Source organism: Arvicola amphibius, chromosome 3 (assembly GCF_903992535.2).
Source record: "Arvicola amphibius chromosome 3, mArvAmp1.2, whole genome shotgun sequence".
Taxonomy (NCBI): Eukaryota; Metazoa; Chordata; class Mammalia; order Rodentia; family Cricetidae; genus Arvicola; species Arvicola amphibius.
In genome coordinates, this window is record NC_052049.1 from 127,592,984 (window position 1) to 127,717,981 (window position 124,998).

The 124,998-nt window shown below is 43.3% G+C and overlaps 3 protein-coding genes and 1 non-coding gene across 5 annotated transcripts; 3 read left to right on the forward strand and 1 right to left on the reverse strand.

Annotated features, from left to right (window-relative positions):
• Positions 1–41,070: 41,070 nt before the first annotated feature.
• Positions 41,071–72,746, forward strand: Adpgk (ADP dependent glucokinase). 2 transcript variants are annotated; one of them, XM_038322789.1, is made up of 7 exons: positions 41,071–41,350; positions 47,669–47,894; positions 53,161–53,223; positions 66,628–66,748; positions 69,451–69,647; positions 70,200–70,298; positions 71,271–72,746. In XM_038322789.1, exons 1-7 carry the CDS (start codon positions 41,124–41,126, stop codon positions 71,820–71,822), a joined length of 1,485 nt encoding a protein of 494 aa, XP_038178717.1. In that variant the 5' UTR covers positions 41,071–41,123; the 3' UTR covers positions 71,823–72,746. The 2 variants fall into 2 exon arrangements, with proteins under 2 accessions (XP_038178717.1, XP_038178718.1); XM_038322790.1 differs by having other exon boundaries at positions 71,274–72,746.
• Positions 72,747–77,048: 4,302 nt separating this feature from the next.
• Positions 77,049–121,513, reverse strand: Bbs4 (Bardet-Biedl syndrome 4). Its single transcript, XM_038322792.2, is given in 18 exon segments — positions 77,049–78,493; positions 78,924–79,122; positions 79,630–79,771; positions 80,370–80,439; positions 85,589–85,760; positions 85,858–86,010; positions 87,527–87,595; positions 88,549–88,603; positions 92,031–92,158; positions 94,839–94,892; positions 98,844–98,915; positions 102,773–102,808; positions 102,810–102,889; positions 103,743–103,808; positions 105,183–105,253; positions 110,864–110,870; positions 111,900–111,942; positions 117,834–121,513. Coding segments are annotated over 18 exon segments (1,788 nt in total). The 5' UTR covers positions 118,095–121,513; the 3' UTR covers positions 77,049–78,383.
• LOC119809725 (40S ribosomal protein S13-like) lies at positions 90,847–91,302 on the forward strand. Its single transcript, XM_038322791.1, is given in 1 exon segment — positions 90,847–91,302. A coding segment is annotated over 1 exon segment (456 nt).
• On the forward strand, positions 97,941–98,047 carry LOC119810988. The gene has a single exon (XR_005284909.1). It is a non-coding gene; the product is annotated as a U6 spliceosomal RNA (small nuclear RNA).
• Positions 121,514–124,998: the final 3,485 nt, after the last annotated feature.

Genomic DNA, 124,998 nt, shown 5'->3' on the forward strand with positions numbered 1-124,998 from the left:
CTCTGCTTTCCACAAGTTGGAAGCTCAGCTGGGTGGGGTCTTGCCCTGAGGGTCTCCCTCCTTTCATTCCATATCTGGTCAGGCCTCACCTCTTTCAGCACAAACCTTGGTTCCAACATTAAATTTTCTGGAATTCTCTTTTCTTCAAACTATTCTTTTCGTGCTCCTTTTTGTGTGACCTCTTCTTTTTCCACGTAGACCTGTGTAAGAGTAACCACTAATGACCATGTGACGGGGTCAGTGTGTTAAGCTCTCGAAATCTTCTCCACCAAAGGAAGTAGAAATTACTTTTCAGCTCAGACAAGGGTAAAGGCAGCCAGATTCTCTGCCAAATTGCTACAGGAATGGCCCCCTGTCCCCGTCGCTGTTAAAGTCCTCACTTCCCTCTGAAGCCTCTCTCACTGGGCCTCCAAAGTCCACACAGCTCCCAGCATTCCTGTCTCCCAAGCTTCTTCTAGAATGGCCCATTAAGCTCTTAATCAACTGCATACACTTGTTCAGCTGCTTTTCTAGTCCCAAGTCCCAAAGTCTTCCATATTCATCCAAACAAAACAAAAACAAAAACATGGTCTGCCACAGTGCCCCGCTCCTGGTAACAACGTCTGTCTTAGTTACTTTTCTGTTGCTGTGATAAGACACCATGGCCAAGGAAACTTATAAAAGAACTTTATTTGGGACTTACAGTTTCAGAGGGGTCGAGCTCATGATGCAGAATGGAGGTAGCAGGCATCATGTCTCTGGAGCAACAGCGGAGAGTGCACATCTTAAACCACAAGCAGCAGGCAGAGAACAAGCTGGGAACGGCACAAATCTTTTGACACTTCGAAGCCCACCCCCAATGACACGTCTGAGCCAGCAAGCCCACTCTTCCTATTCTTTCTAAACAGCTCTACCAAGTGGGGACCAAGCATTCAAATGTATGATCCTATGGGGGCCATTCTCATTCGAACCACCACACATATATGCCCATACCCCGCACTGGCATGCAGACATACTCCAAGAGCATGTGCGCAGACATACACATGATCATGTGTGCTCGTGTTCCGCATTCACATGCAGACAGACATACCATAAGCATACACACAGATTCACACAATAGGCATACAACCACAGATACCAGTAACACACATACAGACACAGACATACAAATGTCCACAGCATCCAAGTAAGCATACATACATAAGTGCACCTTCCTATTAAAAGCCCACAGGCACTCACACTGTCACACAGAAACAAATGCAAACACAAAGAGGTCATGGAGGCACACACATGCCGCCACCAACACATAGGCACTCCTGCAGGCATGTTTGCATGAGGTTTATAATAGGAGACACATGTATCAAGCTGGGTGGCACTGAAGCTGGGGGCACCCCTCCCTACAGTCTGGTAGTTGGCAGTCGCCGCTATCTGGTGGGCCTGCGACAGGACTAACAAACAGTTCTTGAGTTCTGGGGCCAGAAAAATGCACTGGCCAAACTGCTGACCTATGACAGGGCTATTCCTAGGCCAGTATCTGGTAGTATTGCAAACCTTGGAGTGTACAGACAGACAAGCAGACACACTCTCCCAGCTGCAGTCTGGGAAACTGCAACATAATGTCTCAACAGTGGAGCAGCTCCCAGGGGAGCCAAGGAGGCCTCAACATCCTACCCGCCCCCACTGAGAGGGAGGGAACACAGCCACCAGGCCTTGCCCTCCCGACCCCTCCTTGGCTAGGAATCCCAGACTTGCTGCTCCAGCAGATTTCCAGGGATGGGAGGAATCGATGATGCTCAGAGCATTTACAGCCAGTGGGAAAAGCCGTCTGGGCCTCCCTGACACCAGAAATAAATGATTCTGCCAGCAGAAAACCACTCAGACGCAGCCAGAATGACCCGCTGGAGAGAGCATTCACCTTGAGGAATGGCAGGTGCTGGCAGCCGACACTGTCTGTGCAGTCTGGAGTCATATCCCAGCCCCAAGGCCCCCACAGCCTGAACCACAGCCACCAACAGCTCTGCCAGGCCACCTCTCATCTCCAAGGCACACATGAGGCAGGGATCTAGAAGCTCAGCCCTTTCCAACAAACAGCTGTCTGAACAGATGTGGCTACAAGCAAAGGGGAAGTTTCATTTTCTCCTACAGAAAACCTGGTTTCTTCTTGACCCTCCTTCCCCCCGCAAGCCTGCTGGAAGGCTCTATAGCCAGAGAACACAGTGGGCACGGGGCTTCCAGCTCAGGAAAGACCCCACTGCCACATATCTGTTCACATGTTTCTGAGAGTCCCTGGAGGGATCCCACGTGTGGTCACGAGGAGAGGCTGGTCACTTGTCTATGACAATTGCAGGTGTGTTCCCTTTTTGTTAGGGCCTGTGTTTACCTGACACTGCTACTTATGACAAGCCCACTGAGCCCAACTCCGGGGGCCGCCCTCCCAAAAACAAAGTCTCTCACATGGGTTTACAAAGTGAAGGAGATCTCCCTCCAACCTTCCACAGTGCCAAAGGCTCCTTAGGGGCCTACTCCCTGCCTCGTGACTCAAAAGGAAGGAAGGAAGGAAGGAAGGAAGGAAGGAAGGAAGGAAGGAAGGAAGGAAGGAAGGAAGGAAGGCAGGCAGGCAGGCAGGCAGGCTAGAACTAGCCCAAGAGGAGATAATTCGCTTCTGGACCCACAGCACTCCCATCACCCCACAGTGCTGCAGTTCCCGTCAGCCAATCAGTCTCTGCAGAAAGCTTTCTTCCTGTTTTCACTCACAAGGGAAGTGACATTCGCTGTAGTGACTATCTGTATTAGTTCACTGGTTGTTACAGTAACGAAATACCTAAGTCTGGGTACTTTATGAAGAAAAGAGGTTTATTCAGCCACAGTTCTGGCTTTTTCTGTAAGGGGACTTTCCTGTATGGAATGTCCTGTTTTCAGGAAAAGTTAGTCTTGGGGCGGGGGGGGGAAATCTTTCTTCACAATTCAGCTTGCTTATGTGGTGCTTAACATAAGCGACTCCATTTTGGGTTAGTCTGGTCTGGTGGTACTCCACAGCAGGGTTTCAGTTCCAAAAGGGAAAGTCCAAAAGAGGGGAACCAGGAAGGAGGAGGGTCATCCAGGGCAGTGATAGCAGGACACACACAAACACAGCCAGAAGAAAATCACCAGGCTGTAGACTTGAGGGTATTTGTGTGTGAAAACGGACAATGGATGAAGCAGCAGGCCAGGATGTCATAGGACCTGAAGGGCAGCCATCTCTAATTCAGAGGGAAAGGCACTCAGAGTTCTGTTCACCAGCTCCACACTCCCTTTGTGCCTGCAGACATGGATGAAGAACGTGCCTGCCTCTGTGCGGCTGTGAGCATGCAGCCCTGAAGTCACGAATGCTGGCAAATCACTCCAGCGGCTTCCACTGACAACCCGCTTCTCTATGCATCCACCACAGAAAAAGATGTCTGACACCTTTCTCCATATAACTAGAGGAGATTAGAGACGAGTGTGTATGCACGAGTGTGTGTGTGTGTGTGTGTGTGTGTGTGTGTGTGTGTGTGTGTGTGTGTATGTGTGTGTTCGAATCTATATTATTTTAAAATCTGACTGCAGCTGAGGTGGTTGTCCTCAGAGGATGACAGAATCCTCTGAGGAAGAGAAACTGCTCTTTTGTTTGGGAAAACACCTTAATGGATCTTTTAATTATGCAAAGAGAAGCCCCAGGGCTGCTCCAGGCTGGAGGAGGAGAAATCAGGAAGCTAAATTGCACTGCTTAATACACACAGGAAATTTTGGAGCTATCCCAGGAGGTAACCTTGGAAAAGGGGGGGCTCTACCAAGAAAAACAGCCAGAGACCCAAGAAAAATGATTGCTAACAAGGAGAACAGGCTTCCTTCCCCCTCCCAGCGCCTTCTGCTGGGGGACAGCTTGGGTTTTCCCACAACATGTGGGAGTCACTTTCCCCAGGGCTCCCCCTAGGGGGCTAGAATGCCAAGTTATAAGTATGACAGCTTGCAACTAGTCCACTGCCTCGGTCTATGAATTTTTATGATAACACAGTCAACAAGCACTCTGGGGGCTCCTCCCAGCTCTGTGGACATGGCAAATGGCCATGGAGGAGATTCAGGACCAAGGAGTTCACTCTGCTTGGTGTGCAAGGTTACCCTCCTCTCCTATCTTATCACCCAAATCATCAGTAAAATCTGCATCACTCGCTATAACTTGTGGGGTCCTAGCTGTCTATCGGGGGATGGGACCAAATGCCAGTGTGCATGCAAGAGATCACACTTAGTAACCTCCGGGCTCCACCTAAAACTAAGTGTGTTCTTTATCTCAGGTTATGCGTGTGTGTGTGTGTGTTTGTGTGTGTGTGTGTGTGTGTGTGTGCGCGCGCGCGCACATGCTATTTTGTATTGGGGATGTGTGTACACATGCTGCCCTCAGAGCCCAGAAGCTTCAGATCCCCTAGAGCTAGAGGTTGTGACTCACCTGTTGTGGATTCTGGGAACCAGACTTGAGTTGCCTGCAGAAACATCTCTCCTGCCCTGTGCCCTTCTTTTACTAAAAGGATTTTCCCCCCTTTGTGTTCTTTTTTTAATTAATTAATTTATTTATTAGGTATACAATGTTCTGTCTCCATGTATGCCTGCCTGCCAGAAGAGGGCACCAGATTTCATAGATGGTTGTCAGCCACCGTGTGGTTTCTGGGAATTGAACTCAGGACCTCTGGAAGAGCAGGCAGTGCTCTTAACCTCTAAGCCATCTCTCCAGCCCACCCCCTTTGTGTTCTTAACTGACAAAAATAGAAATGCTCAACCTATAGTCACCTTCCTTTACATTAGAAACATTTTAACAGGTTTTTGACAATGTAAGTCTGACAGGAAGCCACTCCCCTAAAGGCCAAGGCAGTCAAGAGCACAGGGTGTTTTTCGCAGGGACTCTGCCTGTCATGAAGTTCCCTGTGGTTCGCATCAGCATGTGTGACTGAGTAACAAAGCAGTTCTGAACATGCCCACAGCCATGTTAGCATTTTAAAGGAGCCTCATGAAGACCACCAGGCTCCTTTCCAGATATTCCTATTCTGTTATCCATGATCCTGGCTACTTTTTCTATCTTGATGACATGCACGATTAAGGTCCTGTGACAGCTACGTCCTCCTAACGGCTTCTCTCATTCCTCATCCTGCATACAATAGGTCCCCAGTCTAAGCCAAGACCTGCACAAGGTACAGGGAAGACCAAAGGGGTCTCCTGCTGTCAAGGAGCTCACAGTCTGTAAAAAGAGACCCACAGCACCCAAAAGGTTTCTGAAAGCAATGGAGAGCACAGGGCAGCAGGAGGGGGGCTCATCTGGGCAGGAACTGGAGCACAACCATGGAGAACACGATTTGCTGACTCCTCCTGGACTCATAGCTTAACTTGCTTCCTTAAACTAGCCCAGGACACCTACCCAGGAACGGAACTACCCACAGTGGGGCCGGCCCTCCCAAGTCAATGAATAATTAAAGCAGTCTCTACAGACATGCCCACGGGACAGTCGGGTCTAGGTCATTCTCAGAGGACATCTAGATGACATCAGACTGAAAACAAGCTGACTAGGACAGACATGGTTGCTGGATTTGATCCTATGAGAACGAGCATTCTAGACCTGTAGATAGCTCTCACGTCATTCCACAAAGAGAACCGTAGAGGAAAACCGTGAGAAGACAGCTTTCCAATGCCCTTGATTTATATATTCTGAAACCACACCAGAACTGAATATCTGCTTGCACAAACCAGTAAGTTTCGTGGTGTGCCCACAATTCCCTGCTTGGGGACATATAGTTCAGGGAGCGAGCAGGCTCAAGGAGGAAAAGGGGGAGGGGAGGGTAGTGATGCTCCAGTTTGGGTATGCTTAATGTGAGGTGCCCACAGACCTGCAATAAACATGGGACATCAACAGACTTGCTGGAGCTCTTAGATGAGCCGAAGAGGACTAGTGTAGACACAGAATCAGACAAGACTGCCTAAGGGAAGTGGAAGCTAAGTTGAGAAACAGAATGGTGTGAAGGAGGCAGCCACCAAAAACAGAAGGGAGAGTGCTTCAGAAGGACATTAGGTACACAAGGATATCAAGGCCTAGAAGTTCTGGTCCTCACTCTGATATTCTGGCTACTCTTTTGAAGCCAAAACAGAGAAAGGACCCCACTCCTGTGGTATCTCTTATGAATCCCCAGAAAGTTATACAAAAGCAGCAGCCATGGTGTGTGTGTTGGGGGGGGGGGGAGCGCCACAACACATTTTCTGTTACTTTGAACATCACAGTGACAAATAGAAGTCTCTTAGCCCCGAGATGGTCCTGCGGGAAAATAAGGCACACTCTACAACGGCCCCTAAACAAACAAACCGTAGTTAGGATTATTAAATGAGCAGATCAGAATTCCATAGAGAAAATATTTATTCAAGCAAACCCTCCTCGATTCAATAGCTCTTTCAATAATTTTGTCTAAAATTTTGGATTTGCACTGACTAATCCGCTGTATGTTAGAAAGATTGTAACTACTTGCCAGCAGTTAAAAATGTGCGAAATGTCTTTGCCAGCAGACCCATGGGGGCCTTTGCAAGAACATGCAAGAGAGGCCGTATGAGGTGTCTGAACCACTACCCTGCCACAACAGGACACCATTTTCTTGGGTACTGGTTCGTCAACCACTGAGGTGAGTGTACTCCTGTGAGCCAGCCCTCGCTTCCGGGAATCAACCACCTATCACAGCAGTTTGCGGCCGGAGCTCAGCTATGTCCCCCGGACAATCCCTCTGAGGCAGCTTCGGGATTCTAGGAGCTGATAAGAACCACACAATGAAACGGGCTCTGATTCTCTGAACATTGGTATCAAGCCTGAACACTCGGAGCACGCACGAAGTCGGAGTTACTCTAAGGGTGCTTTGAGGCTCCTACATCTGGGAAAGCCTCTGACGTAGAAGGAAAGGCAAAGCCAACCCTACCATGGACAGAAAAAGCTACCTATCCTCCTCTTTTCTGTATCTAAACCCCTACCCTACCATCCCCTGCATGTGTGAGCTAAGGATGCTTCCCGGCTTCGAAGAGGTGGCAACCTCCCCGCGGCATGTCTGAAACCATGCCAGCAGTGAATAGTGAATCCTAAAAAAAAAAAAAAAAAAAAAAAAAAAAAAAAAAAACCACGAGGGGTGAGAGGGAAGGCATTGGTGGGAGGGTGGGAGTGGTTAAGTTTGTGCTCTTCCAGTAGAGGCAGCAATGAGCAATAACAAGACTTACAAGTCTGATCTCCGAATACTGAGGAGGAAACCCGTCCTTCCGTTAAATTGGTCAACTGTCCAGAAGAACTTTTATACGGAAAGATTTTTACCAGCATAATCCACCCCCTTGGGGACTCATACTTGCTTGAAACAGCCAACATGTAACCGACTGTACTTTGCAAGATGGTTAAGAGCAGTATCATTGGCCTTTTGGCACTGCCTTTGCCTCCCTCTCCACAAATGTGGAGTTACTTCCCTCTTGTGCCCTGTAGTCCAGGTCTGTGGCAGCAGGAGTCCCGTGTCAGTTCCAGGCAGGGCCCCCAACTGCCCAGGCACCCTCTGCTTCCATCCTTGCACTGTTCACTCTTGGGGTTCCTCTCTCCAAACCCTGACATTGGACTGACTATATTCAGAATCCTTGATGGGGACCTTGATCCTAGAAGAGCTGTTCTGTCCATGGCTACCTGATGCCTAGGGGTAGAAAATGATGCCCTGGTGCACATGCCTTTGATTAACCAACCAAGCTATCCAGGGCATACACTACCCCACAGCCACTTCCATTAGCAAGCTCTCTCTCTCTCTCTCTCTCCTCTCTCTCTCTCTCTCTCTCTCTCTCTCACACACCAACACACACACACACAATTAAATTAAATTATTAATTAATTAAATTAAAACACCTGAATTAAAGCAGGCCAGGTTCTGGAAACCTAGATACATCTTATATGCAATCCGCAATCCCTCCAAATTATTCAAATAATCCAGTTGTAAACATACTCAGTATACCTACCCTGATTCACGCAGTTCTTCCCAGGAAAGGGTCCCGCTCTCCTGTCTCCCTGTCTCCACCTGCCTTGATGCTTCCCACCATGGCCCTGCACAGTGTATTCTCCTTCTATGACAACAAGTTCCACGCCTGTACATCCTACCGCATCTGATTATAATAAATCCTGGCTGCACTTCAGAATAGCTAGCAAACCAAGAAGCCCTAACCACGGGAAGAGCTGGCTACTTCAGAACAGCTAGCAAACTAGAGCCCTAACCACAGGAAGAGATGCATGGAAGCATGGCAGTCAGCAGCAACCCCGCACCCAACAGCTTGTGTCAGGTGCCAGCGATGGGAAAGGAACTCTTGGACATCCTTACAGACATCCAGGGCTTGATAACGACAGCTCAATGCCATTATACTAGAGAGTTCTAAATTATACTGAGGAGTTCTAACTGATCCCAGTCAGCCACAGAAGCATGAATTTCTGTGTGAACCTTTACGGCCTGGGAGGCAGACACGCAGCGGATGAATGACCAAAGCGAGCATAATGGTGTTTCACCGGCACAGTGGCATTTTACTGTCGCATGCATTCCCATAGGAAATGGTCGCCACAATGGTCCTGCAGCACCCAATTGCAGTGTAAAGTCCAAAGCATGGGCAAGCATCAGGAGCCATGTTAGAAATACAAAGATTTGGCAGCTAGAGGACAGTCTGGTCAGTAACGTGCTTGCAATGTGATCAGGAGAGCCTGAGTTCAATCCGCAACAGCCGCAGTTGGATTTGGTGGTACGTGCTTGTAATCCCCACACTGGGGAGGTAGAGTCGGGTGGATCCCTGGGGCTCACGGTCCAGCCAGCCTAATTAGTGGTCTCCAAATCCATGACAGGTGCTGTCTAACATGATAGGGAGCTGAAGAGATGGTTCAGCAGTTCAGAGCCTTTGTTGCCTCTTCCAGGGGACCTGTGTCTGTGCCCCAGTACCCACAAGGTGGTGCACAAATATCTGCAACTCAAGTTCTAAGTGATCTAACACCTTCTTCTGGCAACTTGGACACCAGACACACACATGGTACATAGACTACACACAGGCCAAATTCCTGTCTTGTTTTCTACTGCTGCACAGAAAACACCATAGCCAAGTAAACACACACACACACATACACACATACACACACGCGCGTGCGCCGGGGAAGAAAGTGTTGGTTCATTTGGCTTGACTTACGTTTCCACATCATAGCCCATCATTGGATGAAGTCAGAACAGGAGCTCAAACAAGGCAAGATCCTGGAGGCAGGAGCTGATGCAGAGGCCATGGACGGGTGCTGCATACTGTCTTCCTTCCCCTGGCTTGCTCAGCCTGCTTTCTTATAAAACCCAGGACAAGCAGCCCAGGGATGGCACCACCTACCATGGCCCAGGCCCTCCCCCACCGCTCACTAACTGAGAAAATGCCTTACAGCTGGATCTCATGAGGCTCCTCCACATCTGAGGACTCTAGATTTTGTTAAGTTGACACACAAAACCAGCCAGTACAATACCCACATATAAAATAAAAATAAATAAACAAAAACACTTTTTAACTAAAAATCCTAAGATGGGGTTTGGCATGATGGCTCCGGGTGTGAATTGCTTGCTTTTGAGATTGATTCCTGGAACCCATGAGAAGATGGAAGAGAGAAATGACTCCAAGAATTGTCCTCTGACTGTCCGCACAGTATGACACACATTCACATACACATGTCTCTCACACCACAACAATAAATAAATACAACCAAGGTGAATGGCTTCTGAGGAACACACACTTGAACTGACCTCTGGCCTTCACATGCATGCACAAACATGTACACACACCTCTAAACACACATACGCAAACCTGCACATACATGAAACACGCACTCACACATACACATAGGTCCCAAACCTCATTATACCAGGGGAGAGTCTTCATTTTAATAAGAGCCCCCTAAAGAACACTAGCACACGAAAGAATAAGAAGCACTGGCAAGGCAAGCCTGGCTACAGCTGCCCAAGTGTCCTTGGCTTCTGTCTTCCTGGATGAGGAGTTCATCCCCCAGGCTCTGTGTACACGCCTCTTTTCTGGGCTCTTATGTGTTATGAGACACATCTAGGAATTGACTCACATTCACTGCCGTGACCAGCACAATATCTAGCTGGGGGGAGGGGGAGCCTGTTCATTTGTGTAGAGATGGAGCAAGCCCACCAGAGCATCAGGGTCCATCTGAGACTTAGACTTCCTCTAAAACTCCCCAACTTGGTCTCCTCCCTTCTTCAGCCTGCTTCTCAGTTCCTTCCTGTGTCTCTTGGGGGCACTTTCTTGGCAAGTCATCTACATAGGAACCCTCCTGAGACAGGCAGGATGCATCTAAAAGAAATAAAGGGAAATTCTCAACTAGCTGGAATTTAGTGTTGCCAGCCCAGGCTCCTCCACGATTGACGAATGGATTAGAGTAGATGAGACTGGGTGGAGGGGAGGGGAAATGAGGATGGATGTCTTTTCTATAGAGCTTTGTTACAGAGGGAGCTAAGAAAATAACAAAATGGTCAGACATTGAAGAGAAATGAAAATTGTATTGTTTACATAGCATAGCATCCCCAAATTTAGCATCTTAAATTTATGGGGTTTATTATGCAGTAATGGGAACTCCTCAGGGTGGTCCTGGCTTGGAGGCTGCAGTCGGAATGTCAGCAGCCCCGCCGGAAGCCTGGGCAGCTGTGAGAGCCTCCCCCAAACCTACTCATAGCTCTGAGCCAGAGGCGTCAGTTCCTCTCCACTTACTGGGCCATCCCTAGGGTGGGGAGCTGCTCAGGGCATTGCCACCCCCGAGCGGATAATGAATGAGACAGGTGTTTATAAGCACACAGACAAGAACTGATCAGGACACACCATCAGAAGCTGTGAAAGCCTTTAACTCTGGGGAGTGGGCTGAGAGGGTCACAGCTGTGAAGATGATAAAGACTAGCTTCTGTATTATACAGCTTGCTATTCCTTTTTAATTTTAGACATTTAGGGACTGAGAGATGGCTGGGGTGGGGAGCAAGCATGAAGCTCTCAGTTCAGTCACACATGCAGGGCACTGGTTTGCTGAGTTGGTCCAATGGGTAAAGACACTTGTTGCTAAGCCAGATGACCTGAATTCAATCCCTGGGACCGACCTGGTAGACGGAGGGACCCAATCCCTGCAAGTTGTCCTCTGATCTCTATCTATCTATCTATCTATCTATCTATCTATCTATCTATCTATCTATCTATGCTGTGGAACACATACACCCACACCACTCACCACAGATAAATAAATGTATTTTAAAAAAACTTCTTGAAACCATGCATTCCTGTGACGTGAGCATTGAGAGAAAAAGAACAGATAATCACTGGGGAATGCTGGCCAGCAGCCTAGGTGGAAAGACTTCAAGTTCCAGGTTCATTGAGAGACTGTCTCAAGAGACTAAGATGGAAAATTACAAAGGAAGACACCTGATGCACACATATGTAAAACACATGTGTGTGCTCATATACACATACATGCATTTTTTAAAAGATGGAAGTGTGAATAAATCTACAGTTGCCATGTCCATTGCAAAATATATCCATGAGGAGAAATGATAAAAGCAGAGAATTTAAAATGGGTCACACACACACACACACACACAAATTGCCCTGGGTGACAAAAAAAATACATAGGTGGTTTTAGGGACGTCTATGTAGGTAAAACCCTGGCCAGGTGAGAACGATGAGAAAACCCAAGGCATTCTGAGAACCCAATTCCCCTTCCATTGTCCACTGACCTTACGGAGGTGGCAGCTCCTTTTTAGCTACGTGTGGCTTTCTGCAGCCAGCTGGCCTGTTTGGAGCTGACTGTGGACTTTCTGACCAGATCTTGATAAACTGGCCAAACTCAACCATCTGCTGCTCCCTGAGGCACAGAGTCGTTTTCCCAGTCCCTTCACACAGATGGCAACCGGGACAGTTGAGCTCGGGACTCCAGTGTCAGCCGTCAAGAGTGAGGATGGTCTGGCAGTGCCGCTCTTAGCTTCAGGAAAACATCTGCCCTCCGCAGATGACCAGAAAGATGGCATCCTCCAGCAGCCTCTTAAGCTGCCCTGCCACACCTCTGGGGATTCCTAGCAGAGGCAACAAAAGTCCCCTCCAGGGACCAGAGCAGTGTTCCTATGTGTGTGGTCTATGCCAGTCAGTTCCTACACTGTTCCCAGTTCTTTGGAGTGGAGGAGGTACGACAGGGTCTTGCTGTATAGCCCAGGTTGATCTCATTATATAGCTCAGGCTACCCTAGAACCAGCGATCCTCCTGCCCACCTCAACTTCCTGAGTTCTGGGATTACAGGTGTGTGCCACCCTACCCACTCCACTGGCAGCCCTTGGTGAGGACACGCAGAAACTGAGATAACTGTTTCTCTACTTTTCCTTCTTGAGTCTGGTTTGGGGCTGAGGAGGCAGCTCTGTGGGTAAGAGAACCTCATGCTTGTGTGTGAGGATCTGAGTTCAAGTTCCCATACCAGAAAAAAACCAAGGCAAGAGACAGGAGGATTGCTGAGGTTTGATGTCTGCCAACATAGCTCCATTTCAGTAAGAGACTCTATTTTCAGGGACTAGGGTGGACAGTGACAGACCCAGATACCCAATGTCCTCTGGCCTTCTCATAAAACTCCACACATCTACATCCTCCCCCCCCCACACACATATTAGGAGTTTATATTTTGTATGATTTTAAGTTTACCAGTCATTGTAGAGGACATTACAATGCATGCAGACAAAAGCACACATAGAGTGAGGTTGGTGGAGGGAGCAACCCTGGCTGGGAGCACCATCCTCCAGGCAACTTTGGGCTCACAAACTTGCCAACACTCTTCCTTGGTGTTTTAATAAAGGTTCCACTGCACAGACGCAAGTGATTGCGTCATTGGCCACTGCGAATCAAACAACAGTCTTCAAGCCCCTCGCCACGCCCCAGGGACCCATCCCTCTAACCCAGTGGTTCTCAACCTTCTGATGCTGCGACCCTTTACTACAGTTCCTCATGTTGTGGTGACCCCAACCATAAAATTATTTTCGTTGCTACTTCATAATTGTACTTTTGCTACTGTAATGAATCATAATGTAAATGTCTGATATACAGGACATCTGTTATTATTCAACCCTCCCAAAGGGGTTGCAACCCACAGGTTGAGAAGTGCTGCTCTACCCTACCTCAGTCTTTCTGGTAACCAGCCCCCACATTGAAGCTATGATCAATACATTGCATACAAAAGAAAAAAATACTACCACTTTGGAGAATCTGAGGATTTTAGTGTTAAGTATTTTTCTTTCTTAGACGAACCTCTCTGCTAGCACAAATAATCACAATCAAACCGAATCAGATTGAATTAAAAGATGCCCATGTTTAATAGATGACCTTACTCCCAGTTGGCCCCAGGAAAACATGGAAAGGGGAAGACCACACAAAACCCAGAGACCGCGCATTCATTCTCTGGGGGGGAAGGGCAGTTTAAATAGCCTGTGGGAGTGTTCTTGACGTTCCCTGGGGAGGGGTCACTGTTTGGCGGGCTGTCTCAGAGGTGGCGGTTGGACTGAAGCAATTCCTGAGGGGGAGCTTATGCCAGGAACTAGGGTGAAGCTTCCAACCAAACATTCCAGACTTTTTGGATAAAGGGGTGTTAGGGAGCTGAGGTGAAGCCCCTCAACTAAACATTTTAGACTCCTTGGATAAAGGGGCACCAGCTCAAGTCTGGCTTCTTCCTGCAGGCATGGAGTGACTTAGAAGAGGGGAGAGCTGGGAGTTGGTGGGCTCATGCTCAGCAAGAGGTGTGGCTGGAGCAGCATCCAGTTTACTGTCATCCTGGAGACTCAGGCAGCTGTTTCTTTTTTTTTTTTTTTTTTTTTTTTTTTTTTTTTTTTTTTTTGGTTTTTCGAGACAGGGTTTCTTTGTAGCTTTGGAGCCTGTCCTGGAACTAGCTCTTGTAGACCAGGCTGGTCTCGAACTCACAGAGATCCGCCTGCCTCTGCCTCCCGAGTGCTGGGATTAAAGGCGTGCGCCACCGCCACCCGGCCAGGCAGCTGTTTCTTGAGGGAGATGAGAAGGCAGGATGCTAGGAAAAAAAAAATATTGTTATTATTGGCCCTCTGAATGGGGTTAGTCATAGGAAGAGTCATTAACTGCCAGAAAGAATGGGACAGAGAAGTGCCCTGGTTGTACAGATGTGGCTGGGTTGTATAAGTGGGACACAATAGCAGATAAAACCAGACTTTAGTTGGTAGGTGTCTTTGATCCAGGAGAGCTGGTACCAATGGTGAAGTCCCAGGAGCTGGTGCAGGTGTTGGCGTTGTCTGGAGAGCACTTTGTAAATTCGTCTTGGCCTAGACAGCAGGAGTAACCTGCAAAATGTGCTTGAAAATGGGTGGAGTTAAAACAGACTTTGGAGACTGTTAGTTTTTACCAGACCTGATTTTTGATACAGCAGCAGAACTTTTTCCCAGGAACCTATAGGTATCTGTAAAACAACTGGAACAGATTTACAACTTGGTGTCATAGCAAAAGGCTATTGTTTTAGGTTAAAAGGTATGCACATTTTAGAAGACAATTAAAGGAAATTGAAAACATTGAATCTCTGAAGATACATCTGAAACCTTTTAGTCCTGGACTATGCAGCCTGTTAAAGAGGCACACCTGTCTGTATTTTAGCAGGAAACTTAACAAATGAAGTGAGATACTAGTACCTTAAGTCATCAAATGCCATTAGACAAATCTAAGGGGGATAAATGAGCAAAAATGAGACAGTTCATTTAGCTATTCAGGCAATCCCAAGTCTCTCCTTAGTCTTTGGAGAACACCAGCCCAGAAGCAATGCTTGTCATTAGCTGCTGAGTACAAGAGGCCCGAAGATTTTCCTGTGGGGGGAAGATTTAGTCTACCTGTCTTGGCAGGATGAGAAGATGGATTCCCTGGGTGGCATCCAGGAAGCTGAAGAGGTGGAAGGCAGCTTTTTTGCTGTGCTGGTGACTTTGCCAAACCCAAGGGTAAGCATCAAGGTGGAAGGTCTTTAGTAATCACGTATCTTCTTGGAGGAGCAATAGGATGCTGCAGGAGCTGGCATGACCCTGTGTAAGAAGCTCTTTTGTTAAATGCCGTACTCTCAGATCTGTAAAGGCACTTGAGAATTAGGTACCATTACCTGTTAGTTAAATTTAGACATATATTTACCCAGTAGTCATAGCTTACCAATGCTAGTAAATGTAAGAAGATTAAAAGGAATATTTTAATAAGTCAAAGAATACCAGCACATGTCGATGCTCTTACCCAAGATGGTGGTGGGGTCAAAACAGAGGTTACACACATGTTTTTATTTTCCAGAGCTGTTGTGATCTGGAGTTATAAGTTTTACAGATCTTAAAACATACACACATACATGCAGAGAACTAAAACAAGCATACTGTGAAATCAAACATATATGCTCACAGAGACATAAAGCAAGCATACTGTGAAATCAAACATACATGCTCACAGAAACATAAACAAGCCTACTGTGAAATCAAACATACATGCTCACAGAGACATAAAGCAAGCATACTGTGGTCACATTATTTTAACAGACAGATAAAACTCTTTTTAGGAAACTGTGTCAGCTGACCAACTTAGAAATCCTGATGCAATAAAATAAAATAAGATAAAACAAAACAAAATAAAACAAGAAATCCTGATGCAGGCAAGCGACAGAAGCCCATGAAGCACAGCAGTGGTCCCACTGAGGACCGGACTAGCTGATGCTGCAGGAGGGAACAAAGACAAAGAAGGACATCTGTAGAATTTTAGAAAAGGATGGGAAGATGGATCCAGATCCGTTGTAGAGAACAACAGTGAGACACAAACAGCTAGAGAAGTAGGGAGGGGGGAATGGGAGTGGGAGCGGGAGCACACATCTAGAAACCATGGACTTTTGGAGCCTTGTTTGTTTTTATGTTAGATGTTAGTCCCAATTTAAAAGAATTTTTGTAAAAGGTAGCCCAAGGGCGTTTGAGGATCCAGCTTCGAACTGCAAGAGCCCGTTTAGAAGTCTACGCCAAATCTTGAGACTCAGGTCTGTCACAGTGCGTCCACCGGGACAGCTCTTGAGTCAAATACAGGGGGCTTGTGGAAAATGAGTGGCGGACTTCTCTGTCCCCTCAGCCCCACCTCAGCGCGGCCTGGCTTGCCGCTTGAATCAGGCATCTGGCACCATCGTGACTCCCACAGAAAAGCCCGAAAATCGACAAAAATAAGCGCAAATGGGTCCCAAGAACACGCGAGAAGGGCGTTTTCCAACACATGGCCCTGGGCCCGTGGGAAAAACAGCCCCCCCTCCACTGTGGAACCTTCAAATGTTAAGTATTTTCTTTCTTAGACGAACCTCTCCACTGGCTCAAATAATCCAAATCAAACCAAATCAGATCAAATTAAAAGACACCCATGTTTAATAGATGACCTTACTCCTGGGTGGCCCCGGGAAAAACATGGAGAGGGGAAGACCACACAAAACCCAGAGACCACATGTTCATTCTCTGGGGAGCAGTTTAAGTATCCTGTGGGAGTGGTCTTGACCTTCCCTAGGGAGGGGTTGCCATTTGGCGGGCTTTCTCCACTTTTGGAGGTGGAGTTTGGACTGAGGCAACTCCCAGGGGAGGGAGTTTATGCCAGGAGCTGGGGTGAAGCTTCCCACCAAACATTTAAGAGTCCTTTGCCAGAATACCGCAAAACCAAATAAATACTTCACAGGATTTCAGAACCCTTACATCAGAAGGCTGTGCAATCCAAAAGGTACAAGTACATGGCTAGAATCCCACTTGATATTAACAACCAGTCCTGTCCATCATGTATGAAAATGTCTCCCAGGCAAGGCCACCGAGAGCCATAGTCTTCTCTTTGTATCTTGTCAGCCTCCCAAGACAGGGGTGGTCTCCACAGACACATCACTTCTCTCTTTCAGACACCTGGTGGACCTGAGCTGAGTGACAATGTCCTTGCTGGCTCTTAGCCCCTTTATAGATTAATGTGGTATTGTGTTTCCACTCACAACCCCCTTATTGACTCCTTTACAAGGAGCTACAGGGCTTCCTTCTCCCCGGCTGTATCCCAATGTCTACCTTTAGAAGTGATGCTCAGTGTTAGGCTTGGACAAAGAGATGGGAGGTGGTTTGATGTGAGAGTTGAGTTGCCCTGGAGGGTGTGAAATTTATTAGGAAGGTTATGAACACTGCAGACAGCACAGCAGAAAGGAGCATACAGAGAGAGAGAGAGAGAGAGAGAGAGAGAGAGAGAGAGAGAGAGAGAGAGAGAGAGAGAGAGAGAGAGCTCTTTTGGTTTCTGAGTGAGGGGGAGAGTCCACACCAAGAGGCAGCAAGCATGGTTAATAAGTAGCCCACAAGCCGGGCGGTGGTGGCGCACGCCTTTAATCCCAGCACTCGGGAGGCAGAGGCAGGTGGATCTCTGTGAGTTCGAGGCCAGCCTGGTCTACAAGAGCCAGTTCCAGGACAGGCTCCAAAGTCACAGAGAAACCCTTTCTCAAAAAATCAAAAAAAAAAAAAAAAGTAGCCCACAGACTACAGAGTTACAGCAGCTTGCTTCTGGGGACCACCTCCCTGCAACTGTGAGGGTAGAGAGCTGCAGGGGTGTGGCCTGATCTGTTTAAAGCAGCAGTATCCGAAAGGTTTGAGGTCAGCATTCAGCCCAGCCACCATGCTTGGCTGCGGTACACGGTACCCAGGGTACCACTCCCATTCAGACAGGGCAAGGTAACACGGTACAGAACTATGGCCCAGTTTCACTACAAAACAGTGTAACTGCATTTACTTGCATTTACTGTTACCTCAAGTTTGCTTGATGGAGGAGAGGAGGAATGACCCCACCTCTCAGGGCCCTGGAAATTCCTAAACCAAGCCACAGGTTTCTTCCTTGGGAATTATCTTTGCTTCCAGCAAAAGCTGTGACACCCAATCCTGTGACTGTCACTGGAGATCTAAGGTCTGACGTTGGGGAGTCCCCCAGAGCCAGGTCCAACCATTTTCCCCAGAAAGCAAATGGAAAGAGAGTAGTGAAACAGGAAGGAAATCTACTCAGCAGTGTAGGACCCCGCCACGTTAGTAAGCTTAAAAGGAACAGACCATCCAAAGGAAGTTCTTAACGTTCCAACCATTATCACCTGCCAGCGTAGGATTTGGCGTCTGCTAAACTTAACGAGGCCTGAGTCTCAGTAGTTTACCCTGAGGCAATACCTAGTTGCAGGAAGGACCACAAACTGAGGTTACCCAGGCACCACCCAGGAACAGACCATCCAAAGGAAATTCCTAATGTTCCAACCATTGTAGATAGGATCACCTGCCAGCACACACTCACCAGAACACCCCTAGACAAATATTGACCAATCAGGGGTGGTGCCGAACCTTAGAAATGCCTCACCCCACCTTTACTACTATAAAAACCTTACTCTAACTGAGCTCGGGGCGAGTTTGCAAACTTGGGTAGAATAAAGGCTCGTTGCTTTTACTTACGGGACTTGGTCTCCTTGTTGGTTTTCGAAGAAGTTTGCGGACCTGGGCATAACAAGTAGAACCATGCTGGAAAGACAAGGGGGCTAAATGGCCTCGGTCCTGGCTTTGACCCCTAGAACCGTATCGGTAAAGAACTGGAGCGAAGAACAACAAGGTGTGTGCACATCAAGAAATCTTGGGTCGGGGTGGTGGTGGCGGTACTGCACATCTTTAATCCCAGCACTCAGGAGGCAGAGGCAGGTCGAGCTCTGAATTCGAGGCCCTTCTGGTCTAAGAGCAAGTTCCAGGACAGCCAGGGTTACACAGAGAACACCCCTGTCTCAAAAAAAACAAACAAACAAACAAGCAAAGGTGATAGAAAAAGAAAACTAATAAAGGGCTAAATAAATGTTTGTTTTTTAAAAAAAGAAATCTCAGTCAGACTGGGATGTGCTCTACTGTTTCAGTCTGAGTCCATGAGTCCCTGTGGATGTCTACAGACTGTGTGTTCTGGTGCATACATTTGGAGGCAAGAAGACAACCTTAGCTGTCATTCCTCAGGCACTGTCCAACTTGACTTTTGAGATCCAGTCTCTCATTGCCTGGAACTCACTAAGTGAAGCTGACGGCCAATGAACCCTAGGGATCTGCTTGCCTCCAATTTCTCAGCTCTAGGATTACAAGCAGGACCAGACTCAGACCCTCAGGCTTGCAAGCACTTTACTAACTGAACTATCACCCAGCCCAAGATGTTTTACAGTTTGTTGGGTAGGTCAGTTCCCCCGCTTAGGTGCAGCCACTTGGAGGGAGATCTTCTGGCAGATTCCTGTTTCTAAAAGCTTGCTGCCTTCAGTCACACAGAGCTAGGATTACTAGATTTACACGAGCATTCTTTTATAAGAAGATTTCTTGTAGGGGCTGGAGAGATGGCTCAGAGGTTAAGAGCACTGGCTGTTCTTCCAGAGCACCTGGGTTAAATTTCCAGCACCCACATGGTGGCTCGCAACTGTCTGTAACTCCAGTTCCAGGGGATCTGACACCTTTACACTAATGCACATAAAATAAATTTAAATAAATTACTTTAAAAAGATTACTTTTTAAGCTATGTATTTGTGCATTTGTCTACAGATGCTCTTGGAGGCCAAAGGGAGCATCGTATCTGGAGGTGGAGTTACAGACAGCTATAAGCCACCCAATATGGGTTCTGGGAATCAAACTCAGATCCCCTGCAAGAGCAGTAGGAGCTCTTAACCTCTGAGTCATCTTTCCAATCCTCACACCCTGTCTTTAAATGATTAACACATCTATGCTTGGAGTTGAGCAGGAATCTGGACAAAAGTTTAAGATGATAAAGGAGACACATACACGAGACATCTTTAGGCCCAAACGGAGAGTTGGTGCTTTTTTGGTCTTGTTTTTTGTTTTTTAAGCAAAGGCAGCCTCTAAGTCTTTGTTACATGACTATTAGATCAGGTAGGGAGGAAATTTGAAGTGATATGAGAGAGAAATAAAAAAGTACCATCATTTGTAAAGATTTCTTTTTCCTTTTTTCTTGTTCTTTCTTTCTTCTTTTTTTTTCTTTTCTAGTGCCTTTTTAAAAAACAACAAACAAACCAAAAAAACAGAAGAATGGCTGTACTAGATTGATGTGGGAGAGTCTTCTGTTTGTGTTGATTTCATTGGTTAATTAATAAAGAAAACTGCTTGGCCTGATAGGTTAGAACATAGGTGGGTGGAGTAGACAGAACAGAATGCTGGGAAGAAGGGAAGTGAGGCAACCACCTCAAGCAGTCGCCGTGACTCTCCTCTCCTGCATGGCTAGCTTTACACCCAAAATAACAACACACAAACTGTATTCATTTAAACACTGCCTGGCCCATTAGTTCCAGCCTCTTATTTTCTAATTCTCACATCTTGATTAACCCAATTTTAGTAATCTGTGTAGCACCACGAGGGGTGACTTACCGGGAAGATTCTAGCCTGCATCCATCTCGGAGAGGAGAGTCATAGTAAGAAAGGGCGGCGGCTCAGCCAGCACAAGAACTCCAATTACATCAAACCAAACCAAATCAATATGCCCATCATTTTATTAAGTAAGACGCTCTCAGATGGCCAAGCACATGGCGGGGAGACAGAAAAGCAGAGAGCCCACGCAAGCCCAGAACCACGTGTTTCTCCTCTGGGAGCCCACTTAAATACCCTGTGGGAGTGGTCCTGACCCCTCAGTCCTGACCCTCGCCAGGAAGGGGTCAGGACCAGGCATACTGGGATTTAGAGTCCAGACCAAGGCCTGGGGGCTGAGATGGATGCCAGGGGCTGGGGGCTATGCTCCAGACTTAACAGTCCAGATCAAAAATAATTTTTAAAATGATCTCAGAATTATGGTGACTCAGAAGAGATGGACAAACTTCACATCTCTATCAAGAGAATATAAATTATGTGAAAATCTTGATTGTAACAACATAATTAGTAATTTTACAAGAAGGAAAGCAGGAAAGCTAAATTCAGCAAAAACATATGTTACAGAGTGTGTTGTTGTTGTTGTTGTTAAATCAGCCTAGGACACACCAGGCTAGCACTCTACCAGTGAACTATATCCCAGCCACTACATGTATCTTGTGGTGCCACATGCCTGTAATTCTAGCAATTAGGAGGCTAAGGCCAGAAGATTGCAAACCCAACGCCATCCTCAGCCATTCTTGGGCTACAAGAAGCAGACAACCTCAGTGGAAGAGTATACTCTTAGAATGCAAAAGGACCCGGCTCAATCCCTAGAACCACAGAAATAAAAAAGAAATAAAAGATCTAATTTTTCATCCTATGAACATGTATTTTTCTGTGTAGAAGAACAGAACCTTTTCATGTAGTTTACCAACTTGTTCTATAATTTCAAACATTTCTACATGCACCGTGTTGTCCTCACAGCAGGAGCCCTGGAGGGTCTTCCTTCCTAACATGTAGTGGCGGTCGGAGGAATTTGGGAATAACCAAAAATAGTCCTTTTAGAATAAATCAGTTTTAATAAAGGGAGAAAATGGAATAAACTTACAGGGCCAAGGTTCCAGGGAAGAGCCGCGAACCAAGAGGAAAAAGAAGAGCGCCGGCCTACCCCAAACCCGGTTCTTTTAAAGGTATCCTCCGCCCCTGGGGCGGCCACGCCCCTCATACAAGGGAGTGGTCAGCCGCCCCAACACTAACAGAAGGGAGATGAAGCTTTTTGGAAATCATTGTTTGTTGTTGATGCTGTGTCTCATCATAAAGATGCTGGCCTGTCTTTGCCTGGGAAAGGCAGTCTAGGTGGGACCATAGGCGCCCGCAGGAGCCACCCTTGGAACCTCTTTTATTGCTCTGCTTTCTTTGACCATGGAGCAACAGAACCTGAGTCCCACGGAGAGGGGTTCCATACTAGAAAGCCACTCCTCCATGCCCTGTTCTGGTGGCAATGTTGTGGCTAAATCAAGGAGGGAAGGCTGCTACCCACTGTCCACGTCTGCCCCAGGGAAAGGGGGCCCTTGGGGGCTAAGAAGATGGAAGAACCCCAGGCCTTTTGCCTTGAACGCTACAGGAGAGCCGGCCGTCTTTCCCGCTTCTCTGCTGACCTTTTCTTTGTCTCCACTGTGTGTGCACACGTAGGAGCACAGGTGTGCACACGCGACACCAACAACCAGGGCTACGACACCTCCACTCATAGGCCCTTAGGTGCTTTTGTTTCCAGGAGTGGAATTGCTGGGTCAAAGGGCATATGTATTTTTAATTTTGGTGGATTTTTCCAGATTGAGTTCCAAAAATGCTATAATAATTTACATCTCCACCAGCAATGACTGAGAGTGGGGGTTTTCCCCCAACATGTAATCGCCGTAGAAGCTCTTTTTAATTTTGTCAGCCTGAAGGGTGCAAATGAGTATCTTTTATTACTTTAATTTGCATTCCCCTGCATTCTAATGAACGTGAGCGTCTTTCCATACAGTTTGATTTTCCCCCTCTGAACAAGGAATTCATTGCCTGTTTTCTCCTTTGGATTTTTGTCTTTTTTCTTTAATCAATTTATAAGAGCTCTTTGCATATTGTAGTGATTAACCTTTGTCTGTCATCTGCATTGCAAATACGTTCTCCAAATCTGTTTGTCTTTTGACTTTGCTTACAGCATCTTGCCACAAAATGCATTAAAAATGCATACTTAAAGGCAAAAATATCTATCTTTTAGATCGAGGTTTCCAAACTTGGTTTGAGAAAATCCTCCAAGATTTAGAGCGTATGAAGCCTGTGGGGCTGTAGAGGGGGCTCAGTCTGAAAAAACCTTGCTCTGCGAGTTCATATCCTCAGCACCCAGGTCATAAAAACTGGGTGTGGTGGCAGCTGTCTGGAACTTCAGCAAAGAAGGACAGATACCTGGAGTCCATCGGCCTGCCAACCTAGCCAGTGTTCGGTCACCACAAGAAATAAAGAGCACTTGAGAAGGATAGCCAACATTGACCCCTAGCCTCCAAACACATACACACACCTTCATACACACATGTTCACACTCACATAACCATGTATATATACCACACAGACAAAAAAGCTTATATGAGGTCCAGATTGTATTGCCAAAATTTGTATTGAATTATAACATACCTATGAGATATGTGTTCTCTTGCAGATAGGTGAACTCTTTTTAAAAAAAAATATTTATTTATTTATTTATTTATTTATTTATTTATTTATTTATTTATTATGTATACAATATTCTGTCTGTGTGTATGCCTGCAGGCCAGAAGAGGGTTGTGGGCCACCACATGGTTGCTGGGAATTGAACTCAGGACTTTTGGAAGAGCAGGCAATGCTCTTAACCTCTGAGCCATCTCTCCAGCCCTCAGGTGAACTCTTAAGAGGTAGGCACATTCAATATAATAGGACCCAGATCAAGAAAGAGAATCTCACATCCCCTCCCTCCAAACCTCGGGGACAACCAAGGAAGAGGCAAGAGGAAAGACTGTAAGAGCCAGAGGTCAGGGATGATTACTGCTAAATAGTGTCTTCTGCACCTGACAGAGCCATTGCACCCATAAACCTGCAGCAGGCCTGGATGCTGATACAGGAACGCCCAAGATGAAGTCAGTGGGCACTCCAGCAAGGAGAGGGAAGGGGATCAGGCAGCTCCACCCCAACTGAGGAGCTATCAACAATGTCCACAGGCCAGGAAGAGGGTGTCAGTTTCCTTTAGTGGGGTGGCCATGGTAGGTTGGCCACGCTCCAGTGGAGCATACCTGCTCTCAGGCGCATGCAGACAGCACTAATTGGAATCAGTGGGTTACAAAAAAGAAAAAGAAGACATGAAGCTGGGAGATGCATGTGGGGGGCGGGTCTGAGAGGAGTTGAAGTTGGGGATGTGATCTCAATAGATTGTATTCATATATGAAATTACTAAGAATGCTTTTTGAAAGAAACTCTGACCAGCACCCAAACCTCCTCCTACCCCCTCCAACACTTCCCACCCCAATGCATCTACATCCATGCGCATGCCATAGCTTACGATTGAACTTTATCTAAACACCCTTGCGTGCTCACTTCCTGCTAGCTGTTTAATTCACCATCATGACTGAGATTCCTATTCTGTGAACTTAACACACTTTCTCTGTTTTAGGTTGAGAAACATTTGTGTTGCTTCCTGTTTGGGGCTTTTTTCCCAACAGTGCTGCTCTGAGCTTTCTCATACAGTCTTTAGAGGAGACACAGTTGCATTTCTGCTGAGGATTTACTTAGGGCTGTACTTTCTGGGTGGTGGGGACTATGCCTGTTCTGTTTCCTTAAATCCTGCCAGTCATCCAGCTTGGCTGTGCCACTGATGCCCCCACCATTGTCCTATAAATGCCTGAACACCTGACACCACCTGACCTTTTCATTTGGCCATTCTGGAAGATGCTGGTGTTGTATGGTAGTTTGCCTTGCGAGATCTCTAATAATTTTTGCATTTTCAGCTCTTAATCCATCTGGAATGTTCTTTTCATCTATAGTAAGATAAAAGTCTACTCTGGATCTCTTCTTGACAGAGAACCAGATATGCCAGATGAAATGATGTAGTTTGTTCCAGACATGGCTTGTGGTCTAGGCAGGTGTTTTCTTTTGTGGGGTGCACATGTGAAAGCCAGAGGCCAATACCAGGTGTCTCCTTAACTGCTGCTCACCTTTGTTTTTGAGACAGGCTCTCACTGTGTGGCCCTAGTTGGCTTAGAACTCACTATCTAGACAAGGCCAGACTCAAACTCGTAGACATCTTCTGCCTCTGCCTCTGCCTCCTGACTGCTGGGATCAAAAGCATGCCCACCAGGCCTGATCCGTTCACCTTATTGTATTTGCTTACTTACTGATATATTGGCACAGAGTATCTCACTGAACCTGTAGCTCACAGATTTTGTTAGAGATCCTCCTGTCGTTGCCTTTCGTTGCTAGGATTACAGGCACACACCACTGCACCTGGCTTTTGGTGGGGGTACTAGGGATCTGAACTCAGGTTCCCATGTTTGCATGGCTGCTGCTTCACTGACAGACCCATCTCCACAGCACTCCCAAGGGGGCATTTTCAGTAAGAACACTTGCCCAGAGAACAATGCGTTACAAAGCCAACGTCTGAGGCATGAACCAGCAGGCTGAATGCAGTTGCTCATACAGGAGTGGCTACAATTTACCAGCACACCGCAACTAAGTGTCACAGGAGGACAGGTTGGGACAGACGTTGCCGTTTCCACAGTCCTGCCCAGGCCTGAAGCTGCCCTCAAATGGATACAGCGGAGGAATGGATTCCCTCTGCTTCTGATGCTCTCTAATGCTCCATGAGATTGTCACTTCGAAAAGTGTGACCCTCAAAGTGTCACTTGTAGGAGAGGGAGCATCTATGCTGACTGAGTACTCACTTATGAAGGTCCATTGTTTATTATGTTGTTTGATCCTCACATGGTCCCTGAGGTGGACGGATACAGTTTACTTGCAGACAAAAATCATAAGACCAGGAAAAAATCAAGACCCTCAGACACACAGCCAGCAAGGGACCCCGGTGAAACTAAAACACAGGCCTGTCTCGCTCCAGCGTCCTGCTCTTTCTCCAAATAAACCGTCCATGGGCAAAGACCCAAACATCCAGTCGGCCACTTTGCCGTGCGGGCTGGAGTGAGGATCCACGATCATTATTACATCAGCCCCACACAACGGACCTAATGGTGCCTGTTTCCTCTTCCCCGATTATACAGAGTGCTTGATTTCTTGGGAATCTGAGTCACTGTTCCAGGCAGCAACGACCCTTTTAGCTGAAAGGAAGCAGAGTGAGGCCAAGGCTGCTTTGGGTCCAGGAGCAAATAGATCAGGCTGAAAAGGGAGCGGCTCCCTGGGAGGGGCGGGGTCATGAGTGACGTCGAAGATTGAGCGGGGGCTCTGTTCTCCACGGTTCCCTACGCTGTGTTCCTGGTTACTGTAGGTCAAGGCACGGGTCTTGCTCCAATGGGGAGCGATCTCTGCATCCTGTAATAAGCCCATTCTTAGACCCTGCTCCTTCGTGTAAGTGGGTCTGTTCCTCACAGCAGGGAGACATGAACACACCAGCACTGAGACACAGACACGCTGGGGTAGCACGTGGCTCCTCAGTGACAAAAAAGTGGAGAAAACTCACCCACTAAGGCAGCCGGACTCCCAGAGTCTGTGGTGCCCAGGGTCCACCAACCACACCACGAGAGCTCTAGTTTCTCACCGTGAGACTGTTTGAGTTGCTGGAGAGAATTGCAGAAGGGTGTGCTGAAATGACAAGGTACCGTTTCTCTTAATAGTCTGATACCACCCAATGCAGGTGGGATGTAAAAGAGGACCCTTTTCAGAAAACAAAGTATTTCAGCTTCTGGGGAAGACAGCACAGAAGTATATGCCAAAGCATTACATGGAGCTACCTTTAAGCCCAGGAATTCCATTGCCAAAAATCACACACACATGCACATGCACAGAGACACACATGCACACACAGATACACACATACATACAGGCAGACACACACGCACAAACAGATACATGCATGTACATACATACACACATGCACACACAGAGACACACAAACATCACACAGACACACATGCACACATACGGATACACACAGACACACAAGCAACCCCCAGACACACACACACACACACACACACACACACACTAAGCTAGGCACGATGATATGCATCTGTAATTCCAGCACCCAGGAGCTTAAGACAGGGTGATTATAATTTGTAATAGTGAGACCCTGATTCAAAAAGTCAAAAACAGAGACAGGGCTGGGGCTGTAGCTCAGTTGGCAGAGTGACTGCCTAGCATACATGAAGCCCCTGGGTTCCATGCCCAGCACCATGTAAAACCAGGTATGGTGGTGCATGTCTGTAACCCCAGAACTCCAGAGATAAAGACAGAAAGGTCATAGATTTAAGGTCATCTTCTACTACACAGAGAGTTCAAAGTCAGCCTGGGCTACTTAAGACCTTGCCTCAGAATTTTAAAAAATTAGGAACTGGAGAGAAGAATTAGTGGTGAAGGATCCTTGCTGCTCTTCTGGATGACCCTGGTTAAGTGTCCACCTCACAATGCCTCTAACTACAGTTCCAGGGACTAAACGCCCTCTTTTGGTTTCTGTGGGTTCCTTCATTCACATAGTTAGTACACATAACTCATGAAGGTTCACACACACATACATAAAAAATAAAATTTAAAACAATAGTTTTCTATAATGATGATGATGATGATGGAAGTTTGGATCTAGAGAGGTGACTCAGCACTTAGGAGCACTGGCTGCTTTGCAGAGGACCCAGGTTCAGTTCCCAGCATTGGCATGTGACAGCTCACAACTGATGTAGGATGTCTTTCTGCTCTTTGTGAATATGTATTGTTCTTATTGGTTGATTTAAAAAAAAAAAAAAGCTGCTTTGGCCTATGGCAAGGCAGGATAGAGCCAAGCAGGAAATCCAAGCAGAGATACCGGAGAAGAAGGGGTGGTGGGTGGAGTCTGGGAGACACCAGCCAGCCTCCGAGGAAGTGAGACATGGAGAAAATGAGATAATGCCACGGTCATGTGGCACTATATAGATGAATAGAAATTGGTTAGTTTAAATGTAAGAGCTAGCTAGTAATAATTCTGAGCCATCAGATAAGCATTTATAATTAATGTAAGCCTCTGAGTGGTTATTCAGGAACTGGTGGGAGGGAGAAAAACCTCTATTTACACAAAACTGCCTGTAACTCTGTCTCCAGGGGATGTGCCACCCTCTTTTGACATCCTTGGGTATATACACATATGTGATACACATAGAGACAAGAAGGTACACACATACACACATAAATAAAAATAAATTTAAGGTTTTTGTTATTATAAAAATTAAGGAAATTCATTGTAGCATTTGTTTATGATTCCATAAAAGTAGAAGCATTAAAAATATCTATTAATAGAATTCTAAGCAAACTAAAACATCACATCATAGTTTTGGTTTGAACATAAGATATTCCCCCACAGGCTCCTGTGTTAAACGCGTGGTCCCCAGCTGCTGGTGATCATTTGGGAGGTTCTGGAAACTCGCTGGAGGAAGCAGGTCACTGGGAGCTGCCCTGCTATAAATGCTGTACTCGCCCCACCCCACTGGCTACCGACCATAAGACTTCATCCTCCGCACCATCGCAATGCCATTTCTGTCCAAATGCACGGGGCTGAGACATCATGGCCTGAGTGAACCCTCTGAAACTAGGAGCCAAATTAAACCTTTCCTGTTTTAAGTTATTTATGTTGAAGGATTTTGGGCACAATTGCCCAGAAGTGACTAGCAAGGCATGGGATAGTATTAAACACCGAAGATGCTGAGGCAACGCTGGAGGTGTAGTTGGTTGTAGAGTGTAAGCGCAAGGCCCCCGCTTCACTCCCCTGTGCTAGAAACAAGATGAAATAATGAAAACTAAAGGTAGCCCTCTCTGTTCTGAGAAACATCCATAATATAGTCTTTAGTCGGAAAAAAAATAGATACACAAAACCAGAGTGTTTCTGCTATAGTTACGTTCTTAAATGTATGTGTTGAGCTGGAGAAGTGACTCAGCGGGTAAAAGTGCTTGTTGTTCGTGTGATGACGACCTGAATCTGAATCCCCAGCACTCATGCAGCTATGGTTGTGCTTGTCTCTGTAAGCCCAGCATTGTGGGGGATGGGACAGGAGAACTGGGGTTTGCTGGCTGCCAGCTTGGCTCCAGGTCCAGGACAGACCCTGTCTCAAGGGAATAAGGTGGGGAGGGGAAGAGCAGGCACCCGACATCTCCCTCTGGCCTCCATTCAGGCAAGCACACGTGCAGGCGTCAGTGTGCACACACACACATACCGCACATCTTCCCTGTGCACGTTTGCAGAGGCACATAAAGCAGCCATAGTCGCATCAGAAGCTGGTAGCTACGAAGAGCGAGAACAAGGAGGGCGTGAAGGCAGGCTACATTTTTACTTAAATGTCGTTTGCCTGACTTTTTACACTGATATGTAAGTAATGGTAACAAATCATTTTGATGTTGAGATATTTATATTATATATAAGGGTTTCCTGTGAGAGTTCACTTGGAAAATGAACCCCACTGCCATTAAGCTGTTTTGGAAACTTTTATTCATGCCAAACCTGTTGTCTAAGCAGCCAGCAGAAGTTTGGACAGACTTTTGAAACAGGGATTAAGAAGCAGTCTATGGAATCCTGGACTAGTGTGCACTTCCAGGCGACCTGACTGCATATAGATATTTCCATTTTTCTTTCCCCTTGACTCTAACCAGTGGAAAACTGAAAATAATACAATTTATCCTTGACCAAGGCAACACCAACAAATGTTGTGCAGTGAAGAAGGAAATGACCCCACCCCATTCCTGCCCAACTGTGGAAGAAGCTAGTTTTGTGTCAATTATGAAATTTATTTCATAATCTAAGTGATTGACCATTTGTGAACTTAGTCTTCCTACTGTCTTCTGCCCATATTAGCAGTCCCTCTCATGAGTTACTAACATCTTAGACACAGGCTCTTAATTTATATTCGTGTAAGGTGCACGTTTTCAGCCAAGCAATGGTGGTACACACCTTTAATCCCAGCACTTGGGAGGCAGAGGCAGGTGGATCTCTGTGAGTTTGAGGCCAGCCTAGTCTACAGAGTGAGTTCCAGAACAGTCATGGCTACACAGAGAAACCCTGTCTTGAAAAGACAAAACAACAACAAAAATTCATGTTTTCTTCTCCTTAAAAAAATTCTTTGGGGGACTAGGGAGATGATTTGGTTGCTAAAGTGACTGCCGAAGAAGCGTGAGTTCGAATCCCAACACCCAGGCATAAGCCAGTGGCAGCAGCTGTGTCTATAACTACAGCCCAGGGAGGACAGATATTGGTGAGCCCTTGGTGCTCACTGGTCAGGCTAGCTGAATAGATGAGCCCCGGTTCACTGAGAAACCTTGTGGCAAAAAATAAAAGTGAGGCCTGGTTGGTGGCATAGGCCTTTAATCTTAGCAGTGGGTAGGCAGAGGCAGGTGGATCTTTGTGGCCACTCATTCTCTCTCTTTTCCCTGAAGGTTTGGGATGGAGGAACGCTCCTCTCGGACCATCCCTAGTGCTCACTGAGATAGAAACAGTTCCCTTTTTTATACTCAATGACCCTGAGACCTGAGTGGTGTGTGTGTGTGTGTGTGTGTGTGTGTGTGTGTGTGCGTGTGTGCGTGTGTGTGTTTTATTCTGTGAGAGAGAACGCAAGATCTTGTGTGTGTGCGTGTGTGTGTGTGTGTGTGCGTGTGTGCGTGTGTGTGTTTTATTCTGTGAGAGAGAACGCAAGATCTTGTGTGTGTGTGTGTTTCCTCTGTGAAAGAGAATGAAATGAACAGAACTGAAGGTAGGACCACAGAATGGCTCGCCCTGCGCAGCGGCTCCGGCGATGTGCTCGCAGCGCCCCCTGCTGACAATAAAGCGCGCTCCGCGAGCCGGCCACCCCTGGGAACCACCCCATTGTGTGAAGCACCAAGGGGCTTGGAGGGGCCTGGCTCAGCCCATTACTGCTGCTGCTGGGCTCCTTCCTGAAGGCCGGGTTCCAGTTTTTGCACCCAGAGGCGCCTCATCTGTGCAACTTCATGGATGCAGAATCCTATAATCATTGAGGAAACCGCCAAAGAGTCAAACCAATGCATCCCTATGAGACATTAAGGACTTCCCTCACCCAGACTCATTTCCCGCCCATGTTCCTGCTCCCTTTGTTGTCCTACAGAGTTCGGGTGTGGCTGTGTAGCACCTTGCGCGCCCAGTTTTCCTGATCTGAGAACTCTACAGAGCAGGAAGATAGAGGTGTGAAGTGGGTTTGCCTTTAGCTACTTCCAAAAGAGATATGATTACTTCATTCAGAAAAATTTGACCACAGCATAAGGTGCGGCCTTGGGACTAGCAAATCCTCTGTGTGACTCTAAGGAGACAATAAAGACACTCAACAAAGTGGGAGGATCTTTGTGAGTTCAAGGCCAGTCTGGTCTACATAATAAGTTCCAGAATAGCTAGGGCTATGTAGAGAGACCCTGTTTCAAAAAAAAAGAAAAAAGAAACTCAGCAAGGATTTTGCTCTAGGAATGTTTAGACATGGTCTACAACAGCCCCATATTTGTGCACAGCCTAACCCTCTACTAGGACTTTAAATAAAAACAGCCTACACCAACAAGAAAAATCCCATTGAATAAAATGCATTAGTGGTCTATCAAAATACTCACTCTGTGACTAGGTAAAAAGGTCACAATATACCATATATAATAAAATTGGGCTGCAGATGTAGCTTAATGGTAGGACACTTGCCTAGTATGTACCAGGCCCTGGGTTGATGCCAAGTACCCAAAGAAGTAGGAAATAAAAGTCCATTTCTGTGAAAATGCATGTGTGTGTGCACATTAAAATAATTTTATTCATTGGTTAAATAAGTTTTTAAAAACTCTTCAAAACATGGACTAAAAAGACTGAATGCTAGCATTAGGCAGTGATTTAAAACTTTCTTTGTAAACTGGACACAGTGGCCAGCGCCTTTAACTCAAGCATGGGGAAGGCAGAGGCAGGCAGTGAATCCTAGGCCAGCCAAAGAGATGCAGTGAGACTGTGTCTCTGAAATAAAACAAAATAATTTCCTTTTACTCTTCTGCATTTCTAAGCAATATGTGTGTGTGTGTGTGTGTGTGTGTGTGTGTGTGTGTGTGTGATGTTGTGGGCTTGCTTTTAAGCAGAAAAACTCAATAGTTCTCTTCCCTACCCCAAACAGCCTAATGAGAGCCGGGCAGTGGTGGTGCACGCCTTTAATCCCAGCACTTGGGAGGCAGAGGCAGGTGGATCTCTGTGAGTTTGAGGCCAGCCTGGTCTACAAGAGCTAGTTCCAGGACAGGCTCCAAAGTTATTTTTTTTTCTTCAAGCACACCAGAAGAGGGAATCCAATCCCATTACAGATGGTTATGAGCCACCTTGAAATTTCCTTTTCCCAGTTCCCAGGATAACCACAAAAATAGCCACCAAGAGACACTCCTAATGAAGAACGGCACTGTGACAATAAGTTTTTCAGTGTTGATGCTAACAGGGTTTGTAGCATGACCAGACTGTATCATAGATTAAAACACACTTCAAAGACAAAATCTGGTGGTGCAGGCTTGGATCTCAGCTGTTTCAGAGGCTGAAGCATTATTGAAAGTTCAAGGCCTGACTGGGCAACTCAGGGAGGGAGACCCTGAGTCGAGACCCTGTCTCAAAATAAGAAATAATAATAGGGTGATTGACTAGCATGGGCAAGGCCTTAGGTTCAGTTCATACCTAGCACTGAGAGAGCAAGCGGGGGGAGGGTGGAGGGAGTGGGAGGTAGGGGGGAGTAGGGTGGGAAGGTGGGAGGGTGTCTGAGGGTAAAAGTGCAGTATGTATCTATTCCTGTTGTAACGGGGGGATTTTCTGAGGGTTAAAGTGCAATGTGTATCTATTCATGTTGTAACGGGTTGAGCAATGGACGCATGTGCCAAGTCATTGTTGCAAGAAGTTTGCACACTTGCAGTAAGATGTGGTTTCTCTCTTGTTCTAGCTCCATGCAAATCGGAGCACATGGACCAGGTTTTAGTGAAGTGGCAGCAGAATCTCTCCACATCACCCAGGTTGGCAGCTCTGGGCTATTTAAAGAGGTAAAGCCATCATATTAATGGAGTCTGTGGTGACAAATCAAACTATCACACTGGAGCAGGTCTCCCAGATTCTCCCGGGCACAGAGACAGTACTGAAACTGTCAGTCTCCCGCCTTCTAAGACTCAGCAAAGTGGAACTTGGTAAAAAGAAAGCAACAGAATCTGTTTTTTAATAGCATTTCTCCAAAACACACAGCTCACTTTGTGAGGTTTTACTCTTGTATCTCTGCTTCTCTGTCTCTCTCTCTCTGAGACAGGATCTCACTATGTAACCCAAGCTGGCCTGGAATTCACTATGTAGCCCAGGTTCACAGAAACACATGCCTCTGCCTCCAAAGTGCTGGGATTAAAGGCCTGTACCACCATGTTTGATTTGTAGCTTGTTAATATAACTTTGACTAAATATAGGTAGTATTTGTTTTGAAAATACCATGATGTTGTTAGACTATTTTCCCAGTGAACTATCATCCACGTTTTATAGTTTAAGTGAATCTTGATTGTACAGAACAGTAAATAATGCCCAAAACTAAAAGAAATCAAAAAGCTATTCGTATTTCAGTTTCAACATTGGGACTGAATCTCTTAGTTAATCTGACTTGTAATAAACTTCAAGGAACTGTAATGTCCCTTCAAAGGAAGATATAGAAATAGATTGGGCTGAGCGGTGATGGCATACGCCTTTAATCCTAGCATACGGGAGGCAGAGGCAGGCAGATCTCTAGGCTAGCCTGGTCTACAGAACTAGTTCTAGGACAGCTAGGGTTGTTACACAGAGAAACCCTGTCTCAAAAAAAATAGATTGGTTGCAGGATTAGTTGACTGAAAGTAAGGTGGGGGAGTAAACATTAATGGGAATTTGGCGAATTGCCTGCTTGCTCCTTCTGGATGTTGGGAAGAAACAAGAGAACGTGCAGTTCAGACCCAGACACTGCCGCCAAAGCCCTGTGGACTCCTTCCCCCAAGGACTGGCCACTGAGATCAGCTACTCCTGGCTCAAGTACTATATAGCCTGTCTGTTTGTGTTACAGATAAGAACCATTGCCACAGTCAACTTTGGTCCACTCTGATTCTTCATACTTTAACAACAAAGTATGGAGCGAGGCAGTGGTGGCATGTATCTTTAATCCCAGCACTCAGGAGGCAGAGGCAGATGGATTTCTGTGAGTTCAAGGCCAGATTGACCTACAGAGTGAGTTCCAAGACAGTCAGCACTACACGGTGAAACCCTGTCTCAAAACAAAACAAAACAAAACAACAACAACAACAACAAAAACAAAGTATGGGATGTCATAAGACTTAAACCACAGCATCCTCTCCAATAGCCTTACCCTAAATTGTGCAGTTTGGAGCAAGTACTTTCTTTTAGCAGCCCAGTTTCTCATCCACGTAATGGAGAAATTAATGTGATTGCTGGGCGATTCTTTTCTTTAAAACACATTACAGTGTTATAATAAATAAAGCTTGCCTGAAGATCAGTGCAAAGCAGCCAGACTAGTCAGCCATACAGGCCAGGCAGTGGTGGCACACACCTTTAATCCCAATCCCAGCAGCCACACTAGTTAGCCATAGAGGCCGGATGGTAGTAGTGCATGCCTTCACCTTTAATCCCAGCAGTAGAGGAATATAAAATGAGAGGAGACAGATCTTATCTCAGTTTCAGCCTGAGGATTCGTGGAGGCAGGATTGCCCATTTTCGGTCTGAAGTAGAGGTAAGAGACAGGGGCTAGCTGCTTTGCTTTTATGATCTTCAGGTTGAACCCCAATATTTGTCTCTGGGTTTTTATTATTCATGCAACAACACATTTTATTACATTCATGTATTTACTTATTTATTTATTTTATGCCACATCATTGTGTGAATGTCAGGGGACAACTTTTTTGTTTGTTTGTTTGTTTTTCGAGATAGGGTTTCTCTGTGGCTTTTTGGAGCCTGTCCTGGAACTAGCTCTTGTAGACCAGGCTGAGGGGACAACTTTTGAGAGTCTGTTTCCCCTTCTGTCATATAGGTCCTGTGACTCAAAATCAGGTTGTCAGGCTTGGCAGCCTTTGAAGGCCCCTACAGAGGATTCTGAATTTGATTATCCAGCAACTACTTGTTGACTTTCAGGCACTAATGCAGTCACTGGCTGGAGTACGCATGCTCCCTGCTCTCATGGAATTCATATTGTAACTAATGCAGTCACTGGCTGGAGTACGCATGCTCCCTGCTCTCATGGAATTCACAGTCTAACTAATGCAGTCACTGGCTGGAGTACGCATGCTCCCTGCTCTCATGGAATTCATAATGTAACTAATGCAGTCACTGGCTAGAGTACGCATGCTCCCCGCTCTCATGGAATTCACAGTCTAACTAATGCAGTCACTGGCTGGAGTACGCATGCTCCCTGCTCTCATGGAATTCATATTCTAACAGGGTGAGGCTGCAATAAACAAAATATGAACAAATGGGGAGACATCAGATTTAGGTGATGCTAGAAGAAAATGAAGTCAGAAGTGATGACAGCCCTAAGTTATGGCGTTACGCTGCTCTGACAGAGCAGACCTGTTGGAACATAGTGTATTTAAGAAGAGATTTGAAGGATAGATCAGGGCAGCCAGGCATGCAAACATCAAGACACAGATAAGAGTTAGAGCAAAGACCTGTGGGAAGGGTATCAGATAGCTTTCACCTTGTAAAAAACAAAAAGCCGGGGCAGTGGTGGTGCATGCCTGTAATCCCAGAACTCAGGAGGCAGAAGCAGGCCAATCTCGGTTCGAGGCCAGCCTGGTCTTCAAAGCGAGTTCCAAAACAGCCAGGATTACACAGAGAGAAATCTTGTTTCGGAAAAAAATTTTTTTTTTCAAACATCAGTGGCATAAAAATTGCAACCATTTATTTAATCTATAGTTTGTAAACCAGTGATTTGAGCTGGGTTCTGCTGGGTTGTTCTTCTGGTCTCAGATGGTATTAATTCTAGCACCAATCAGCTGGTAGCTTTGCTCTTCTTAGGATTGGCTGGCTGTGAGCTGGGGAGATGGGAATCCCTAGGCCACGTGTCTTTCACAGCTAGTGTGGGCTTGACTAAGTGTTAACGAAGAGTTTCGAAAGAGTGGAAGCACGTTGCTGAAGGCTCTGGCTCAGAACTGGAACATCACTTCTGCCATAGCCTAGACGGGGGAACAGAGGAGATCATACTGCCCAGTGAGGGGACCAGAAGAGACATGAACATGGGAGAAAGACTGATTCCTGTAACATATTATAGGCAAGGATTAACAAAGAACAGAATATAATGCCAATGTAGCCACAGCAGTTACTAAGGAGAAAATGACCCAAAGTGTTTTTTCTCCATTCCCAAAACAGAAAATTCAAAAGTTGAAATTTTGGGGCTAGAGAAACGGCTCATGTGGGTACACATGCTTGTTGTGCAAGCATGAGGAATTGAGTGTGGGTCTCAGCATCCATATAAAAAGCAGGACTTGGTTGCAAGCACTTATAATCTCAGAGCTATAGAGGACAGAGACCAAAGGATTGCTAAGGCTTGCTGGTCACAAGTCTAGTTCCAGCTTCAGTGGAAGACTTTGTCTCAAGGGACTAAAGGGACAGATAGCAAGACATTTAATATCTTTCTCTGGCTTTCATGCTTCTGTGTACATTTACACACATGTATACATGTAACACACGCACACACATGTACATGCACAAAAGTCAAATTTGATATAAGGTCTTTAAAAAAAATCATTTAGCTTAAATGAGGTCATTGGGAATGACCCTCATCAGTATGACTAGCAAGAAAATGTCAGGTAAGATAGTGGAGAAGAACCCTGAAATTCAAGGAACATAAACAGCGAAGACAATATACAGTGAGCTCTTTGCGAGAGACAAGGTCTGTAAGCAAACCCAGTAAGCCAGGAGAGATTTCTATAGTGAAGCAGGCAAGAAAGCAAGGCTCTCAACCCAGCTGGAAGCCCCTTTCCAACTAGCAAAACTTCAGCTAGAGTGGTAAGTACTTAAGATACAAGGTAGGTACTGTTCCTCACACTCAGAGATCTACAGGACCAGAGGAGGCTACCACAGACTCTATGGGTCCACGAGAACCACCAGGAAAGGTCCTAAGGCTTCCCTTCCCACACATGACAGACACCAAGGAACATGGACCCCTCGCAGACCAGTGGTTCTCACTGGCTCCTTGCTCATCCAGCCGTAACTGCTACATGGAAACAGCTACAGTTAAAGGGACTGAGAATTTCACAGTCTGACTCAGCACGGCTGCACTAGCAGTTCGCCCCAGAAGTATCCTTTTCCTTTATTTCCTATTATCTCGTTTCCACCCTTGCATGTGTGCTGTATGATGGGTTAGTAGTGTTTGTATAGAACTCAGTGAGGTTTCGAGGCTGTTGTGACTGTTTCTCAACCCAGCTTAGCGTACCTGTAATACCCCTGCCTTTTCCTCTTTATGTAATCTTTGCCCCTTCCTCTTTTTATTTCCCCTCTTCCTTTATTCTTTTTATTCTGTTTTTATTTTTTTAACTCAGCAGGGTCCACCTGCCTTTGTCTCCCAAGTGTTGGGATTAATGGTGTGTACCACCATGCCTGACTTCTTTTTAAAACAGATTTTATATATAATTATGTGTATGTTCATGGGAATTGAGGTATGTGTGTGGGGGGGGGATACTCTGGGAGGCCAAAGGTATAGGCTCCCCTTGAAGGTGGATTTATAGGCAGTTACAAGCCACTCAACATGGGTATTGAGAACCAAATTCAGATTGTATGCTGAAGGAGAAGAAAAGCCAACAGAGTTAGGCTAACTTTCCATTGCTTTCCAAATCATTGTATTACAGAAACACAAACCACATCCCTGCAATATCTGCTGTTTGGTTGCCAGCAGGCCTGGCTTCCACACCTTCAGAGGACAACCCAAGCAGGAGCGTCCATGAACTTAAAGGGTTTTGGCTGGCAGTCTGACAGTAAGGTTTCAACAGCTTGAGATGTCAAGGGAAAACTGTGGAAGTCCAGGCTTCATTGTACTTCATTGGTCCTATGAAGGACCTGGGCTCCTAGTAGACAGAAACCAACAACTCCAGCCTCCTGCTTTCCCAGGCTCAGCACTTCGCCAGTCCAGGGTAGTTATCCCAAAGTGGAAGTCCTGGACCAGTGCCTCAGGACCTACCTCCCAAGATGAGAAGATGCCACGTCCAGTCTATGCAAGGAATCTTGTCACCATCAAGGAATATTCATGCCCTTCTCAAGGCTTATTGCAGCCATTTTGGTCATGCCCCTGCCTCAGTCCATCTCCTGAGCCCTTCTAGGGTTCCATTTTTTTATATTTATTTATTTATTTATTTATTTATTTATTTATTTATTATGTATACAATATTCTGTCTGTGTGTATGTCTGCAGGCCAGAAGAGGGCACCAGACTCTTTACAGATGGCTCATTGCCTGCTCTTAACCACTGAGCCATCTCTCCAGCCCCAATTATTTATTTATTTATTTAATTAATTTATTCATTATGTATACAATATTCTGTCTGTGTGTATGCCTGCAGGCCAGAAGAGGGCACACCAGACCCTATTACAGATGGTTGTGAGCCACCATGTGGTTGCTGGGAGTTGAACTCAGGACCTTTGGAAGAGCAGGCCATGCTCTTAACCTCTGAGCCATCTCTACAGCCCTAGGGTTCTATTAATGCAGGACAGGGAGAAGGGCACCCATTGCCTCTGACACAGACCTTTCTCTTTGGAGATCTTGAGATCCTTTCTTCCCTCTCTTGTCTCTATGGAGTTTTTCCTATAGCCTTTAAAGTTCAGTTCTGACCTGTGGCTGGCAGTGTTCCTGGCATCAACAGACACCTGATAGGAAGTAGTTTCCAGAAAGCAACTTGGACGAAGCCCCAGAGGCCCTGATTTGTGGAAAAGGTGATTAGCCCAGCCAACACAGGGACTTTTGATCCCTGTGTTTCTTCTCCAAGGTGGGAGCAAACTTGCTCTCAAAACCCTCCAGATTGTGGGGGTGATGTGAATTCATGTTCTGAAAGGCTCTGCTATTTCCTGTTTAAATCCTAAGTGCGCTTTATGGCCTTCCAGGTTAGGGTCTTGGTTGGAACACCTGGAGCCTGGGCTGTACTCTGAATTTTTCTGGAATGCAATTGCTTTTTTTCCCCTCACATTTTAAAGCCCTAGGAGAGAGAAGCAACAGCAAAGGCCATGTCTGGAAGTAATTTGGGTTGGGGGAGGAGTAGTCACGAGGCTCTCTCAACCCTCCCCCCCCCCCCCCCCCCCCCCCCCGCTTTGCTCAGCTCAAGCAATGGAGCCTTGTCTACACTCGGGACTGTTTTGTATAATTGTCCCCAGAAATCTAACTTTTGGAAAACAACTGGCTAGCAAAGCATTCCAGATGCCAAACAGATAATCTGAAATGACTTTTGTTCATTAAGGAAGTATTTCAAGAGGGCCTGTAGTTTCCAGAGAATTGACTGAGCCCCAACAAGTGGGAGAGGGAATCAAGGCCGCTGTGATTGTGTCTGTGACCAGAAGTTACACTAGTCTCCATGAACTGTTGCTGGTGTTTGTCCTTCGCCTCGCGGAGCTCCACATCCTTATTCTGCAGTTAGAATTGAGGTCAACTCTCATCTCCCTGTCTTCCCCAATAGAAACCCACATTGACCCAATCCAGAAGAGGCCCAGATCTCTCCCCCCTCCCACAAAAAGAACTGCCAGATGGAATCTAGCTTGCTGACACAGCCCACAGTGGCACCCACACCGCATCTGGACTTTTACATGAGAAATAAACTTAGATTTTGCTCCAGTTCTTGCTATTTAACCTCTGACACTAAACAACAGAAGTTTCTACTAGCCGGAAAGAAGCAGAAGAATCAGGTGGGAAGTGCTGGAAACTCAGCAGAATTCCAAGGGAACTCCACATTATTGGGGAGTCTTCCCCTAGTCCTCCTAGCCTGTGTGCTTAGTTCACAGTTAGCTTCTGCTCTTCCCAAAGCTGATCTTGGGAACTTAATGGGCTCTATCCAACCTTCAACCACATAACTTTTCCAATTCACCACCCAAGCCAATTAATTAATCATAAACACCTGGTTCTCAGTAAACAGAGACTAAAAATGCAATTCAGTTGGTAAAGAGCTTATCTAGAAGGCATAAGACCTTGGGGGTCTTCCTGAGTACTAGGCACAATGATACGCACCTGTAATCCTAGTGCAATCCAGAGGTGGAGGCAGAGGGCAGAAGTCCAAAATCATCCTTGACAACAGTGAGTGTGAGGCTAGTCTGTGCTACACGAGACCTCATTTAATAAACCCAAAAGTGAACAAACAAACTAGTAAACAGTCTCTGGCCAGTTAATGGATATACTGTTCTGGAAACAGATGATGGTGGCAGGGAAACTTGACAACTGAGGGCCACTATAGAAACAGTTTCTCTGGAACAGGTTGACATAAGGAACTCTAGGAAAAATAGTATTCATGGACTTACACAACTCTCATAAGCCTCTTGGTTTGTCTTTCCCAAAGCATCCCAAATCTCTTCTTGTGTGAAGGTCTCCTTTGAAAAGGACTGAATAGTCAGGTCATCTGGGTGTGTGTGGGGGGGTGGGAGAATGAGGACTATTGTCCAAGATCACAGCTAGGGAAATACAAACGTCATGACAGATAAGAAAATTGGTCAGGAGCTAGCAGAACTGGAAACCCGAATAGAAACAACCCAGAGTAGAAGATGATGCTGCGAATGAGCTGGGCAACAAGCCTGGCTTCCCTGACTCTTAACCTGCCTTCCCACACAAAAGTGCCACACCAAGAAAGACAGGACTGGATTTCCGCAGTATCACCGAGAACTAAACCAGGAGGTCTTAAAGCGAGTCTATAGTCCCTCCATATAGTACATAAGGTCGTATGCCTTTGTAGATTATTCTGAGGTTATTAAAAGGAACAGCACCCCTGTTAGGGGTCTGAGTGTTGAATTTGATCTCTAGATTAAACAAGATCTCTAGGGGCTCTTTTCAATCTCAGCTTGTGTCACCGGGAAACCGACTGACTCTTACATAATCGCAAGGATTGCCTGCTTCGTTTTCTGCCTGTCCCATTTTAGTAGGGAAGTAAACGGATTCCCCTCCTACTCTACAGGTGAGCTCCGGGAAGACTAGCAAGGATTAGGGCCACACTCCCGTCTTTGTTCATTCAGGTCGGGACCGCTCAACAGCGCCGCCCAACTTCAGGATGTGATTCTACAGACTCCCCAAGGCTCGCGCCATTGTCGCTCCGCCCATCGCCCCGCCCAGAGTCCAGCCAGAGCTCCGCCCATAGCTGGAGCTCCCGTTCTCCAGTAGCCCCGCCCGCCCATGGTGGGAGGAGCCTGTGGCGCGCGGGTGTGACGCCAACGCGTGTCTACGTCATCACGCGCCCAGCTGGGAGGAGGCGCGAGCCGAGAACGGAGCCTGTCTCCACCAGCGCGGAGGTGTGCTCACATGGCTCTGTGGCGCGGCTCTGCGTGCGCTGGCTTCCTGGCGCTGGCCGTGGGCTGCGTGTTCCTGCTGGAGCCGGAGCTGCCGGGCTCGGCGCTGCGCTCTCTCTGGAGCTCGCTGCGGCTGGGACCCGCGCCCCCGGGACCTCTGTCCCCCGAGGGCCGGCTGGCGGCCGCCTGGGATGCCCTCATCGTGCAGCCCGCCCGGCGCTGGCGCCGCGTGGCTGTGGGGTGAGTGCCTGCGGGGCCTGTGGCTCTGGGCCTCCCCGGGAAGTGTGCGCGCTCCGGGGTCTGCCCTGGACGCTCTGGTGTCCGCGTTGCCCTCTTGGCAAAAGTGTCGGACGTGTGAGACGAGCCTTTCGTCATCGCTTCAGGGACACTCAGCACAATTTTCCCCCTCGGCTAGTTCTGCTCTTCTCTTTTCCGTGTAAAACCAGCTAGCCCTAATAGCCTCTTAGACATCTAACCCAGCCTGTCACCTGTATTTTTTTGAGGTTACTCTATTGTCGTGACTTTCACCCCTTCGCGGCCAACTGTTCTCTGTCGGTCACAGATCCCTATTCTAGCGCTCTTCCTATTTTGAACTTGAAGCTGAATGAGTTCTGTATCTAGCTATTTACGTCATCTCGTCCGAAGACCACTGTACTAAAACTGCTCATTTTCAAATTCAGTAATTTTTTTTGGTTAAGGTTTCATTGTCTGCTCTCTGCACCTTTCACGTTCAGCACGCCCTCCTTAGAACTACTTTCTTCCCCATTCTGAGTGACAGTCTGTATTTTTAAGGTTCTCCCAAATCACAGTACCTCCTTTATTTGTAAAACTCACAGAAATGTAATTTTTTTTTTCTAACACTAACCTTAGTCCCTCTCCCAGTTCGTCTTGGTTTTCTTGTCCTGTCAAGGGTGCCATACAACGCCAAGTTTATTATCTTTTGGGGGGCTATGCTTTTCTTTAGGTTGGATTTGTTGAGTTTTTGCTTCTTTTTGAACTAAGGTCTCTTTGGCTGGTCTGGAACTTATGTAGATGAGGAATGGGCCTCAAACTTAGATGTGCCTGTTCCTCCCTCCTGTACTTGTGTTATATGCCCAAGAGGCCTGTACAAAAACAACTCGTCCCTCCTATTTTGTGCCATTGTTGTGGCTAAGTGGAGTAAAGCAAAGGTGACCTGCATCAATGAAATAATCACGTTATTTAACCAATAATATGTTAGCTTTTGAAAGTACTCACATGTTAACTAGTTTTGTATCCAGGTAGTCTTTACTGTGTATTTCCTACCTCTTTCCAAATTCATACTCTCTTCATCTACCCTTTTACCGGATTCTTTTTTTTTTCTTCTATGTGTATGGGTGTTTTTGTCAGCATGTTTGTTCATGCAGTGCCTGCCAAAAGCCTCTGATCCCCTGGGATTGGAATTATGAACAGTTGTGAGCTGCCACGTGGGTGTTGGGACTTGAACCTGGGTCTTCTGCAAGAGGACCCTGCTTATTAATCACTGAATCATCTCTCTAGCCTTTATCAGAGTCTTATTTTAAGATTTAAAAATTTTTAAATGTATCTGTGTGGGAGTGGGTGGGAGTGCAGGTCCCGTTGGAGTCCAGAAAAAGAGTGCTGGATCCCCTGGAGCTGAGTTACATGTGCTTGGTTGTGAGTTACCCCAGCTGGTGTTAAACTCTGTCCTCTGGAAGAGCAGCCTGTGTTCTTAACTGCTGAGCCTTCTCCAGCCCTCCTTATCTGATTTTGTTTCTTCTTTCTTTTTTTTTTTATTTTTTAAATTATCTTTAATTTATTTTCCAAGACAACGGTTTTCTGTGTAACCTAGGCTGTCCTGGAACTCTTTGGACCAGACTGGCCTCAAACTCAAGAGATTGGCCTTCTTTTGCCTCCCGAGTGTGAGTGCTGGGATTAAAGACCTTTGCCATCATGCCTGGTCTTATATTCTTTTTTGTTTTGTTCTTTTAAGACAGGGTTTCTCTGTGTAATGGCCCTGGTTGTCCTGAAATTCTCTTTGTAGACCAGGCTGGCCTCAAACTCACAGAAATCCACCTACCTCTGCCTCCCAAGTGCTGGAATTAAAGGCGTGCTCCACCAAGTCCAGCTCTCTTATCAGATTCTTGATTGTTTTTTCTTTTAGCTGTGTCGGGTATGTGCTGGGTTCTGAGTGTATTATGGAGGAGGCCAAGTTTCTGCTGCATTTGTTGGAAGCAGATAGATTCATTATTGTAGTACTTGGGCTGCTAGAACAGATAACTCAGACTAATTGGTTAAGACAACAGAAGCTTTCTGGTGACCCTGGAGACTGATAGTCCCAAATCAAGGTTCCAGAGTGGTTTCTAGGGAAGCTGATTTCTGGCGATGCCATTTACCTTGCAACTGGCCAACTTCTTGTGTTCTCACATGACTTTTACTGCGTAGTCCAGAGTGATGTCTCTTCCTCTTATATGAAAACCATTCTTGTTGGATTAGGGGCTACCTCTGCCACCCATTTAACCTTAATTGTTTCACATGATGCCCGAAGTCCAAATACAGTTACACTGGGGACTGGGTTTGTATTAGTTACTTCTCTACTGCCATAACAAAACACCACAACAAAAGCAACTTATAAAAGAGTTTATTGGGGCCTTCAGTTTCAGAGGATGAATCCATAGCCATCTTGACAGGAAACATGGCAGCAGGCAGGCAAGCATGACACTGGAGTAGTAGCCGAGAGTTTATATCCTTGTTCAAAAGTAGGAGACAGAGAGAGAGAGAACTAACTGGGAAGGGCGTGGGCTTTTGAAATCCCACCCCTGGTGATTCACCTGTTCCAACATGGCCACACCTCCTAATCCTTCCTAAACAGTTCTTAATCAAACCACCATAGGGTTTCCACATAGGAATTTGAGGTGAGGTAGGGGTTACCATTGTCCATAACAGTTGTGAAAAGTGCTGTGTTTGGCTCCTGGTAAGAGTAAGGCCGTCCAGCTAGTCCAAAGAATTGCTAATTCCTCCCAGGATGGGATAGCAGAAAACGCTCTGAGGAGATGGCATTCCATTTTCTATTGTTACATAATAATCATAGTAATGAATCACCTCAAAACTTACTTAAAACTGCCATATTTCATGACCTTTTGTTATTCTAAGATAAGATTGGGTTCAACTGAGCACTTCTAGCATTTGGGGTCTTCTACAGTTATAGTAGGGTGATGACTGAGACTAGGTTTATCATTAAGATTGATCAAGGCTAGAATATCTACTGAGGTTTTCCACCTACAGGAGGCATCTTCTGGCTGTTCGGATTCTCAGAACAGGGAGGCTAGGCTAGGAGAATGTCCAAAGAGGATCAGGCAGATGGCTTCATGTCTCATGGTTTAACTATAGGATCAGATTTCCCAGAGTTTGGTCTACCTAGTTTTAAGGGGAGAGGACATGGGTTACTCCTTGGTGGGAAGAATATCAAAATTACATTGTAACAAAACCATATGGATGGGACATCTTGTTGAGACCATGATAGAAAATATATTCCATGGTAACTTGTGTGATAGATCTAGAGGGAAAAGGATTTCTTCAGATCAAGGCAAGGGAACAGATACATCTAAGCAAGGACTGAGTGTGGGAAAGTTAACAACTTGGCAAAAGTCCATAGTGAAGAAGAAACGAGGCGGCATCAGTTGTGGTGCGCCCTGGGAGCTGAGGTGGGAAGAGGGTGTGTTTGGGGCCATTCTGGACTACAGTAGCAGGATTTGAGAATGAGAATGCTGAGAAGGGAATCTTAGAGTTGGTGATGGAGAAGAGAGTTAAGCTTTATAAGCAGGCGAGTGCCGCTAAAGTTCCTTGTTGAAAATATCTGATGGGAATGGAAAAGATAGAAGTTTGAGCAGCTGTTTTAACTCATTCTAACTGCTCAGCACCTTTTTTTTTTAAAAAAATATTTATTATATATACAATATTCTGTCTGCATGTATTCCTGCAGGCCAGAAGATGGCACCAGACCTAATTACAGATGGTTGTGAGCCACCATGTGGTTGCCGGGAATTGAACTCAGGACCTTTGGAAGAGTAGGCAATGCTCTTAACCTCTGAGCCATCTCTCCAGCCCCCTCAGCAGCTTTTTGTGGCCAGCACAAACCCACTAGCAACATTATTTCTTACCCAGAGGTGTTTAAGTGTAAAGGTAGGGCATGGGATGGGGGGAACAAACGTGTAGTTTGACACGTGAATTCATTTCTCACTCAAAGCACACGGTTTAGTGTGATCCATAAGGCAGGTTGTCTGGAGACCCTGACACTGGTAAGGAGGCCATTGTAGGACTTTGGTGAAGGGAGGAAAAGACCCAAACCATTGCTTGGCAGTGATACTAGAGGGTGAGATTGGAGATGCTGGATAGCAGGGTGGATGGGCAATTAAAGAAAGTAGGCCCTCCATTCCAGGTGTAGCTACTTTATGAATCAGGTGGTTCTAAGTGTTCAGTCATCACAAATGACAAGCTGTCTTAGAAATACTGGTTTCCCGAGGTCCCACACACACAGAGCCATCAGGTGCTGGAATACAGTGTAAGACTGGTCTTTCCCACTTCTGCTTCCGTATTCAGGCCCCACGGTTACCAGAATAAGAGACAGACAGGAGCCAGTTAAACTGGGCTGCAGAGGATTTGTGGGATTTCAGATGAAGTGGCTTCTGAGAATGAGGCTGAAGTTAGGAGTTTGCTGAGGACCGGGACTGCTTACTTTTGAGATGCCAGTGCTTAGATGAAGCCCACCTTGACTTTTTAGAAATGTGAATCCTCCCTGCCTCTGAATAGGACCTGGGTATCTATTGCTTATGGGATAAAAATGAAGCCCTCAACCTCACATTGACTCAAGCCTTTCTTTGCCCTGAGCTTTGCTCCCTCTAAATTCTCCACTCTAGGTGAACATTCATGTCATAGACCTTTCCTCATCGCCTTGCTTACCTGTGCCCCCGCGAGGAATTCAGTATAGAGGAATCTGAGTTTGAACTAAAGCTGCTCTAGTCTGTGGCTTTTGGAATGTTGGGTAATCTCTACTATAGCTCTTCTCAGCTGGAGCCGTGACGACTAATAACTGAGCTCACAGCCCTTGTTGACTTGGTGTTCCTTACTAAAGATGCCTGTCCTGACTTTGGTGCCTCATGAGAGGCACCATCTAGGGCATAGCACCCCCAGTCCTTGATTCTCTTCGGCCAGGTATCTCTTGACTATGATTAGTTCTCTCAACAGCCAAGGCAGAGACTGTTAAAGCTAGAGGAACTTTAGGAAACATTTTACCGAGGACACCATGGAGGAAAGTGATAAGAAACACTATCCTTTGAGACGCTTCAGCTTAGGGAGAAGAACGCTGTTCCCACCCAGTCTCTGCTCATAGACCAGGAAGCTAGGCTTCCAGTTTCTTCTCTGACCCCCTTCTTAGATAGACATTCAGTATCTTTGTCCTGTTTGTTCCCTAATTGTTTGATTTTGCTTTCTCCATATCACACAACCATTTATGTTTTGAAATTCTGCCCTCCTGTCAAGTGAGCACAATTTGTTAGTTTCCTCTTCACAGTGAAGCTCTGGCAATGTGCCTGTTGATGTTGAAGGATGTTGTTAGCTTCAGAGGGAGAGTTTAACTGGTGACAGGGTGTGACAGGTACATAGAGTAATTAGTTTGGCATCCGCACATAAGTAAATGGTCAGTAACATTTTTCTGTTATTTTTAGGGATTTTTGTTTGTTTGTTTTTGCTGAGGGTTTTACACTATAGACTTATCTAGGCTGTCCTGGAATTCACAGCAATTCTGTCTCAGCCTCCTAAATCCTGGACTTAAAAGCATAAGCTAATATACCTGGTCATTTTTTTTCCCTCTGAAACAAGGTCTTACTATTTTGATGAGGCTTTATAATTTCATACAACCAACCAGGTGATGCTGTACTGGTTTTCAGCAGCCCTTTGAAGTGCATGGACCACTTCTGTGAACTCATGTCAAGTACTGAGTTGCAACAAGGTTACAGGCCTACCTAAGTCTTCTAAGCCATGCTCATTTCTAAGATGCAGCTTCAGCTCGGAGTATTTGGTAGTTAGTGTAGTCTCCCCAATGTCCTGTCTTGTCTTTGGAGGAAAGTATCTGACAGCTGCCTTTTGACAAGATTTTGTTTTTGCATCTTAAAACATACATTAATTTGTTAAACCTTTACTGTAAGTTAACTTGTATTGTTGCCATTTTATAGGCAAGGAAATAGATTCAGAAATTGAAGGGACTTGCATCCAGACAGCATAGCTCTGCCAGCATCTTTGCATAAATGCATTTTTGTTCCCATGATATTGTTGTTCTGAGTGCTGAGTACCTGTATTCTCAGTGTGTAGCTGACAATAAAAGTTTGCCTGACTCTGAAAAAGAGTTCCAATATGTATGTCCAGATAAAATCATTCTTTAGATATATGATGTTTGCTTTATCGTCCTGGTGTCAAACCTATGCCAGCTGTTTGCTGTGTGAATGCAGATCTGCAGAGCTCCTCTCTGTAGGTAAGTTCAGAGTTGCCGCCCCATGCTTCAGCTTCCTTTCATCTCTCTCCTTCCAGAGTCAATGCCTGTGTGGATGTGGTGATCTCTGGCGTGAAGCTTTTGCAGGCGCTTGGTCTCAATCCTGGGAGTGGAAGAGATCATGCTGTTCTGCATTCAAGAAGTGATCTGGAAGAAGCCTTTGTGTACTTCATGGGGAAGGGAGCCGCTGCTGAGCGCTTCTTCAGTGATAAGGAAACCTTCCATGACATTGCCCAGACTGCATCCGAGTTCCCTGGAGCCCAGGTTTGCCCCAATTACCAGTGCTACAAACTTTGTTAAGGGAGGGGGATAGCCTTTTTTTTTTTTTTTTTTTTTTTATAATGTATACAATATTCTGTCTACATGTAGACCTGCAGGCCAGAAGAGGGCACCAGACCTCATTACAGATGGTTGTGAGCCACCATGTGGTTGCTGGGAATTGAACTCAGGACCTTTGGAAGAGCAGGCAATGCTCTACTGCTGAGCCATCTCTCCAGCCTTTTTTTTTTTAAAACAGGGTTCTTGGAAGCAGTTTTCTCAGCCAGGCAGTGGTGTTGCACACCTTTAATATCAACACAGAGGCAGGTGGATCTCTGAATTCAAGGCCAGCCTGGTCTACAGAGGGAGTTCCAGGACAGCCTCTAAAGCTACAGAGAAACTCTGTCTCCAAAAACCAAAAAAAAAAAAAAAAGGTAGCTTTCTCTTTTTCTTTCAGTGTACACCAAGATCCAATTCTGTGGGTTGGCCCTTTTTGTAAAATTTTGTGTAGTGTATGTCATTAATCCTACTATTTCTTTTACTAGAATTTTTGTTCTGGATCATACAGAACACCCTTCCCCCTTTTTTGTTACTAGACTAAAGGTTAGAAGTATATATGTCTATTCCTAGTTTAGGCTATAATTTTTTTTCCATTTTTTGTGTGTGTTTTTATGTTTTATTTCTTTTAATAAATGTATTTATTTGCTTTACATCCCAGCCACAGTTTTCCTCCCTCTCTTCCTCCCAGTCCCTCTCCCTTCAGGTTATAATTCTTTATATATAGTTTGCAGTAATCTTAATATGTCTGAGTCCTTGCTAAGAAGGAAGGAAAAAAGATAAACCCACACAGAGCTCTATCTGAATCCTTTTTGGAAGGGGTTGGGAGTGTCTTCACCTTTATTTCGTTTGTCCAGACCAGGGTGTTTCAAGAGGGTGGAGGCTAATGCTCTGTGAGAAGGGCTGTTCTGTGTGTTAGGGAGTTGTCAGCAGCCTCCCACTTCGGACTGCTGAGTGCAAAGCTCTGCTCTCCACTGTGAGGGCCAAACTATCTCAGACACTCTCCTGTGTTTCCTGAGGGGAAGAGGTGCTGGCAGAATCACACTGTTTGAAATCTGCTGGTCTAGATTGGTAGTTCTCAGGCTGAAGTATGTGTTGGAATCCCTGAGGGGAGGTAGAGTAGGGACTCTTAAAAGAAATTGCCACTGCTATTCTGAGTTCCTATTCAGTCTATGGAAACCTAGAGTTTTCTTTTCTAGCAAGTTTCTTGGTTAACACTATTGGGTTGAGGACCTTGTTTTGATAACCACTTGTTTATAGAGCAAAACACACTAGACATAGGAACTTCAGTATCTTTAGCTCACCTGTCCTTGTCAACAAAACCCTGGAACCCGCATGGTAGAAGCACAATGTGTGGTAGAAGAGTCAGTTCTAGAGTTGGAGATGCAGCCTTGGCTCTTCCCATCTCACCAGCATGCCTGTCCTCTACGTAACCTGGGGATGAGTTTTGGTTTTGATTTCTCTCATCCCAGCACCACTAGGCCCTAGTAATGCTTCCTCTTTATGTAGGGCCTTCATTTTATGCAAAAGAAAGGTCTCACATAAGTATGAACCTGAATTCTGACTAGGGAGGTGTTTTGTTTTGTTTTGTTCTGTATTTATAGATTTATTTTTATTATGTATACAGTGTTCTGCTTGTATTCTGCCTGCAGGCCAGAAGAGGGCATCAGATCTCATTACTAATGGCTGTGAGCCACCATATATCGTTGCTGGGAACTGAACTCAGGAAATTTTGGGAGAGTAGCCAGTACTCTTAACTGCTGAGCCAGTTCTCCAGCCCTGCTAGGGAAGTTGTTAATACATTTTTAATTGGTACCAATCACAGGCAGACCTTGGTGACCATTTTGATTTTGATCCCTTTGAGATTTAAATTCATTTTGTCTTTTGAAGTGGTCATCCTGAGCATTAGAAATAAGCGAGGCATTAGCCAGCTAAGTCTGTAAAGGAGACAGTTGTCATATCCATCCTGACAGCTAAGCTCAGCAGCAGAAGTCCTCTCTCGGAAGAGAATCTTAGTTGTAGTGGGGTAAGTCTCCTGTTCACTAGTCTTTATGATCCTGGTATTTAAGCCAGTTTGCTTTATGTCCTCTTCTGCTTTGATGGAGGGGGCAGGAATCCTACAGGAATTAAATTCTGCTTTTCGATGGTCCACATTATTTCTAAACGTTATAAAAATGTCTTGCTTACCTTCTACTGATGCCTCAGTTTGGTACCTTTTCAAATTACCATCAGCTGTAAGGCTGGTGGCCTGATAACCAACAGATAAACCGTCCTATGGAAACTCTGTGTCTGTTTTATAGCTATCTTGAAATTTCCCTAACATTTCTTAGTGAATTCTTCTATCCATTGTAGTTAAGTAAAACATTAAATCTGACATGTAGACCAAATTTGAGCTACCCATCACAGAAAATTCTAAATTTTTATATAGAAAGCTATCTCTGTCCTGCCTAAACACAGATTGATTGACCTAAAGCACAGGGTGAGAGTAATGGCCAGCATCTAGAGTAAGTTGTTTAATCTCTGCCTCTGTGTGGGTTAAGGGCAAAAAAGATGGAGTGTTGCTCAGGGAGAACTTCTCAGGCTTCTTAACCGAACTGGCTGTTATTTGAGTTTCCAAGGCATCCGAATCCATGCTTAGCAACATGAAGTACTAGCTGGAGCTGCCTGCTTTCTAGATGAGAGCTGCAGCGTGGAGGGAATAGGAGTTGTCCTGTGTGAGGGGCTTTACCTGGAGAGTTTACTACCAGGGCGGCCATTGTATTTCCTAAAACATCAGTGTGCTACTTCCACCCTCTCTCCAAACTTAGCAACAGACACTTACTTAGCCCATATCCTAAGAAGGTGATCCCTAACTGAAGGAGCTAGTTGTGTTCCAGATGTTTATCACCTAAGAGCTGGAGCTGTATTAAAGGCTATTCAAGTTAGGTGGTAAGAGATCCCTAATCCTGTTTAGGGAGGATCATTTTGGAGACTGAGATGTCAGTGGGGAAAGGGGAGCAGAGACAGTATCATATGTTGTTGGAAAGGACTCAGGACCATACATAATATAGAAGGGCAGGGTGTCCTAGCCAAAGGCCCAGGGATCCAGAGGAAGGCTGACTTGGAGAACTACCTTTCACCACTGCAAGATAGGGGTGGAAGAGAGATCATGAGCTGAAAGCAAGAAAGGCTCTGTACACACACTGTACACAGTGTCAATGTCAGCGTTCCTCGGTGATGCTGCTTCTAGTCTCTTGTGTCTGTTTCCCACAGTATCCCCTTGGTCCTTTCTTACACTTCCCTCTTTGCTGGCATTCCCTCCTTCAGGCCTTTCCTTGTAGTAAATCTCATGACACTGGGAAACAGGCAACACAGCTACCTACTTTACTATCTATTCCTAAAGTGGATAACGTATAGAATACAAAGAGAGGATGTGATTAATTATTCATAATGCACATCTCTCCTTGGTGGGGTAATTTGTAAACTGAAAAGTCTGGGAGCAATGTTTGTACTTTATGCAGCTACACTTACCATAGAAACTGAAATTTAAACTGTGTTGTTGGAGAAACTAGTGTACAGCGCAAATTCTAATTGCTCTTACTTATAAAGACCCAGAGCCAGATATTGGGGTAAATGCTGAAAGATGAGAGAGACAAAGGAGCAAGTCACAACCAACTCTTATCTGCTGTCTCCTGTCTCCTCCTGCCTTATATTCCCCTCTCCACCCAGCCATATCACTTCCTGCCTGTCTGTACAGACCTCCAGACCTTTATGGTTAACTAGCGGCTAACTCTGCGCTCTGATCTTCAGGCAAGCTTTATTTGTTAGAGGACAAACAAAATAGCACCACACTACTGTTATTTAATTAAACGATCATAACTGTAATTTATGCATACATATTGGAACCAAGCAAAGCTTACCTGTATTATGGACATTGAATTAAATAAAATACAAAATATTTTTTAAAGCTACATTTTAAACTAGGCGTGTTGGTTCATGCCTGTAATCTCAGCACTTTGGGAGCTTGATATAGGAGGATTGCTGTGAGCTCAAAGTACCCTAAGCTACATAGCAAGACACTGTGTCACCCACTTCTCCACCCCAAAGTCCCCACAGAAAGTTACATTTTAGAGCCCAGTGTGATGATGTGAACTCCTAATCTCAGCACTCAAGAAGCAGAGGAAAAGAACAAACAAATTAAATGACAACAAAACTTAAAAAAAAAAAAAAACCCAAAACTGCGTAGCTACATCTTAGGACTAAGGATACAGCTGAAAGCACTCACAGGCCCTAGGCTCCAGCACTGAGAGAAGGATATGCTCGGGTATTGAGTGATATTTAGGAGAATGACATAGTCGTATGCTCCATTAAGGAATCACAGTATGTGGGATAAGGTACAGTCATAACTTTTGTGTTTTCTATTCTCTGCTTTAACTGCCTGGAAGCTCAGGGCCAGTTTGATCTAATTCAAACAACTATACTGGTTTTCATATTTATCCTCTCCATCTTTCCTTATTACTCCTTGTCTGTTTTGTTTTGTTTTGTTTGCTTTGAGACAGGGTCTCTCTATGTAGCTCTGACTGTCCTGGAGCTTGCTTTGTAGATGAGGCTGGCTTTGAACTCACAGAGTTAAGCCAGCTTCTGCCTCCAGAGTGCTCGAATTAAAGGCATGGGCCACCGTGATGCCTGGCTTTGTTTCTGTTTTATTAACCTCATTTGTAACCTTTGTTGTCAAGTCACCTCCAACCTTGGTGCAGTTAGCCTGGTGGTAGATACATGTGATCCTAGCCCATGGGAAGTGGATAGAAGGATCAGAAGTTCAGCACTAGCCTCAGCTACATAGGGAGCTTGAGGCTAGTCTGAGCTACATCAAACTCTGTCTCAAAAAACCAGGAAAAAAAATCAAAATATATTAGTGGGGGCCGGGGTGATATCTCAGTGGTTAAGAGCACTGACTCCTCTGGCAGAGGATCAGGGTACAAATTGCCAGCACCACATGGAGACTCACATTTCCAGGCGATCCAGGATCCTCTTCTGGCCTCTTCAGGTATCACAAACATGTGGTGCACAGACACAGACATAGGCAAGATACCCATAAACACAAAATAAAAACAATTCTGAAAAAAAAAAAGTTAAAACTGCTGGGGTAGAAATGGGCTGTGTTTTTAACCTTAGAAATGATTAAGCTTGGGTTATGCTCTTGTTTGAGTGCTGATAACCTTGAATTGTCTTACAGCACTATGTAGGAGGAAATGCAGCTTTAATTGGACAGAGGTTTGCTGCCAATGCAGACTTAAAGGTAAGTCACATTTCCAAATTTATTCATTTTTATTTTATGTGCATTAGTGTTTTACCTGCATGCATGTCTGTGTGAGGGTGTCACATCTTGCAGTTACAGACAGGTGTGAACTGCCATGTGGTCCTCTGGGAGAACAGGCAGTGCTCTTACCCGCTGAGCCATCTCTCTAGCCCCAGTGTCTTTCAACTGGTGTTTCCTCAATGTTAAGAGCAAGAGTGGGTCTTGGTTCCTTAATTCAGTCTGTGGGTCTACCTGAGCTTTGGGCGAGAAAGCAGTATTGTGTTGGGGATGAGTGTAGTAACTAATGATGTTTGGATACTTACCATTTGTTAGATCAGTTCTTCTGCAGTCATAAAAGGATAGTTAATACTGCTGTTGATGGGACTGTTCAAGTCTTAGATTTTTTGATATAAGTAGACTTTTAAATGACCCCTATAGCCAGGTGTAGTGGTACACATCTGTAATCCCAGAAAAATCACAAGTTCTGGGCCAGGTTGGAGTACATAACAAAACTCTGCCTCAAAAACAGTCTCCCAAATAAGTAAATATTAATTATTTGCTTGTGATATGTGTGAAGTAAAATCTGAGTAAGTAGTAGGATAGATGTAAAGGGGAAAGCCAGCATGGATGTAGTTGCCTTTGCACTGTAAAACAGAGTTTGGATTAGAGCTTTCAAAAAAGAAAAATTTAAAAAAAAAGAAAAATATATATCCAAAACCAAAATGGTAAGCAGAGATTTAACAAAGATGATTTCAGTATAATAGCAATAGCCTCCAACTGTCCTCCCAATACCACTCAGTGCAGAAGAAAACTGCTTACTCAGATGCTATTTTAAACCTTTCATATGGACTCTCCTGAGGCTAGTGTTCATTCTGTCTCTGGAGAAGCTAGCCTAGGACTACAAGACATTATTATAAACAAGCCTGGCCTTGAGAGAAGAAAAGACATGGCACTTGCTCTCTCTTTACTGCAGTCTCAAGGTTTTATGATTCTCAGAATTAAGAAGTCCTGAGAGGCTAAGTAAGGTATCCAAGGTTATCTAAGCTAGAGAATGGAAGGACTACAATGTAAGCACTACACTCCAGACTGACTACCTTCCTGTACTGCTCTCTCAGAAATTCAGTTTAACTTGTTCAAATGCATCCCAATAATGGACCAGATAGTACCTGAGAAATAGCAGAAATTAAGAACTAGGTTTTCAGCTGAGTGGTGGTGGCACACATCTTTAATCCCGGTACTTGAGAGGCAGAGGCAAGCGGAGCTCAGTGATTTCAAGGCCACCCTGGTCTACAAAGCTGTAGCACAAATAATATAAACCAAGATATAGATATTGCATTCAAGCTGAAGATAAGGAAAACAAAGCAGCCAAGCCAAGGAAATAATATTAACTGAGTAAGCAGAAAGTGTGAGCAAATGATTTCCAAAATATATGAGAAATGACAGGAACAGCTGGCTGCCTGGACAGTCACCTAAAATTCCTCTGCAATGTTGTGACATCCATCCTCAGCCTACAGGCCTAGAATGTTTGACAGACTTTTCTGTGAAGAGGATTTTTGAAGGACTGTCCTACCTGTCCTGACAAGGTTTAGTGTCACTATCTTTTGTGTCCTGCTTGTCTAATTAGGATAGCGTACTGTCAACAGTCTTGCCCAGCAGCTTGCTTTTGCCACAAAGAAAGTAAATGCCATGTGGATATTGTTTGATGCCCATTATCTACTATGAAGTAGATTGTTACTATCAGGAGCAGACATGTCTCATTGTGGAAAAAAAAAAACCCTATGTTATTAAAACATCTTAAATACCATATTCGATAGATCTCTGAAGTATTTGAAGATGACCTGTCTATTTAAAATATATCTCTATTAGACCTTGAGAACATACCTAATATGACTACAAGTTTAATTGTACTAGGTGACTAATTACTAACCTGCATTTCCTTATTATCCTAAACAGTTGTAATAATAACTTTAAAGAACTAGAAATTTGGATTACATTATTAAATGAGCTGTATAGGTACAATACCTTGAACAAGATTAGAAACATAAATACAGTATGTTTTAACAAAATTAATCTCAAATTTGTATCAATATGCAAAATTTGTATAATATACAAAAATCCAATCTAAAATATTTGAAATTAGTAGTTGCTTTTTAAAAGTAGATTCAATAATCTAATTTTGTTTTATCATATCTATATTCTCCTTTTTTTCTTTTCAGAGTAGATTCAGTAATCTACCCTTTTATCCTATCATATCTGTATCTCCCTTTTTTCTTTTCAAAACAGGAACTCCGAATCTCCTTTGTTCAGCTTTTCTCCTGTTTCCAATCACAAATTATAACCAACCCCCAACAATGACAAATATCTATAACCCATTGAAAGACCAAAACCCACCAACCCGTACCTCTTGGGAATGTGGTTGTCATAGTCTTAAATTTACTTCCTGCTGTCTGAGTGCAATGGTATCTTTAGGGGATCCTGAAGAGAAAAATTTGGGTTAATTGTCAAGTCCTGGGAGAGGTAGCTGTATCATTTGTTGTCCATGCTCTGCATAATGGAAAAGTGCAGGGCTGGTCTCAAGTCCTGGCTAGAGTAGTCTGTGAGACTGGATCATCTCAGCTAGCCTCCTCAAAATTGTTCTGAACAGTTTGTAGTCCAAAGCCAATCTTTAGATAGTGTTTTTCAACTTAGTGGTGTTATCATAGTCTTGGAGGTATTGTCGTTGTGGGTCCCCATCCTCCTTTCAGAGACTTCAGAGGTCACTGTTAAGCATGGTCAGGACTCACTGCAGAAAACTAATAGAGACTCAAACTCAAAATAATGTACCAGAAGGTAGATGAAGCCTTTTTCTATTAGTTAGTATTCTATACAACTATTAACATCATGATATAAGGATATATGTATCATGTATATGATATATAAATCTTGTAAATTTTGAGGTACTATTTATAGCCTAAGAAAAACTGTTAAAGAGTCAAAATAAAACCAAAAGATTATGAGATTAGTGGTAATAAAATAGTCCTTAAATTTTTTTCTTCTGTCCCATATTAGGTGGCTCTTCTGACATGAGACAGAGATTTTGGATTTTACTTTAATAAGCATGCTTGGGTTTAGAGAAGAAAAGAGCCATACTCCAACTCCAAAGACAGCTTTAATCTTTAATTGGACTGGGACTTCAAAAAGACCATTTGCATTATATGTCTGGAGAGAATAGCAGAAACAAGCATTTGGGAAGATTTATGAAATTTCATCCTGTTGGAAAGGTGATATACCAACAGGCCAATTTGCTCTTTTTCTTGAGATTTTTTAAAGATGATTTGTCCTTTTTCTTCAGATGTCTCATTTGTCCACTAGTCTTCAGATTCCTTAGCTGGATTCCTTCACTCTCCTGAAAAGACAAAAACAAAACCCTTCCCCAGCCCTAATTTTGATGAGATTCTCTTTTGACATGGCCATATCTGATAAAATGAAAAGATTTGTTAGTTTTATAGGTTAGTTTAAACAGCCATGCTGTTTGATGAACTATCATCATCTCTTCTAATTAAGAGGTGTCTCTTGTTCAAATTGAACCTTTATCAATTTTGATGGTATCCATAGTTTTTCTTCTCCTGTGGAAACAAAAGCAAAACCCTTCCCCCAATGTAACTCATGTCCTGGTTTCCAATTCTGAGGTCAATATATCTTTAAAGTATACTGGTTGATTTAATTCTATAGTTTTTTCTAGTATCCAGTGTCTCTCCACAGCTGTTGTTCCTTTCTCATTAACAATTCTAAAACTCAAAGTTAATAAAGCATTATGTAATCTATTTCTGGGGGTCTTTCATCCCTTTCTGTTTATTTAACATATCCTTTGGAGTTCAATTTGATCTTTCTATAACTGCCTGGCCTGTATAGTTGTATGTTATATATGTAATATGCTTTATATTTTAATAAGCAAATAACAGTTTCATTTTCTTAGAGACATGCTGGGGCATTGTCTGTCTTTATTTGGAAAGGAATACCCATGATGGCCATAGCTTCTAGAAAATGGTGTGATTACTAAATCAGTTTTTTTTTGAACTCGAAGGACTTTGATTCATTTTACTTAAATTTTCTGATTTGTAAACTGCCTTACCTGATTTATTTGCATCAGTCTAGAATGTAGGGTCTCCAGATACTGATTTTTCCCATATAATGTGAAGAAGGATCCAGTTGGTTCTCTTTGTGAGTTGAATTCTCCTGCTTTTGGAATATTTGTTGTTAATCTCTCCCAAAAAATTACTTCAAAATCTTTCCTAGGGTTCACTTTCTTCCTATAATTTGTCAATTTCATCATTAGTGAATGGTACTACAATTTCTGCTGTGTCTGTTCTGTTAATTGATGAAGTCTCAATTTTCCATTTAGAATTAACTTAGAGACCTTTTCCACATAAGTTTTTTTTTTAATTTTTTACTCAGTTTGTCTGGCAAAAAGATCCACTCTAAGATAATATCTTCCCTCTGTGTTAAAATTTCTGTGGGTGAATTTTGGAGGGTAATATGACCAGAATGCAGTTAAGATTTGGATCCACATAATCCACATGTGCCTTCTGTAATTTCTTTTTCTCCAAAGCCATTTCTCTCTCAGCATGAGCTGATGATTTCCTGGTACTGTTTACCATCTTATCACCATCTAAGGTTTTGTTTAAATTACTCAGTTCATCAGGCTTTATCCCAATAGTAGGCTTTGGATTGGAAATGTCTCCTAGCAATCTTTGAAAGTTATTAAGAGTCTGTAATCGATCTCTCCTAATTTGCACCTTTTGGGGTCTAATTTTTTTGTAAACCTATTTTATAACCAAAGTAATTAATAAAATATCCTTTTTGTATTTTTTCAGAAGCAATTTGTAATCCCTAGCAAGGCAAAATTTTCTTTACTTCTTCAAACATTCTTTCTAAAGTATCTGTATTTGATTAAACTAATAAGATGTCTTCTATATCATTGTAAACTATAGATTGAGGAAATTTCTTACATATTATTTCCAATGGCTGACATATAATATTGGTATAGGATGGCCTATTTAACAGTCCCTGTGGGAGAACCTTCCATTGATATCTCTTATCAGGCTGAGAATTATTGTAAATAGGCACTGTGAAGGCAAATTTTTCTCTGTCTTTTTCTTTATAGGTATAGTGAAGAAACAATCTTTTAAATCAGTAACTATAAGACTATAGAAAAGGCAAAGGAATTCCCGAATGTAGAGAACCCATTGGCTGAATCACCTTATTAACAATTCTTAAAACTTACATTCTCCATTTTCCAGCTTTCTTTTTAATAACAAATACAGAATTTCAAGGGCTGGTTGATTTTTCAGTATGCTGAGAGCATTTAGTTGCTCCTTTACCAGATGTTTTAAAGCCTGCAGTTTCTCTGTTGTTAAAGGCCACTGCACAACCCATACAGGTTTGTCTGCTGACCATTTTAAAGGCAGGGTTGTTGGCGCCTTTGGAAATTCAGCAGCTGTTGTACCCTGTTCTTGTACAACCTGAGTGGTCGGTGACCTTTCTTTTTATAATAACTTATAATATTTTTTTTCCAGAAATGTAGGTTAATTTATGGTTTGTTCTAAGATTAGGAGAATATTAATCTGAGTATTCCATGTAACAAATCATGTTCCCACAAATTCTTTGCTATGTTAGCTACATATGGCCTTAATTTTCTTTCCCATCCTTCTGGCTCTATACATTCGACCTATCTCACGCTCTGTTTTACCCGAAATAAATCCCTAAAAGCTGAACATTTACCTCCTCCTGAAGAGGCCAATATGGATACCAAGATACTGGTGAAATTATTGTTACATACACACCTGTGTTTACCATACCTTCGATGACAACATCATTTATTCGTATATTTAATTTTGAGCTTTGTTCATTTATGTGTTTGTCAAAATACTCCTATTGTTTCTCCTGAATTTTTTGTTCTCTCTTTTAGAGCTGTTCTATTATCCAGAGCAGTATAGTTTCTTGCAGTAGGCATTATGTCCTTTAATTGCTCTGGGAAGGAGTTTTTCTCTATGATGACAGGAAATGACTGAACTAGATTTGGCATAGGGGCCTGTGAGAGGTCCCTCAAGGAGTTTCCCTATGGCAAAGGGTTACTTTGAATATCTCTAGGCTGATCTACATTCATTAGTCCAATGTCTGCCTTTGCCACACCTGCATAATCTAGAAGGGAAGGCATTCTGTTTGGATTATGCTTAGAAAAAACATTGTTTTTAGGATTTTCCTGTTTATAATCTCTTTTGAGGTGACTTTGTTTGCTTCAATTATAAACACTTGACATTTTGATTTTTCCTCAAACCTCTGGAAATACCCCTCCTAGCCAAGCATCATCATGGTCAATATTGACTCAATATTGATTATATCTCAGATCCATTCCTCCAAAGGTCCTGACCTTGCCTTTAAAGGCCTAATTATCCTTTTGCATTTAGAATTAGCATATTCAAAAGCCAGAGATTCAATTATCACTTGTGTAGCTTCTGGATTTGGTATCATTCTATTACTGCTGAAGTCAATCTTTGTAAGAAATCTGTGATGGTTTCCTTTGGGCCCTGTATAACTTTAGTAAATGAGTCAAATTTTTCTTCTACTTCTCCAGTTCTGTCCCAAACATTCAAATCTGCTACATGGCATAAAGCCAGGGTATGGTCATTATATAAAGATTGCCTTTCTATAGTAGCATAATCCCCTTCTCCAAGAAGTTGATCTTGGGAGATTTCTATACTTCTAGCTTTATCCAATCTTTTGAGATAATTCTATTACAGAGTGACCACAAGTTTAATATTTGCTTTGCAAAAGGTAAATACATACCATATGACGCTATCACTTCCTTGAATCTCCTTAAATCCAACTTTGGCACAGGAGTCCAGTCAGCTCTTCAGAGCCTCTATCATTTGGCAATTCCTGTAAGGTTACTAAATATATTAAGGTTGGTTGTTTGAGAAACTTAAGCTATTCCTCTCTAACCTTATAATGCAATGCTGAAATTGTCATTTAAATTCCTCTGGATCTGAATATCTCTATGTCTGTTTTTATTTAGTTTTTCTAAAGACTGTATCTTGGCAGTCAAACAACTTTTTAAGAGATAAACCAAGAATTATCAAAACAACAAGGATTATCAAAGTGATAATTATCAGTACGTCAATCCTGGTTATGTTGTTATCCCTTCATTTAGTTGTTTCTTTTTTTTTTTTTTTTTTTTTTTTTTTTTTGGTTTTTCGAGACAGGGTTTCTCTGCAGCTTTAGAGCCTGTCCTGGAACTAGCTCTTGTAGACCAGGCTGGCCTCGAACTCAGAGATCCGCCTGCCTCTGCCTCCCGAGTGCTGGGATTAAAGGCGTGCGCCACCACCGCCCGGCTTTCATTTTTAAATCATGAATTACATAATCATACAGGGTCCTAACTATCTCTATTGTAATTGTGTTTCCCATTTTTTAACATGGGAGAAAAAACTCTCTCTTTGAACTAATTTCTCCCTTAAAAAAATTCCCAGTTTTCTTACCAAGTCTGCTACCAATGATGATGAGGATGTGAGGCTTATTGCTGGTGTATAGAATAATAAAAACCTGACTGGATTTCAAGGCAGCTACCTAGTTTGGCAGCAGCTTAATAAGGGGGTTCAGGGAAAGCCCACCAGGAGAGAAGAAAGCAAAACCTAGCCTGTAGGGTAGTGACTCTGGCCATGAGTAGCTCTGGTCCAGCCACCAGCAAATGGCTTTTTTATAAATTTGTACCCCAAAAGTTGGGTGCCAGATAGAGCACAAATAATAAAAGCCCAGAGACAGATACTGGGTTTAAGCTGAAGATCAGAAAAGCAAAGCAGCCAAGCCACTAGGGAGTTCTTCCAAGGCTCAGACAAACAAAGGCATGGTCCCGTCCTCAGTATGACTGCAGACTGCAATGCTGTCCACCAACCTTAGACTGCAGTGAGCTCTTGTCTCCTCTTGCCTTATATAACTCTCTCTGCCCAGCAATACCACCCCTGTCTCCACCTCCCTAGTGCTGGCGTGTGACTTCCTAGTGCGTGGAGCACCTTTGTTTGAGTCTCTTTCTCTTTTTAGACAGATTGAGTCTCGTGTAGTCCAGGGTGGTCTTGAGTCCTGGGATTAAAGGTGTTTGCTACCATTCCCTGATCTCTAGTGGCTTAACTCTGCACTCTGATCTTCAGGCAAGCTTTATTTATTAAAACACAAATAAAATATCACTATACAAAGCGAGTTCCAGGACAGCCATGATTGTTACACAGAGAAACCTTGTCTCGAAAAAACAAAAAAGGAACTAGGTTTTCCAGAGGTGCTAATAAGAGCTAACCCATGTATAGTTCTTACTGCAGCCAGGCACTGTTGGAACTGCTACTCACATACACACACTCCTGTAATCCTCACCAGTGCCTGTAAGAAAGTCCTCTTTTTTAGTTTCCCCTTGGAGATAGGAGAGTGAGGTGCACAGAAGTCAGAACAGCTCATTGCCTAGTATTTAGTAGACCAGCTTCAGAACTGTACTCCGTTTCTTAGAGGTAGACCTGGGGTGTCTAGTAAAGGCCAACTTAGTGCAGCAGTGAAAGTGAAGTCAGGTGGCAGAAGAGAAGCAGTGCCTTTAAAAAGACATGTGTGCATACATATGTACATGTCCAGCCAGGGCTCTTGACCACTGAGCCATCTAGGGCACCCCCTCTTTTTTAAATACTGACTGGTCCTTTCTTAAATATTGATATTCCTATTTATTTATTTATTTATTTATTTATTTATTTATTTTTGAGACATAGTTTCTCTGTAGCTCTGGCTGTTCTGGAATTTGGGTAGACCAGGCTAGCTTTGAACTCAGAGATCTACCTGCATCTACCCACCAAGTACTGGAATTAAAGACATGTGCTACCATGCCTGGCTTTCTTTCTTTTTTATTTTTTTCTTCTTTTTTTTTCCTTTTTTTTTTTTCCGAGACAGGGTTTCTCTGCGGCTTTGGAGCCTGTCCTGGAACTAGCTCTTGTAGACCAGGCTGGTCTCGAACTCACAGAGATCCGCCTGCCTCTGCCTCCCGAGTGCTGGGATTAAAGGCGTGCGCCACCACCGCCCAGCCTTTTTTCTTTTTTTAATATGTTACTGGGCCTTGTGCATTCTAGAGAAGCACTATATTACCAAGCTACACCCCTAGCTTCATTTTTCAATATTAAAACACCTTTACATCCCTGGGGTAAACTGTTTATGATGCATTACTCTTTTGTAAGTTCTTGAGTTCTGTTTACTAAACTTTTGTTTAAAATGTTTATGTCAGTTTCCATGGAGAGATAGTGATTTGTATTTTTCTTATAATGTCTGGTTTTGCTATGAGAATAATAATGGCATTGTGTAGTAGAATAAGTTGAGATTATTTCCTCTGCCTCCAGTTTTGTTTTGTTTTTATTCTATAAGGGGCAAGGTGCTGGGGGGGTGCATGTACACCCCATGCGCAATTCACTTCTGGAAGTCATAAGATAAGTCCTCCAAGTTGGACCTCTCCCTCCATCATATGGATTCTGGGGATCAAATTAGGCTGTCAAGCTTGGGAACAAGTTGTACCCCCTGCATTTTTCGAGTCAGGGTTTTCTGTAGCTTTGGAGCCTGTCCTGGAGCTAGCTCTTATAGACCAGACTGGCCTCAAACTCACAGAGATCCGCCTGCCTCTGCCTCCTGAGTGCTGGGATTAAAGGTGTGTACCACCACCTCCTGGCCAACATCTTTTTTTTAAATGTGTATGGGTGCTTTGCTTGTTTGTATGTCTGTACATCCCATATGTGCAGTGCCTATGGAAGCCAGAAGGGCTTCTCCCATATGAAATTGGAGTTGCAGGTGGTTGACAGCTGTCATGTAGGTGCTAGGTATTGGACCTAGTTCCTCTGAAAGAGCAGCTAGTGCTCTTAACCATCATGCCATTTCTCCAGCCCTATACTGAATATCTTTTTTTTTTTTTTTTTGGTTTTTTTCGAGACAGGGTTTCTCTGCAGCTTTAGAGCCTGTCCTGGAACTAGCTCTTGTAGACCAGGCTGGTCTCGAACTCACAGAGATCCGCCTGCCTCTGTCTCCCGAGTGCTGGGATTAAAGGCGTGCGCCACCACCGCCTGGCTTCTACACTGAATATCTTTATCACAGTTATGTAAATCTTTCCCAGGAAGACAAACAAATGTCTCTTCACCCCAAATAGGGCACCACCAGCAGACCAAAATAAAGCATACACTCAAATCTAGCTTGCAGAACTAGTGAGTTTAATTAGTGTTGCTTTTAAGAGTATGGGTGAGGCATTATTTATAGGAACATGGAGCTGATACACCACTGAGGAAATGCACGGGTGTGTGTGCATACACACACACACACACACACACACCCTCTCCTAGGAAACTACCTGTTGGAGAGGGGGAGAACAGAACCTTGTGAGTTTGTGGCCTAATGAACCTCTCTTCCCCAGTAAAAGCTTTTTAATAAACTTAATGTTTATATAGGTGATCACAACTGCTGAAACTTCAAGAGGACAATGACAGTGTCATTCCCGGAAAACAGAATGTCACAATTTATTACAGCCATGTGTTATTAGAAACGATAAGAAAAGAATGACAGGTTTCTGGAAAGGAGCCGACACAAGATCACCTTCCAGAGACCTTTTTAGGGGATGGGCCAGAAGTAGAGACAGCAGTTTTAGCAGAGCTAGCTGTTATACATAACATGATGGGGAGCAGGGGAGCAGGGCTGGAAGAGCCTTCAGATCTCTCCACAATGGGGATCTCTGACTCACAGCTTCTGGGGAATGGCTGGAGTTCCAGACTGTGACTTACTCCAGCCTAGAAACCAGGCACTAGGTAAGACCACAACCTTTCTTATAGTTACAGGAGCGGGGGTAGGGAAGGTGGGGAGTTGGGGGAGATGGGCTTTCCTCTTCTGCTGAGACATGAGTGTTCCGTGAGCCTCAGGAGCAGCCTGGGAGCTCTCTATTCTCCCAGAGTAAGAGCTTTAAAATGCTGAACTTTTTTTTTCCATTTTAATGCTAAGTTTTGTAGACCTCCAAAGGATTTTAAATACACTAGAGTTTAGTAATTACCTCTTTTTAAAAATAGGGGGATTTTTACTTTTATTTGTTTATCTATGTAGATATATAGAAATTTGTTTATATATATTTTTTATATGGAGATAAGGTCTCACTGTGTACTGCTGGCTGACCTGGAACTCATTATGTAGACCAGGCTGGCCTTGAACTTAAGAGGTTGATCTTCTGTCTCTGGAATGCTGAGATTGAAGGTGTGTAGCACCATGCCCAGTTTCTGTATTTTTTGGTTTTTTTTTTTTTTTTTTGTTTTTTTTTTTTTTTTTTGATTTTTCGAGAAAGGGTTTCCCTGTAGTTTCTAGAGCCTGTCCTGAACCTAGCTCTTGTAGACCAGGCTGGTCTCGAACTCACAGAGATCCGCCTGCCTCTGCCTCCCGAGTGCTGGGATTAAAGGCGTGCGCCACCACCACCCGGCTTAGTTTCTGTATTTTTATATATTCATTTGTTTATGTGTGGATGTGCATGTGCCACAGCATACATATGGATACTTACGGAAGCCAGGGGACAGACTGTGGAAGTCAGTACTCTTCTTCAGCCATGCAGCCCCAGGTATCAGGCTCAGGCCATCGAGCTTGGTGGCAAGTGCTTTTACCTACTGAGCCATCTCAGGATCTGTTGTTATTGCTGTACCTATTTTACATGTATTATAAATCTTCCAGCTGTGTTGTTTGTGTCTTTAATTTTTATCTTAGCATTTCCGTTTCTCTTCATTGCTGTTCTTGAGCCATAGTTTCACCTCCTCTTGTTGTTCTGCCTAAAGGACTCCTTTTATTAATAACATTTCCTTTGATAGGGGTATGCTAGTAAATCATAAATTCTTTCAGATTTTGAACATCAGGAAGCCCTTTTATGGTAAGATGTGTTTGTAGGGCTCACCAGGTTCATTCATGCATCATACGGATCACTGTACTTTGCCTAATGTCCAAGTGCTTTGAAATTGTATTTTTGACCTGTTTTTTTTTTGTTGTTTTAGGAATGTGGCTCTTATTGTCTCAGAATTAAAACTCCAAGTTAGAATTAGGGGAAGGAAATAAAGTGGTAGGATCAAAAATTTTCAGAATTGACAAGAGGCTTGTGTCAAAGTGGAGATCAGGGAGGGGGGTGAACTTTTACCCAGAAGCCCAAGAGTCTGTGTACAAAACAGAATACAAATAAGGAGCTCATTTGCCAATGAAGATGGCTTTGAAGTGTGTGAGCAGGGTGCATCAATCTGAACCAAAGTTAGGAATTCTGGGGTCCATCCCTTCCGCCCCAAAATCCTCCTTCATGTTTTGAATCTGTTAGGCTGACCTTGAGGGGTGTGAGAGAAGCTGCACACTGGACTGTGGTTCAGTTGTGATAGGAAAGGGCTTCTCGAGGTAACAGCTGGGGATCTCAGGTCCAGGGGGAAGAAAGGGGTTTGGAAAGCTTGGAAGGCTGTGTGGCCATGTAACAGTGGAGGCTAGTGAGAGTGTGCAGTCGCGTAGGTAAAGTCACTGGGCATTGCAGTCTGGTGAAAGGAAGGAGCCCTCTTTTCCCATACTATGCAAAAATTCCAAACAAGTATTTATTATCTGGCAGCTTTGTGCAAACACCTCCGTGTGTATCTGCCCACACAGAATACAAGGAGTTTTACAAGACTTTGTAGGAGCTTCACACAGTAATGCATGCTTGCCATTCCAGCTACCCAGGAGGCTAAGGCAAGCAGAGGATGAGTTTGAGGCCAGCCTGTGCTACTTAGCTAGCCAGTATCATCTCGGGAAAAGAAAGAAACACCCATTCCACCCTGAGAATATAGGGTGTGTGTATGTATAAACTGTGTTAAAATAAAAATCTACTTTCTCAGTTTTGGAGGCTCCAAGGTCCAAAATGAAGGTCTCATGGAGGTGTAAAGGGCCCTTTTGCTGCTTGCAGACGGCCAACTGTGTTCCAGCGTAGCCTTGAGTGGGGGTGTACAGATCGTTTTCTCTGCGTTCCGTCTGACTAAGACCTTATTTAATCTTCATTCTCATAAAGGCTCTAGCTCCAACAGCATTACCTTGGGGTTAGGCTTTCAGTGTCCGGACTTGAGGAAGACACATTTATTCTGTAACTGAGTGTGGGCCACAGAAGTTGTATAGATACCGAATAACAAGGACTTTGTCATTCCCATTTCTAGGCACATTATGGTCATACTCCTAAAATCCTAAGCCTTGGCAATGAAGAGTCCTGTGCTACAAACCTCCAAAGCAGGAGCTTTTGGAATTCAGTTGGAATCTGATAGCTTGCTAAATGAATAGAATTGACTCAAACACACCTTCCTAGTTACTGTTTGGATTCTGTTTGATGTTGCTTCTTCTCTCTAGGTTCTTCTTTGTGGTCCAATTGGTCCAAAGCTGCATGAACTTCTTGATGACAATGTGTTTGTTCCACCAGAGTCACTGCAGGAAGTGGATGAGTTCCACCTTATTCTAGAGTACCTAGCAGGTGAGGAAGCCGGGTGTGGGTGGTGGAGCAATGAGTGCTGATGGGAGGGTGGGAAGAGGATGTGTGGTGCAGGGTGTGACTGTGCCAGAAGTCCTTGTCATAGTAGGCTCCTGAACCAAAGATTTCCCAGCCCATTGTCTTAAGGTGCTGCCATTAGCCATTGTCTCTGTGGAGTAAACAGTATTGAAGACAGTGCTCCTCCCATCTGCAGACTGCACTAGTATGAACCTAGGGAAAGAGGCTGCAGGAGAGATCTGTCTTGATTAAAAGTAAGAATGTGTTCAGCACATGCTTATAATAAAGTTTTTCTTTATTACCAAGAGCTAAGAAGGACAGCAAATATTTGCTCATTTCTCTCAGATTCTGCCATGAACTTTTCAGGCCCAGCCCTTCCAGGCTGCTTGAGATTGGTACCAGGCCTCTGGCAAGCTTTCATGGGGCACGTCATTCTTTTCCTGGAGGTGAAATGCAGTGTTATTTATGTTTCTTCCTGTTACATAATATTCCAGTGTTATGAGTCCAAAGTAAACCCATCCTAGTGGATTTTATGTTACAAGAATGAAGGTCTGATTCCTCAACAAATCTTTAATACCTGGACACAATTAATTTTGTGTGTTTCCTATTATATCTTTTCCTGTGCTGAAGAACTTTTATTTTCTGACTGGGCATCCACACAGACTGATGGGTGTCTCTAGAGCAGTACTTAATGGTCTTCAGTGATTCACTTCTAAGTCAAACAGGGACCCTTATCTAAAATAAGAAACTGTCATGTGTGGTACAAATATATGCTTCTTGAAAAGTACCTCTTTCTCAAAGTACACAGAGGGATTGGGTGTTTCCAGTCCTCTGACATACACTAGAAACAGCCGGGGACTTATGGAGGGCAGGTCTAAACTTAGAAGCAGAATGTTTTAGTAGGAAATCAGCATTTAATAATACCCAGGCTTTGAGTTGCTGAGTTCAGTTTCCCCAAATGGGACATAAATATGTCTTTTTACCACTAAATGTGGTGGCAAAGATGAACCTGGGAGTGGGTTTTAAGCCTTGTGAACTGCTTTAGGACCACTGCCTAGAAGGTTCTGGATCACTAAGGTGTGTGCCAGGGCCCTGCTTCTTCCACTTCTATAGGCACCCATAGAAAATACCTGGGCATTTTGCAGTTAATTTCTCACGGTGACTTGGGAATGGAGATGGTACTGTGTCAGAGCTCTGACTCTTGGTAGGGAGCCCACTCGGCTCTCAAAAAGTATCTCTGTCCTTGGCTTGATAAGCCTCCTATTTTTGTTCTTTCAGATGCCTAGGTTTTTTGTTTTTTGTTTTCTTGGACAAAGCAGTGGCCTTCTGTTACCCTCATGAGAAGCTGCCATGGTTCCAGGTAGAGTCTGATGGCAGCAGCCCTCGGTAACCTTAACAGAAGCAGTTCCTGGCTTTTCTGTAGCCTGGATTGGTAAATTCCAAGAACATTTTTCAACTTTCTTTTTCTTTTTTTTTTCTTTTTTTTCTTCTCTCTGTCCTTCCAGAGCACCTCAGAAAAGCTCATTTTCAGGCTTAGTCTGGGAATTAAGTGAGTCACTGCAGAGGTTCACTGAGTTGATAAATTGAGAGAAGAGATTGCTTGCAGAAACTAATAGAGTTTGGTGAGGAGAGGAGCATTAGCTGCACCCGTGTCAGGCCACTCCCGCAGTCCTATGTCTGTGGAAACAGCAGCACTCTCCGTTCTCTCCTGTCCCGCCTGGGAAAGACCTGTTTACTTTTGCCTGGTCATTCCCTGAAGAACTCAGAGGCTCTTTTCCCCAGGCCAAGAGGGACAGTACTTCCTAGCAGTGTCCAATGGAGAATAGCTTGTTTTAACCATTGTGTAGTCTTGATTGCAGAAGTACTAGATTTTTTTTTTGTCCTTGTCATTTAGGTCATCTGTCTGCTTTCTGAATCCCTTGTTCTTTGCTAACTCATTCTCATGGCTGTGTGGCAGTTGCGTTGTGAGGCAGTGGGGATGTGATAAGGGAAACATAGCTGCCCTCAGCGCCGGGGCTGTAGGTGATAGCCACGTGAACAGGTCAGTGCAGAACTGTGCCAAGTTCTACAGTAGGGCACACTAGTGGCCCTGCCAAGGAAGTAGGAGAAGGATGCATTTAAGGAAGAAGTAGTATTTTAACTTGCCACTGAATAGTCACTACTCCAAAGCCACTCTGCACAGAAATGGCTGGAACACCTAGATAGTCTTAGACCACAAGCCCAGAAACCTCCAGTGGGCAGCAGCAAAAGGTGCAGTCAGATAGGCTCAGGCTTTCAGCATATTTAGCTTCCAGCTCTGAAAAGTGCTCAGGGTATGGCCCTTGAGAGGTCAGCATGGCCCATCTGTTGGGTGTGCAGGCTTACTATGTATACTGATATGTTCTGTGTGCTCTGTAGTCATGACCTGTGCTGGAGTTCAGCAGAGATTTTTTGGAACTAAAGGGGAGCTGGTGACCTTAAAAGGCACAGGGCTCATCCTGTTTCTGTTTCTTTATTAGATTTGGGTTTAGGTTTTGATTTGTGTTTTTATCTACTGCAGTCCGGTCCTGGATGCAGCACCCTGCAGACCTTACACTGCTCTAGGGTCTGCTCAGAGCCGAGGCTCCTGTGAGGCCCCTGCTCTGCCCTGCAGCTGGGAAACTGAAAGCCTCTTCCTTTTCTCCCATGTGTTGACTGGGATTTTCTAGGGGAGGAGTGGGGCCCGTTTAAAGCTCCCCATGCCAACCGGTTCATCTTCTCTCACGACCTCTCCAACGGGGCCATGAATATGCTGGAGGTGTTTGTGTCTAGCCTGGAGGAGTTCCAGCCTGACCTGGTGGTCCTCTCTGGATTGCACATGATGGAGGGACAAAGCAAGGAGCTCCAGAGGAAGAGGCTCTTGGAGGTAATGGCTCTGTTACAGACCCATAGGTCTCAGCTGGTGTTTTCTGTCAGGCTCCTGCCACTGAACCTCTAGCTGATGCTGGCTTGTCTTAGGCTCTGCTCTGTCAAAGTAGTAGCAGGAGAAAGGCAATTGAAGACATCTTGACTGCGCCTCTACATGCTGTGCTTAACTGAGTGTGGCTGCAAGCTGCAGGGTTTGTAGCTATGTCCTGTGTTTTCTGTACCATCTCACTTCACACCGGCTATGCTGTGCTTCATGCAGGTTTGTACACATTGGGGCCAGAGGCTCGGATTAGGTTCCAGGAATAGGAGACATGAACATACGGGTGCAGTTCTGTGTCCTCTGATTCTAAAGCCCTGGTTGCTCCCTACAGAGTAGAGTTTTTCTATTGGGGAAAACCAGCCATTGTTCACAGAGGAGGTGGGGACCCACGCTACTCCCAGTTCATGAGGACACAAAGGGTGTTTCGAGTACATCCAGGCTACTCAGGGCCAATCTTGCCCTCCCTCCTGCCTGACTTCTATCCTAATGGCACTGCTGTCCTCTCTGCAGGTCGTGACCTCCATTTCTGACATCCCCACTGGTATTCCAGTTCATCTAGAGCTGGCCAGTATGACCAACAGGGAGCTCATGAGCAGCATTGTGCATCAGGTAACCACATGGGCCATTCACTGGCTGCCTCTGGCCCTGGGGCCTCAAAGGGAAGTTCCTTTCTCCCATGAGATCAGATGTTTGGGCTCTGACAGGTTTACTAACTGACCATGTAGGTGTTGTGTCACTAAGATCTAAGTATGGATGAGCCAGAATGGATCAAGGACTGTTGGGATAATATTTCCTACTGGGTTAGGACTGTGGCAGAATAACCCATGGCCTGAGACATGTTTCTTCCTTTGGAGAGAGGATGTTGAAGTGAGTGAAGAGTGTTGGGGGATTTCGTTTGTTTGTTTTGCAGATTTCAGAGGCAAAGCTGAAAGCCCAAGTCAGCTCCTTTCAATTCAACACAAACTTTAGGTAAACATGACTCCCTAGTGCTAGGTATCTTAGGTTACCTCCCTTTAGACAGCAGGGATGATTTGGATAAGTCCCACTGAGTCAGGCCTAAACATAGGCGTTTCACATCTGGGCTGGCATGTCAGCTTAGCTACTCTAGCTTTATGAGCTTAGGTGGCATATGAACTTACAGCAGGTCGTGTGGAAAGACCTGGGGTGACATCTGCTTCCACCCCACACCTGCTCAGCAATCCCATCAGTTTCATTTGTAACTCCAGTCTTATTTTATGCACTGGTAAGAAAACACTGAAGTTTAACAGGCAGGATGCCTGCTGACAGCCGTGAGAGTGTCTGATCTGTATGCAGAGGCACAGGCACAGCAAGTCCTCTGCCCTTTCTGCAGGGACAGATAGCAAGTCTAGGTCTGGAGGGTACTGAGGCAACTCTGTACAGTTTCCCAAGTAGTCATGAAGTGGAAACAGATTTAGTTCGTGAAACTGGTTTCAGAGACGGGCCATGGTAAGAAGAAAGATGGTCCCTGCCTGACATTTCATCATTGGCTGTGTCCTAATACTAATACACCAGGAGCTAGGTTGTGTCCACCAAAAAGAGACCTGTCATTATTTTTGTTAGCAGGTCTTTCCCGCAGTGACTTCTCTTGGGCTGAATGAACAGGAGCTGTTGTTTCTCAGCCAGTCAGCATCTGGACCTCATGCTTCTCTCTCCTCCTGGGACGGTGTTCCTGATGTGGGCATGGTCAGTGACATTCTCTTCTGGATCTTGAAGGAACATGGAAGGAGTAAAACCAGATCCTCAGATCTCACCAGGATTCACTTCCACACGCTGGTCTACCACATCCTGGCAACTGTGGATGGACACTGGGCCAACCAGCTTGCAGCTGTGGCTGCAGGAGCTCGTGTGGCTGGGACACAAGCCTGCGCCACTGAAACCATAGATGCCAGCCGAGTATCTCTAAGAGCACCTCAAGAATTCATGACATCCCATTCGGAGTCCAGCTCCAGAATTGTATTAAACCCAAATAAGCCAGTGGTGGAATGGCACAGGGAGGGAATAACCTTCCATTTCACACCTGTGTTGGTGTGTAAAGACCCCATTCGAACTGTGGGCCTTGGTGATGCCATTTCAGCTGAAGGCCTCTTCTATTCAGAAGCACACCCTGATTAGGAAGACTGTAGGCAGTTCGCGTGAGGAATGAAAACCACCCATCTTAAGAATTCCAGGAATAATACAGCTTGGAAAATAGGCTGTGGGTGTCAGAACAGTTCCTAGACCTAATTGGAAGACAGCCAAAGAAATCACAGCAGATTAAACTGTACAGATACATTCCAGCCTGTTGGCAATTGCATAAAAACACTTCAGGTTTAATTGAAACTTAGTCATGTACTAGTGAGATTTTTATTTTTTATGTTGTGTTACAAAGGTTAGAGCCTCCATTCCTGAGTCCCCAGTTGATGTACCACCAGGTGTTACATGACATTTAACTCTGGAGAGCTCATCCAGCCACAGAGAGCACTTTTCTCCTTGCCCACTAGAGAAGGGCAGTCCCTCCCCACAAGCCTGACTGCTCATAAAGCTTATGTTCCTGGGCAGAATCAAGCTGTCCATTCAGTGTTACAGTGACAATATTTGATGTGCATTCCTTCTCAGCCTCCTGCTCAGACATGGGTCAGAGCCACAAGAAAGGATAAAACTGTCCTGTGCTTTATGATCTCAGACTGGAGATGCTTGGCAAGGCCTGAGCCGCCTCATCAATCTAAACTTGCTTGGAAGGACCATGCCTTCCTGCCCCAGCTCCATAGACTGGGGCTGGCTGGACTCAGTCAGCCCCATTGCTCAGCCCTGGAAGAGCTCTCTACAGCAGAACCCTGGTACTTGTTCCTCCTGAGCCTTGAAGAGATCTGCTTTACAACTGGAATGTGCTTCTGTGTAGAACACATGTGTTTCGTGTTTGCTTTGACACAGCCATTAAAGAGTTTGACCTCATAAGAGCCCCAAGATCATGAATAAATGTGTCATGTTGTATATTTTTTTAATAAATCAAGATTTCTGTGTGCTTTAAAAATATTAAAAGAATTTACATTTCAGGGATCCTGAGTCTAATAGATTTTGTTCTCGTCTCACTCTGGACAGATCTAGTGACTTGCATGGCACTTGGCTGCTGAGGCCTTTGCTCTTTGTTCCCGCCAATGGGTTAGGTAGTCCCGAGCTGAGCCCTAGCAGTAGGCTTGTCAGGATCAAAGTCTCAGAAGTTTCTGTTGTGGAGCTACCTTTAAGATAAGTGAAAGCACAGCCATGTCAGAGAGCAAGATGTGTGTGGCACAGGACAGGAGCCATTCGTGCCAGCCCTGCAGCTGCCTGTGGGATCGCAGACTACCCTCTCTGCTCTGGGTAAGCAGCAAAGTCTTGCTCTGTTTTAGAGAAAACTGAAGTCTACACAAATATGAATCTTGAAATTGAAAGCAAACATCTAAGGATACTGGTGGCTGTCGCTTAATCCTCCCACCTCCAAGGAAGCTCAGTTAAAATTAGTTTTCTGGGAGGCAGAAACAAGCAGATCTTTGAGTTTGAGGCCAGCCTGATCTACACAGTTAGAATAACTGTCTCAAAAATAAAAAAGTTTCTACGCCTTTTTAGTCACCTAAGTGCTGAGATTCAGGTGAGCACCACCAGGGCTTCAGCATTTCAGGAAGCTGAAGTGAGAGGAGATAACTTTCTTAAGGCCAAGACTTAGTAAACTCTCATGTATTCTTTTCCTTGGTCTTTATTTGTTCAGCTTCTGCCCTAAGTATAGTCTCAAACACCTCTCTGGGTTTTGCTGGTAATACCAATAGACTATAGTGACAAGGTGTAGTGAGCGCCACCTACGCCACTGGCATGTTTGCTGCCTCCTGAGAATTAGCAGGGCCAGCTTTGGCACCACACTCCAGCCCCAGCCCCTCCAAGTGTTTGTCACAGATGGGCCTTGGGCATTAATGGTTGCTAGATCCAGAAGCTGGATAGTGCCTATTGCAGTCAGGAAGACCCAGTTCAGATCCCAGCATCTATACTGTCAAACACAAAATAAATTAATTTGTCTAAAATTGACAGGTCAATTTTTGATGGGAGTAAAATGTAGCAGAATGTTATGTTAGAAGGTTTTAGCTGTATTGTATAGAATGAATGCCCAGGCATATACCTGTCTGCAAAATGCCTTTCTGTGAAGGAGGCTAAGCCATAAAAGTAAGACTAGAATCTGTTGTCTGGGATGAATGTGCAAAGGTGGGTGGAACTAACAGGTGGAGCTGTGCGCCTCAACCCCAGACTCAGGTTTCCACACAGGGTTTATAAGGAGACAAAGGGCTTGACCGTCCCCTAGCCAGTAATAGAGGCCACCTTGAAACTCTATATGCCCAGGTACACTCCCTTGAAATTGATTTTAACCTGGGAAAAGCTGCAGCCTGCAATACCACTAGAAGATAAGATAGCAGTCAAAGGCAGGTAACCCTTATCATCACATTGAGCCTGCATTTTATTCTCTTACTGAGGGGCTTAAGGCAGGGGTACACATCAGTAGGCATAATCCAAATTCATGAGGGGTATTTGAGTTGGCGATTGTTACTTGATAATGCTGTCTAACAGGTTCCCTTGGCTTAGCCTCACTTAGCTGTAAAATGGGGCTATCGTGGTACTTTCCTCTCGGGGTTGTTTATAGGGGAGACAGATGCGCTCTGCACGAATTTAACACAGTATACAGCACATAATTTTAATAATCACTTCTCACTAAGCTGAACAGGCAACCTCTGGGCCTAAGACCACTTTAAGTCATTTGAAAGCTGTTGTGATACAGCTTTTTCTTGTTGTGTTTTAGGTTAAAATTTTACGTGATGAAGCTGCACGCAAATGTATTTCTCAGCAAATGTATTTCCATCACTGGCTAAATCCTCCATGCCTCCTCCAAGTCATCCCATCCCTAACCCTTACCCCTAGTCAACTATTTTTTTCCCTCCACTGCCTAGTCCTGTATAAAGCTGCTCATTGAAAATAGAGTCCTGCCGGGCAGTGGTGGCACACACCTTTAATCCTAGCACTCTGCCTAGGCAGAGGCAGGCGGATCTCTGTGACTTCAAGGCCAGCCTACAAGAGCTAGATCCAGGACAGCCTCAAAAGCTAGAGAGGGGCTGGAGAGATGGCTCAGCAGTTAAGAGCATTGCCTGCTCTTCCAAAGATCCTGAGTTCAATTCGTGGCAACCACATGGTGGCTCACAACCATCTGTAATGAGGTCTGGTGCCCTCTTCTGGCCTGCAGAAATACATGCAGACAGAATACTGTATACATAATAAATATTTAAAACAAAAGCTACAGAGAAACCCTGTCTTGAAAAACAAAACAAAAACAATATAGAGAGTCATGCGTGTTTCGTACAGCTCCATATTTTATGTCTGTAAGTACATACAAGTTCCCACTTTGAGGTAAAGAATCTCTCACCAACAAGAGCTTGAATAGGTTCTTTTCAGATGAGAAACTGTAGGACCAGAATTGCCAGGCTAGACTACTCTACACTCCTGCTGACAAGTTCTGATTCTGTCTTGTTCTTGCTAACAGTGGGAGTTTTCAGCGTTCAGTTGGAGCCATTCTGGTAGGTAATGACTGCTTTTTCTGTTTCCCACATGACAAACGCTAGGCGCTGGTGCTCATTGGCCACTCCTATACTTTCCTTTGTAAAGTTGCACAACACTTTGTCCTAATTGGGTGCTGGGTTCGTGTGATGTTTGCTTTTCTTATTATTGAGCTGTACAATTTCTTCATGTTTTCAGGTCTGATAAGGTCTTTGTTAGGTCTACTTTCTTCAAGCTTCAGCCTAATGTTAATGTCCTGACACTTGTCTTCCCTGGGAAACATGACACACAATCCACACAGTCTCAGGTGGGGGTTTCTTGGCGCTTTATAACTTCAGTGTTTACAGTTAGGTCTGTAATGGAGTTTGATTTAATTCCTATGCATAGTGTTAATCTGAGGACAGATTTTTTTATTTTATGTATGTGTGTTGTGTGTGGATAACATAGTTTTGAAATACTGCTCACATTGTGGAATGACTAGATAGATATCCAGATCATCGTTGGGATCATGCAGTTTGTGGGTATTTCAAACTAGTTTTCACTTAGTATTATGCACTAACCGTAGATTTTCTCAGCTTGATTCAGCTCCATTTTGTACTCTTCCTTTTGTCTGGCTCTACTGAAATTTATTCACCTACTTACTTGTAGATATCTTGATTTGCTTCCAGGTTTGGGCATCTGTGTGGGAGATTGTGATTAGTTCCAATTCATTTCAGCAAATACGTTAAGTGTGACTCTTGGATTATATGTTTAGTTTGTTTAGTTTTTAAAGAATATGCCAAATTTAGTTCCAAGGTACCTATGCTGAAGCCTTGCTAGCACTTAGTATTGTCAATGTTTTGAGTTTCGGTTTTTCCAAAGGCTCAAAGCCATAGCTGTATCTGTGATTATCATTTTGGTCTTATTTTCCTAAGTCTGTTAAAACTGTGCTGTGAGCTCCCTTCATAGAGTAACTTTTTATTCTTTTCAGGATGAATGAGAAACTGAATGCAGACACCCAGAAGAATGGACATGTGCAGCCTGTTACCTAAGAAAGCCTAAGTCCAAGCACTATGGAAAGCGCTGCCTGTGACTGCTCCCGGAAGAAAGGTGCCGTGTTGCCCCTGAGGAATGGAAAATGAGCAGGCCCCTTAGTTTCTACCAACTTCACCTGAAGAGAACAGCGCTGTGCCCCGTCTGTCCTGACACTAAGACTTTAGCCAGGGGTGGTGGCACACACCTGTTAGCCACAGCATTTGAAGGCAGAGACAGGAAGATCAGGTGTAGAGGTTATTCTCTCAGCTATATAGTGAGTTTGAGGCTAGCCTGGGCTACATGAGACCCTGTCTTAAAAATATTTAAAGACCTCTCAGTGTAAGGAATTCAGAAAAACCTTAGTTTTCCCTCTACTTTTTATAAAATGAGTTTAATCTCTTCATGGGTTTCTGTTGCCACCACTGCTTCTCCAAGGGTGCATCCCTGCTTGGTGAGGAATGATCAAGGGCTATGTCCAGTCACAGGTTCTGATCCTGTGCAGCCTGGCATGTACCTTCTGAAATGGGTTTTCTTTCACAACTATAGGTTCCTCCCCAATAGACTTGCTCTTTCTGACAGATACTTTGTGGTAGACACACTCCTGAGACTGACCCCCCTCCTTCCTGAACTCTTTCTCTTTTTACCTTCCATAACACCACACCCTGCTTTTCTCTTTGAATAGCTGTTTCTCTCTCCTTTTCTTTCTTTCTTTCTTTCTTTCTTTCTTTCTTTCTTTCTTTCTTTCTTTTCTTTCTTTTCTTTTCCTTCCTTCCTTTTTCTTTCCTTCCTTCTTCCTTCCTTCCTTCCTTTCCCTCCTCTTCCTCTAAGCCTGTACCCTTATTATTTCTCACCAACACCTTTTAGTTTTAGTCAATCTATTTAGTCAGTACTACCCTTCATGCTGATGTAGAGGTGAGTTTTCTTGATTACTCCATGACAAATCTGCTACCTGGGCAAAGGAATTACCGTGTTTGCCATCAGAGATGAGAAAACTGAAGAGGGCCTCTGTTCAGAACTGTCAAATCAGACCTAGCCAAACTCCACACTCTGGCTTGACAGCATGCTAATTTTCTAGCTGCCAGCTATAGTGAAGACAGGGACTGCCTCCAGGGGTCAACTTCTAGGTTGCTGTGAGACTGCACTATAGCTAAGACCAACTGGGCTCGGAGGTGGTTTCAAACCAGGCCTGGAAATAGGTAAAAAACAAACAGACAAACAAAGACAGTGATCACAGGTTTTTGTTTTTTGTTTTTTAAAAAGCTTTTAATGAGACCTCTTTGTGGTCCATAATCTTTACAAAGGCCACTAATGGGCCAGGAGAGCATCTGTCAGCATTTATCATTGATTGTCTTGGTTAAAATTCGTTGGCTAAGAGCTCTGTTCTTTTTTCAGCTGTACTAGGGATCAAACCCAGGGCCTTGGCAAACTGAGCAGGAGCCCTAACAACTGAACTATTCTGCAGTCATCCTACCCACACCTTCTTTAAATCCTTGGTGCTGATTCCAGACCAGCCTTGTCTCCTACTGCTTATACTGTCATGATCTGGCTCCAGAGTCTAACCTCTTTCATTCTTTGAAGAATGAAAATAGGGACTTGTTTTAGATTCTCTGAGCCAAAATAGCTAGGATACATTCCAGATTGGGTCTCAACTTAATCTAAGGGGGGGGGGGAGAGCCCTATTTAACTAGGTTCTTAATCCAAGGTTTGTGTTTACAGTGGGGACTGATATGTTTCCACAATCCAGTGAGAATGGGGCCACACCATCACTACTGAAGAGGTGCCTTTCCCTTTATTAACATAAAAGTCCTTCATCGAGTGATGATCTTTGATCATTTGCCTTGCTGACTCTTGGAGCTATATACGCAGGGCCTCAAGCCTATCTAGCATGTCTTCTCCCTTGTTCCTAGATCATGGGGCCAGCCAAGAGCTGCGTGGGCCTTATATGCTCCTCCTGATCATGACACCGCACCCTGGGTTCTGTTTTAATTCTGCAGTGCTCACCCAGGGAACAGAGCTGGCCTCCACCTGCCTGGTCCTATGACTGACCACCTTCTATATGGTCTCACCGAAGAGACCCCCTACTCCAGGGTCATCCTATTTTTCTCGTGCCTTTTGCTATTTTTCTTTCTTTTGTTCGGATGCTTCTGTTGGACTTGCCTCCACAGTGGGCTCTGGTTCCAATGGAAGTGATGGTGGTTTTGTGAGCTGGGCTCCTCCTACAACACCTTGCAAAGAAACAAAACTGGAATTCTTAGTTATTCTATTTCATAAGAAATCATTTAAGAGGGAACTCTGTATTGTCTGAGACTATCAAGACTGTAGTGCATCCTGCAGCTAGGAGGGATGCACATAACTGAAGGCATAAAACATTAAGCTTGGGAAAATTAAAGCGAAAATGTACAACAGCGTGCACTTAATAATGCATTTCTAAACCTAAAAACTGACTACACAGCTAAGCCTGTCTGTATTGTTATCTGCCTAACAGCTTGCCCTTCAGAAACAAACGCTGGTTTCCACTCTGGGCTTTTCCCCCTTGGCTAGTACTAAACTGGCCATGAGTTTGCAGTGTGCAAGCCTTACTCAAAGCTGGGATCTCTGCTAATAGAAGTAGCTTTTCTCCACTAAGTCTTCACAGAGCTCTGTGTAGCCTCCTACCTGAAGGGAGTTTCCTGTATGCCGCTGCTGAAGACATGGCCTGTCCTAGCGCTTGATTGGAGCCCAGAGGCTGCTGGAGAGCAGATTTGTTGGCTGAATTGGTCCGTTGCTTTGACTTGGGATCTTTGACTGGCTTGGTCCAGACCAGTGCCTCTCCAACCTGGAGGGCAGCTCCCAACTTCTGAGCCATCTCTATCATCTTGTGCCCACATGGGAAGAATAAAAGCAGTTGACAAGATCAGCAGAGCCAAGCTGCCTGCTGGTACTAGCAGTCGAAGGAGGAAGTACTTATAATAAGGAAATCACTTTAAAGTGCTGGGATTACAAGTGTTTTCATGCTTGGCCTATGGAAATCATTCTTTAACGGAGAATAGAAGTTGCCTACTGGATACCAAGGGGACTCCTTACAGGATATCAAAATGCAATAATTCAACTTTGATGCTTCACTGGCCAAACTGCCTGTTCCTGATAAACTGTATTAGTGAGAACATAACTCAGTAAAGCTGAATTATTTTGTTACTTTCTTCTAGCAATATTTGTCTAAGACTGTAAATTGTCCAAAACTGGTAAATTCATGCTGCAATGAACATGAAGCCGAAAGAAACATGAGCTTATGATACCATTCATCTGCTAGCAGTTTGCTTAATAACAGACATGGTAATAATGATGATAACATAATAACGATAATTGCTAATAAGAGACATACCTCAGAGTCAAATTCCAGAGGACTGTTGTCCTTAAGAAAGCTGACTTTCTTCTCCATCTCCTGGTACTGGGCCAGGGCACCCTTTTTTTCACCCTGGTTATACAGCAGCACTGCATAGTTCAGGTTTACTAAAGGGTTACACCTGTGGCAGAGAGACAGGGATTCTGTGGGACTAAGGCTCTGCTATAATTAGTCATTTGAAAATCCTTCTCATTATATGAAATCCAAACAAAAATAGGGTTGTCCCCATTATACAGCATAGTGCTGTTATGACTAACCCACAAACCAGTGTCAAGGAGCTAACTGCCCAAGCAGCAAAGCAGGTTAAGGACCAAGAATGGCACCAACAAAGCCTCCCAGGGAGGGGCTGAACAAGAAATCCCAGACCTGTTGTGTAGCAGATGCTGGTGGAATAAACTTCCCCCAGGAATCTCGTTTATTTTTGATTAAGATGAGCCCAGAGTCCCAGCTGCTAATCTGTTTAGATCACAGCTTATCAGCAACCCAAGCCAGAGTGCTGTAAACTCTTGGACTTGCTTTAGATTCCCAATTACAGACCTCAGAACTGGAAGTTGTTTTCTCCGGCTTTTAATTCTTGCCAAGCTCTACCTGCTTAAGAACCACAACCTTCTAAATTTATTCCGCACAGTGACTAAGCTGACTCCAGCAGCATTAGTTTTATGGCACACTTTGCAGAATATAACACTCCCTGGCCCTTCCCCATAGAACAGAATGCTCACTTATCCAGGCGGACAGCTTCTGCATAAGCTCTCTTGGCATTTTCTGTATCTTCCAGATTGGTCAGAGCCACTGCCACAGAGAAAATCAGGAGAGCTCATCTTAGCAAAAATAATACTTTAGACCACTCATCCTTCAGCCTAGTGCCTCACCTCAGCAAGCGTCCCACTTCTGCCACTGATTTTCAGGTATTGCCTTGTCCAAGCCCAAACCAAGGTCTTCATTTGTCCCCACCTGCCTCCAGCTGATGGAGGAGAGTTATCTGTCTATGTTTCTTTCATTGGTTAATTAATAAAGAAAATTGCCTTGGCCCTTTAAGAAACAGAAAATTAGGTAGGCGGAGTAGACAGAACAGAATTGTGGGAACAAGGAAGTAGAGTGGGGGAGACGCTTCAGGCAGTCTCCATGGGAGTCTCCATGCTTCTCCTCTCCGAGATGGACGCAGGTTAAGATCTCTCCTGGTAAGCCACACCTCGTGGTGCTACCCAGATTACTAAATATGGGTTAAAGGAAGATGTGAGAATTAACCAATAAGAGGCTGAAACTATGGGCCAGGCAGTGTTTTAAAAGAATACAGTTTCCGTGTAATTATTTCGGGTGTAAAGCTAGCCAGCGGCCAGGTGGCAGGACGCAGCCCCCGCCACTTCCACTACAGATTGGCGCCCAACGTGGTGACTAAATCCACTTAAAAACCTTGCCCGCTTGGGATCGGAAAGAAAGTACTCTGAGACCATGCCAATGGCTCACTGCTCCCTGCCTGCACCTGGGAAGATGGCGGAATCAGGCTTAGGCGAGCGGGACAGCATTTGCGGATTCCTGCCGCCATAGAGAGAGAGGTGTTTTCAGACTGCGCGGTGCTCTGCGCGTCAGATTTGACTGTAACTTGGATAAAGAGTTTCTGTGCTGCACGCTCAGTCTCAGAATTAAACTGCTGAGTGCGGCTCCAATGTCGACTGCTGTGTGCCTGGAACTGTGTGCGGCTCAGGGGCACCAAATGACTGAGGCAGGAGCGGCTTTGGCTCTGCTCCGCCATGCTGAACTGTACTGATCTCAGGCAGGATCTATCGTAATTACCACAATAACAGCACAGTTAAGGTTTAGACTTGGCTGTAAACAGGCAGTACCGTATTACCTCTACCTGGCGCAACTTAAGATTTTAAGAAGTGGTTAACCTTTTAAGAAGTGCTCCTGGATAGTAAAAAATTACAGATTCACAATAGAAAAGATTCAGACATAGAAGGCCTTTAAATGGCTCATGTAGGCTTAAAAGAGAGAAAAAAAATATAGAAAATAAAGTTAATGCCTTAAAAAGAAAAGGTTAAAGTCTTTAAAGAGACAGAGTACAGATAGTTATAGATTAAAAGAAGTAAAGTGATAGAGTAAAAATAAGCCACGTAAAAATGGAAAATTCACAGAGAGTCTGGATTATGTATTTTGTTGTGTTTTCTTTGATTTTTTTGACTGTAAAGGAGCTAAGTACAGAGAGACATTTCATTATATGGGCTGCCAGGCTAGATCAGAATGGACATCTTAACGGTATGACTTCAGGATTTGGATCTAAGAACATGATGCTTTGGAAAAGAGTTTCTTCTTTTGTTTTCACAGAGGACGAGACTCTGTGGATTGCTTCTATCCCAATATGGTATGATAGACCACGCCCTCCTGAAAGGTTGCTGTGAACATCTTCAAAAAATTACTTCACTCAACTGCCAACTGAGAGGAATCTAGCACACAGGTTACACCATGAAAGACCTAAATAACAGCGCCCCCATTCAGCAGGAAGCAGTTTGGAGAGAAAAAACTGCGCCCATTTTCCCAAATATTGCTTATAAATGTTCTTTTACATTTAAAGGGGGAGATGATATAGATATGAATTTGCATTGGTATAGATTTTAAGGTCAATTTTGTTATATGTATATGTATTTCTGATCTTGATTAAGCTATTGTGATTGTAGTTCATTTTAAAAACTGTAATGTATAATTAGGAAATATAGGTTGTTAATGGATAATCATTGATAATAGTTAAGCTTGTAGTCATGTTATTAGATTTTCTAGATATGTAGAGATATATTTCAGTTAGATAGACATTCTTCATATCTTTCAAAGACTGCAGAATATGGCATTTAATGTTTTAATAACTTAGGGTTTTTCATGACAATGAGACACGTCTGCTCCTGGCAGCACCAATCTACTTCGAGAGGAAGATGGGCATCGAAGAGGCTACTTATGGAGTTTGTTAGCCATTTGGGCAAGAAACTGCTCTTGCCTGGACTGTTGCATAGACTGGACACAAAGAACCCGCAGAGAGAGGACTGCTGAACTTGCCTAAAGGTGAGATGGTCTTTCGGGGTTCCTGATTCATGAAAGAGTCTTCGAGACATTCTGCAGGACACAGCAGAAAGTGACTGAACTGTCTTTGGAATTTTTCTGCTTCATGGAAATGTCTGCTGGATACTGTGGGCCTGAAGCCCGAAGATGGATGCCCCAACGGTACAGAGGAACTTTGGGTGACTGTCCAGGCAGCGAGTTGTCTCTGTCATTTCTAGAGTTTTATAAGTTACAAATGACTTGTTTACTTAGGTAATATTATATCCTTCTGGAGTCTTTGATGGAGTTGAAGAATAAATAGATAGTTATAGATTTCCTTAGTTATGATAAAAGATAAAATAGATTTAAATATTGTAACTGTAATACTTGCTTGATAACTGTTTTGTTATATGTAATTTTGCTATGTTAAATTTGAAGCCTTTCTTTTTTGTTTAAACAGAAAGAGGGGAAATGATGGAGGAGAGTTATCTGTCTATGTTTCTTTCATTGGTTAATTAATAAAGAAAACTGCCTTGGCCCTTTAAGAAACAGAAAATTAGGTAGGCGGAGTAGACAGAACAGAATTGTGGGAACAAGGAAGTAGAGTTGGGGAGACGCTTCAGGCAGTCTCCATAGGAGTCTCCATGCTTCTCCTCTCCGAGATGGATGCAGGTTAAGATCTCTCCTGGTAAGCCACACCTCGTGGTGCTACCCAGATTACTAAATATGGGTTAAAGGAAGATGTGAGAATTAACCAATAAGAGGCTGAAACTATGGGCCAGGCAGTGTTTTAAAAGAATACAGTTTCCGTGTAATTATTTCGGGTGTAAAGCTAGCCAGTAGCCGGGTGGCGGGACGCAGCCCCGCCGCTTCACACTACATCCAGCCTCTCGCTGACTTACAAATGCAGTGACCACATCACTGTCCGACCTAAGAATCCTCGTCTAATAGATGATGTTCTTTACAATGATTTCTAAAACTTATAGTGAGCCACATAACATTCACCTTTTTTTAAAAATCCAAAATCAGGATTTCCTGAGAGCCTAATATACCTAAAAATAGCTATTCTTAAAGACAATTCCACCTCCCCAGCAGCCAAACAGGCAACTATGAGAACAAGGAATACAGAAGGACCCTGCGTCATTCCACAGACACACACTATGTGGCCATTCAACTCTAGTTTGTCCTTAGAACCGTGTGAGGCTGGCTCTAACTCAGAACTGATGCTTCTGCCCTGATGAGGCGCTCTTATCTTACACTAAGGCTCCGAGCCTCTCCTGAAACTTGAACTAGCTTTGTATTCTGGTGTTCGCCAAACAACCATGTAGTTGCTTTTGACCTTTCTCTCATAAATTGAAAACACCACAGGAATGACCAAAATACACACCAGAAAATACTCCCCAGAAGAAATAGTTCATTAGTTTGGTTTTTGTTTGTTTGTTTGTTTTGGTTTTTTGAGACAGGCTTTCTCTGTAGCTTTTGAAGCCTGTCCTGGAACTAGCTCTTGTAGACCGGGCTGGCCTCGAACTCACAGAGATCTGCCTGCCTTTGCCTCCCGAGTGCTGGGATTAATTGTGTGCACCACTACTGCCTGGCTCATTAGTTTTTTTAAAGTGCTTTTTGTTGTGTTTATGACAGTGTAGCTCAGGCTAGATTCAAATTCATTATCTTCCTACCTCTACCTCAAAAGCTTAGATTATAGACACCTCTGCCCACCTTAATTTTAATTTATTTTGTATGGTATAAATAGAAGTTAGGACTATCTAATTTGACCTGAACTACAAAGACCAGTTATATTAACAAAAGTACTAATGGAATCAATGGGACAGCTCAGTGAGTGAGATGCTTGCTGCCTAATGACCTGAGCTGGATCCCTAGGGCTCATATGACGTGATGAAAAGAGACAAGCATCTCCCTCAAGTTATCCTCTGACCTCCATATGTACACTGTGGTATAAATGTTTGTTTCTGAAAAGGGACAAATGATTTAGTAACCACGATAAACTCCAAAGGTTTAACATTTATTATATTTAGCCATACATACAATCCTCACATTGATCCTGAGTATATACAATTAGTAGTGGAGACAGAACTCTACCTTACACTCAGGTTCTTAATTATTGAGCTCAAATAAATTATGTTCAGTATATATGAGTACATAAGGGCTGTTTACCTAGTTAAAACTGGTAGAGTGTTTACCTAGCTACATGCAAGGCCCAAGGTTCAATCTTCAGCACACACACACAAAAAAACCCAAACAAACAAACAAAACACCAATAGGAAAAAGAAAAAAAAAAACATGTTAAGAGGGGAACTATGGGGGTCTAGAGAGATGGCTCAATGTTTAAGAGCACTGGCTGCTCTTACAGACACCCCCAAATTTGGTTCTTATACCCATATCAGATGGCTCACAACTCTCTGTAACTCTAGTTCCAAAGAACCCAATGCCTTTTTCTGAACTCACATGTGCATAAACTAACACAGACATACACATATATACATAATTAAAAATAAATTTTTAATCCTTTTATAAAAAGCTAGGTATAGTGGTACACACTTCTAACCCCAGCACTCTAGAAGCAGAGGCGTGCACATTTCTGAGTTGGAGACTCTGGTATGTTTCAGCCCAGCAAAGATCACATAGTAAGGCCCTGTCTCAAAAAAAAATAGATGTGGATGATCTTGACTTAACCTGTTAAGACCGAGTTCAAATCCAAATCCCTCAGTTAAAAACAACTAGATACTTGGTCACCTTTTCTTTTTTAAACTTCTTCAAAGTGAGGCAGTAATTCTGATTCCTATAGGATCTCTAAAGGAATGTCTATGTTAGGGCATTTAGCTAATGACTATGATCCTAATTAACTTTTCCATCATTATAACTCACAAGAAAGGGTTTCTATATAGACGTCCCTTACCAGCCAAGAGCATGTAGAGTTCCCCCATCTTTGGCTGGAAGTTGATAGCTGCACTGAGAAAATGGAATGCTGATGCATACTGCTGCATAGTCAAATGGACAAGGCCCAGATTATACAGAATCTTCCAATCGAAGGGTGCCAAGTAATTGGCTCGTTTTAGGCAGCTGATAGCCTGCAGAAACAGGGGCATTCAACCCAGGGTAAGACAAGCTCAGCAGACTCAACAGCCACATGGATAAGTATAAACAAGGACTATAAGGAACACTCACTGCCACATACTTCTTCTTGCCAAAGAAACACATTCCAATATTATTCCAAAGTGGAGGACTTTCTGGAATAGCACAAGCTACAACTCTATATTTGGTGAGGGCAACATCAAAGTCCCCATGGGTCTGCATCATGCTGCCTGCTGCCAAGATGGCCTGAAAAACACAGTGCATGTAAAGTTAGTAATTCAGTCATCCAAGAAGTCCAAGGCCATGTATATATAAGCCCATCAGCACAAGACATGAACAAGAAACTTCTCCCAGGTATGAATATATCCAAACTACTAAAGCAAGTGCTCCTAAGAAATGTTTTTGGAGCCAGGTGGTGGTGACACACACCTTTAATCCCAGCACTTGGGAGGCAGAGGCAGGCAGATCTCTGTTAATTCAAGGCCAGCCTGGTCTACAGAGTGAGTTACAAGACAGACTCCAAAAACTACACAGAGAAACCCTGTTTGGAACCCCCCCCCCCAAAAAAAAAGAAAAAAAATGTCTTTGGAATCCCACAGCATGAAAAACATATACTGTCATTGGCTCTATCTAACTCCATTTGTTTCTCTCTAGCTAGGGAGATCAGTATTCTAGTAACTACCACCTTTCATATCTGTACACTAACTGCTCCAGACAGCTCACACACACCTGTATATGGCTACTTAATACCCAGCTCTTTCTGGCTCAGGATGCAATGTGAGATGGCTTTAGTTTTTGGGGGGTTTTCTTTTGTTTGTTTTTAGTTTTTCAAGACAGGGTTTCTCTGTGTAACAGCTCTGTTGTCCTGGAACTCAACCAGTTTGGCCCCAAACTCACAGACATTGATCTGCTTCTGCTTCCCAAATGCTGGGATTAAAAGTGTGTGCCACTATTCCTGGCTTGGCTTTAGTTTTTATCAGTCCAGTCCTATTATTTTTTTAAGGAAAGGTGTCAAGGTGGGTAGCCCACAGAGCCAGACTACTGACTTCCTAAATGACGACGGAGCTAACAGCCCAATCTAGTTACATCTTCCTCAGTAATGTTCATTCACTTGATTTTCTTTCTCACCCCCAGGTCAATCTGGAACTTATAATTTCAAATCCATTAGGATCAAGACATTCTTCTTCGATAGTTGTTGTGGAAGACTGGCTAAATTCTCAAGTAACAAATGAACTCTAACGGCACTCAGTCTTTGCAGCAGTTACCACAAATGTGCTTCTTCTGATGTCGAGCATCAACATTTTACCATAGTTTCAATAAGAACTAACTTTTTTTTTAAAGATTTGCTTATTTATTATGTATACAGCGTTCTGCCCACATGTATGCCTGCACACCAAAAGAGGGCACCAGATCTCATTACAGGTGGTTGTGAGCCACCATGTGGTTGCTGGGAATTGAACTCAGGACCTCTGGAAGAGCAACCAGTGCTCTTAACCCTTCAGTTAAGGACTAACTTTTAAAAGTAAGAATTACATATAAAAGGTGTTTTACGGTACAGGGATGTACCTCAGTGGTAGATTACTTGCCTAGAACACATAAAGCTCTGGTTTTGTACCCCAGCACCAACATCCAGATACACACAAATTTAACTTTTTGGGTATTTGAAATGAGAAACCCATCTTCTGTTCCCTAGGGTCTGATCACCTCTAGAGGTCATGGGACCATGCACAGGAAGGCTCTGTAGTTCCACAGCCTGCAATACCTTGTAGTTGGCAGGGTCATAAGTCAGTGCATTCCCAAGATGTTCAAATGCCTTCTGGTAAACACCGAGCTTGAAAGAAAGCAAACCAAAGAATTTACCTCAGGGGGTGATGTGACGTTCAGGAGTCTAGCCAACTGTTCCCTGAATGGAAACATGCAGTCATTTGTGAGTTTTCTTGACCCTGCCCACCCCCAAAATCATAATAATAATTAATAATAAAAATAAAGTGGGTATACCAAATAAAATGCACATCTCCATATTTGTGAGATTGTCTTATTTTTTTCTCCTGATAAGGTTAAAGTACCTTTTGCTAAAAAACCATTTCAGAAACACTCATTCTGATCCATATTAATGCCTCCTGACTAGGACTGTGATAGTAAGCTTCATGTCCCTTTGGGCCTGCTCACAAGCCAAAGCCCAGCGGGTCCAAAGCTAAACTCTTGGTTGTTCTTAAAGCAGTAGTTATAAAAGCTACTTTAGAGACACACAGGCTGAGCAGGGACCTGTCAGGTAGGCAGGGTAAGACAGCTCAGAGACCTGGGGCTTCGGGGACTCAAGTGGACAGAAGTAGCAGACTTAACAGCCCCATCCACATTTAGGAATCTGAAAGGAAGGGGAGGTTTCTCTTGCTTCTCTCTCCTGCAGGACCTTGGCTAGCAAGATGAACCAGCAGAACAATCTTGGCCTCAAAGTCCCACAAAACAGTAAAGTATGTCAGATTCTCCTTCTTCCCCACAACAATAAGATGATAGCCTCCAACCATACAGCTGTCTTGTGTGTGTGTGTGTGTGTGTGTGTGTGTGTGTGTGTGTGTTGCTATTATACTAGACTGAAACAGAATTATGACTTGAGAGCCAATGTCAGTTCTTCTAGCAATAAGTATGTAAAACAAACCAAGGTTCATGTGCGCACTGCACTGTGACTGTTAGTAAAATGTGCCACAGAGAGACATGAAAGAGACCATCACAGATACAAACCCTGAAGCATTTCTAACGCCAGTGTGTGAAAAAAGTTTTCATTACCTGTAAGTAGAGTAATCCCAGAGTTGTAAGAAGATCTGTATTTTCTGGCGAGAACCTGTAACAGAGAGATGCTCACAAGGAAACCATGGCTATGAGATAAAGACTTATACAGCCATCTGCCCCACTGCCAACACCCAGGACCCTTTATTAAACCCCTTTCTTTCCCAAATGAACTTCTGAGGGTAGTTTGGCAATTTCCTTCAAAAGCAAAACATCTCAATCCTGGCAACAGAGAAGACCTGCTCAGCACAATGAGATGGGACTTAGACTCCAGACTCCTTTTCAAAGCTTCTCTCTCCTCTCTCTCTCTCTTTCTCTCTCTCTCTCTCTCTCTCTCGCTCTCTCTCTCTCTCTCCATATATATATATATATATATATATATATATATATATATATATATAAAATTTGGTTTTTCAAGACAGGGTTTCTCTGTAGCTTTGGAGCCTGTCTTTGAACTAGCTCTTGTAGACCAGGCTGGCCTCGAACTCATAGAGATCCACCTGCCTCTGCATCCCGAGTGCTGGGATTAAAGGTGTGTACCACCACCACCCACCCAGAGCTTTTCTTTTGAATCAACAGCAACCTTAAAAAAGAACTGCGAAGAATGAATCATCACACTGAAAAGAATTAAGCATAAGCCAAGTCAGTCAGGACACAATATGCTAATCCTTCTATTGAGAAGTCTCTCTGCCCCTTTCCCTATGCTTACAATGGTAGGCAGCCTACTTCCTATGTCATTTAGGACTCCAAGGCCCCTGACACTGTGCTCTCTAAACTAACTTGCCAAACTAAACAAACTAAACATACCAGCCCTTGGAAAGACTTAGACACTGGTCTCTCTCACTGATACCTGTCTTTGTCAAAAAGCCAGGGTTGAGACCATCTGAATATAGGATCATCAGTGTCAATGGCTAACGCAACAAAGAGCAAGGAGCTGTTTCATGCTTGGAAGGAAGGAAGGAAGGATGCTTGTTCCCTGTAGGAAGTACAGAACCTGCAGAGCTAAAACCCAACCCATGTGGGAACTGGCAAACTCAGTGAAATTGAAAATTTGCCTCTCACTTTTTGTGGTAAGTATACATTTTGATCATGTCCCTTCCCAAACCACATATGTAACTTGTGCTTCCTACTCTTCTGATTCCATCAGTATCTATCCCCCACCTAAGAACAGTCTTCTCCAAAGCTTTGGGTCTTGAACCTACCTTCTCAAATATTCAACAGTCTAGTTTTGTCCTCTGGAAAGCCAAGTGACTCAAATCTTTTGAGTGGTCACTGTCACTACCCTCACTGGGGTTCATGTGCACTAACTCAAAACGCTACCTTATATAGGATAAGGGTCAGGAACAGGCCTACTTTCCAGCATTACAGGAGCCTTTGACTTGTTCTATGGCTCCTTCTAACCTGACCACAGAAGCCTGCCATTTTGATGATAGAAATTGCTATAGCACTAGGCAGTGGTGGTGCAGGCCTTTAATCCCAGCACTCAGGAGGCAGAGGCAGATGGATCTCTGAGTTCAAGTCAGCCTGCTCTACAGAGGAAGTTTCAGGATAGCTAGGGCTACACCCTGTCTCAAACAAACAAAAAAAAAAAAAAAAAGAAAGAAAGAAAGAAAAAGAAATTACTGTACCTTACCAAACACAAGAGATTTTTCTGTCACAAAATGTGGTTAAATAAAATGCAGAAAACAGCACTATGATTAATATAGCCAGGAAGTTCATCCTGTGGGCGACAAAGCTAAAAAGTGACCAGTACACTGCACCAGTTCCAAATTTTAGTCCAGGAGTCACACATATTCTATTCTGTGATCAAACAAGACACCTGAGCATTTGACTACAACTGTCCTATTTAAAAGAAACAAGTCAGTTGCAAAGGCAGGTGGATCTCTGTAAGTTCCAGGCCAACCTCGTCTACATAGCAAGTTCAAGGCAGTCAGGGCTACATATTGAGATCCCATCTCAAAATAAATAAACAAAACAAGGTAATAACACACAGAAAAGACAAGATTTCATATGTCCCCAGAGAGGGAACTTGGGACAGTGGCATGAGAAATTCAGTTATCCATTATCAACAAGTTAGACTACCCAGTGATACGTTTTAAAAAACAGCAACAACAAAACCCATGATATTGGGACTGGAATGCAGCGAATGCAGCGAATGCAGCTCAGTTTTAGCATTTGTGTTTGATTAGGCAAATTTCTATCCTCAGCATAAAAAACCAGAATATCAGTAACACAAAACATATTGGTCTTAGACTAAGAAAGCCAGATGTCGCTCTTTGCTGCCAGACCTCCGCCATCATGGGTGGCATGCACGCTCCTGGGAAGGGCCTGTCCCAGTCGGCGCTGCCCTATCGCTGAAGCGTCCCCACGTAGCTGAAGCTGACCTCTGACGACGTGAAGGAACAGATTTACAAACTGGCCAAGAAAGGCCTCCCTCCCTCCCAGATAGGTGTGATCCTGAGGGACTCGCACGGTGTGGCCCAGGTCCGTTTTGTGACTGGTAATAAAATCTTGAGAATCCTTAAGTCCAAAGGCCTTGCTCCTGATCTCCCTGAGGACCTCTACCATTTGATTAAGAAGGCAGTCGCTGTCCGAAAGCATCTTGAGAGGAACAGAAAGGACAAGGATGCTAAATTCCTCCTGATTCTGATAAAGAGCAGAATTCACCGGCTGGCTCATTACTATAAGACCAAGCGGGTCCTCCCACCCAGCTGGAAATATGAGTCATCCACAGCCTCTGCTTTAGTGGCATAAATTCTCTTGTTTACACGAGCAATAAAATCACTTCGAAAAAAAAAAAAAGCAAGCCAGATGTCTATTACTGTGTTAAGAGATTTCTGTTCCTAATATGATCTCTAGGAACATAGGATCTGCTATAAAGTATTATACTAGATAATCACACTGCCAGCTGACCCCAAATTCTTGTTGAGTGCATGCCAGCCCACTTCCCCTGCAGCTGTGTGTTCCTACCTAATTTCAAAAAGTGTGCAATTTTAGGGTTATTTAAAACTAGAGATGCTTACTCCATATTTAGCTTCCAGTATCATCTTCCTTCAATATGGCCTGGAACACATGTTATAATTAGTTACTCAGCTTTAAACATGCAAGTGGGGAAAAAAAACACCTAAGGAACCTAAATCCCAAGTTGGCCTATGAAGCAGCTAGCCTCGAGTAGACAGTGTTATAGAAGAAAGAAACCATCTATTCTAAGAGTTTACGTATCTGTTCCATTGCTTTTCTCATTGCTTCCAGTAGGTGTGCCCAACCTGTGCCCCTGGGCTGCATGCATTCCATAATAGCTATGAATGTGTTCCAACAAAAATAGCAGACTTACAATAAACTAAGATTTTTTTCGTGTGTGTACAATTTTTTGTTATTCAACTGTGCAGCTCTTGAGGGTGAACTTTGTAGGTGATAATTTCGTGTTGCAATGTTAAAAGGGAGGACATGCTGGTTAGAATCTAAGAGAAAGAAACACTTACTCCACTGCTTTCTTGTAGATCTCAATGGCTTTGTCCAAGTCTCCCTCCAGTAAGTGGATCTTCCCCAGCATTATGTAAGTCAGATCATGCTTGTTAAGCTGGAGGGCACTGTGCAATTGGTCTTGTGCCTAATTAAAGGTTAATGGAGTAAATATAACCAAGTCAATACCATTGGAGGACAGTGGTTTTCTGTGGTGAATGCAAAGGCAGGCCTTTGGTGTTCTTATGTGGGAATACCTTGTCTCAGAAAATAGCTTTTGCCACCTAAACCCAAGCATAGCCTAGCTGGTCTTGCTGAGTTCATACAAGATAAAATCAAGTTTTTGAATGTTTTCTGTTTGACATTTACACCTATGACTTCAACTTCATAACCCCAAAGGGACATCATAGTGCAGTATAGAATACCACAGCAAATTCGATTCCACCTACACTCCTGACTACCTGCACAACATTTTCCAGCTAGGCCTTGTTTTCCTCGATAATATGAAAACAAATGAATACAAAAGTTGTTTTTATTTATTCATTCAACAAGTACTCATTGAGTGCCTGCTGGTCTAGATGCCTGCTATACCAGAGTTAGTAAGAAAATAATGCTAGGGGGCTGGAGAGACGGCTCAGAGGTTAAGAGCACTGGCCACTGACTGCTCTTCCAGAGGTCCTGAGTTCAATTCCCAGCAACCACATGGTGGCTCACACCCATCTGTAATGAGATCTGGTGCCCAGAACACTGTATACATAATAAATAAATCTTAAAAAAAAAAAAAAAAAGAAAATAATGCTATGGTTGTGCCTGCCTTGTGGAGGCCCTAGGTTCAATCTCCAAAGAACAAACATAACTTTTTGCTTGGAGAAGCCTACATCTTAGTAGGCTGGATAAAACTTTTGCTCATTCACTGATTAATGAGGGCTTCTATAAATGCCAGGTGTTGTGTTTTTTAGCCTATTAGGCTTTATAATAAATCTAAATATAACTCTCCATCTCGGTATAGGTCCAAAGACTAATCCTCCCTCTCCCCTAACTTAGTTATACTATGAACAGGAATGTACCTGATAAAAATATTCTCGGGGGAGAAAATTTAATCAGCTATACAAAACTATAGATTCACCAAGAAAACTTATGTATCCCACCGAATATATATTTTATTATGTCTTACAAAAAATAATTCTTACACTCTAATTGCTAATAATGCAGATATCTTTTTCACATCCCTGAAAGATAGACTAGGTTTTACTGTAATCTTGCAAAGCCTTGTTAAATGGGTATTAATAAGAGTCAGTCTTGGTGGCAGTAAAAAAAAAGAACAAAGCCTGATTCACCAGGTTACAAAGCAAACTACCTAATCACCACCACTACCCTTCAGAACTCTCAAAATTTCATCTGTTCCTCAGTTAAGACATGCATCTAGGGCTGAAGAGATGGCTCATCAGTTAAGAACATTGCCTGATCTTTCAGGTGACCTGGGTTCAAGTCCCAACACCCAATTGATGGCTCAGAACCACATGTTAAATACAGTTCCAGAGGATCTGAAGTCCTAGGCTCCAAAGGAACCAGGCACACACATAGTACACAGACATACATTCAAGTAAAACAACCATAGACATAATAAAATAAAAAAATTCAGTTTTAATTAAAGAAAAAAACAGGTATCTATTCCCTAATTTGAGAACCAAGGTCATCTTAACATGCTTTGTCTTATGTCAAAGTCTTAGAGCACAGATTTGTTCAGAGTAAAATATAAATTTGTATCAGAAAAAAATCTTACCATAAATCAAAATTTAATCCACTCTAAATTCATTTTCATTGACCTTAAAAGAAAAAAATCAAGGCCAGGCATGATAGTGCATCTTTAATCCCGGCACTCAGGAGGCAGAGGCAGTATGATCTCTGGGTTTGAGCCCAGCCTGGTGTGAGTTTCAGGACAGCCAGGGCTACATAGAGAAACCCTGTCTCAAAAAACAAAAACAAAACAAAAAGTAAAAATTGGTTGTTGTCAAAGCATAAGATGGTTCTTATGGTAATGACTATACCTCAAGGTGCCCACGTTTCTTTGAAACAGTGTCTCACTAGCCTTAGACTGGTCTCAAACTCAGAGTCTTCTGAAATTAGTCTCTCAACTGGTGAAATTTCAGGAGTGTGCCACAATGGCCTGAGAAGGTCCACTTTTTGATTTGTTTCTATGCTAGAACATTTAGTGGGAGGTAGAGAGAAGGCAATTGGACTACCACTGATAGTCTAGAATCCACCCCCTCCCCTTTTTTTGGTTTTTCAAGACAGGGTTTCTCTGTGTTTTAGAGCCTGTCCTGGAACTAGTTCTTGTAGACCAGGCTGGCCTTGAACTCACAGAGATCCATCTGCCTCTGCCACCCGAGTGCTGGGATTAAAGGAGTCCACCACCACCACCTGCCCCCACCCCCCTTTTAAAATCAAAAGTAGGAAAAAATGGGCTAGAGAGATGGCTCAGTGGTTAAGAGCACTGTCTGTTCTTTCATGGATCCAGGTTCAATTCTCAGCACCCATATGGCAGCTCACAACTGTCTGTAACTCCAGTTCCAAGGGATCTGACACCCTTACAACAGACCATACATGCAGACAAAACACTAATATACATAAAATAAAAATAAATCATAAAAAAGTAGGAAAATGAGTAATGACAAGTATTAATATGGCAATAACTATAAAAGACAATTTTTACTCCTCAAGTAAAAAAAAAAAATGAACTCTACTGCAGACACAGTGGACAGCGGCTCTTCTGTGACAAATGAACCACAGTGGATTCGTCACCCACCATCACCATTTCTATGAATTACCTTGCTGAACTCCTTTAGGTAAGTGTAGCACACTCCCAGGTTATGGCAGATCTCCTGCACAAAAGAAAGGAAGGTAGTTAGGTGTTAGGCTATAGTTAGCAGTAGAGCACAGCAGTCTAAAGACTGTAATTGAGGGTTTTTGTGTTCATAAATACACGTGATTCTACAAAAAAATTTCCTAAATGTATTTTTTTAATTAAAATTGTAAAATGTATGGTTGGAGTGATGGCTTAGCAATTAGGAGCACTGGTTGTTCTTGCAGAGAACTTGAGTTTGAGTTCCAACACCCACAAAGCAGCTCCAGTTCCAGGGAGTTACATGCCCTCTTCTGGCATCCAAGAACCAGGCATATATGTGGTGCACAGACAGACATGAGACAAAAAACACCCAGACACAAATAATTTTTCAAAAAATTATAAGATGCAAAAGAGCAGACAGAATCTTCCCAGATCTATGGCTGATCTGATGATACCTATTGCATAGGTCGGTGGGGCAAATCCATTCTTTTCCTTTGTAAATTACACTTTATCAGAATACAGACTTCCTATGGCTCTTCTACACTAGAACTAAAACTACAGAGTTATGTAACTGTAAGTGTAAAAAGATGCAATACTGTAGAAATACATGTAATAACTATATACTAAATAGTCCTTTACAAAAAAAAAAAAAAAGGTCTGCCAACCTCTGACCTGCAGAAAAGAAACATGAATCAAAAATCCACAGTGACTGCCTTGGGTGCTGACAATTTCTAATTCTAGTTTACTCTAAGACTGATCTGTCTTCTGACCTAAGTGTTGTGAAATCTCTGGAATTCCTTTGTAATAAGTCTGACTTCAGCAGTTTTAGGAAAGAAACCAGAAGTATGAAAAGTGTTCCTGGAAGGCAGCAAGCGCCCGGGCCTCCAAGTGGTGGGGACGCAGCCCTGTCTCAGGAGCACAGACCACAGGGCTCAGCGACAGCTAGGTTAATATGCTCCACATCTCCAGAACAAGACAACCAGCGCTAGATGACCTGTGATACAGTAGACTTGATGCCAGACGTTTTCATATATATTGCTTTAATTTTCCAAGAAATCTACAACATCAATATAGTTTTTTTAGTTTTATAGGAAATGGAAGCTCAGAGAAGTTAGTTTTCCTAACACAGAAAGTGACAGCGTTAGGATTTTTTCCTTCTTTCTTTAGTTTGTAAACAGCAACACCACAGACTCATGAGCCTGACAACCATCCAATCCTTATCCTATCTACTATTATTTTATAACCAAGTACCAAATAGTGTAACATTTCACTCACAAATATTTCAGTATGTTCCTCAAATGAAAAGGTATTTTTTTCTTTTTATTTTCTTTTTTTCAAGACAGGGATGACCTAGTCTTTTAAAAAAAAAACTTCAGGGCTGAAGAGATGTCTCAACAGTTGAAAGCACTGGCAACTCTTCCACAGACCTGGGTTCAGTTCCTAGCACCCACATGTTTGCTCACAGCTATATATAAGCTCACTTGGAGGAGATCCAATGTCTTCTTCTGGCCTTGCAAACACTTCCCACATTGCACACAGACATACATGCAGCCAAAGCACCTACACACAAAAGGAAAATAAGTAAATTTTTTAAAAAGTTGTTTTAAACTTACCTGAAAAACAAAAACAAAGCTAGTATGTCCCATAGAGGTCTCACATTTTAAAATTATTTCTCTTAAACCACAATTGAAATAATGTCTACATTACCAATGGCTGTGCCTTCAACTCAAGCTTCTCTCCAAAACTTGCACATATTCTATTTCTTCATGCTATAGAAGTACATGAACAGACAAGAGAAACACCACCTTTCTAGTCATTAATGCTCTGCACACTAATTAACCCCTAACCTTGTGAATCACTGCTGTAGGTGATATTGAGAAGATAGCATCAATATTCCTCAAACAACTAACAGCACAGGAAATGTGGAAAGAAAAGCAGAATCCTGTCTCTTCAAGAAGAGGACAGCAGTATCCAGGGACATCCTGCCAAGGTAGTAGACACTGCAGAAAGATCTCAGGTATAGTTAGCAATCATACACTGCAGGCTGCAATCCACTTCTGTTCTTCCACTGCCTCGCTATGTGCCCTTTGCCATGCCATTCCATCTCCAAAGCCTCAGATTTCTCTCTTGACATTAGTGGAAATTCTCCCTACTTAACAGTTGATTCTGAAGTCAAGACAATTGCATGCAGGATTATTATCCCCTTGTTAGAACCGGATTGTGGAATATCATGATGAGTACAAGAAAGTAGACCTAAAAGATTTCCTACAGATATTTATCAGGTATCACATAGACGGTATCTGGCTGTTTGCTGTCCCAGGTGAGCTCTTTCAGCTCCACAGAGCAGCAGATGGGCTTCATCTCCCTTTGTCCAGCACTCCTGACTCATCTTCCACCTTTTTTTCTGCTCTTCCTGAACTCCATCCTCAACTCACTGCCAAATGACTATCTCAGCTAGTTTCATAGTTTCAGTCATTAATTTTATGTTTCTGACTCTAAAATGTTCATATATAACCTAGAACATCATTTATATCCAACTATACACCGTACATACAATTACAGAAAACGAGAAGTACGTTAAAAGCCAGAGTTGCTGTATCTGAAAGGAAGTGACAATTAGTGTACAGACAGGGCTGACACACTCAGACATGAGACACACTCTTGTTTTCCTTTTCTAGGGAGTCTCCCATTTACTAATAGGGAGTCCTATACTAGTTGAGTTCCAGTTCAAAAGGTATGTTCTAGCCTTCCTTTCAGAAGCTGTGGCTGAAGCACAGGCTCTGTCAGGGCTTGCTCTTTCTAGCTGCTTTGAGCTCCGTATCTGAGAATTTATACTTCTGAGCTGCAGCAGTCATCAGTTACTAACGATGAGTCAGTCTCAGCCCTGAAATCCTAGGACTACCAAATGAAAGTCAAAACCAGTGACATGGGTTTTCATAGAGGAGAAAAACCTTAATTTGTAAAGAGAATGTTTAGTCTGATTTTGTGCTGTACTTACATATAATCCCAAATTTATATAAATAGATGATAGAAATAAAGGGATAGGGAAAGTGACCATGGTCAAGCTATGAAAATATCACAGTGAGTGCTCGCTTCGGCAGCACATATACTAAAATTGGAACGATACAGAGAAGATTAGCATGGCCCCTGCGCAAGGATGACACGCAAATTCGTGAAGCGTTCCATATTTTTTTAGCTGTGCTGTCAACTTTGGAAAAAAGTATCCCAGCTTACTGTGCTGAGTTGGCATTGTACAGAAATTAACAGCCATATTGGTCTAGAAATGTTGAACTTAATTTTTTTTCCCATTTGTACAGGGGTAACGCACTGTATTAAATATGTAAGGTCTTATCTACGTGAGTTTGATTACAAAAACTAATAAAGTATTCTCTAAATAATGAAAAAAAAAAGAAAATATCACAGTGAAACCCATTGTTTTGTACAATTTATATACACTAATAAGAAAGGGAAGACAGTGGAAGGAAAGTACTCAAAGAGCCACCTAAAGTTGTCATGACCCACAGAAAGGCAAAAGAAATAGCTGACTGATTGCCAAGCAGATAGGTGAAAATATGAAATGTGCAATGAGACATCTATTGCCGATGCTTTCAAATTCCAAAGGTAAAGCAACTCAACTCCTAAAGTTCTTGGAAATCAGATGGGATAATCACAGCAAGAATCAGAGCAGTGAAAAACTATAGCAACACTAACAGCTGGAAACTATACAACGATGCCCTGCACGGTTATGTCGAAATAATCATGTTAAAAACAGAATCAAGAAGACAATTTGATCATCTAAGAATTCTAGACAAGGGCCAAGTACTATAGAGGCAGAAGGAAGGCAGATCTCTTTGAGTTTGAGGCCAGCTTGTTCTACATAATGAATCTGAGGCCAACCAGGCCTACACACATAATAGGACCCTGTCTCCAAAGAAAAACCACTTGATAAATGGAACCATTTAACATGCTAAGAAGAAATGTTTCTTACCCAATCTTTCTGATTAAGTTTAGCTGCTTCGTTATATACTTCAATGGCGGCTTTATGTTTCCCAGGAGAAATCTGTAAAAATACATTTTCTAAAATTATTCAAATTTCATTATTTTTGGTTTGTTTCGAGGCAGGTTCTCATGTAACTCAGGCTAGCCTCCAGTTCACTGTGTAACCAAGGATGGCCTTAAACATCTGATCCTCATGTCTCCACTTTCAAGTACTAGGATTTACAGGTGTGTACTGCCATACCAGATAACCTAAACTACTCTAAGATTAACTCTACAAGTTCACATTTTACACATATTCCATTGAGCTAAAACTTGCTACATCTTGAGCTGCGGTTGTGTGGAAAAGTAAGGGACATGCTGTGTCCAAAAGCAGAAGCTTCAGAGATACGGCTTGCATTGGCAGTTGTCCAAAGCCTTAGTCTCATACACACCAATGCTGGTGGCACTCTTCTGTAACTACTTCCTGTAGCACGAATAATAAAAACCCAGATACTGGGGTTCAATCTGATTATCAGAAAAACAAAGGAGTCAGCCACTGGCTCTTACCTCTACCTCAGACCAAAAATGGGCAAGATCCTGTCTCCATGAATCCTGAAGATTAAACAGCCCACACTCCACACTTCACTGAGTTCTGTCTCTTCCCCCTATATTTCTCTCTCTGCCCAGACATTTTGCTCCTGTCTTCACCTTGCTAGTGCTAGGAATAAAGGCGTTGTGAGCCCAAGTGCAGGGATCGCCTTCATGTGAGCTCTGTTTCTCTTTGAGATACATTCCATCTTATATGATGGCCTTGATCTCACAGAGATCCATCTGCCTCTGTCTCCAGAGTCCTGGGATTAAAGGTGTGTGCCACTACTCCCTGGTCTGTATGGCTGACTAGTATGGCTGCTTTGCCCTCTGATCTTCAGGCAAGCTTTATTTATTAAAACACAAATAATATACCACTGTAATTCCCCTTTTTGTCTATAAAAAAGGGCTATAACTAATATAAGAAAAACTATATACAATAAATACAATAACTACAGGCAATAATTATAATATATACAAGTAATAAATACATCAACAATGTCTAGTCCATTTGCATTTGACAAATAAAGAGAAAATACTCTATATTTATGCTATCTTGGTGAGTCCAAAGACTTGTACCTAATTTACTTTCTATCACAGCTTGCTTTCTGTGTCTGGTAAAGAAAGAAAACTATATCTAATCTTCAACTCCTTCAGAGACACAAGAAGGAAATATCTACCCTTTTATCATATCATATGTATCCCCCTTTTTTTCTTTTCATATGGGTATTGTATTATTAAATTTACTTTCTGCTGTCTGGGGTGACTGTATCTTTAGGGGATCCTGAAGAGAAAAATGTAGGATACTTGTCAAGTCTTGGGAGAGGTAGCTTTATCATTTTTGTCCATTCTCTGTGTAATGGGAAAGTGCAGGGCTTGTCTCAAGTCCTGGCTAGAATAGTCTGTAAGGCTGGATCTTCTCAGCTAGCCACCTCAAAATTGTTCTAAACAGTTTGTAGTCCAAAGCCGATCTTTAGATAGTGTTTTTCAACTTAGTGGTGTTATCATAGTCCTGGAGGAATTGCTGTTGTGGGCCCCCATCCTCCTTTTGGAAACTTCAAAGGTCGCTTGCTGTTAGGCTCATGGTTCATTGAAGAAAACTGATAGAGACTCAAACCCAAAATCATGTACAGGAAGGTAGATAAAAACCTTTTTTCTAGAATTAGTTAGTACTCTATATGACCATTAACATCATGACAAAAAATGTAATATATATATTTATATGTTAAATATATATATGTATATATAAATCTTATAAAACTTATACCTTAAGAAAAGCTGATAGTCAATATAAAACCAAAAGATTATGAGATTAGTGGCAATAAAAATAGCCTTTAAATTTTTGTTTTTCTCTGTCCCATATAAGGGGCTCTTACTGACATGAGACAGAGATTTTGAATTTTACTTTAACAAGCGTGCTTGGGTTAGAGAAGGAGAGAGAGCCACACTCCAACTCCAAAGACAGGTTTTAATCTTTAATGGACTGGGACTACCAAAAGGACCATTTGCATTATATGTCTGTAGAGAAACAGCAGAAACAACATTTTGGGAAGATTTAAGAAATGTATCCCATTTGAAATGTGATATGCCAATAGGCCAATTTACTCTTTTTTCTTGGGACATTTTTTCTGGTGTGATTTGTCCATTTTCTTCAGATGTCCCATCTGCTCAGTCGTCTTCTGATTCCTTAGTTGCATACCTTTATTCTCTTAAAAAGACAGAAACAAAACCCTTCCCCAATCCTAACTTTGAGGAGACTGTCTTTTGGCAAGTTATATCTGATCAAATGATTGGATGTGTGTTATGAATATGGTATGATTCCTGTTCCTGATGTATCTTTGTAACAGAATAAGTAATGAAGTCCAATTCTGTATCATCTGGTATAAATTCAGTGGTTTCAACATGCAAAACAACTCTTTCTGCACATTGCGAATTAGTACCTATGTTGAGAGGTTCTTTAAAATCCCCTTAGTACCATGAGAAGAACATATATTTGGGTTTTGACCCCTACTTTAAATTTTCTGACTGTAACCTGCCTTTCCTGATTTATTTGCATCAGTATAAAATATTGGTGTGGTCCCATACAATGCAGGGAAGGTCCAGTTAGTTCTCTTTATAAGTTGAATGGGCTTGCTTTGCTCTCTGATCTTTAGGCAAGGTTCATTTATTCAAAACACAAATAATATGCCACTATAACTTCCTATAGCATTCTATAAAAATAAACCAAAAAAAGTTAAATGATATGCCATTAAACACAAGCTGCCATTATTTATCAACATCATCCAATAAGGGCAAGGTCTTTTCCTCCTGAATCAAAGTTTCTTTCCTTGATCATGAGTTTGAAGGAAAAAAAATATTTCTATGTAAAAATCATGCAAGTCTGAATGGAAGTGTAGGGGGGAACATGGAGGTGGCACTACATAGAAACACTGGACTACTCCTGAAAAAGTTTATGAAGACTTCAGAAGTGTTTCCATTTAGGAATTTGCAGGTTCATTCACAAGCTTATTATATGTCAAATACTTCACTAAATATCAGAACCAGGCTATGAGTTGCTCATATGACTACAGAAGAGTTATGGTATAACACACTATGACTGTAGTGAGAAGCAGTGGGCTGCATTCCCAACCAACCCGGCTCCCGGCCGCCTGGCTAGCTTATGCCCCGAAATAACAACACACAAATTGTATTCATTTAAACACTACCTGGCCCATAGCTCTAGCCTCTTACTGGCTAATTCTCACATCTTGCTTTAACCATATTTAGTAATCTGTGTAGCACCACGAGGGATGGCTTACCAGGAAGGATCTTAGCCTGCGTCCATCTCAGAGAGGAGAAGCATGGCGACTGCCTGAGATGTCTGCCTCACTGCCTTCTTCCCAGTATTCTGTTCTGTTTACTCCGCCCTACCTAATTTTCTATCCTATCAAAGGGCCAAGGCCTGTTTCTTTATTAACCAATTAGAGTCCTCCATCATGACAAACAGTGTTTTCCTCCAATAAAAAGGACTAAGTTCCTTATTATTAGCTGACTTCCAGATTAACCCATGGTCTCCAAAATGAAGCCCATTACTATTCAGTATTCACTGGCCCTCCCACCTCACAGGCATTCTGGCTGCCAACAACAGGTTCTCCCTAGAATGCATTTCAGGAGAAAGCCTTTTTATTTTTCTAATTTTTTTTTTTTTTCCAGACAGGGTTTCTCTGTTCTGGAACTCACTCTGTAGACAGGTTTGCCTCGAACTCACAGAGATCCACCTGCCTCTGTCTCCTCAGTGCTGGGAATAAAAGGTGTGTACCACCCACCAGGAGAGAAAGCATTTTATGTGGTCCTCTGTGATTGCTCCAATACTCACAAAGATCTGGCCACCTGTTTGAGATTATCAGCCACACTGAGGGCTGAGAACAGCACACGTCTGAAAGAGTTCTAGGGATTCTTGGATATTTCCTTCCAGGCGGAAAATCAGTGCTGCCAAGCAAAAGAAAATACAGAAAATAAGCCATATTCTTGGACGAAGAGGATGGCATCAGAATAACTGGAGGAGGATGAGGAAAGATTCCCACATCAGAGAAAGGGTTGAATAACTTTGAAGCCAGTCACTTATCACCAAATGAGCAGAAGCGAGTAAAGTGTCAGTCAGGTAAACCTGTAATAAGCTAACTTCCACCTACCCTTGTTCCCAGCATCTTACCCAGATAACTGATCTTTTTGCAAATCACAGAAATTCTTCAAAATATTTTGGGTGGGTGGTTGGTGGTGGCACACACCTTTAACCCAGCACTTGGGAGGCAGAGGCAAGCAGATCTCTGAGGTTTGAGGGACAGCCTGGTCTACAGAGTAAGGTCCAGGACAGTCAGGATTGTTATATAGAGAAACTTTGTCTCAGAAAACAAACAAACAAAAAAAAAAAGAACAATACTTTAAAGGGCTGGAGGTGGCTCAATTTGTTTATTACTCTTGCAGAAGACTAGAGTTCAATTCAATTCCCAGTATCCACATGGTGGCTCACAACCATCTGTAATTCCAGTTCCAGGAGATCCAATGCTCTCTACTGGCCTCCACAGGCATCAGGTATGAAAATGATACACAGACATACATGTAGGCAAAACAGTCAAACATGTAAAACAATAATTTTAACATATATTTAAAAATAAAAAACATTCGGGCTGGAGAGATGGCTCGGGATAATAGCACTGGCTGTTCTTCCAGAGGTCTTGAGTTCAATTCTCAGCAATGGCTCACAACCATTTCTAATGAGATCTGATACCAAGAACCTAGACTAAATATATTTTTCAGTAAGGAAAGAAACAATATGTCTTACCTTGGACATAGATCGCATATTCACACAATCCCTGAGTCTCCTGAAGCTGTTCCTTAATCAAAGCCTAAAAGAGAAGAACACTTGAGTCGTGATTAAGTGTTGCCAAGAAAACAGTAGAAACAGGCAAGGGCACAGATGAGATGCCTAGGGTACTAATAATGACTAGTCAGGTAGTTCCTTCAAGACTTCTGTTTTTCTTACCATCACTTATTTTAGAATGAGGCTAGCAATCTAAGGGCTCTTGGCATATTTCTGTATATCCCTCATTTAGAATACTTTTAGGGCTGAAAAGACAGCTCAGCAGTAAGGGAACTTGTTGCACTTCCAAAGGACTGAGGTTCAATTACCAGCACCTAAAAGGCAGCTCATGACTGTCTGTAACTCCAGTACCTGATGCCATATTCTGGCCTCCTCCAGCACTGCTTGCATGTGGTGCACAGACATACATGCAGGCAAACATCCACACACATATATTTAAAAATTTTTAAGTTTTCTGTTTTTGCATTATTTTAAAAAGGAGCCATGAATTGTGGCACACGCTTACAATCCCAGAACTCAGGAAGTGGAGACAAGATCAAGAAATCATCCCCTACTAACTATCGAGTTTGAGACTAACCTGGGCTACATAACCCTGTTTCAAACACAACCAACGAAACGATGACAAATGTGAGATGACAACCACAGTGACCCTAACGTCTACATTGCTGTCTTGGGCTGGCACTGGAGGGCAAACACACCTTTAATCCCAGCACTTCAGGAGGCAGAGGCAGGTGAATCTCTGTGAGTTCGAGGACAGCTTGGTCTACTTAGGTAGATCCTGGTTAGCCAGGGATACAAAGTGAGACCATATCTCTAAAAAAAAAAAATAATAATTAAGCTACTATCTGGTTCATGACAGAAAAAATTTCTCAACCACCATTTCAAATCTAATTAGTGAAGCTAGGAAAACACGAGAAAACTTCTGAGTACCATTGCAGACACTAGGGATGCTCTGATCAGCAAATCACATGGACTCTAGACTATGATGGGCTCGGCTCAGGTGCTTTAGGAGCTCAAAAGACAGCATCTGATTCCAACTCAGAGAATTAAGGAAGGCTTTCCAAAGTGAAGTTTCAAACTGTGTGTTGGCAAGGGGTGGAAGAAAAGCTGAAGCAAAAGGGAGGGTCAGAAAGAGGGTCATACTAACGGGTTTGAGCATATGGGGAAAACTGTGATAGCTTTAAGCAGGTAGGAAACCTGGTCCTATTTGCTATACAGAAACATACTAAAAAGAGGATAAGATTAAAGTCAAGGTTGATAGATAAACTACTATTTAAAATAATGAAATTTAAAGCAGGAAGGTAGGGGGTGCAAATTCAAGACATCACTGCCACGCTGTGCTGCGGACACCTGCTGGCCCAGTCTGCCCTCTCAATCCCTTCCATGCCACAGTCCCTCACCTGCATGCTTCATAATCCTTCCGGATATAGTGGAGATGGATCAGCCAGTTCTGCTTTTCCACAATAGGAAAACTCTGGAGCTAGAAAGTATATATTGACATAACAAACAATATAATCAGTGTTAGATCTTTCCTTTAGCATATCATGTCTAACTAATCATAAGTAATTATGATACCATATTAAATTCTTCATGTTCCACAAGCTGTATATATACTTCTGTATATACATAATCAGAGGACAATATTGGAGAAGTTGGTTCTCTCCTTCCACCATGTGGGTCCTATAGATTGAATCTGGACTTTCAGAGGGCAGCAGATCCCCTTAACTCACTGATCCATTTTGCTGACCCTTTGGACTAATTTGTAGGGCCTGGGTCTACCCTTGTTCCTGGGGTTCATCTGGTCAACTAAGCATTTCTGTTGTTCCTGTGCTCCCTCTGCCCCGCTGGTGATTAGCTGTAGGGCATTGTTTACTCCATCTTTGGTGTGGTAATTTCCCACCTGTCTGGGTGGAAATCCTTGTGCAGCAGCGAGGTATATTAAGGATTTCCCCAAAGTTAAATAAACGGCATTCAGCTGATCTCCTTTCGAATGACCCAGGTCTCTGTATGTTCTTTCAATCTCCAGGCCCTTGCCCGACTCGCATATGGTACAGTGGCGCATGAACTGTACGGGGGGGGGGGGGGGGACACAGAATCGGGTGTTACAATTGGAGGCACCGCTGCGATGATCAGGAATTACAGTCGGAGGCCCATCAGCGAGATCGGGAAGTAGGGATCCCTGAGAGGTCGCCCTCAGAAGGCTGGCCAGCAGGTAAAAAATTGAGTGGTGAGGGTGTATTGGTAATGGGTGCAAGTAATTCTGTTTCAATATTGACAGCCGATAAAGGGCCAATTGATAGTGCTTTTAGAGAAGCAAGGCAAGGAAGGCACTGGTATTAAAAGTAGAGAGCACAAGAGTTCCTTAAGAGTTTTCTTTTGTGTAAGGTAGTTTGTTGCCTAATTTTTTGAGAGAGTTTATTCCCACTGGTTTCTACATACAGGGGGCTTTAATATTACTGATTGGGAGCAGATAAAGGTAAAAGCATGGAAAGAGTGAGGGCCAGAGAATTTCCTATAGCAATATTTTCACTATGGCACTTAGTCAGAGATGCTCTTCTCAGTGATGATGTAAGTAAAAAGAGCAATTAGAGAATTTGAACAAAACCTTTGAGGAGATGTCAGGATGTAGAATCTGTGAGTTCTATGAAGAGTTTTGAGGAGTGGGAAGTTAAAACGTCATAAAAGGGATATAAAAGAGAAAAAATGAAACTTTAGAAAAGGAGATGCACTGATAAAAAGAAGTTAGTAAAAGAAGGAAGGCAGCTTTGCAGAGCCTGTTTTGGGAGGAGATTGTTGTTGGAGAGGTTAAATACAGGAGGATTGTAATGGGTTTCCCTCCAGCATGACCTTGACATGTTGGCTGGTGCAGGAGGTGCCTGGGCTCAGCAGCACAGATTAAATTATGATCTGCAAGGACAGAGGATCAGGCAGTATAACCCCCTGGCCTTTAGGGCATTAAGCAACTAAAAGAAGCAGTAAGGCCTATGGAATCATGCCCCCTTCACTGTGGCTATATAATAATATACTGGAATCTTTTTGCGGAAACTCAACCTACACCCAATGACTGGATGCAGCTTTGTTGGGCTTGTCTTTCGGGGGTGGGGGGAGACTATTTGTTATGGAGAGAAATGCAGGAAAATTGAAAATACCGCCACTGAGTAATGCCACTGCGGGGTTTCCCCCAGCATAACCTGGACATGTAACTGGTGCCGGGGACAGTATGATGGTTTAGCAGCACAGATCACCTTATGCTCAGCTGTGTAAAGCGTGGAAAGCTTACCTAACAAAGGAGCAGACAGATGTCCAAGATCATTCAAGGACCTTCAGAACCTATTCTGAGTTAATTGACCGCCTGTTACAGGTGGGGAAGTCACATTTGGGAATGTGGACTCAGCTATGCTGGTCATAAAGCAATTGGCTTATGAAAATGCTAACAAATTTGTCAAGAGGCTTTATGCCCCCCCATAGAAATGGAAATTTAAATGATTTTATCTGGTTTATGCTGGACATTGATGGCACTCACATTGATGGGTTAGGTAATTGTTTCTGCCCTTTGGAGAGTCAAGGTGGGGCTAGATGAAAGAATTGTTTTCAATGCAAATGATCAGGACACACACACACACACACACACACACACAGACACACACACGCGCGCCGCGCGCGCACAAAAGGAATTGCCCTGCGGGTAAAGGGATGGTTAATCAGCCCAGGAAAAATGCCAGGTGTGAGGTGCACACCTTTAATCCCAGCTCTGGAGGCAGAGACTGGCGGACCTCTGTGAGTCAAGACCAGCTGGTCTACTGAATAAATTCCTGGAACAGCTAGAGGCAGGACTCATAGTGCCATCCACTTCTTCCTAAAACACTCCTATCTTTGTTATTAAGAAAAAGTCTGGTAAATGGAGGCTGCTACAAGATCTTAGAGCAATAAATAATTGTAGAGAATGATTTTCAAAAATTGCTGGGAGACCTCAATTGGGTCCGGCCCAGTCTGGGAATTCCTATTGGAGTCTTAAAACCACTTTTTGGCATTCTGCAGGGGTATCCAGACCCAATCTCCTTTCAAGAGTTGACACCTCAGGCAAGGCAGTGTATTACTTTAATTGAAGGAAAGCTTGCCTCTGCTCATATTCATTATATTGACTAAAATATAGTCAGCCGCTGCTATTGATAATTTTTCTCTCTCAGTATAGTCCTACTGAAGTGTTTTGGCAGCAAGGACCCATCCTATGGGTACATGAACATGTGTCACCAGTAAAAATTGTTATCTCGTAAATTGGTCACCTTTTTCAAAAATCATCCGGTATGCTTCCGGTATGTTATTTCTTTGCAGCCTTTGGCAGGGGCATGGAATGTTTACTGATAGGTCTTCCACCGGGAGAGCTGTGATAGCCTCCCCTCCTGATTTTGATATTCAGCCTATTAATGCTAAATCTGCTCAGGTGGCTGAATTGATCACTATACAACTGGCCTTAGAGAAATATGCTGATATTCTATTTAACCTTTTTACTGACAATCAGTATATAAGCAAAATTCTTGCACCTTTGGAAACTGCAGCTTATATTGCCTCTGTATCTTGAGTCCAGATGCAGTTATTGGCTATTCAAACTTTGCTTTGGGTCTGATCTGTTCCCATTTACGTAGGGGATTTGCGGGCTCACACTGACCTTCCTGGTCCCTTGAGTGAGGGAAATGCATTGGCTAATCAGCTTATCCACCAAATTTGTGCAATGAGTCAAGAATCTTATGAAGCTGCAGAAAAAGCTCATAATCATTTTCATCTCAATGCTGGGTCTTTAAGATTTCTGGAGAGCAAGCCAATGATATTGTTTAAAAAAATGCTCTCTGTGTACAGAACTTTTAACTGTTCCCCATTTGGGAGTTTATCCTCGTGGGCTTGCTCCTAATCACTTATGGCAAATGGATGTTACCCATGTTCCTTCTTTTGGGCACATGCAGAATGTTCACGTAACTGTGGATACATATTCTCATTTTATTTTTGCCTCAGCTCATACAGGAGAAAAATTACAGAATGTTAAAAGTCATTGTCTCCAGGCTTTTGCCTACATGTGAGTTCCAAAAACTATAAAAACTGATAATGGGCCAGCCTACTCCAGCACTGGCTTTGCTAATTTTTGCTCTGAGTTCTTCATTTCTCATAAAACAGGGATACTCTATAATCCTCAAGGACAAGCTATAGTGGAGTGAGTGCATAGTATGCTCAAAGCCTATTTGCGTAAAACAAAAAAGGGGGAATATGGTTCTATCCCCAGAGACCATTTATCTTTTATTTTATACATTTTAAATTTTTTGACTGTTGATGCTCAATCTCGTACCGCTGCTGACCGGCATTGGCCGCCAGATTCTTCCGGGATGCCTCATGTAAAATGGAAGAATCTAGCAGATGGCACCTGGTATGGTCCAGATCCTGTACTGGTGTGGGGAAGAGGGGCTGTTTGTGTTTTCCTGCAGGATGCTGACAGTCCAATATGGGTACCTGAGTGTCTGGTGCGTGCTGTGGATTTTCCTGTCCAGAAGCCTGAAGACAGGACAGAGCCAAGAGATCTAACAGATACTGGCTTGTCAACTGAAGAGTTGCTGGGATCCTGAGGAGCTGGCTGTGGTGGTCTGAATGCCAAGGATTATTTCTCTACCTATCGACCCATCCCATGAAAATGGCAGCCATTGCTGTGGCTGCTAGAACAGCTAGAGCTGCTGGATTTTCCACTAGTCAGTCAGTTGTTTCTGCTAGCACAATGGATACCCTCTCAGGGCAGGTTACAAAAGCCTTGGCCATTCAAACTGAGCTAAATTTACAAATGAATTGGTTGTGGTTTATGACCTCTGTTAGGTTACTGTAAAGGCTTATTGCTGTTATTCACGAACCCTGAAATGCAAAATTTACAAATTGGCTCATGAGATTATTCTAGTTTACTATACCAGGGTTCTTTTCACCAGCGCTGAGACCTTACTTAAAGGGCTCCAATTTGGGAAGACTTATTAAGGATTGAGCAGGCACAGTCTCCTAAGGAGTGCTTATATGTGCTGGAGCATCATCTTCATGTTTCATGGTTCCAGAACCAAAGGCAAGCTCAAGTCAATGTTGCCACGTGGAAAGTCCTCTTAGCTATTGCCCCAGAGGATCTTTCAGCACAAATCTGGCTTAACTTGGTGATGGGTGACTAGTGAGCCAATGACGGGAAAGGTTTTTGGAGGGCTGCCCCAACCTAAGACAGGAAATGTGTTTTGACCTGGATGCTTTCCCATGACGGGTAAGGGGTATTGCCTGACATCCAATGCCACCCAAGACAGGCCTAGTCATATATTTTATATAAAAGGGGACCTGTATGGCCCGGGTCTACCCTTGTTCTTGGGGTTCATCTTGAGGACAGTTTCTGGTCAGCTAACTAAGCATTCTGTTTGTTCCTGTGCTCTGCCCTGCCTGGTGATTAGCTGTAGGGCATTGTTTACTCCATCTTTGGTGTTGTTATTCTTTTGGCCCTTTAAGGGGCAAGCCACGCCCACTCCCGGCGACCCCTGACCTCTCGCCGCCATCTTGAATCCCTTCCTGTCTTTTCTTGTCTCTCTATCCCCCCCTCTCCTTTCTCTTCTCCCTCTCTCCCTCTCTCTCTCTACCCCTCCTTCTCCCTTCCAGTCTGTCCATGTCTCTGTCTCCTGTCCGCCCGCCCCCACAGCGAGCTGCTCCGCGGTTTGGCACTGGGAACCCCTAGCACTTCCTGCTAGTGGATCCGGACCCTCCGGGCTCACACCCGCCCGCTTGGGTGACTCTCCTGGGAACCCGCGAGTCTCTGCCTTGGGCTCCCACTGCTCTGTGAGCTCGCCGCCTGCTCACATGGCCCCCGGGATCTTGCAGGGACCCACAGTCGTCTCTGCCTTGGGACTGGCTGCTCCCAGAGTCCGCTGCCTGCCTACAGCTGCCACCTGGGACTTTTTTTTTTTTTAATTTTATTTATTTATTATGTATACAATATTCTGTCTGTGTATGTGCCTGCAGGCCAGAAGAGGGCACCAGACCTCATTACAGATGGTTGTGAGCCACCATGTGGTTGCTGGGAATTGAACTCAGGACCTTTGGAAGAGCAGGCAGTGCTCTTAACCGCTGAGCCATCTCTCCAGCCCTGCCGCCTGGGACTTTATAGCATTTTTTAAAGAACAACAGGTGTGGTAATTTCCCACCTGTCTGGGTGGAAATCCTTGTGCAGCAGCGAGGTATATAAGGATTTCCCCAAAGTTGAATAAACGGCATTCGGCTGATCTCCTTTCGAATGACCCAGGTCTCTTTGTGTGTTCTTTCAATCTCCAGGCCCTTGCCCGACTCGCATACGGTACAGTGGCGCGCGAACTGTACCGAGGGGGTAACACAGAATCGGGTGTTACACTAATTCTTGGTTGACATACAGTCCTCTTCTAGGCCTGTGGTCAACTGACCCATGGGTCTGACTCTAGAGAAAGGGTAAAATACATACTGAACTGACAGTCACAGCACATACTAACTAGCCCTACCAACTAGCTCAATCATTTGGTTATTAAATGAGGTAACAGCAGAATGAATCTCATATCCAGAAATGGTATAAAAATACTAATAATTATGTCAGACACTTGCATAATTACAACTGAATTTCATAAATCTCAGCTACTCAGAGGGCTGAGAAAGAAGTATTTTAAGTTCAAAACCAGCTTGAGCTGCACAGTGAATTTGGGTCCGTCTTAAAGATAAACAGGGCATGGATTTTTCTCTCAGGAAATTAACAAAAGAAAAAAAAGATTTTTAAATAAAATTAAATGACACACATATTTAACATATGCATAAAATTAGTGGAGTTCTGATTTGTACAAGAATTGAATGCTTATTATGCAAATAAAAATTAGTGTACACGACATATTAACCAAAGAACATTTAAGTACATTACAGGTCACTAATAAATCTAACTGAATAAAAAAAAAAAAACCTATTGTGTAAGGGTTGAACCATTTCCTAACATGCTTTACAAAGCTCTGCTATATATATATATATATAACAGAATCAATAAGACAAAGAAACAGGTACATATGTATATGTATATATATATATATATATACAAAGAAATTACATACAGACCTTTTTTTGGTCTGGGTTTTTGAGATTCAGGAACCTGAGTTTTCTGAAATGAAAGAAGTCATCTGTGTTAAAGCAGCCCATGTATTGCTAATTAAAAGCACATTCATATAACAAGAATGATCAGTAACTCACCAGCCATGTAATCAATCCATTAAACGAAGAGACACATAAAAAGAGGCATTCTGATTATGACTTAAATTACCGCATTATTCTTTGGCTATTCAACTTGCTCATAATGCATAATACATATTATATGAGCATTTATAACTTACCAAAATTACAATGTATAAAATATATTAATGCACTAAACTGTTAGATACTTCATAAAGTATATTTAATGTTCTACTTCTCAGAAGCCAAACCAGAAAATGTTTTTATATTGTGTGTATGTGTGTGTGTACTCATGTGCACGTGCAGAGGGGACATCCTTCAAGAGTCTTTTATTCCGTTCACCGATGTGAGTTCCAAGGACCTAGCTTTTGTCAGGCTTGGTAACAAGCCATTTTATCCACTAAGCCATCTCACCAGTCCATGATCTCTGTTTGATAAAATGTAGATCAGCTCAGTCAGTAAAGTACCTTTAGCACAAGTATGAAGACCCATGTTCTCGTGCTCAGTAGCTGAGTAAAAGCTGAGTGCAGAGGCATGTGTGCTGGGAAACAGAATCAAATAGATCCTTGGAGTTCACTGGCCAGCCAGCCTCGCCAAATCAGTAACTCCAAGTGCAGTGAGACTGTCTTAAAAAATAAGGTGGAGAGCAATAGAGGAAGATGCTGGACATGACGACAGTGTACTAACTGACCCTGTAACTTTTTGGAAAATCTTTAAATAGATTTTTCTTATATCAGATCCCTAATTTTATACATTATACACCATGATATGGGCCAGTTGTGGTAGCACACACCTTTAATCTCAGTATTTGGGAAGGCAGAGCCAGGAGGATCTCAAAGTTAAGAGACTACCAATCTACTTAGGACAGCCAGGGCCATATACTGATAACCTGTCTCAAAACAAAAACAAGAACAACAAAAAGATTTATATGCCTTAATATAAGGAGGAAAATACTGGCTGTAATTTTTCAAAAATAAAAGAAACTTTTAAAAATATTTGTTTATTTTATGTGTATGAATGTTTTGCCTGCATGTTTGTGTACTGTGTCTGTGTTTGATGCTCACAGAGGTCAGAAGAGGCATTGGATCCCCTGGAATTAGTCATGGATGGTTGTGAGCCACCACGTGGGTGCTGAAAATGGAACCTTGGTCCTCTGCAAAAACAACAAACAATCTTAACCACTGAGCTATCTCTCCAGTTGCAAAACAAAAAATTTTGAAAAGGTACAGCGTAGGCTGGCCTAAAACTCATGATTCTCCTATCTCTCTCTCTTCAATCTATACTACTAGTTGCATCTCCAAAACTGGCAAAAGAAACTCCATTCTCAGATATATCATGAGGAAAGGCTGACCAAGCCAAGCATGGTGATGCATGCCTATAATCCCATCATTTAGAAGGCTGAGAAAGGATGATCTTCAGTTTGAGGCTAACCACAGATAATAGATAGGCAAACCCTGTTTCAAAAAAAAAAACAAAACAACAGAACTGGAGACAACGGCTCAGCTGTTAAGAGCACTGACTATTTTTACAGAGGACCCAGGTTCAAGTCCTAGCACCCATGTGGTGGCTCACAACAGTCTGTAGCTCCGGTTCCAGGGAATCCAATGCCCCTTTTGGGCTCTGTGGGCATCAGGCACACAGGTGGTACACTCACACATATTCAAGTAAAACCCCAATACATGTAATCTTTTGTTTTAAAAAAAACCTAAAATAATAAAAGCAACAACAACAAAAAAAAGTAAGGCAAGGTCAATAAAAACAGTATACTAAGTAACTCCCACTGAAATCCTGCCCTAGCTCAACAAATTTTTTTTTTGTTTGTTTTTTTTTTTGTTTTTCGAGACAGGGTTTCTCTGCGGCTTTAAAGCCTGTCCTGGAACTAGCTCTTGTAGACCAGGCTGGTCTCGAACTCACAGAGATCCGCCTGCCTCTGCCTCCCGAGTGCTGGGATTAAAGGCGTGCGCCACCACCGCCCGGCTAGCTCAACAAATTCTAAAGGGCTACGGTGTCATGCAGTGATGCAGTACATAGCTAGCATGGATGAGATCCAGGTTTAATTCTCAGTTCCACAAATAATAATAATAATAACAACAACAACAATAATAATAAAAGCCAAATGTGGAAGACTCAGAATTTCAGTTTATACACTCTTATGCTTTTAAAGAAATTACATTAGGAAATGAAAAAAACAATCACAGAATGAAAGAGGGAGTGAAATGAGCAAACGAACTGGTAGAAGCATGTGAATATTCTCAGCAACTTGTTACACAAAGAAAAAGTGTAGCTTGTGGTATGTACGAGGCAGAAGTACAAAATTAGAAACAACAGAATAAACAGGCAAAACCAAAAATAATAGAATAAACAGGCAGATAGCAATGGGTATTGAAGTACCTGTTGATTCCTGCAGCATGCAGAAATTAAGTCTGCATCCTAAATGTCTTCAGTACTCACAAAAGGAAGATGCTATATAGCTACTTCCTCCTAGAGGAAGGAGGGAATCTTACTAGACTCAAATAGTTGAAAAAACTTACTGTTCTCTTGAAGCTCAAGATTTACATACATCAAGTAATAAATAACTGCTGGGGAGACAGTCAGGTAGACTTAGTGAAGCTGTGTAGGAATGCAGGCTTGGGAAGTCATCACCAATGCGAGGGTGGGTTTTTCTGCAATGTAGCTGCCTTTAAGTCATCTATGTTACCCCAAATAACCCCACACAAACTTTCTGGCTCACCAACTAGTCGGAGAATCATTTCTTTGGCTTGTTTTAAGTAACCTACCCTTAGGGAGGACAAATGTTTGTTCATATTGCCCCAAGAAAAGTTGCACAACATAACTGGTACCCAAACAGGGACCAAGAGAACCAAAGAGGAGTAGGGAGGAGTGGTTGCATGGTCCCTATGATGAGGGTGAGGAGACATGTTAACTGAGGCTGATCTGCCTTAGAGTGGAACAGAGCTAATCCTGGCATGGCTATCTTTCCCTAGATAGAATGGCATAGTATGTCTCATTACTATACTGGCAGTTACACGTGTCCTAAAATGGGTGATAGGACATCTGATTAAAGCCACACCATCTAAGACTGAAGTGTCCTTAGGGAGGAATCCCAGTATACAGTATATAATATTGGGTGGCAAGCTTCTTTAATAAAGGGTGACCACCATGTACATTTGAGGATGTTTCCAAGCCACTGATGTACTAGAGAATACACTGCAGTCTTTGAAAGTACACCTTAAACTGGGTGTAGCAGCTATTGTAGAGATTTTAGTGTGGGCAAGAAGACATGCAACTGAGGCTCAGCTGTCTACCCCAAAGAACTTGCCTATGTAAACAAAAGGCAGGGCTGTCCTCTATATCAGTCTCTGATCTAGCAGGAAAGGGGGAGGGTAAGATGGAGATGCTACCTTGCCATGTCTTACAGCTGACAGAATACAAGGGAAAGAATACAAGTCAGATCTGAAGCGCTCTGTCTAGGATCCAAGAACTTGGAACCCATGGGAAGAACTGGAGTGTATAAGAGGAACACAGAAGCGAGAAGATGCCCCTCAAGTCTGACCTTCAAGATAGAGGAAGGGGAAAGTCCATGATTCAGTGTACAATCAGAGGCCTGCATCATGGCCCTGAATAGGAAACTATGGTAATTAGGGAATATTCTGCCATCTGAACTCTTGGACTGGAGGAAGACTTTTAAACAGGAAATGAAAGAGTTTCTCATAGCCAGAGACTACAGACATGGAGGTGAAGTGATCAGTCCAAGTGCCATGCAAGCAGAAAAACTTAGTAAAATAACTACCCATTCTCCCTTGAGCCAAAGGCTGCAGAACATAAGGCAATACAAGGGAAATAAAGCTTCTGGATTGGCTCACTTGAGTGAGTCATTAGGGACACTTGGCTATTACAGGCTGAGGCTCCTGGAAGACAACAGAGGGACAGACATTACTGAGGGATTAGGCATGAAAAAGGCAGGCTTTGATGTCCAGTCTACTGGATCCAAAAGCACTACAAGATGGCTCAGAAAGTCTAACAACTTGAGTTCAACCCCCAGGATCCACATGGTAGAAGGAGGTCCTCTGACCTCTGCATGTGTACTACTGTACACACACACACACACACACACACACACACACACACACACGTAAATATAAAACAGTTTTAAAGAAAGAAGGACTAGTGAGATGACTCAGCAGGTAAAAGCTTTTGCCTCACAAGCCTGACAACCTGAGTTCAATCACTGGAACCTACAAGCCTGTAAAGCATTTTAAAAGGTATTTATTTCAGCAGGTACTCAGGACCGGCATGGGGCTTTTGTAGTTTATTGAATCCCATGGTTGGATAAGATCTTTATGAAGTAGGAGAAGCCCTGGAAGATGTACTTTAATAGACATATACATAAATTTAGTTTGTAAGATACTAAAGCATTCAAACAGGAATGAGAGAAAAAAGTGGCAAGACTTGTGTTGACAAGAGTTACTAGTGAAAAAATTAACAACAAAAAAGTGGTGCCAGCGAACTTTTAAAGCCCAAGCAAAAATTCACAGAATGCATCAATGACTTAAGAAAAAAAAAGTAGAACTAAAAAAATATTAAGTTTGTTTCAGAGGTGGACAGAATATGTGGTGTCCATTTCTCCCCTGCGAGAAAATAGACTGCAGGTGGAGCTGGTTTATTCAGGCCAGGATCCTTTCAACAGTCTAATAATGGAAAAGTAAGTGCCACAGTGCTGACCCAGAGCCTGCTAGAATCAGAGGCAGCTCCAACAGGTAACACAGCAGGCAAAACTTCAGCCCTGCTTCCCTTGGGCATGAGTCAAGCTAACTAGCACTCAGCCCCAGCCAAGGTCATCAGAGGTGGGAAGGTGTACACCAGCACCCAAGATGCTCATAGAAATGACTGTAGATAATGGAAGACTAGCCCCCCTGCAACTGTTGTACCCAACATTGCTCTTTGAGCAAAAAAATCGATACAAGTGATGAGATCTTTACATGCTATATAGAACCTTACTAACATTTCATTTTTAGGATCTCCTTAGCCACTCAAGACCATCTGGTACTTACCTGCAGCAGACAGCAATGGGCTTTTAGTGATTCTACCCACCCTCTAGAAAAAGTTTTCATTAGTGCTGCGAGATGCCTCATGGAGAAAATGCTTGCCCTGAAAGTGTGAAAACTGGAATACTGATCCCCAGAACCCACACAGAAGCTAGGTAGGCAGGGCAGGCAGAGACAAGATCCTCTAGGAAAGTTGGCTAGCTAGACTAGCTGTTTGGTACAATCTAGGTTCAAATAAGAAGAGACCTTGTCTCAATAAATAGAAATAAAGAACAACAGGGAAAGACACCTGGATACCATACCTTTGGGCATTCACATGCATTATGTGTACACTCACCCACCACAGACATAAGCCCATACATATGTAAACTTACATACAGAGAACATGCACACAAATACCTGCAAAAGAAAAGCTTTTGTTATATAAGAGTTATGGATGGCTTTGATCACCATATGAATGCTAGAAATTGAACCTGGATCCTCTTCAAGAACAAGTGCTCTTAACCACCAAGCCATCTCTTCAACCCAGCAATCATTCTTATACAGTGAAGTAGCCATAAAAATCCCAAAGGACAAATTTTAGAGTTTCTGCAGAGATAACGCATGGAAGTTCACAGGTGAAAAGCTGGAGAAGACATGGCTGGAAACTCTTGAGTTCCTTCTCCCATACTTTGTCCTATATATCTCTTCATCAGAATCCTTTATAATAAACCAATAAATAAGCATCTTGAATTAAATTGCCAGCTGCTTAGAATCAAACCAACAAGCTGCAGCTCACCTGGCACGGGAAAGGGGCAATCCTGGAGGCTGAACTCTGGATACGTGGTACTGTCAGACCAGAATTTGGTTTAAGAGGACATCCAGCTGCTATCTGCTGCTGCTGCAGAACTGCTCCCTTGTTTGGTGTGCGAGGAAAACCCCACCCATACATATGGTATAGGAAGCAACTTGTCATATTGTGTATACAGGAGAAGAAACTGGGTCTAAGGCTCATTTTCTCCTCAGAAATGAACAAAAAATTAAGGGGATGTATTTGCATTACAAATCCCCATATACAAAAGATTAGCAGCAGAAACTAAATACAAAATAATCAGAAAACAGAAAGCACAAAATAAACAATACAAAGAATCATTATACACTCAGGAAGGTACAGTCAATGATTTTCTACCCATAATCAGGACAATGAAAATTAATATAACAGTAAGGCATAATTTCATATCTACCGTAACTGCAAAATTTTAAAGACTGTTGGTAGAAGCGTAAGTATGATAAACACCTTAAGTTTCCCATAACTATTAAGCTAAAGACGTACACATGAGACGACCTGGCAAATTAACTTGCAGGTATATCCCAGAACAACTGCTAACATGGCAGCAACTGCCAAGGCGAGACTATGGAGGGGAGAGATGTGGGTTTTTAGTTTTGTTTTTGATAACTGTTTGTCTGTGGTAGGTCTAGCTTCTGTCTTGGTGTACTCAGGCTCGCTTGTGCTACGTAAGTACCACACGAAGATGTTACACCTCGAGCTCCCTTCTTCCAAACAGACAGCATCTACCTGCGATCTACATATGTTTTCCTTTGTCACAAAACAACCACCACCATGTGGGTGCTAGGAACCCAACCTGGATCTTTTTCAAGAGGATTCTCAAGCACGTACTCTAACCACTGAGAGAACTCTCTAACCTCTAGAGAGTTTTTAAAGATCACTTTTAAAATGAACAGATAATCCCAGCACTTGGGAAGCGGAGACAGGAGTATCTCTTTGAGTTTGAGGCCAGCCTGGTCTACATTATCTAACTCCAGGCCAACCAAAGCTACAGAATGAGACCCCATCTCAAAAAACAGTAACAAAAACACCCTCCTGAAATTCTAGTTTCCATGCACTGAAAATAAGAAATTGCTACAAAAAAGAGAAAACTTCTAACAGTAAATGTAACAATGAAAATAAGTAATTTAAGGATCAAACATAAAAGCTATTTCAAAACCAAAGCCATTCTCTTTCAATACAATTAGACTCAAACATACAGCACAATTTCTGCCATCAAAGAAATTTTTAAGTTCAAGGTCAGTTACACACTTATCTTCTGCAGCAATAATATACATGCTAAGTGCAGTGGTGCACACCTTTGATCTAAGCACTACACATGAGAGTCAGAGGCAGGCATATCTCAAGCAGTTGAAGGCTAGTCCAGGCTATACGACCAGTGTCCAGGCTATACAGCAAGTCCCAGGCCAGCCTGGGCCACATGCTAAGTTAGACCCTTTCTCAAAAAACAGTAAAAAGGTATGGTACAGCAGTATTGTGGAATTTTATTACTCTTCATCTCTCATATTTAGGATTGTGTACATTATGCATTTCTCTTATGGTTGTAATAGGCCTCTAGACCTTAGTAGGCCCTGAGGTCTTAGCATAACTGACTCCATGATGGAAGTACCATTCAAGCCATAAAACTCAGCACACAGACAACACTACCAGAAAACAAAGACCTAATTCATCGAAGTCCATAGTTCTGGGAAAGTCTCTAAATGTACTAAGCTTCCTTTCTGACTTCTGTAGTTCTGCTTCCATCTCGCTGTTCTTGTTAACTGACGTATGTTAACCAGAGAATGGCTTTTGTACTTAAATGTTCACCCTAAGAAAGGCTTGGTGCTACAATGGAATCTTGAACATCTAGTGTAGTTGCCAGCCGGCCAGCTAATAAAGACTTTCTATTGGCTTAAATGCATGTCCCAGGATCTTCTCTGGTGGAAACCCACGACAGTGGTGCCAATATCTTAAACCTAACAACACTAATCATGCTATTTTAATTTTCAGCTTATGCACTGAGCTTCTTTCTCTGTATTGAGTTTTCTGAATACAGACTGCTGTGATTACCCTACAAATAAAAGAGCAAACAGCATAGGGTTCTACCTGAGACAACACTACATTATAACACTACATTATAAAACTGTCAACCAGAGGCAGCTAATTTAGTCTATATTTTCCAAGGTGTTTTTCAAAAAACAATATAAAAAAAACTAAAATAATTCTATTAGTGCAGGAGTGCAAGGCAAAGTTTGAAACCCAATAGTAAAGTAGGGGAGAAGGTTTTATATTTGGGATTTCTCAGAAATTTGATTCAATTATGAATATTTTCCTTTAAAAAAACAAAAACCAACCAAAAAAAACCTATTGCCAAAAAACTAAAAATAGAATTATCAGTCCTTGCCTAGTGGCCCAGAGGTACATATTTATATTACCAGCACCTTGGTGCTGAGACAAGGGAATGGCAGCTTAGAATATGCGAGAAGACCCTATCTCAAAACAACAAAACAACCCTATGATCCAGCCAGCCTACGACTGAGAACAGACCTAAAGAAAACACAATCATTGCAGCACTGTTCATAGTATGAAAGCAGAGAATCAGTGGAGGTGCCCAACAACGGATACAAATGAGTAAATATATCACTTAGTCAGAAAAAAGGTCTAATCTGCAGCAGTGTGGGGAAAGTTAAGCCAAGTAAAATATGCCAAGCAGATAAAGCCAAGGCACGTTCTTGCTCCTCTGTGGAAGCTTAAAAAAAGTTGATTTCATGGAAAAATAGAGCAGAACAAGAGGTTAGCAAAGTAGCAGCAGAAGAAGTTGGGAAAGGGAAAAGATGGAGTGGGAGAAAGTTCAGTAATAGGAACCAAATGCCGACAGATAGGAGGAATAAAATAGTTATGGCCTGCAGCACAGCGGGATGGCTACTGTTGACAATGTATAAAGAGCTGGGGGGGGGGGGGGAAGGAGTTTAAAGGTTCCAAACCCGCAAAGAAGAAATACTAAAACAGAAATGCTAATTACACTGATTTGACCATTACACACAGTACGCATGAACTGATGTATCATCCTACTGTACCTCATAAACGTACAATTATTATAAGTCAATTAAAAAATTCAGCTGGGAGTGATGACGTACTCCTGTAATCCCCGCACTAGGGAGATTAAGGCTGTAGGAGAGTGGCAAATGCGAAAGCAGGCTGGACTGACTAGCAAATACTACGTACATACAAGACCCGCACAAACAAGCAAGGACATGAGACATGTACAGGGATGCAAAAAGCCAACTACGACTGGGTCAGCCTGAATTCACGTGGGCTGTTCTGTGAAATTAACCAACGCTTAATTTAAACAGCTGAGTTCTGAAACTGCTGATTTCCAAAACATAACCACAAGGGGAAACAAGGGCCAGTCGCGCTGAGAGCTCACGGGCTCCGTCCTATCAAACTTCGAATCCACGGTTATCAAAAACTGTCTAGCGAAGGTGCGTACGCCCTCCCCCGGAAAAACAAAAAACCTAGCGAGCGGGAAAAACAGCCATCGCCAGTGAAAAACGCTCTCTTCTGCCCGAGCGGAGGAGCAGACCCGATACAGACCAAGCGCTACTCAGCCTGGCATTCGCCCAGCCTGGCCGCGTCGCATCCCCACGGCCGCGTCGAGCGCCTCGGCGTCCGCCTTGCACGGCCTCGGCTCCCCGCCCGGACTCACCGCCCAGCCGGCCCCGCCTTGAGGCGGTCATCGTACAGCAGAACCTCAGCGCTTACCATCCTAAATTTCTCCTCGGCCATCTTGGCTCCGCCCACCGCTGCGCGACCGGAAGCCAACCGTTTCCCGGACAGCCAGCAGAGACGGAAGTCGTAAACCGGGGAAGGAAGGAGGAACCCGAGTCAGGAAGTAGGTTGCCGAGAGGAAGGCAGCGGCGGTCAGGTTATTAAACTGGCGTCTCCACAGAGTGACACGACCACAGATGGCATAGCTCGGAAGGAAAAGGTGAGGGAACTCGCAGCCAGAGGTCAGACATGATCTCTGCTCCGGTCTGGATGACTTTAGAGTGTAACATGTCAGTCAGATAGTAGATAACGAAGCGAAGTTTATGAAGAAAACAATTCACTCAATAAATACAAGTAGCTCCTAAACATACGAAAATAAAACTACCAGGAAGAGAAATAATGCAAGGGTATGTTTCCAAGAGATTTGATGTACCTCACGTTGACAACAGAATTTGTCAGCGACATATTTGTGAGGAAAACATGCTTTCTTCACCAGTGGAAACAAATTGGTCAAGCTCTCAACAGCAGTTTAGCAACTAAAAAAATTAAAAATACACATAACCTTTAACCCAATTGTTTCAATTATAGGAATTTATTCTATACGTATAGACATGAAACATGGCTTTACATACAAAGATATCCAATACGTCATTGTTTGGAATAAACCAAAGCTTGAGAAACAACCTAAATACCAAACAGTAGAAATTAAATAAATTATAAGAAGTTCATATTATGTGGCATATGAAAAGAGGCAACTATTTACATGATAAGAATTGCCAAGGTACACTAATAGATAATGACAACGTGCAAAAATGCATATAGTATTTATGCTAATAAAGAGAAAGCAAAAATAAAGAATATTATGTACACAGTTATTTATTAGAAAATATTTTTGGAAGGATATTCAGATACTAAAAGTGGTTACCTCTAGGGAAGAGAACTGGGTAGCAAAGATGCAAAGAACAGAGGTAGACTTTTTACAACTTTTAATTTTACACTATATGCACGTATTAATCTAACGCCATAATAAAGATAAAATTAACAAAATGTTATCACATAGCATTCGAGTTGTGAGAACGGCTAAGAATGTAGAATAGTAGAAAAGAACCAGGGATTCAACCTAAACCTAGCAAGGCAAGCTTCGTCTAGGTTGATATTTTAAATTAACATCTAAAGAATAAGGCATTATTAGCTGGAGGAAACAGGCTGAGGAAGCATGCAGACCAGGGAAGAATTCTAAGGCAGAGAAAGAAATTGGTGCCTAAGACCCTGAGGATGGAAAAAGCTTGGACTAGTTTGCAGCACAAAGGAGGACAGTACGGGCTGGAAAAGAAAAGTAATTGAGGAAGTGTTGGTTCTCGTGGTTGAGGAGGTTGTACAGTCCAGTAGGTTAGACCCGCCAAGGCCATTAGACCCCGCAAAGGGCCAGGTGAGGGAAGTCTATTATAAAAAGGGCAGTGGGAAGGCACTAGAGTTTTGAATCAAGGAAAGTGCTTGATAAGAGATGAACAGTTAAAGAGTTCTTGTTAACTACTGAGTGGAGAATTAATTAAGAATGCCAAGAATTAGCAGGGTGCAGTGACAAACATTTAATCCCAGCACTTTGGGAGGTAAAGGCAAGTGGATCTTTATGAGTTTGAGGCCAGCCTGGTCTATAGTAGGGAGTTCCAGAATAGCCAAGGCAAAATAGTGAGACCCTGTTTCAAAAAAGAATAATGTCAAGAATTGATAATCTAAGAGAGATTAGTTTCCTTGGATAAAAGAGATGGTACAAAAGAATAGAAAAGCGGGTGCTTAGTGGCACACACTTGTGAGCCTGGCACTGGAGAGGCTGTAGAAAGACCAGAAATTCATGAACAGCCTTAATAACATAGTGAGCTCCAGGTCAACCTGCCTGGCTATATGAAATGCTGTCTCAAAAAATAGTAGTAAATAAATAAAAATAAAAGAGGAGGAAAAACAGGCCTGGCAATCTTAGCCCTGAGAAGGCTGAAAACCAGAGGACTGCCATAAATCTGAGGCTACTGTGGGCTACACGTGAGTTCCAAGCTAGGCATGGCTATATGGTAAGACCTTTTCTCCAAAACAAACAGGCTGGTCACAGTGGCACAGCATTTAGGAGGCAGAGGCAGGAGATCACCCAGATAGGCCGTCTAGTCTATATAGACATTAAATAAATGTAGGAATAGGCTAGAGTAAATCTATGATCAAAAAATTAATGTTGGTGAATGAGGGAAAAGATTCATGTTAAAGAATACTGGCAGGTTTCTAACCGTGAAAACAAATTATGTACAGCCAAGACTATACATAGAAACCCTGTTCTCGAAAACAAAAGCAAAGAAAATTGGGTGAATTGTTCAGCCAGTTACTAAGGTGGAGAGCCTTAAGGATGTTAGTAGGAAGTTAGTGATCTTGTTCCCCAGTACACAAAGCCTCCTTCGAAGGGACCCTGTGAGGATAATATTCTTAGTATGTCAGAAGCCTTTAGTTATATGTTTTACATTTATTTATCATGAGGAGGGTGCATATACTATGGCACGTATGTATGGTCAGAGAACAATTCTTGGAAGTCAGTTTTCTCTCTTCCACTGTCTGTCCTGAGGATGAATTCAGGTCATTGGCTTGGCAGCAAGCATTGTTACCACCACGGCTCATGTTACCCATCTCTCACCCCAGACCTAGGAAGAAGGTAGAACCTCCCCCCCTTTTTATTGCAAGGGCTACCATTGTTCATTTTTAAAAAGGGCAATTCGTTTCTCAAATTGTTTGCATCAAACTTAGTGTTTCAGTTAGGTAATTAGAATATCCTCAAAAGAAAAATCCTAGGAATTCCTTAGAGCATGTTTAGTATGTCACAAGCACATCTTCATTTCCCTTGGCAAACTCCCATCAGTGTAGCTCTGCTCATCAGAATGTTCAAATATTAGGCTGTGGGATGAATTATAAACAATCGCTATTCCTTCATTTGTTTAATGGCGCCAGGAAAGATATTAAGCATCATACGTCCATCTCTCCAGTTGTAAGTCTAAAGAGCTGCAGCTACATGCTCTATTTTGGAGTATTTAATTTCTGGACTTTTAAGGTCCTCAGCCAACTTTGTTCTGAAGCAACCTGCTAGGCATCTCTCTACATCTCAGGCTTCCCAGAACCCACACCATTAACTGTCACATTGTTGGAAAAATGCCCCTTTAAAAGCACACTAAGTACTAAGTATTCATATTTTTCAAAATCTTTCATGGAATATTGCCTCTTCATGATAGTACAAATGACTGTAGTCAGTGAGAATGTAGCCGAAGCAGACAGTGTTTTGCTTATAAGACAAAAATACTAGACATCTCCAATGTCCATCACTAAGGACAGTTAATGAATC

Coding starts and splice junctions, on each gene's coding strand:
- Adpgk (XM_038322789.1), top strand. CDS start 41,124: ATGGCTCTGTGGCGCGGCTCTGCGTGCGCTGGCTTCCTGGCGCTGGCC. Junction 53,224..66,627: donor CTGCCAATGCAGACTTAAAG/GTAAGTCACATT, acceptor TCTTCTCTCTAG/GTTCTTCTTTGTGGTCCAAT. Junction 69,648..70,199: donor AGAGGAAGAGGCTCTTGGAG/GTAATGGCTCTG, acceptor TCCTCTCTGCAG/GTCGTGACCTCCATTTCTGA.